Source organism: Eptesicus fuscus, chromosome 1 (assembly GCF_027574615.1).
Source record: "Eptesicus fuscus isolate TK198812 chromosome 1, DD_ASM_mEF_20220401, whole genome shotgun sequence".
In the NCBI taxonomy this organism is placed as follows: Eukaryota; Metazoa; Chordata; class Mammalia; order Chiroptera; family Vespertilionidae; genus Eptesicus; species Eptesicus fuscus.
The window spans coordinates 83317020-83461198 of record NC_072473.1 but is presented as its reverse complement, the minus strand read 5'-3'; the positions used below and the strand labels follow the sequence as shown (position 1 = coordinate 83461198).

Below are 144179 nucleotides of genomic sequence, written 5' to 3'. Positions count from 1 at the left end.
TCTCTCAGGTTCCTCTGGCCTACTATGCTCATGGTGAGGGATCTGTTTTTTCTATCTTCTGATGGAGGCTAGGGGCTTCCATTGAGATCCTGGACTGGTGGAAAAGTGAGGAAAACCAGTACAAAATACTACTGCATTACACAAAAACTCCTCTATGTATTCTTTAAACTGTTCTTGACCTCCAAAGCACTCTCACAGTAACCCAGATCTCAGGCATGCCTCTTCCCAACATCTCAACTGAAAAGTTGTGGAGAGGAAACAAGATGGCGGCATGGGTAGACATCTGAACTTGCTGCCTTGCACAACCACATCAAAACTACAACTAAAAGACAAAACAGACATCATCCAGAACCATGGGAAGGCTGGCTGAGTGGAAGTTATACAACTAGAAGAAAAGAGAAAAGCACACTGAGACCTGGGAGGAGGTGCAGAGATGCGGAGGTACAGAAGTGCGTGCAGAAATGGGCTGGCAACTGGGTACACTGTTGTCTTTTTCAATTGGGAGGGAGATACAAGCTCCCAACTGCTCTGAACTCCAGTTCCAGGCAAGACTCTGGGGACCCAGACTCATATGGGGAGAAACTGGACTGTCTGGCATAGGGCCAGAATATGAGGGTGGCTTTGTCTCAGAGGTGCTTGCAGTGATCATTGTTCCTGCATAGTGCTGCAGGACACAGAGACCTGGGGACCCCTCTGGGGCAGGGCTGACTGGCAGCCATTGCTCTTGCTATGCCCTGGTGATTCCCTGAGACCCCGCCCCACCCAATTTACAACCCCACCCAGCTGTACACAGATGCTTTTGCATATGAATGGCCTGGCCTTTTGCAATCTGAAACCCAACAAACTGCACCAGGGTCAGAGAGCCCCAGATATTCCAAAAGAAGGCTCAAGGCTCAACAGCAGCTTGCATTGTTTCACAGCTGGGTCTCATCTGGGCACCTCCAAACCACAAACAAAGAGGAGGAATCTGCAGATCTCTCTGTAGCTCCTGCTGGGTGGCCACAGGCAGTGGCTGACTTTGAACCTCTTTGGAGATCCAAGAGCCAGTGTACCCAGCGGTCAGAGTGAGACCATCCAGATTACAACTCTTCACATCCATAAGAGACACACTCAGGGGGCAGACTCAGTGAGCATCAAAGCCCCACTGAAGCAAGTCCTGCCCCATAAGGGTGTCTCTAGCACAGAAGTTCTCCCATTGTAGACACAACTGGTCCTCACAGCCAATTGGCCTGGAGGTCAATTCCTCCAAGTGATACCAACAACAATAAAGGCTTAACTACAACAAGACTGTGCACACAGCCCAAAAAGGAATACACCAAGAGTGTCCACCTCAGGTAATTAGGGAGGCTGAGCCACTGAGCCCAATAGGACACCGAGCACACAAAGCCACTCTATCAACACAGGGAAGCAGCCAAAATGCGGAGACAAAGAAATAGGTCACCAATGAAAGAAATGGAGGAATACAAACCACTGGACATAGAGTTTAAAACCATGGTTATAAGGTTACTCAAGAATCTTCTAGAATCCTCTGAGAAATTTAGTGAGACCCTCAAGGATGTGAAAAAGGACCAATCAGAAATTAAGCATACACTGACAGAAGTAAAGAATAATATACAGAGATCCAACAGCAGACTAGAGAATCCCAAGAATCAAGACAAATATTTGAAATACGAAGAAGCAAAAAACACCCAACCAGAAAAGCAAAAAGCAAAAAGAATCCAAAAATATGAAGATAGTGTAAGGAGCCTCTGGGACAACTTCAAGTGTACCAACATTTGAATTATGTGGATGCCAGAAGAGAGAGAGAGAGAGAGTGAGAGAGAGAGAGAGAGAGCAAGATACTGAAAACCTATTTTAAGAAATAATGACAGAAAACTTTCCCCACCTTGTGAAAGAAATAGACTTACAAGTCCAGGAAGTGCAGAGAAGCCCTCAAAAAAAGGAATCCAAAGAGGACCACACCAAGACACATCATAATTAAAATGCCAAGGGCAAAAGACAAGAGAGAATATTAAAAGCAGCAAGAGAAAAAGAGCTAGTTACCTACAAAGGAGTACCCATACGACTGTCACCTGATTTCTCAACAGAAACTATGCAGGCCAGACGGGAGTGGCAAGAAATATTCAAAGTGATGAATAGCAAGAACCTAAAACCAAGATTACTCTACCCAGCAAAGCTATCATTTAGAATTGAAGGTCAGATAAAGAGCTTCACAGATAAGAAAAAGCTAAAGGAGTTCATCACTGCCAAACCAGTATTATATGAAATGCTGAAGGGTATTCTTTAAGAAGAGGAAGAAGAAGAAAAGGTAAAGATAAAAATGATGAACAACAAAGTGACAACAAATACATATTTATCAACAAGTGAATCTAAAAATCAAGTGAATAAAAAAATCTGATGAACAGAATAAACTGGTGAATATAATAGAATCGGGGGTATAGAAAGGGAGTGGACTGACAATCCTGGGGGAGGAAGGGGTGTGGGGGGTGTGGGAAGAGACTGGACAAAAATTGTACACCTATGGACAAGGGCAGTGTGGGAGGGTAAGGACAGGGGCTGAGTGGGAACACGGTGGAGGGGAGCTACGGAGGGAAAAAGAGGAACAAATGTAATAATCTGAAGAATAAAGATTTATTAAAAAAAAAGTTGTGGCCATGGCTCCTTGAGGATCCTTTTACATTATCTAGGATTTGTGTATCCAACCACATGTGTGCCCAGAGGAAGAATTGTCCTGAAACAGTCAGAAAGCTGGGCCCAGGGAGTAACAATGCACTGTTATTATTTATTTATTTATTTGTTAATTGTCACTTAAATATATTGTTTTTTCCATTGATTTTTAGAGAGAGTGGAAGGAAGGCAGGGGGAAAGAGAGAAAGAGAGAGAAACATCAATATGAAAGAGCGACATTGGTTGCCTCCTGCACAAACTCCTACCATAGCTGAGCATTGAATCTGCAGCCCAGATACATGCCCTTGAGCAGGAATTGAGCCCACAGTCCGTATGGTGCATGGGATGATGCTCTATCCACTGAGCAACACTGGCAGGGCACAATTAACTACTATTATTATTTTTTTTATTCTTTATTGATTAAGGTGTTACATATGTCTCCTTTTCCCCCCATTTCCCCCCAGCACATGCCCTCACCCCCATTGTGTCTGTGTCCATTAGTTATGCTTATAACGCACTATTATTGAAAGATAACAGAACAAGTAGATGTTGATGAATGAGAAACTTTAATGACTAACAGGTTTTCACCTTGACCAATCACATGACTGAAGGCCTGCTGTTGAAAGAGAAGTTTTAAAAACTATATAATATGAAAAATATAGTAAATATTAGTATCCTTTAATGGGATAACCGCTGAAGGACACCATTCCTTTGTGTGGTGCCAGGATACTTACAATAAGACTTTATAACTTAAGTGGATAATGAAGTGGGAATACAAATTTTTGTGTTGGGACAAGAGGTCTGCCAAAGGTCTGGCTTCCAGTGAACAAAAATAGCCAAAATTCAGAGAGCCTCTTGGAAAGGCAAACTCCTTGTTTAGAGGGTACCCTGGCCAGGCCTGAAGTGAGGGTTCAAGAAGGAGCAGAATGCTCAGATTAAAATACTTAGGGCTCCAGCCTGGTTGGTGTGGCTCAGTGGTTGAGTGTTGACCTATGAACCAGGAGGTCACGGTTTGATTCCCGGTTAGGGCATGTGCCCGTGTTGCAAGCTCCATCCCCAGTGTGGGGTATGCAGGAGGCAGCCCATTGATGATTCTCTCTTATTGGGGATGCTTCTATCTCTCCCTCTCCCTTCCTCTCTGAAATCAATAAAAATATATATTAAACACACACACACACACACACACACACACACACACACACACCACTTAGGGCTCCAGAATATGCAGTCATCCATGAGAAAATGTTAAGGACTTCACGAGGAAATATGTCTAATGTATGCTGCACACTTTTAGCCAACTACATGTTAGCATTCTTTGTTTTAAATAAAGAATCTGGACAGACAAAATGGCGGCAGAACAGACAGACGTGTCCCGAGACTTTTTCCAGAGCAGATAGAAAGAACAGCTGAAACGAATAACATCCAACCCGAATTGGCGAAGGAGACTCAGTGGGTGAGACAGTTTGCAGTCGGGAAGGGTATAGGATCCCTGGAAAAAGGAGATAGAGAGCGAGCCACATTAACCAGACACCTGGAGAGGAAACTCCATCCACGAATGGGTCAATAACACCCCAGACACAGCTACACAGACAGGCATAACGCGGCAGTGAGGGAGAGAGCCCACCCCTGCCAGGGTCCTGCTACCTCGGCTGTTGTCCCACAATCAACGAGTATCCAGCCACCCTGGGCACAGGCTCCTGTGAGTTCTGAAACAAGCTCCCCTCTGACTGGCCCAATGCTTTACCCCTGGGCACTGTAACCTCACAAGCAGCAGACACGTGAGCAGCCCACTCCTGTCCAAAGAGCAACAGCCCCACGAGAAGCCCACCCCAGGCCTAAGAGCAGCAGCTTCATGTGGCCTGCCCCTGTCCAAGGAGCAGCAGCTGTGTGAGCGGCCCACCCCTGCCCCCCATCCATGGAGCAGCAGCCCCACGAGCAGCCTGCCTCAGGCCTAAGAACAGTAGCCTCACGTTGCCTGCCCCTGTCCAAGGAACAGCAGCTGTATAAGTGGCCCAACCCCCCGTCCGAGGAGCAGCAACGACATCAGCAGCCCGCCCCATCTGAGGAACAGCAGCCACAAGAGCAGCCCGTCCACATTTGAGGAGCAGCAGCCCCACACTGCCTGGCCCCATCTGAGGAGCAGCAGCTGCGCACAGCCTGCTTCCTGCACCTTTCAAAGAGCAGTAGCTGTGTGAGCAACCTGCCCCCATCCGAGGAGCAGCAGCAGTGTGAGCAGCCCACCCCTGTATGAGGAACAGCAGCGCCGCAAACAGCCCACACCCATTTGAGAAACAGCAGCCGCCCAAGCAGCCCACCCATGTCCAAGGAGCAGCAGCCCTGTGAAGCCCACACTGGTCCGAGGAGCAGCAGCCACATGAGCAGACTGCCCACATCCAAGGAGCGGCAGTCCTTCGCAGCCTGAACTGGTCCGAGGAGCAGCAGACACAAGCAACCTGCACCTGTCTGACGAACAGCAGCTGGGTGAGCGTCCCGCACCTGTTCAAGGAGCAGCAGTTGCACTTTCAGCTCACACCCACCTGAGGAGAAACAGCCAAGCAAGAAGCCCGTCCCCTATCCTAGGAGCAGCAGCTGCGTGCGGAGCCTGCACCCGTATGAGGAGCACTAACCCGGCAAGCAACCTGCTCCTGTCCAAGAAGCTGCAGCCTCACAAGCAGGCCAATCCATCTGAGGAACAACATCAGTGTGCAGCCAGCCTTGATCAATGGTGCAACAGCCATGTGAGCAGTCCGCCCCTGTCTGAGGAGCAGCCACCATGTGAGCAGCCCACCCCCTATCCAAAAAACAGCAGGTGTGTGAGCAGCCTCCCCCACCAGCCAGAGGAGACACCACTGCTGTGAACAGCACCCAACAGAGAGGCTGCTGCCAACTGAGGAGCAGCCACTTCAGCAATCGACTGAGATTCAACTGCAGCCTGAGGAGCCACTGCCACCCAAGGAGCAGCCCCTACACGGCTCGACATCTAGATCAGTTGGTGAGACCAAAAATGGGTAGACAAAGAAACCCTTAAAGAAAAGAAAAGGAGGCATCACCAGAAAAGCACCTAAGCGAAAGAGAGGCAAGGAATATGTCAGAAAAAGAATTCAGAATAAGGGTCATACAGTTCATAAACAAGATGGAGAAAAATAAAATCAACAACTTATGTAAGAATCAAGAAGAAATGGATGAAAAAATCAATAACTTATGTAAGAATCAAGAAGAAATGAAGAGTGATATAGCTGCAATAAAAAACACCATGGAAAGTTTCAACAGTAGACTAGGAGAAGCGGAGGACCGAATTAGCGAATTAGAAGACAGGGAAGCAAAACACACACAAACTGAACTGCAATTAGAGAACAAAATTAAAGGACAGGAGGAAAGCCTAAGGGAGCTATGGGACAACATGAAACAAAGCAACATACGAATAATAGGAGTGCCAGAACAACAGAAAGAGGAACAAGGTTTAGAAAACCTATTTGAAGAAATAATGTCAGAAAACTTCCCTGAGGTGGGGAAGAAAAAAGTCACACAAGCACAGAGAGTCCCAAACTAGATGAACCTGAAAAGACCCACACTAAGACACATTATAATTATGATGGCAAATGTTTAGGACAAAGAGAGAATCTTAAAGGCTGCAAGAGAGAGACAAAAAGTTACATACAAGGAAGCTCCCATTAGAATATCAAATGATTTCTCAACAGAAACACATCAGGCCAGAAAAGAATGAAAGGGAATTTACAAAGTGATGCAAATCTTGGCCCCGGAGGATGGCTGGTTAGCCAGAGACGGGTAAGATTCCTCAAGGAAGGAACAACCTAAGACAGGCACAGTCGCAGAGGGGCCATCAGGAGAGAATTTGGGGATCAACAGAGGTGGGGCACAGACCCTCACCCCCCAACATTGCAGGGGCCTGAATCCTAGCCCCTTCTGAGGGAGGTCTCCTGCCCCCATGGCTGCTTCGTGCTTCCCATGCCCAGCTCAGATCAGGACCCAGGTGACCGACAGAGACTTGGCCGACAGCAGCTGCCCTCTCACTCCAACAAGAATTGTTTGAGTTGTCTTGTACCCATGTTGTGGGGAAGTGGGTTTATGATATCTAAATCCAGCCTACCACCAGGAATGCTCAGGACCTACTCAAGAAGGCAAATAATCCCTTCCACCAATATTTACAGGGTAAAACAAGATTATTGTTAGAGTAATAAATTTGATAGTAAAATAGTAGTCAAGTTTTCAGGCAAATTTAAATTGGCCAGTTGAAACAAGTGAATATTCTAGAAAAAATAATTGTACTGGACAAAAAGGTGTTCCTAAAGTGTCAACTAAAATTTTTATTGGTACTTCATCTCACGATAAAATTGTGCACCATGTAATGAACCTAAAACAGTAATATTATAGTACAAAAAATTAAAATTTAAAAGCCATCAAGACTACATTATAAAATTTTCAAAAGCCTCCTAACATTTAAATCAAAAAAGGAGGGGATAGTAGAGGAATATCATGTAAGGAAAAATATCCTGTAAGTAAATTACATCTAGAAAATTAATACTTTAGAAAATTAATTGTAAGGCTAAAAGCAAGACACCCATGAAAAACACACAAGGTGATAAAACAAGCCAGAGGAAAATCATTTGGGCAAAAATTGAAAAAGGATCCCCAGTCAAATTTATAGAAAATATTCCTTTATTAACTTTTGGTCGAGAATATGTTTGTATATTTTCATAAAACAACTCCGAGACCATGTGGATTCTAGCAAGAGAAGAATCGACAGGACTACTCCAGCCATGAAGACAGAAGAGAAGCAGTCCAGAGACAGAAGACGCTGATGTGGCCTTCCCATACTAGCAGTTAGCAGCTGTGCATCACTGCATATTGCCCAGGACCAAACCAGACAGAGTCGGACCTGCATTACCACCAGTTGTCCACCATCCAGAACTGAAATGTCAGTGCTGACATGTACACATAAGGAACTGTTGGACATTGAATTGGGTCTCAAAAGAACTGTTGGCCCAGAAAGAAACTCACTACAGACCGATTCATTTGCCTGTCACCATAACCATTATTGCTTGTCTCATTTTCGGTTCTTATAAGTGTATTTCTAATAGCACATGATCTCACTCATCTAGGGGAAATAATGAACAACATAGACTGATGAACAAGAACAGACCCAGAAACAAGGAGGCATGGATCAGACTGTCGGGCCTCGGGGGGAGGGTAGGGAAGGGTGGGGATAAAGGGAGAGATCAACCAAAGGACTTGTGTGCAGACACATGAGCCCAACCAGCGGTTAAGGACAACAGGGGGGTGGGGGCATGTGTGGGGAGGGGGTTGGGATGGAAATGGGGGGACGAGGACAAATATGTGATACCTTAATCAATAAAGAAATTAAAAATTTTAAAAAAAGTGATGCAAAGCAAGGGACTGAATCCAAGAATACTCTATCCAGCAAGGCTATCATTCAAAATTGAAGGGGAAATAAGGAGCTTCACTGACAAAAAAGTCTAAGGGAGTTTATCACTACCAAGCCAGCAATGCAAGAAATGCTAAAGGGACTGGTGTAAAAAGAAGAAATAAAAAGGTAATAAAGAACACAGGCACAAAAAATAAAAATGGCTACAAACAAGTACCTTTCAATAATAACTTTAAAAGTAAATGGACTAAATGCTCTAATCAAAAGACATCAAGTGAGTGAATGGATAAAGAAAACATGACCCATATATATGCTGTCTACAAGGGACTCACCTTAGAACAAGGGACTCACACAGACTGAAATTAAGGGGATGAAAAAAGATCTTTCATGCAAATGAAAAAAAAAAAAAAGCTGGGGTAGCAATACTTATATCTGACAAAATAGACCTCAAAGTGAAGGCCATAATAAGAGATAAGGAAGGCCATTTCATAATACTAAAGGGATTGACACAACAAGAGGATATAACCCTGATAAACATATATGCACCAAATGCAGGAGCACCCAAATATATATATATAAAAAAAAACAAAAAAACTCCTGTGTGGGGGCCTGATGTGGCGGGGATCTCCCTTTTCCGTGGCCAGCACGGAGAGAGATGAAACTGGTTCTTGATAGAGGTGTCCGGGGATTGAGAAATAAAGAAATAAAGAGACACAGAAGTAGATGCAAGCTGGGTCCCGGGTGGGTCACTGACCTCTTCTGCTGGAGAGACAGACGACTCCCTGAGCCAAGCAGCACCTTTATTTATACTCCCATATACAAGGGGGGTTCACTGGAAAACTTAAGATTAAAGGAGCTTGGGAGGGCCCAGGTCTATTTCATTTCCTCTTTTCCGGTGCTAGACTGGTTCCACATCTCAAAGCCCTCTTCCAGAACCTAGACAAAAGTAAGCCAGGAAATGACAACACCTCTGCACTCCTGGGACGGGGTGCAACTGACATGACTCTGTCAAATATCTTGGGCTTAATCAACAGCAATCTAAAGAATGTCCATGTGTCTTCCCAGGGGGCTCTCTACACTCCTGGAAGATATCAAGGGAGAGATTGACAACAATACAATAAGAGTAGGGGACTTTAATACATGACTGACATCACTGGATAAATACTCTAGAAAAAAATTCAGCACAGAAACAGCAATCCTAAATGACTCACTAGATGAGATGAACATAATTGACATCTTCATAACATTTCACCACAAAGCCACGGAATATACGTTCTTCTCAAGTGCACATGGGACATTTTCAAAAATAGACCACATATTGGGTCACAAGCAGTCTCCCCAAAATTCAAGAAGATTGAAATCATAACAAGCATTTTCCCAGACCACAATGGCATGATAGTAGACATAAACTACAATAAAAACAGCGCAAAAAATTCAAACACTTGGAAGCTGAATAGCATGCTATTAAACAATGATTGGGTTACCAAAGAGATCAAAGAAGAAATTAAAAACATCCTGGAAACTAATAACAATGACAACACAACAATCCAAAATCTATGGGACACAATGAAAACAGTCCTGAGAGGGAAGTTTATAGCTCTACAGGCCTACCTCAAAAAACAAGAAAAAAAGGTAATAAATCATCTAACTCTACAACTCAAAGAATTAGAAAGAGAGCAACAAGAAAAGCCTAGAGTATGTAGAAGGAAGGAGATAATAAAGATCAGAGCAGAAATAAATGACATAGAGACTAAAAAAACAATGCAAAAGATCAATGAAACCAAGAGCTGGTTCTCTGAAAGGATAAACAAGATTAATGAACCTCTAGCCAGGCTCACCAAGAAGCAAAAAGAGAGGACCAGAATAAACAAAATCAGAAATGAAAGAGTGGAAATAACAAGAGACCTCACAGAAATACAAAGGATTGTTAAAAAAAATACTATGAACAACTCTATTCCAACAAACTAGACAATCTGGAGGAAATGGACATATTCCTAGAAAAATACAACCTTCCAATACTCAATCAGGAAGAATCTAAAAATCTTAATAGGGAAATAACTATGGAAGAAATTCACGCAGTCATCAAAAAGCTTCCAGCAAACAAATGCCCGGGGCCAGATGGCTTCCCAGGGTAGTTTTCCCAAACATTCACGAAAGAACTAAAACCTATTCTCCTAAGACTATTCCAAAAAATTCAAGAGGAAGGAACACTTCCAAGCTCCTTCTATGAAGCCAGCATCACCCTAATACCAAAACCAGATAAAGACAACACAATGAAAGAGAATTACAGGCCAATGTCCCTCATGAACATAGATGCCAAAATCCTCAACAAAATTCTAGCAAATCGGCTCCAGCAGTACATCAGAAAGATCATACACTATGACCAAGTAGGATTTATCCCAGGGATGCAAGGATGGTACAATATCTGCAAACCAATAATCATGATACATCACATAAACAAATTGAGAGATAAAAATCAAAGTCATATCAATTGATGCAGAAAACGCATTTGACAAAATCCAACATCCTATATTGATAAGATCTCTCAGCTAGGTGGGAATAGAAGGATCATACCTCAACATAATAAAAGCCATATATGACAAACCCACAGCCAGCATCATACTCAATGGGCAAAAACTAAAAATATTTCCCCTAAGAACAGGAACAAGACAGGGATGCCCACTCTCACCACTCCTGTTCAACATAGTACTGGAAGTACTAGACATTGCGATCAGACAAGAAGAAGAAATAAAAGGCACCCAAATTGGAAAAGAAGAAGTAAAACTGTCCTCATTCGGAGATGACATGATACTGTACATAGAAAACCCTAAAGACTCCATAAAAAAATTACTAGACTTAATAAATGAATTCGGCAATGTAGCAGAATACAAAATTAACACCAAGAAATCTATGGCATTTCTATACACCAATAATGAACTTATAGAAAGAAAGACTAATAAAGCAATCCCATTTACTATCGCACCAAAAGACATCTTCATAACATCTTCAAAAGAATTAAGATACCTAGGAATAAACTTAACTAAGGAGGTAAAAGACCTATACGTGGAAAACTATAGGACAATGAAAAAAAAAAAGGAGGAAGACAGTTTGAAGAACATACTGTGTTCATGGATTGGTAGAATCAATATCATTAAAATGTCCATACTACACAAAGCAATCTATAGATTCAATGCACCCTCCTATTAAAATACCTATGGCATATTTCGCAGACCTAGAATGAACTTTCCAAAAATTCATCTGGAATAAAAAAGACCCAGAATAGCTGCAGCAATCCTAAGAAAGAAGAACAAAGTAGGTGGGAGCTCAATACCAGATATCAAGCTGCATTACAAATCTACTGTTTTCAAAACAGCCTGGTACTGGCACAAGAACAGACATATAAATCAATGGAGTAGAATAGAGAACCCAGAGATTGATCCACGCCACTATGCTCAATATTTGACAAAGGAGGCATGAACATATAATGGAGTCAACACAGTCTCTTCCATAAATGGTGTTGGGAAAATTGGACAGATACATGCAAAAAAATGAAACTAGACCACCAACTTACACCAGACACAAAAATAATCTCAAAATAGATAAAGAACTTAAACATAAGACAGGAAACCATACAAATACTAGAGGAATCCACAGGCAGCAAAATCTCAGACATATGCCGAAGCAATTTCTTCACTGATATAGCTCCTAGGGCAATGGAAACTAAAGAGAAAACTAACAAATGGGACTACATCAAAATAAAAAGCTTTTTTACAGCAAAACAAACCATCAACAAAACATTAAGAAAGTCCACTGCATGGGAGAACATATTTGCCAATGTTATCACCGATAAAGGCTTAATCTCCAACATCTACAAGGAACTCATACAACTTAATAAAAGGAAGATAAACAACCCAATCAAAAAATGGGCAATGGACCTAAATAGATACTTTTCAAAAGAAGGCAGAAGGAAGGCCAAGAGTCATATGAAAACATGCTCAAAGTCACTAATCATGTGAGAGATGCAAATCAAAACGACAATGAGGTACCATCTCACACCTGTCAGAATGGCTATCATCAACAAATCAACAAAGGACAAGTGCTGGCGAGGATGTGGAGAAAAAGGAACCCTTGTGCACTACTGGTGGGAATGCAGACTGGTGCATCCACTGTGGAGAACAGTATAGTTTCCTCAAAAAACTACAAATGGAACTCCCATTTGACCCAGTGATCCCACTTCTAGGAATAGAAAGGACACATGAACCCGTATGGTCATAGCAGCACAATTCACCATAGGTAAGATTTGGAAACAACCTAAGTGCCCATCAGCAGATGAGTGGATTAAAAAACTGTGGTACATGTACACAATGGAATTCTATGCTGCAGTAAAAAAGAAGGAGTTCTTACCATTTGCAACAGCATGGATGGGACTGGAGAGCATTATGCTAGGTGAAATAAGCCAGGCAGATATAGATAAATATCACATTATCTCACTCATTCATGGAATATAATGAACAACATAAACTGATGAACAAAAACAGATCCAGAAACAGAGAAGCATCGATCAGACCAGTAAACCTCAGAGGGAAGGTAGGGGAGGGTGGGTGTAAGGGGGAGAGATCAACCAAAGGACTTGTATGCTTGCATATAAACCTAACAAATGGACACAGACAACAGGGGGTGAGGGCATGAGGGGGGTGATAGGGGGTTATTGTGGGAATAAGGACACATATGTAACACTGTAGTCAGTAAAGAAATTAAAAAACAAAAACAAAGGCTGATACTAGAAGTCAGCAATCACAATAGGAATAAATCCCACAAAAAAATAATCTGTCCTTTTCCCAAAAAGTGGAAAAATGAAAGAAGAGGAGTCTACCACATTGAGACCTCCCATTTGTATATACTTTACATTGCAAACTCAAGAGTGCCAAGTCTGTCCCAAGGAGAATCCCTTTGCCTGTCCCAGGGAGTAGAATGTGCTATTACTTAAAGATCTGGTTAGAAAGTCTTTAAGTTTTTAGGACCCACAGGGGTTTGCCTTGACTGATAAAACAAAGGAGATATTTAAAAAATAAAATAAAAGAAACATTTTCAAAACTATATAAAATGGCAACAAAAAGCATTGATGCCTGGGAACACTCATGAAGTCTACCACTCCTTTCTGTGATGCCAGGACCTGTCTGAGAAAATATTATGGATTAACTATCTAATATGGTGAGGCCCGAGGAATCTCTCAGAATACTGTGAATCAGGGGAGGGGGGCATAAAATGAAGAAGCTATCCAAGAAGTTGGCAAAATTGAAAACATAGGTCTCCTGGGTGAGCACCTGGCCCAGAATAGGCAGTAACTGGTAAGGAAGTCCCTTAACCTATCTGATCATCCTCTGTTAAAAGATAAATAGTAGCTTCCTCACACTACAAAAGAAAAATAAAGCAAGTAATTAGCAAACACTGCTCATCATTAAAAAGTCACTAAAATGGGGGCTACCACACTGAAACCTATCAAAGATGTTTTTATTTCCTGATAATGCCATTTGTTTTTGTGTCTTTTTGTCTCTCGTGAAAAGCTACCAGTTGTTTATTTTCAGTGAAACAATGTGTTGTGTGTTTTTTTTTTTTTTTTTTGAGAGTTTCCTTTTTTTCCCAATGGGAACCATTGGAAAACATTCCCTACCCCTGCGCAAAGGAAAACAAAACCAAAATAAATGGCAATAAGAAAAGCCAGCTGGAAAACCAGGGGCTTATACACACAATAAACCCTACACTTTGTATAAACTCTATACTTTATTTACTTGATATATATATATTGAAAGGCTCATTTTTATAGAAATTGCTTGAAGAAAGAAAAAGAACACCTGGAGACTGGGCATTTGGGAATCCCACAAAGGGAAAAATCAGGTTATATGCATCAAGGATCAGCTGCCCTTTTGGGAAACATGAAGAAAAGCTGATGCAAGGCTCAGTTAAAGATACAGTCCATCTGTGAGTCAAAAATGTGATTGTCATCTCTTATTCTGGGCTAAATTGGAAGCTCTGAAAAGGCAGTGGTTGCTTTGAATAACATCCCACGTTTTACTGATTTTTAGCCAAGCTTAGACCAGATGACCTTCAGGACAATTGGCCCAATAATCAGCAGGATACCTCATGATTATTTGATGTCATTCAGCTCTCTATTTTCACACAAAACTCTATTATTAGCCTTATTTCTATCAAAGAGCCACAGGAACAAAGCCAGCTATGGCCAACCTGAATATTTGCATTTACAGGAAGATGCTGTTCTGAAAAGAAGGAAGTCAGTGAGAACTGAAGCTGGCTGTGGTGGGGAGATGAAAGTGGAAGTGCCTGTCACTGCTAGAATGATAGCTGCAGCAGTTAGCTTTATTGCCACTGCCCTGGCTTGTGAGTGGTCTTCCCTACAGGCAGTGTTCTCAGAGATTACTTTGAAGTATCCCACTCGAAATAATTGCCCAAGAGCAGCTGTGGAACACAAGCACTCAGATATAAGCAACAAGGTTCATTCCAAAAGCAGACTGTTATGTTAGTTCAGAGGACCTGATTTTCAGATAAGCTGATTACAGATCTAGCAAGAGTTCTTATTTTATAACTTCCTTTCCCTAGCCTCACAGAAAATACTTCAAAGACCTACACCAGCCTAGACCTCCACCAGCCTTGAGCACAGCTAACTCTGGATTTTAAGGTCACAGAGCACTCTTGGAAAAAGATGAGATGAAGGATGTTTAAAGGTTTGAGAGTCCATTAAGCTCCATTCCATTTCAATAGTGAGCAATATCAGAGGCTCTTAAAAAGGACTTGCAGTTTTGAAGCACTTTCTCATTGGTCAGAAGTGGTTGCATAGATTCTCTGATATTCTACAAACCTCCTTCTCTGAGGGTGCCAGACACACCCCTGGGTGGCATAGAACCTGTCCATTAGTACACTGAATTTACAGAAAAAATATTAGAATATCTTAATAATACATACCTAACTTCTAGAAGGAACTCAGGCACCCTCTCTTACTCCACAAGAGGGGAGCACCACAGGGCCAGAGGGAGACAATACAATGTGGGGGCTAAAAGTAAGAGCTCTGTTGAACATGGTAAGCAAAATAGAGCAGGGATAGCTATACTAATATCAGACAAAATAGATTTCAAGTAAAAAACTGTCACAAAAGACAAAGAAGAAAATTGTATAACGATAAAAGGATCAATTCAATAAGAAGATATAGTAATTATAAATATTTTGCAGCAAACCTCAGAGCTCCTAAATGTATGAAGTAAATTTTGACAGAATTGGAGTTAGACATAGACAACATAATAGTAGGAGATTTACATATACCACTTCAATAATAGGTAGAACAAACAGACAGAAAATGAATAAGAAAACAGAGGACTTGAACAATACCATAGATTAATTGGACTACTAGACATACACAGAAAACTTTACCAAATAACAGCATAATATACCTTTTTTCTAATGGAACATATGGAACATTCTCTATATGTTAGGCCACAAGGTTAGTCTTAATAATCAAGAAGATTGAAATCATACGAAGTATTTTTTTCCAATCACAATGTAATGAAACTAAAAGACAATAGCTAACAGAAAGCTAGAAGATCTACAAATATGTGGAAATAAAACATTCTTAAATGAAGAATAGGTCAAAGAAGAAGTCACAAGGGAAATTAGAAAATACCTTGAGACAAATGAAACACAATATAACAAAACTTATGTGATGCAGTAAAAGCAGTGCCAAGAGGGAAATTTACAGCTGTGAAAGTATACATATAAAAGGGAGAAAGATTGCAAATCAACAACCTAACTATATCTCAAGAAATTAGAAAAACAAGAATGAACTAAACCCAAATCTAGCAGAAAGAAGGAGAAATAATGAAGATTGTAGCAGGGATGAACAAAATAAAGAATAGACAACTAACAAGAAAATATATGAAACAAGTTTGTTTGTTTTTTAAGATAGATTTTTATTGATTTCAGAGAGGAAGAAATAGGATGACAGCTATAAAAAATAAAAAAAAAATAAAAATAAGCGTGGACAAGGATGTGAAGAAATATTAACCCTTGAACACTGCTGATGGGACTGTAAAATGATACAACCACTATAGAAAATAGTATGTCATTTCCTCCACAAATTAAAAATTAAAATACAATATGATTTAAAACTTACTTCTGGGTATATAACCAGAAGATTTGATGGCAAGGCCTCAAAAAGATATTTCCATATCCATGTTCATAACACTATTCACAATAGCCACAAAGTAGAAATAACCCAAAAGTCCATCTATATATATAAAAGGCTAATTTGCACAGTGTCCCCTCGGGAGCTCGACCAGGAGACCGGGAGTTCGATCACTTGCTATGAAGTGTGCTGACCACCAGGGGGTGGCGCGGAACATGGCAGGTGAACAGTGGTGGCTGAAGGAGCAAAGGAAGTAGGAGGCAGGGAAGTGGGGAGGTGGGGAACTTGATCGGCCTTATCTCCAGCCAGGCCTAGGGACCCTACCCATGCAAGACTTTCATGCACCAGGCCTCTAATTGACAAATGAATGGATAAACAAAATGTGGTATATACATTGCTATGAATGAAATTCATTTGTTAAATTCTATCATATTATATGCCCCCAAATTCATATTTTACTTTCTAACTTCCAATGAGATGGTATTAAAGATGGATCCTTTGGAAAATTAGATGATGAGGTGAAGCACTTATGAATGGGATTAGTGCCATTATAAAAGAGACTCCAGAGAGTTCCCTTACCTCTTCTGCCATGTGAGGACACAGGCAGAACATGGCCATCTATGAACTAGAAAGAAGGCCCTCACCAGACACAGAAACTCTGCTGGTACCTTGATCTAGGACTTCCCAGCCTTTAGAACTGCTAAAAATAAATTTATGTTGTTTAAGCCATCTAATTTATGATATTTTGTTATAGCAGCCTAAACAGATTAAGACATACAATAGAATATTATTCAGCCTTAAAAAAAGAAATCCTGTCACATGCTACAACATGAATGAAATAGACATTATGTTAAGCTAGTTATAAAAAAGACAAATACTATATGAATATATTTACAGGAGGTATCTAAACTAGTCAAATCATATAAACAGAAAGTAGAGTGATGGTTAACAGAGGCTAAGGGAGGAGACAAGGGAATATTTTTGTTTAATTAGTTTAGAGCTTCAGTTATACAAGATGAAAAAGTTCTGGAGATCTTTTGCACAACAATGTGAATATACTCAACACTGTAGAACTGTACACTTAGAAATGGTTAAGATGGTAATTTTCTTATGTGCGTTCTCCACAATAAAAAAAAAAAAGTTTAAAAATTAAGGGCACTGAGATCTGACGACTGAAATCGGACATTGTTTGGTTTCAATATTTTTTTAAAAAGTTGTTAATCTTTTATTTTTACATATAATTTAAAAAGTGATCCCCCAATATTTCAAGTACCCACTTAGCACCAGACATAGTTATTACAATATTATTGACTATATTCCATATGCTGTACTTTACATCAACATAACTATTTACAACTACCAATTTGTACTTCTCAATCCTTTTACATTGAGTCAACTCCTCTCCCATCTGGCTACCATAAATCTGTTCTCTGTATCTATTAGTCACTTTCAATTTTGTTTGTTTGTTTATATTGTTCCTTAGATTCCACATGTAAGTGAAATCATATGGTATTTGTTTTTCTTAGACTAACTTATTTCACTTAGCATATTACTCTCTAGGTCCATCCATGCTGTTGTAAATGGTAAGATTTAACTATTTTTTATGGATGAGTAATATTCCATTGTATTTATGTACTACATCATCTTTACCCAATCATCCTTTGGTAATATTCCATTGTATTTATGTACTACATCCTCTTTACCCAATCATCCTTTGATGGTTTGCTTCCATATTTCATTATTGTAAAGAGCATACCACTAACTTCTAGAAGGATTTCAGAGCTTCCTCTCCTCACTCAATAAAAAAGAGGAGCACTCCTGGGACTCAGAGGAGACAGAGCAGTATGATAATGAGCTTCAGAGCAGGTTTAGATGGACAGAACTTGAGTACTCCTTATTTTCTATAAACTCTTAGGCAAGGGTTTGACCCAGTTTTGCCTCAGATTCCTCAATTTATAAATTGGGGATTTTAATATCCTCACTTGAATATTGTGTGGATCAAATGAGACAACCTATGTGAATTCACTTAACATAATGCCTGGCGCAGAATAAGCATGTAATAAATATAGCTGTTAATGTTAACCAAGGTGATCCCTGGGCCACATTTTTGGAGAGTAGAGCTTTAGATGTCATGAAGGGAGCTATCAAACTTCCATGTCCTTGGAAGCTTACTGTATCCTCTCTATATTACTCCTTTGATTCTGTTGATGTCTCTGGAATATTTAGTGGGGGTTGGGAGGAGGCTTCCACCCTGAATGGGACTAGGGAGAGTAATTAGACTATCCTTGCTCTAGATGCAGGGACATTTTATTTCTCCCCCAATTGTTTTAGGACTTTGTGTTCTTGATTTTAGAGTAGTAATTTATAAAAGGAAAGAAAAGGGCTTGGGCCTAATGCAAAGAGGCCAAGGAAGCTGTTCACTGTATCTTCAAAATTATGAACCTTAGATCTGCATGGAATATTAAGAGGATGGCATCCTTAGGCAATTTCTATGTCTGCCCCTTCTATCAACTTGCTGTTTGTGATAACAGCTTATTATGGATATATAATTCACATATTATTCAAGTCACCCATTTAAATGATTTTTACTATAACCATAGTGTTGTGGAACCTTCACCATTGTCTAGTTTGGGAATATTTTCACCATTCCTAAAAGATAGCTTGTACCTATTGAGCAATAACTCCCTCATCCCGCCCCCCCCCTTAAGTCCTTAGCGACCATTGATCTACTTTATGATTCTACAAATTTGCCTATTCAGGACATTTCATATAAAGGAAATCATATGAAATATGATATTTTGTGTCTGGCTTATTTGACTTAACATAATATTTTCAAGGTTCATCCAGTTGTAGCATGTGGTCAGAATTTCCTTTTTTAATGGATGATTAATATTCTTTTGCATGGATATACCACAAATTGTTTATCTATTCATCAGGTTATGGACTTTGTGGTTATTTCAACCTTTTGACAAATGTTGTTGTACATATTAATGCACATGTTTTTGTTTGAATACCTGTTTTCAGTTTTGTTTTTTGGTATATACCTAGGAGAAGAATTGCTGGATTATATGGTCACTCTATGTTTAACCATTTTGAGAAATTGCCAAGCTATTTTACACATAAGCTGCATGATATTACATTCCCACCAGCAATATACAAGGGGTCTAAATTTTCCACTTCCTGTCAAATACATATTTCCTATTATTATTATTATTATTATTATTATTATTATTGACATTCTAGTAGATGTAAAATGGTATTTCATCATGGTTTTTGTTTTTTTCCTAAATACTAATGATGTTGAGCATCTTTCCATGTGCTTATTGGCAATTTACATATCTTCTTTGAAGAAATATCTACTCAAGTCCTTTCCCATTTTGAAATTAGGTTTTCTTTTTGTTGTTGAGTTGTAAGTGTTCTTTTTGTATTCTGAATACTAAGTGCTTATCAGATATATGATTTTCAGTCATCCCATTGGGTTGTCCTGTCACTTTCTTAATAGTGTCCCTCCCCCCACAGTCGGGCACAAAGATTTTTAATTTTGATGAAGTTCAATTTTTGTTTTTCCTTTTATTTTTTATTTTTTTGTGTCATATGTAAAACACATTGCCTAAGCCAAGGTCCTGAAGATTATGTTCAGATATTCTTCAATAGTTTTATGGTTTTAAGCTCCTATATTTAGGTCTTTTATCCATTTTGGCTTCATTTTTGTATATGGTGTGAGGTGAAGCCTCCCTCTTTTGTATGTGGACATCTAGCTGTCCTTAAACTGCTTTTAGTTCCTTAAGCACTCTAAGTAATCTAACGACGTGAGACCTCTTCATTTTCTGTTTCTTTTGCCTGAAAACTTCTTACCTGGACTTTTCTGAACTTTTAGGTCTCATGTCAAATATCACCTCAGAGCCTCTTCCAACTACCCAATCTAATCTAAAGTTGTTCTTATTCCCACCCAATACCCTATCTTATAACCACTTTTTGTTTTAGAGCATACCACTGTGATTTATTAATTGTTCACTTGTTTTATTAGCTTTCTTCCCCACTAGGATGTGAGCTATGTGAGAACAAAGACCTTGTCTATCCTGTTTTGCCACTGTACCTTCAGTGCCTGACTCATAATAGGCATTCAAATAATCATTGTAGAATGAAAATAATGGCCCTATCATTAGTATAATACTGACAACAATGTCCTCCAAATTATTTTGTAACGTAATGATTTGTGCATGGGGGTGTCTTTTTTATTTTAATTTTTCTCTAGATGAAAAATTACATTCTAGAAAGGGTAAAAGTGATTCCTCAAGGTCAACAGAGAGGCTTCTATTTGTGGAATGATTCCTACAGCATCAATTTAACTGGCAGTATCCCACAAGGGTAAAAGAAAGACACAGGAGACTCTTCAAGGCCAAATCCAAAGTGCTTGAACCTGCATTCAACCTCCTTGTTGTTCATCGAAATATCTCTAAATTCAAGAAGGAAAACCAGGTGGTACCACAGTTGATGGCTCTTTGCCAACCACAGCAAACACTGGTTACTTAAAACTCATTAAAAATGAAGGAAACTTGTTAAACGACCTGGAAATACAGCTGCATTTCTGAGTGAGATTATTTTCTTACAACTCATCCTTGGTTACTTCCAGACAAAGGAAGCTCTTAACAATGAAGAATTTTTAACCATTCTGTCCCCTTCAGCCCTTATATCCTCACAACCTTTCTGAACCAGTTCTTCATGAGCCAGCTCTTGCTCTTGAGAGGCTGTGGTATGTAGGAAATAGGACTGAGCAATCTTTGTCTTCTTCACAGGTCCCTGTCTCTTTACCCATCCGTTAAATGTTGAAGGTTGTTCCTGTCCATGGCCTTTATATATGACTAGAGGCCTGGTGCACAAAATTTGTGCACTGATGGGGGGGGCTCTCAGCCCGGCCTGCATCATCTCGCAGTCCAAGAGCCCTCGGGGGATGTCTGACTGACAGCTTATGCCTGATCCCGTGGGGAGCAGGCCTAAGCTGGCAGTAGGACATCCGTAGCACTGCTGCAGAGGCAGGAGAGACTCCCGCCACCACTGCTGTGCTTGCCAGCCATGAGGCTGGCTTCTGGCTGAGCGGCACTCTCCCTGTGGGAGTGCATTGACCACCAGGGGGTAGCTCCTGCATTGAGCGTCTGCCCCCTGGTGGTCAGTGCCTATCATAGTGACTGGTCGTTCTGCCATTCGGTCAATTTGCATATTAGCCTTTTATTATCTTAATAAAAGCCAGGATTGTAATGACTGATCACAACCAAAGGCTGACCAACCAGAAGTCAGTGCTGGGTTGCCGTGCAGGGCGGGAGTCAATCTCTGGCAGGAATCAGTCAGGGTCATGCCAGTGGGAGACAGTCCCAGGCAGGAGTCAGTCAGGGTGGGAGTCAGTCAGGGTGGGAGTCAGTCCTGGGCAGGAGCCAGTGGGGGCGGGGTGGGCAGGAGTCCTGGGCAGGAATCAGTCAGGGCAGGAATCAGTCAGGGTGAGAGACAGGGTGGGAGACAGTCAGGGCAGGAGTCAGTCAGGGCAGGAGTCAGTTCCAGTCTCGGCTGTGCCATGTAGGAGTCAGTCCCTGGCAGGAGTCAGTCTGGGGCGGGAGTCAGTCAGGGTGGGAGTCAGTCAGGGCAGGAATCAGTCAGGGTGAGAGTCAGTTCCAGTTCCGGCTGCACCACTTGGGAGTCAGTCCTGGGGGGGGGGGGGGGCGGGAGTCAGTCAGGATGGGAATCAGTCAGTGTGGGAGTCAGTCCCAGGCAGGAATCAGTCCTGGTCCCAGCCGCACCATGTGGGAATCAGTCCTGGGCAGGAGCCAGTCCCGGGCAGGAGTCAGTCAGGCCAGGAGTCAGTCCTGGGTCATGTAAGTGGAAACCTTAAGAAATAGAAACAAGGCAGACTTATCCTTCCACATGGGGAGATATTGGCAGAAGAGTAGCAGGGAGCCAGAACTCCCACCATCTCATAACAATAATGAATACCCATCCCTCCCCCCACCCCCACCTCCCCACACACACCTACAAACCTTGGGCCAAGTAGGGAACCTGGACTTCTACTTCTTGAAATAATGAGGTGGCATCTTACCAGAGCAGTATCAAAGCAAAGCCAGATAAAACAGGGTTAAAAAATATCCAGAGTTTCATAATGCTTAAAATTTCTAGGTTTCAATTATCAAATTATTCATACAAAGAAGTAGAAATATCTAAAATTGAATAAAAAAGATAATAGATACTAACACTGAGATAGTAGAGATGACAGTTATTTGATAATAAGTTTAAAGTGGCCATCAAAACAATCTTTACATGAGTGATTTTGAACATCCTTAAATGGGGAAAAAAAGTTATGGCAAGTAAATAGAAAATCTCAGCAAAGAAAATGAAGCTATAAAGAAGAAACAAATGAAAATTATAGTACAGAAGAATATAATAACTGAAATAAATAACTCAGTGAATAGGCTCAAAGCAGAATGGATGGAACAGAGTAAATACTCAGGGAACTAGAAAATATAACAATAAAAATATCCAATGAGAATAAGGAGAACATGTGCTTTAGAACAACAACAGAAAAAGATCAGAACCACAGGAACCAGTAGAGTCATAAAAACAACAACAAAAATAAATAAATAAATAAATAAATAAATAAATAAATAAATAAATAAATAAAACTGTAACATCTGGAGTCCAGGAAGAAATTAAAGGAGATGGAGCTGAAAGAGTACTTGAAGAAATAATGGCTGAAAACTCTTCTAATTGGTAAAAAGACAGAAATCCTCAATTTTAAGAAGGTGAGCAAATACAAAATGAGATAAACCCAAAGGTATCAACACCCACATCATAGTCAAACTTCTGAAAAATAAAAACAAAAAAATTTTGAAAATTCTGAATGACAAATAACACTTTATAAGGAAAAAGTAATTCTCATGACAATAGGTTTTCCATTAGAAACCATAACGTCTAAAAATAAAAGAATTGTCAACAGAGTCCCATTTCCAATGAAAATATCCTTCAGCAATATGGAGAAAATCAAGGCACTTTAGGTAGAGAAAACACAAATGTAAATAAGAATTGATAAAGAATAACATACAAATGTCAAAAATATATGAAATATATTCAATATCATCTATCCAGGTAAACTCAAACTTATTCCTCCATTACTTACCAGGATAGCTAAAAGTAAATATGTTTATAATATTAATTATTGGCAAGTATCTGCAGGATCTGGAACTCTCATTCACTGCAGGTGGTTGTATAACTTGAATAAAAAAAAAAAGGATGCAAAACTGTATCTACTAAATCTAAACATATGCCTACAGTGTGAGTCATTAAATTTACTGCTTTTATATATCCAAAAGACATGAGCATATAGGTCCTCAAAATGATATGTGAAAGGATGTCTAGCATACCTTTATTCATAATATTTTAAAATTAGAAACAACTTACAAATCTGCCTACAGGAAAATGGAAGAATGGTAGCAAATTCAAATAATAGAATACTACACACCTACAAAAAAAGAATAAAATCCTGATATGAAAAATAATATAGGTTAATTTAATAGATATTATGTTGAGCAAAAGAAGTGAGACACAAATGAAAATACATCATATAAATCCACTGATATGAATTTTATGAACTGATGGCACTATCAATGATTATAAAGGTCAGAAAAATAAGAAATTCTGAGGGTAGTTGTCAGAAAGGGGGATGAAAGAAACTTCTAAAATCTTGAAAAAGATTTTACATCTTATATTGGGTGGTACATATGTAAACAAGTTTGATCTCTACGTTTAAGTTTCATGTACAGGTGGAGTTAAATATAGGTGTTTTCTAACACTGAAAGTCAGTTATTATTTGAGCTTGGGTTCCTCAACTTTCAGAGTCCATGCTAATCTTCATTTTGTCATATTATCATCTGAAGATAAGTAGTGCCATGATGATCTAATTCTACAGCTCAGTAACCCTAAAAAATGAAAGAGGATTTATCCTGATTAAGAGCTCTGAAGAAATCATACTACCAATTCAATATAATTCACCAAATATTCTTCATAAAATATCATCTCAAATGGAGTACCATTTATGATTCAATAATTGGAATTTAAGAGGAAGTAAAAGAGTAGGTCTTTTGTTATTCTCATAGTTTGTGGACTCAGTAGTAATACTGATAAACTATTGAAAAAAATAGGTGTTTACTTTGTCTACAAATATTTAAATTGTTTGGGTAATACCAAAAGACTGTAAATTTTTAGCCTAAACATACTTTAATATATTTTTATTGTTAATTTTAGAGAGGAAGGGAGAGGGAGAGAAAGATAGAAACATCAGTGATGAGAGAGAATCATTGGTTGGCTTCCTCTTGCATACCCCACACTGGGAATCCAGCTTGCAACTTGGACATGTGCCCTGACCAGGAATCGAACTGTGACTTCTTGGTTCATAGGTTGATGCTCAACCACTGAGAAACACCAGCCAGGCAGCCTAAACATACTTTAAAAAGTGACTGTCATATATTGGGAAATGAGACATTAAAGTTATATGTAATCTACACTAATAAAAGAGAAAATGCTAATTGACCGTACCTTTGCTATGCCCACAGCCAATCAGAGTGAGTATGCAAATTAAGCCAACAAAGATGGCGGTTAATTTGCATATGCAGCTGCTGATTGTCCTGGGTCCCAGGAACATCCTCTGGACCCAGGCTGCTCCTAGCCTGTAGGCCCATAGGCCCTGAGCGGCAGCGGTCCCAGAACACCCCCTGGCCACTCGGAGCCTATGAGTGCAGGCGCCAAGTGGCTGGGGGTGGGGTGGGAACATCTGCAGCCACTTGGGAATGCTCTAGCACCAAGTGGCGATTTGGGTCCATGCCCCCAGCCTGGGGTCTCAGCCACTGAGTCACACCAGCCAGGCAGATATGGAGGAATCTTAAATGTTTCTTTTTTTATATATATTTTATTGATGTTTTACAGAGAGGAAGGGAAAGGGATAGAGAGCTAGAAACATCTATGAGAGAGAAATATCGATCAGCTGCCTTCTGCACAGTCCCCACTGGGTATATGCTCACAACCAAGGTACATGGCCTTGACTGGAATCGAACCCTTGAGTCTGTAGGTCGTTGCTCCATCCACTGAGCCAAACCAGTTAGGGCTGTCCAATATGTTAAAGAAAAAACCCTATATAATAAAGAGGGAATATGCAGGGGAGGGCATTTGGGGATGACCGGCTGTCAGGGGAGGGCAGTTGGGGATGATCAGGCTGGCAGGAGAATAACTAGGCATCAATCAGGCGGGCAGGGGAGTGGTTAGGGGGTGATCATGCTGGCAAGCAGAAGCGGTTAGGGGCAATCAGGCAGGTAGGCGAGCAGTTGGGAGCTAGCTGTCCAGGATTGTGAGAGGGATGTCCGACTGCCTGTTTAGGCCCGGCAGTCGAACATCCCCCGAGGGGTCCCAGATTGGAGAGGGTACAGGTTGGGCTGAGGGACACACACCCCTGTGCATGAATTTCGTGCACCGGGCCTCTAGTCCTATATAATAAAAGGCTAATATGCAAATAGACCAAGTAGCGGAATGACCGGTCACTATGGCATGCACTGACCACCAGGGGGAAGATGCTCAATGCAGGAGCTGCCCCTGGTGGTCAGTGCACTCCCACAGGGGAACGCCGCTCAGCCAGAAGCCCTGAGCCGGCAAGTGCAGCAGTGGTGGCAGGAGTCTCTCCCATGGGGATTGGGCCTAAGCCATCAGTTGAACATCCACCGAGGGCTCCTAGACTGCGAGAGGGCACAGGCTCACAGGCTGGGCTGAGGACCGCCCCCCCCCCCCCAGTGCATGAATTTCATGTACCAGGCCTCTATTATAGGATAAGCATCTTGGTAATCTACTCTTTGGGCTTGTCTTCCACACTTGAACTCTCAGCCCTGAACTTTTCTCCAAACATCTATAACTGTTTACTATGCACTAAGATGTTCCAGAGATGCTTCTATCCTAATAGCCAAGCTGAACTCAATTATTTACAGCTCTTCACTGCTCATCACCAAAGAGAAGGGGTGTAGGCAGGTGACACTGCAATCTACCGTTAGTCTTATCTTAATTAAGGATATCTTAATGCACCCTGTTTCTCAAAGCAGAAATGTAGGATCCATACCATATTTCCCTTTTCCCTCATACTGCTTTTGGCCCCTCCCATCTGTTCCCATTTGGCCTGTCTTCTGTCTCCAAGTCCCTTTCTTAATCTATCGCTTAGTAGTATTAAAGCTCTGTGGTTTGGGGAAAGTCATTTAACTTTTCTTTATTTGTAATTTTATTTTTCAATTGCAGTTTATATTCAATGTTATTTTGTATTAGTTTCCAATGTACAGTATAGTGGTTAGAAAACCATATACTTTACAAAGTAATACCACTATATTTCAAGTCCCCACCTGGCAGCATACATAGTTGTTACAATATTATTGACTATATTCCCTATGCTGAATTTTAAATCCCTATGACTATTTTGACACTACCAATTTGTACTTCTCAATCACTTCACTTTTTTCACTCAGCCCCCAAACTCCTCTCCCTTCTGGCAACCATTGATCTGTTCTCTGTATCTATGAGTTGTTTCTGATTGTTATTTAATTTATATTGTTCTTTAGATTCCACATGTAAGTGAAATCATATGGTATTTGTCTTTCACGAGCTGATTTATTGCACCTCTAGGTTCATCTACGCTATCCCAAATGGTAAGATATCATTCTTTTCAATGGCCGAGTAACATTCCATTGAACATTGTATATATGTACCACGTCTTTTTTACCCAATCATCCCATTAATGGACACTTGGGTTGCTTCCATATCTTGGCTATTGTAAATAATGCTGCAATAAACATTGAGGTACATATATTTTTTTTCAAATTAGTGTTTTCAGTTTCTTTGGATATATACCCATAAATGGAATTTTTATAAACACAGTCTATTCAATAAATGGTGCTGGGAAAATTGAACAGATATATGTAAAAAAAATGAAACTAGATCATCTTCTTACACAATATACAAGAATACACTTGAAATGAATTAAAGACTTAAATGTTAGACTTGATACCATAAATATACTAGAAGAAAACACAGGCAGTGAAATCTCTGATATTTCTCTTAGCAATATTTTTCTGATATTTCTCCTTGGGCAAGGGAAACAAAAGAAAAAATAAACACATGGGACTACATCAAACTAAAATGTTTTTGCACAACAAAGAAAACCATCAACAAAATGTAAAGACAATCTACTGAATGGGAGAAAACATTTGCCAATGATACATTCAATAAGGGGTTAATATCCAAAAATTTATAAGGAACTCATACATCTCAACACCAAAAAGAAGAAACAATCCATTGAAAAGGTGAGCAGATGACCTGAACAGACACTTCTCTAAAGAGGACATATGAAAATAGACATACAAAAAGATGCTCAATGTAACTAACTAGCAGAGAAATGCACATTGCAACCACAATGAAATATCACCTCACACCTGTCAGAATGGCTGTCATCAATAAATCAACAAAGAACAAGGGTTGCAAGGATGTGGAGAAAAGGGAACCATCATGCACTGTCAGTGGGAATGCAGATTGGTGCAGCCATTGTGGAAAAACAATATGGAGATTCATCATTTAACTTTTCTAAGTCTCAGTTTCTAGCTCTGAAAATGGGGGTAATGTCTACTTCATAAGGATCAAATTTATTATTCAAATTTAAGGGACATTACTCAGAAAAAGGCAACTCCTGCTTGCAAAGATTATGAATGCTTGCCCACAATTTCCAGCAAATATCCATGATAATAATTTCATAGACAAGTCTTCTATTTAGAATCCCTGATATGCCTATGATGTCCCCAAGAACCAGCATTACATCCCAGAGATAGAACAAAGTTTTTGGCTGTCAGTTGAATTTTCTCTAAGAAAACATGGTATATACTGCAGGTCACTAGGCAATTGCCCAAATATGCGCTGGGGAGTTATTACCCCAGTAGCCATATGCTTACCTAGAGAACAATGCTCAATTTCATAGAATAGGGCCTTCCTTATTGTATGGTCCTTGCTTCCTGCAGCTGTTGCTTCATGGGTTTTTGTGGGCAAGTAGTCTGGTTCATAGTTCTGTCTCCACTGGCCAGCCACTAGCCCTATCAGATTACCCGTGTGGAAAATTCTGTTGTATATTTTCAGAGCTCTACATCTCATTTCCTGAGCATTTTTACTTATCCTATTACCCATACTTTTCCTTCAGCCTTTAACCAATACTAAAATGGCAGGAGACACACTCATTGTTTCATCTCTTTTAATGCCCTTCTGTTGTGTGGTTACTCAGGTCTTTTCGAGTAGCCTGGCTGGCTACACCATTCAGCAAAGATCCAAAGTGTAGTAATGCTGTAATAACCAACTAGATATTTATAAGCCAATCTTTGTGAGTGAAATCCCTAAATTGACAAAGTTCCAAGACTTGCTTTAGGAAGCAGAAGCAAGAATAATAAGGATTTGTTGGTTCTGGAATGCCATTTCTCTTGTTTCATTGTAACGCATATACCCCAATTAGATTATTATCTGGAAAATGAATCAGGGTGGTTTAAAAAATCAGTTATGCTACCAGTGACCATGCCTCCACATGGTTTGGCCAATTGTGAAGATGGGTGTGCTAGGGCTAGAAAGGCTTAAAAAAACACTGATGGCTTTCCCAGCCCACAAGGCTCAGTGTTTGAGCTTCAACCTATGAACCAGGAGGTCATGGTTCAATTCCTGATCAGGGCACATGCCCAGGTTGAGGGCTTGATCCCTGGTGTGGGGTGTGCAGGAGGCAGCCAATCAATGATTCTCTCTCATCATTGATGTTTCTATCTCTCTCTCCTTCTCCCTTCCTTTCTGAAAAATATAAACAAACAAACAAAACCACAGATGGCTTTGTGATGAGAGAGCTGGGATGAGGAAGTATAACAGGAAATACTGTTGATAGACTTAGGAGGAGACCATTTGTTCTTTCAGGTATCTGGAACATCATTTAGGACCCTGCTATAGGAGCAAAATTCTAGTCAAACCTTGATCAACAAAAGCATGAGAGAGTGGACCTTCCATTTCTAGGCAAATCAACCTTATAATTAGTTCAGCATCAGGGTACCTTGAATGCAGGGGATAAAAGGGAAATGAAAAATGGAATTGAAGGTTGTTTTAGTAAATGCAAGATGATCACTGAGAGAAGAAAGCTTTGAGAAAGATATGACACCCAAAAATGCCAATATTATAAATTTCTTTACTTCATAAGAAGACAGTTTTCAAATGTGAATCAGAATGTTTTAAACCAGGTAATAGCTTCCCATTGGTCTGTGATAGGCCAGACCAGAAATCATGGTCAAGGGTCAAAGAAGCGTGAAGATAATGACTCATACTAGGTCAAGGCAGCCTAATTAATAAAGTTTAGTAACCTCAGGCCTAAGTAGCAAACCTCAGCTTACTACTAATAAATCTGTGAACAATGGTACCTTAAAAATCCCGAGACAAAAATAGGATTTGATGGCTGTTTTTTCCTGTAGCTATTCCTGTTTTTATAGAAGTGTGTCTGAAATTGTGTGGTCTTTTAAAAAAATTATCTTTATTGTTGAAAGTATTACATATGTTCCCTTTCTCCCCTCCCCATTGACACTATCCACCACACCCCCAACCCCAGGCCTTCACCACACTATTGTGTATCAATGGGTAAAGCATACATGCATATATAAGTTGTTTAGTTAATCTCTCCTCACCCACCCACCCACCCCTGCCTTCCCTCTGAGATTTGTCAATCTGTTCCATGCTTCTATGTCTCCGGATCTATTTTGTTCTAGTGATGTGCTGAAACTGGCTTGTACCAGCTCATAAGAGTAGATTGTATATATATCTTCCCAACTCCACTTTCATTGACTTTAAGTTGGTAGCTTGAAATTGGCCATTGGTGGAGTATTTATAGCATGGGAAGCAGCAAATGCCACAAGCAGCACTTTCTTGCTCCCACTGCCGCCCAAAACCAGTTATTAAATATTTATCAGCACACCACATCGAAGGTTAACACTATCAGTTCATCCTCTGAGGTCAATAAGGAAACTCAACAAAATAATTGTCAGTTCTGATTTTTAATAAAAAATTAAATATAAGCTTAATTTCTAGGTTTTTGCTTTCAAACTGAAACTATAGTATAGGAAAGGTGTCCCTTCCCTATGCAAACTGCATGGGTGATAGGTCAGGAAGTCTATGTGGTTTTAAATTTCTAAGCACCTATATGCAAACTTTCCAAATTTCAAGGGCAATGGGACTCTAGAAATGATTTAAGAAATAAATGGCTTCCTCTTCTAAGACTAGAGCAGAACATACACCCACAGTAATAAGAAATTGCATTTATTTATTTACTTTCTTTTAATCTTTATTGTTGAAAGTATTGCATAGGTCTTCCTCCCCTCCCCCCTATTAACCTCTTCCAGCCTGCTCCCATCCTCCCCAACCCCAGGCCTTCACCACTCAATTGTCTGTGTCCATGGGTTATGCATATATGCATACAAGTTCATTGGTTGATCTCTTCCCACCCACCCTCCCCTGCCTTCCCTCTGAGAAATTGTATTTAAAAAAACAAAACAGCAACAACAAAAACATAAGACCCAAGTAGCACAAATTTGTTAATATATGAAAAGCAGACCACAATGTTCTATATTTTGAAAAGGTGTATCATATGGTATGTGATTTATATCTTAATAAAATTTTCAGTAAAAAAAAACTTAGGGTATACAAGAGAACAACATAAATACAGACTTAAAGGAGAGTTAACAGAAAAATACATTTTCATACGTTTACCAAATATTTGGCTTATACTAATTGATAGTGCATTACCTTTACGGATTCTAAAGAATGGCGAGGGTTGACTGGCACACTAACAAAGCTGAAAGCAAGCAGTGTTTATTCTTATTTCACTCCCCTCTTATTTTTCAAACCATTTCTCCTAACAATTAACATAATGTCTCTACTATACCCTTTTGGTGTGGGTCTAAACCAGTGGTCAGCTTTATTTATTTTTTTTGTAGAAAGCCAGATAATAAATATTTTAGACTTCATGACTCATAAGATCGTTGCCACAACTACTCAATTCTACAGTTGTAGCATGAAAACAGCCATAGATGATACACAAATTAATAAATTGTTGCTTTGTGCCAATAAAACTACAAAAATAAGCAGCCTATTGAAGTTGTTGCATAGCTAATCCCTTGTCTACACTGTGAAATGTAGTGGGAGTGTTGATTTTTTTTACTGTGTTTTTATTGTTGACACTATTACAGATGTCTCCCATTTTCTCCCACCTCTACCCAGCCCCCCGACCCCTGGCCATCACCACACTGTTGTCTGTGTTTTGCTATTATCTTTTTATTTTTTAAATTTAATTTTGTTTTCACTGTGAGAGAGGATACATGATTACTGTTTTAAGCTCTTAAACGAGGGGTAATTTGTTACACAACCAGCATCACACTTTTAAAAATGACATGAACAAGTTGACTGGATCCCAGGTTCCTCTCCTAAACACCTGAAGTGATTCATTTTTATTGTTGACAGTATTACAGTGTTGTATTGTCAATCAGCCAGCTAGATACAAGATGCCTTAACAAGCCAATTAATGAGGAGTCGTTTATTGCGCGAAGGTTCCTAGCAGAATACCTCTGTCAAATTATGAACAAACCCAGGAAGTAGTATTCCCTTTTTATATCCTTCTAGGTCTTTGTGTAAGTTATTTTTGCAGATAGCTTGTAACCTTGAGTATATATCATATCTAGCAAACACCTGTCATATCTATATAGACAACTTGTAACCTTGAGTACATATCATATCTATACAGACACCTGTAACCTTGAGTACATATCTATACAGACACCTGGCATCAGTATCAGTGTATCAGTCCCTTATGTTAGATGGTTAGCTTGCAAGGTCAGACAATTAAGCTTATCTTTTCTACTAGAGGCCCAATAGAAAAGATAAACTTAATTGTCTGGCCTTGCCTTGGGCCAGCCCTAGGTGGCTGGGCGGCTGAGGTGACTGTGGGACTCCAAAGGCAGGAGTTCAGATCGGCCGTGCACCTGCCACCCCAGGGGGACTGAGGGGATTGGGCGCTGCCATATTGTGGCTGTGGGCGCTGCCAACTTTGAGGGCGTGCAGTCAATTAGCATATTCCCTCTTTATTGGCTGCGGTCCCTAAGACCCCTCTCACAGTCCGGGAGCCCTCAGGGGCAGGAGGCAACCCAGCGATAAGGAGAAGGCAACGCTCCATCACACCTCTGCTGCTGCCACTGCCGGCAGCACAAGCCTTGGCCGGCCCTGGTTACCTGAGCCTCAGGAAGCCCGGGGCAGCTGAGCAGCTGCCATCTAAGGCTTGCCTGTGCCTTGGGCCAGTCCTGGGTGGCTGGACAGCTGACATCTGAGGCTTGCCTGTGCCTTGGGCATCAGCTGGGCAGCCGCCATCCAAGGCTTGCCTGTGCTTCGGGCCAGCCCTAGGTGGCTGGGGGGTTGAGGTGACTGTGGGACTCCAAAGGCAGGAGTACAGAGCAGCCATGCACCTTCCGCCCCGGGGGGACTGAGGGGACTGGGTGCCGCCATATTGTGGCTGTGGGTGCTGCCATCTTTGAGGGCATCCAGTCAATTAGCATATTCCCTCCTTATTGGCTGTGGGCACCACCATCTTTGCAACAGCATGAGGGTCAATTAGTATATCCCCTCTTTATTAGATAGGATTAATCAAGCTAAAAAACAAAGTTATTTTTACAGAATAAGAGACCATCTAAATATAAGAGTTGACTTATGGAACAAGGGACTAGCAAGAAATAGCAGAGAACTTCAAAACAGCAGTTTCAAACAGCAGTTTTCCCAAAGGAGGGATCATTACTATGCTTCAACAGATATCCCCCAAAACTCCCCCTTTACACTCTTCCACCCAGCCCCTGTCCCCCCTCCCCTGGCCTTCACCACACTATTGTTTGTGTCCATGGGCTATGCATATATGTTCTTTGGCTAATCCCTGCACTTTCTTTCATCCAGTTTCCTCCATGCCCCTCCCCTCTGAGACCTGTCAGTCTTTTCCATGTATCCATGCCTCTTTTGTTTGGAAGTTTGGAGACCTAAGAAAAGCTAAATTTTACTTGCTAGTTTTTATCCTGTATTCCTTATTCCATATGCCTCCAGTTACCTTAAGTTGAATAATATGGAAACCTAAATGTATACTAAATAATGATAAAATTTATTGGGTAAGAATAAATTTTTTTTTGTTTGGAAGTTTGGCAGTTTATTTTGTTTATTATATTCCACATATGAGTGAGATGATGTGATTACTTGTCTTTCTCTGACTGGCTTATTTTACCTAGTATAATACTCTCCAGGTCCCTCCATGCTGTCTCAGAGGGTAAGAGACACATATTTTTTGCAGCCACATAGTATTCCATGTTGTAAATGTGCCACATATTTTTTAGCCACTCATCTACTGATGGGCATTTGGGCTATTTCCAGATCTTGGCTATTGTAAATGACACTGCTATGAACATAGGGGTGCATACATTCTTTCTGATTGGTGTTTCAGGATTCTGAGATATATTCCCAGAAGTGGGATCACTGGGTCATTTTCTTGAGAAATTTTATTATATAGACCAGTGTTTTGAAAACTAAGGGTGGGTGTGGGCATATGTATCAGCATCATCTGTCACTATTCTTGTCTTTGCAGGATCTCTTACTCAAGGCGGATCAAAGACAGAAATGTGATATTCCCTAGGTCCATGAGCAATACCCATTTAAACATTATTATAAATATTATATATTATCCTCTTAATTCCCTACATAAATTACAAGAAGTGTTCAGTTCTCAATCTTTCCCACATTCTCTTCTGTATGCAGGACTGAAGAGTATTTTTTATGTGAAAAAATACCAAGAGCCACAAGATGCAAGCAATTATTTTTTTGAGAGAATGATCATCCATTATATTAAGAACAGAAAACAAAATGTTACCCAATAAATTTTATCATTATTTAGTATACATTTAGGTTTCCATATTATTCAACTTAAGGTAACTGGAGGCATATGGAATAAGGAATACAGGATAAAAACTAGCAAGTAAAATTTAGCTTTTCTTAGGTCTGCAAATAGTAATCAGTTTCCCAAATGACAGGGGCAGCCATTAAGCAAAGGGCAATATTTACTTTTTTATATTTTATTGATATTTTACAGAGAGGAAGGGAGAGGAATAGAGAGTTAGAAACATCGATGAGAGAGAAACATCGATCAGCTGCCTCCTGAACACCCCCTACTGGGGATGTTCCCACAACCAAGGTACATGCCCTTGACCAGTCTCGAACCTGGGACCCTTCAGTCCACAGGCAGACGCTCTATCCACTGAGCCAAACCGGTTATGATGGCAATATTTACTTTTGCATAAAGTGGAAGTGACTATTTTTCTTATGACCAAAATTTTAGACATATTTCACAAGCTTGTATCCACAGCAGAAAGGAAACACTTTATTAACTCATAAAATAATCAGGGTACAATGAATGTGTTAAACTACTAGTTCACATTTTAAATTATTACCACAAAATTCTAGAAAACAGTACTGATAACCTTTATAGCATTCTGGGAAAAGAAGTAGGCCATTATAGAAGCAAAGTTACTTTGGATCAATCTAGTATGTTGTTTTAAGTTAACCTAGTTGCCCTTCATCCTTCCAACTCATTTTGTTCAGCAAAGTTTTCTGTTCACAAGGTATCCAGGAAATGAGACACACATGCAAAAAAAAAACACCCAAAAAACCCCCCTGATTCGCCCCCTCCCCCCCGACACACACACTAATATAAGGTAGAAAGTGATAAGTTTCCCAAAATAAATATGGAGTGTCAGGAACATCCATAGGTGGGAGAGATGACATTACGTTGGAGCAGAGTGTCAGGAAAAGCTACATTAATCTCTAGACCTCTCAGCTCTTTTCCCAAACACTAAAGCAGTTATTGATGTTTTGGGATAAGTTAGACACTGCCTTTTGGCAGTACTGCTATTTTAAAAAAATGTATTATTAAGCCTTCTCAATGTGTGATTTTAGGTTTCTTAAATGTGAACTTGTTACATTTTGGAGCCATAAATTTCTCCGTTGGAGCGCCTTACCCACTAGACAGTGGAAATTAGTTTGGGAAAAGAGGTTATTCTGTTTTACTCAGTTCAGGCATGTGTTTTCTGAGTCGTTTCCAGGCACATATATCTGCTACCCAATATGTATAGTGGAGATAGTTTAGGGCTTTGGGGGAAAGTTATTCCTCAGCAGGCATTTGGGCAGCAGATGTAGAAGTGAGAAAGTTATGCAGTTTAAATGTGTACACACACACACACACACACACACACACAGCTGACTTGGCAGCTGTGAGGATGGAGGTCAGTGTGGGGGGAGGGGCGGGGGGGGGCTCATTGCCTGTTTAGCCAAATCAAGTGCCTGCATGTCTGAGGCTGGAGTTGAAGCCTCCAGCGTGTTTGGAGTTAATTCCCATTAGGTTGGACTCCGCCCCTCTCTCCCAAAGGTAAAGCAGGGTTTTCAGGCATCCCTGCAAAGAGCAGCTGGGATTCCCATCCCCTTCTGACAAGCTGTAAGGAGAAGTTGTTTCTCAGATCTGAGTTCGAAGAGAGGAAACAGGTCAATCAGCCTCTGTGGCCAAAAGGTAAATTTGCAGCTTGGACCAAATGCAATTGAAACAGCTGGATAAAAAACTGCTTTGCTCTCTCTTTGCTCAGCCTCCTCCTCCCCTTCTTTCCCAGGCTTCCCGTCCTTTCATCTTACAGCTCAGAGAAGCTGTTTCTTTCCAAAGGCAACCTGGTACATTTTTCCTTCCACATAGTTTGTTGTTTGCACAGAGGCTAAACGGAATCAGGGCTGGGTTCCTATTTCATATTGACATGGTTTGAGGACCAAAGGGTTAAATGCTAGTTGGTTTTCCCAGAAGAATTGGTAACTTGAGGAGAGGAAGTGCATGTCTCTGGGAGTGGACAGAGGGATTTTGTTCTGACTTGTCTGTGGAAGTAAAAGCGGATCTGGTTTGCTGATGTGCTGGGGTTGATCTCTTAGACTTGCCTAAATTAGGGCTATGAGACTGAAATGTGGTAATGGCGTTAAACTGAAATGCAGATGTTTAAATCAGTTGAGGCTAGAAATAAAAGAGTGCATTCACTCAGTAAATATTTGTGAGTTCTTAACTATGTGCCAAGCATGATGACTTCCAGAAAACCTGAGATAGTTTAACTATAAATCCATTCTTGAAAGAACACTGGACCAAGTGTTTCCATTTTGTGGTGAAAAACTGAAAGCAGAAAGAAGACTAGGAGTGAGGAGAAATCACTTAGAGAGTGTTTGGGGAAATAGAAGGGGAGAGGAGTGATGTTCTACTTCTTAGGTTACTTCAAGTCTTCTCTGATACTTATGGGAAATGGAGTCTTCTCTGGTAGGGGGGAGAATTGACAGCTATCCTAGTGTTAGGTTGACCACAGATGTTACTTCACTCAAACTTTACATTTTATTATCTCCATTTTGTAGATGAAAGTGAACCTCAGAGGTTTTAAGTGATCCTCTCAAGTTCATAGAACCTATAAGTGACAGACCTCAGAACTCTACCAGATCTGATTCCAAAATCTTGGCTCTTTTTCACTAAAACAGTATTTCTCAATCATTAGTTCCCATCAGAATCAATTGAGGATTAAAAAAATGTGAATCCCATAAATTCTAATTTAGTGAACATGAGAAGGAATGTAATAGTCTGCATTTTGAATAAGCATTGAAAGTGATTCTGGTGCAGAGGGTCTAGAGCCCCATCTTGAGAAACAGTCAACATGCCATCCTGCCCCTCATGTCTGCTGAAGTGGTTGGAGAAGCATTCAGCTAACCTTCTTCCTACATTGGCCAGATTCACTGAATGGAGTTGGTCAACTGTGATGGCATTTTATTCCCTGTTGAGGCCATGGTTAGAGGGACTACTGGGCCAATAATAGCAGAGATGGGGCTAGAGCTTAAACATGTGAATAGATGGTTTACCAGTTAGCTCATTGTTGATAGTGCTTAACAATGTCTTGCCAAAGCAGGCCTGTAGGAGTAGTTTCTAACTTGTATAGGGTATGACACTCCTAGCCAACCAATTGAGCACTGAAGATAGTGGTACTTGTCAATACAGAGTAATAACTGCAAAGAAGATCTCCAATTGACACCCTACTTTCCAAAGCAGAAGCTCAATGAACAGCATTTTTTTTTCAAGGAAGGGAGAAGGTCATATGAAATTTAGAGATATCATTCTAATCCCTACTTTTATAACCTCAGACTCTAGAGCAAGGGAATAGCTCAGGACCTGATATGGAGGATCTTTCTTTTTTTTAAAAAAAAATATTTTTGGTTGATTTCAGAGAGGAAGGGAGAGGAAGAGATAGAAACATCAATGATGAGAGAGGATCATTGATTGGCTGCCTCCTGTACACCCACCACTGGGGAGCGAGCCAGCAATCCAGGCATGTGCCCTGACGGGGAATCAAACCTTAACCTCCTGGCCTCCTGGTTCATAGGTCGACGCTAACCACTGAGCCACGCCGGCTGGGCTGGAGTTTCTTTTTTTTTTTTTTAATTGTTTAAAGTATTACAAATAGTAGTACATATGTCTCCTTTTATTCCCCTGTTCTTTTTATGGACTCTCTCCATCTTTGCATGGCCAACTTGATTGTTTACAATTGACCTTCTAGGTTGTCAATGACTCGATGGTCCTCTCTCTCTACTTACTCTCTTGTTTCTTATCTTCTAATACCTCTTTATAGCCCAGGGAAAAAAAAAGAGGAAAGAAGGGAGGAGAAAGCTTAGAAAGAGGATAGCAAGTATGAAAGCTGAGGAATTTGAAAGATAAGGCTTAAGTTAAAAGTGAGGTCTTTTTAAGTAGAGAGTAGTAGAATGATGGTTGCCAGGGGTTTGGTGGAGGGGGAAATGAGGAATTGTTGCTCAATTGGTGCAAAGTTTTAGTTAGGCTGTTGAATAAATTCTAGAGATCTTCTGTTCAACTTTGTGTCTATAGTTAATACAGCGTTGTGCACTTTAAAATACATTAAGAGGATAGATCTTACATTAAGTGCTCTTAATACACACACAGAAACACACACACACACAAGGGACTTTTTGAAGGTCATGAATATGTTTAGTACCTTAATTGTGTTCATGGTTTTATATATATAGGCATATGTCTAAACTCATTGAGATGTATATTTTAAGTACCGGTATGTACATTTTTTCCCATATAACAATTATACCCAAAAAAAGTTTGAAAAAAGTGAGGTGTTCTTTAAGTTGTGGATATGCAAATGGGAAATAAAACCTTTGGTGTAGCTACATCATGATATGATTTCCAATCAAACTTCCAATCAAACTTCCATATGATTTCAGGCATAGCAGAACCTGAGGCAACTCTCTTTGTGGAGATACACAGAGGAGGAGAAACTTCTGGTGGCAGAAAGTGAAGGGAGAAATTATTGGGAAGTAGAAATAGTTCCTTTTTGATGTTGTGTCTGAAACAGGATGATTTAGAATGGTCAGGTTGCTTATATACCCAACTTGTCACAAGGAGGCACATTGGGCAAAGACATTTTTCTGGAATAGGACTCTAATTGTGCACTGGAAACATATGCCTGTTTATCTCAACACTGAGTATTTGTAGTAGGGTTGGCACGTAGGCAATGCATACTATCTGGGGGCGTGAGTAGAAAGGCCTATTCATATCTCTTTGCCAAAATCAGTGACAACAAAGCAACTCCTAGCAGACCAGTCTGAAGCCAACAGTCTTACAACCATGTTTTCCTCAGCAGCTGCATATCAGAGACTCCCTTTCTGACCACTTCATGTTCTGGTCATTAATTCGCTGGCTCTTTTGCCTGGGCCCTTGGTAAGTTATTGCTTTCTTTAACTCATAAGTTGTATGACAAGCTCAAGTGGGAACAAAAAGATTTTTAGTCTTCTTATGTGGGGACTGGGGAGGAAACTAGGTAGAAGAATGATTTGGTTTGTTTTTCTCCACCAAGAAAACTATAAGAGCGATGCTTCCAGTTTTACTGATACTAAATAAGTGCCCACAGTAAGTACGTACACACAAGAGTGCAGAGGTAAGAACAAATGATTAAAGACTGGGCAGTAAGTCACCACAGGGAAAGTTAGAATACTCTTTTTTGGAAAAAGTGCCAACAATAAGCTACCAGCAATCGTAGTTGATGAAGGACTCTCATCTGGAGGACAGTTGCCAACATGTTCTCCATTCCCTCTGAGGACCTGACCAAAGGAATTGGTAATAAATTTCAGCAGAAAATGTTTAAAATGAGACATAAATAATTCTTGACAGTGAGAGTTGTTAAGCTACTGAGAAAAAATATATAGTTTTTTTCTTTAGAATTCTTTAAAAGCATTATAGACAACTATTTGACATATACAGCTTAGATGGGTTTCCTGACTTAAATAGTTTGAAGTGATCTCTACCATGATCTGTGTTAGAATAACTACCTTATCTCCAAAGTAGTGAACAGTAGTCTTTAGTAAGGATAGTAAATTTAGAGCAGACTTTATGCTTTCACCCTGATTGTTACAACTTTCTGGCCACACTCACTGCTTCTCATATAACCACTGTCAGAAACAGGCATGTAACCCATTTAAGCATTAAACAAACTAAGGGATGAGGGACCATGTAACACTAAAGAGAAAGGTCAATAATGAATCTATCAATGCCTGGTTACTGGGCCAATTAGCATAACCACATTGTGAGTTCCCGATTTCTGAAATCCAGTGTAGCTACACATTCCAGGTCATGGAAACAAAGCTATTGCATACATGAAATATACAAGAAGAATGAAGATAGAAAGAAACATAGAATTATGTGTGATTTTTTAAATTATTTTTTTTTGTTAATCCTTTCCAGAGGATATTTTTCCCCAATGATTTTTAGAGAGAGTGGTAAGGAGGGTGGGAGGGAGATAGAGACAGAGAAACACTGATGTGAGAGAGACACATCAATTGATTGCCTCCTCATGCACCCCAACTGGGGCCGGAGATAGAATCTGCAACTCAGTACATGCCCTCCCTTGACTGGGAATCAAACCTGAGACCCTTCAGTGTGTAGGCCAAGGCTCTAGCTACTGAGCACCACCAGCGAGGGTGATTTTTATTTATGTGAGAGCAAAGACTTGTCTAGTTCCTGTGAGTGAACTTAGATTGCTTTGGAGGGACAAAGGTATGTTACTTCATTGCAGATTATGCAGGAACTAAAAGCATTTACGTGAATGCACTTTCCTATCTGACACATGTGAACATGTAGCAATGAGCATGCACAGACTCCACACAGCCCATTGCTTCTCTATCCAGCCATTTAAGAAGCTGGGCTGGGGCTTATTTTTTGTTCAGAAAACATTGAGTCACTGGATCTCTGAGATCTCTTCCTTGACTGCATAAGGTCAAGTCTATGATTCACAAAGGTTTACATTCAAAATATATAAGATTTATCCCTCCATTGTTTAATTCTGTGACTACTTTTAACTTTTATTACTTGAATCCTGCAGAGAGAACATTAGCAAATTAAGTGTGACAGTGATTTTCAACCTGCTGTCCATGGGCAGTGCTGGTTCACCACCCTTCTAGTCCTAGAGGGACATCCAAGTTTGGGACATTCCTAGTTTTACCACTGAAAGTCCCATATCCTAGGAAACTCCTTAGTCCTAGGCAAACTGGAATAGTTGGTCATCCTAGTCCTAAATGAAATAAAGACAATGAGTTTTTCCTAATGTTGAACATATTTAATTTAAATTTTGAGAGCCAATAAGTTTTTCTAAAGCTAAATATATTTAATTTAAACTGAATTTTGTGATTCTGCCTTCCCAAATCTTGGCCTTAAAATACCATTTAAAAAATAAAATTATGGTGACAGTGGTTGCTAGTGTTCTAATAATTTTATTAAAGTATTTTATATACAATAATATATTAGTTTCAGGTATACAATATAGTGACTCTACACTTATATGCCTTATAATGTAATCACCACAATATGTCTAGTAACCATCTGTCACTGTACAAACTTATTACGATATTATTGACTATATTACCTATGCTGTACATTACATCCCCATGACTTATTTTATAACTGCAATTTGTACTTCTTATTTGCCTGCACCTTTTTCACCCATTTTCCCACCCCCATCCCTTTGGCAACCATCACTTTTTTCTCTTTATCTATTAGTCTGGTTCTGTTTTGGTTTGCTTTTTCATTTTTTAAGTACATATAAGTAAAATCATATGGTATTTGTCTTTCTCTGTCTGATTTATTTCACTTAACATAATACCCTCAAGGTCCATGCATGTTGATGCAAATGGCAATATTTCATTTTTTTACTGCTGAATAATATTTCATTGTATATATGTGTGTGCATCTTCTTTATACCATAAAGTATCAATAGAGTATTGTAGTCTTTTAAACAGCTTGATTTGTCACAGGTGATATAAGCTTATGTCAGAACCCCTCCTTTCATTTCTAGTATAGTCTAAGTACTACTTGCTGATATAGTTCCTTTCTCTTAAGTTCTCTGTTCTTCTACTGGTTGTCATACTGGGACTTTTTGATCTCCAGATGATGACTGTCACAGAGGACATATGCGGTTAGTTCTGACTACAGTTTCTGAGCTTGAAATAACTTATGTTCTTGTTCTGTTGCTTTACACACTGCTTAGAGAAAGTGGCCTTCCTTTTACCATCCCTGTCTTTCCCTCTAATTTTTTCCCACCCTTAAACATTTTTTTCTAGAAATCCTGTATGAAAGATCATAGAAGCTTTTAATTGTAATACTTTTGGGGTCATGAGAGAGAAAGAATATGGAGGAAGGTTTCTAAGCTTTCTGATTCTCAATTTGATCATTTGTAAATTGGGGTTAATACCTTTATTACCAACCTAAGGAGTTTGTTGGACAGAGCAAATGAAACAATGGACTTGGAAGGGACTGTGATGATGCAGCCGCAGATATTTATCAGCTTGTTTCCTCTCATTCTCTGGCCTGGACTTTTTCACCAGGAAGTGAGTCCACAGCAGAGGGCTGCTTGCATTTTTCATAATCTTACCAACTCTACTATAACAAGCAGAGGCATTACCTCATTGTGGCCAAGCATACTTGCTTTCTAGCAGCAATTACTCATAACGAGTTTCACTTCTCCTCCTGTTGACTTTCCATCCCTCATCACATCTTTCTCTCATTCCTCCCCCATTCTCAGGCACAAAGCCTCATTCCCAGGGGCCCAGCTCAGGGCACTTTCTTCCCAAGCCCTAACATTCCAAACTAAGCACCTGCAATTTATGATCTCTGTTCCGTTGCAGCACAAAACACATAGCACACAACACATATGTATCAGGAGAGGAATTACAGTGGAGTGAAAATAGAGCATTATACTAAGACTCAAATAACTGGGCTGTGGTCTGGCCTGTGTATCTCACTAACCCTTTACCCATGGGTAAATCACTTCCTTTCTGTGATCCCATCTGTATGTGATGAGTGTGTGTGTAGAACAGTACTGACCCAGAAATTTGCAGATCAGGTTTCTTATTCTGTTGTTATTGCTTGCCTACTTACTCTGTGACTTGGGAGAAATAATTTCCCCCTTTACTGGGGCATAATCCCTCATATGTAAAACAAGAAGGTTGAATTAGGTGATTCATTAAGGTCCCAGCCAATCTGGAAATTGGATGCTTTTATGAAATGAGTTTCATTAAATAAACATTACTTGGAGTGCCTATTCTGTGTCAGGCACTATATGATGGTGGTTGAAATTATGACTGGGAACAGTCTTGAGATGAGACCATGAGTACAATTGCTGTTGGCTCCTCACTGTCATAGATTGGCCCTGTAGGCCAGTTCCTAGACTTTTCTTGCCTTGGGTCTTCCACCCTTGAACTCCTCTCCCACCACCTGTAACTTTAACCAGTAATGATGAAACATGGAGAAACTTCTGAAACATACTTCGCCATTTACCTGCTGGAGACATTCACAGTGCTGTCATCAAGATCTAGTGTGGTCTCTGGCTGCCCTAATTGAGAAACAGGCCAGTAAGTAATGGCAGATTAATGGAATTGGGAGGGAAGTGGTTGATGTTTGACAGAGGGGTCTGTGAAAGCCATTTGTGAGCTGGACTGAGGAGATTAGATCTAAAAAGACTCTTAGCACTTTGAATCTTAGATAACTTGTTCCAAAGGCACCTTGAAAGGTCCCTGTAATTACAGCTTCCTGCTGCCAGGCAGGGGGCCCCTGATAAAAGATGAGAAGCTTTCTTGATTATATTAAGGAAAGAAAGAGGCAGTTTTTCTTAGTAATCAGTCTAGAGTTAAACAACCCTCACTGGTTAGAAAGTTGCCTCACATTTTGATTTTGGGACAAAGTGACTGAATGGTACTTACTCAGTGATAAGCATAGAGTGTGTGATTAGGCACCCTTTATTTTATTCTACCCATTTCAACCTGGCTGATGCATCCCTGTGAAAAGCCAACATTAATGCACTATTGGACATTCTACCTAGGTCAAGTGGACACATCTTGCAACTCCATGGTGAGCTTTTCTTCCCTCTTCTCCCTGTATTAAGAGCAGGCTCTGTGAGTTGTTTTCTTTCGTCCTTTTCTCACTGAAAACAAGCTTGGTTTCTGACCTTCTTGAGATATCACCGCCTTCCAGGCCTCCAAGCCAGAAAGGCCATTCAACTGGAAGCTGGAGTCTCTCGAGGCAGCCTGGGTTTCATTTAGGCTTCCCTAAGGCCACTTGTTTCATGCTAGATGTCAAGAGTTAAAAGATGTCAGATCAGGCTGCATTTGAATTGGCAGAAAAGTCACTAATTCAGTTCTACGTCTTTTTTCATTGCAGCCTAGAGACCACAGAACTCTAAATCAGGTGGAAGGAAGGAATGATGGAAAAAGTGCTGGAAAGCAGAAGCCCATAAGGACCCAAACGGTCCTTGAGAGAATAATTTTATCCAGAAGCAAGGGCCAAGTGACACATAAATGAGCCACAGGACTGGCCAGCCAGATGAAAAATAGACTGATGGAGCCTACGTGATAACTTTCTGTATTTGGTTCTGTGACCCAACTCATCTCCCCATACCCACAGAGAAACCTGGGACCATGAGAAGCAGCCTGACACTGGTGGGGACCCTCTGGGCCTTCCTGTCTCTTGTTACTGCTATGGCCAGTTCTACCAGTTACTTCCTGCCTTACTGGCTCTTTGGATCCCAGCTGGGGAAGCCAGTGTCATTCAGCACATTCCGGAGGTGCAACTACCCTGTGCGTGGAGAGGGGCACAGTCTGATCATGGTAGAAGAGTGTGGGCGCTATGCCAGCTTCAGTGCCATCCCAAGCCTTGCCTGGCAGATGTGCACAGTGGTGACAGGTGTTGGCTGTGCTCTCCTGCTCCTGGTGGCAATGACTGCAGTCCTGGGCTGCTGCATGGAGGAGCTTATCTCCAGAATGATGGGACGTTGCATGGGAGCAGCGCAGTTCGTGGGAGGTAAGACCGTGTTGCTGGGATTGGGTAGGTTGGGGATCATTGCGGGGGAGGGGGAGCAGGGAGGGAAGGGAATGAGAAATGTTACCTCCTCTATTTCCATATCTAAGGCTACCAAAAAGGAATCATTTGAAATACTCTAGGACTCTCTAAAGTGTAATCTACATCAGGGTTTTATTCACAGCGAAATTGTTTAGTAGGCAGTTGATATGTGTTTTTTAGCCTCCATTTTTATCACCTTCTTGTGCCTGCAGGGTGTCCACTTAAGAATATTATCCAGGTCTACTTTCTAGGGGAAGCAACATATATTCTAGTATTACTGCTTCAAAATACACTTGATTTTTAAAAGCCCTGATCTCAGAGGACAGTGATCTGATAAACACACAAGGGCTAATTACAAACAAGAGTTTAATGTAAAGTCCTCAACAAAGAAATACATCTAATAGTGAAATGTTAGGTACCAAACAGACTGTAGATAAATGGTTAGCCCTGTCTGGTAGCCATTAACAGTCTATCTAGATTTTTTATGGCCCTGTCTTATACTATTTATCTTTTCCCTCATTCAAACTCCCTCTAAATTAGTGCAGGTAAACCACGGATGCTGGAATTGTATGAAAGGGCTAGGAAAGACCAAATACAAAATGGCAACCTGCAGGAAGGCAGTGGGAGAAATTTAATTTGAATTGTATAAGGTAAAAAAGCAAGTTTAGACAGACAGGCAAATATATGTATGAATACATGAGCTATATTTTACACCTGGTTGAGGCACTGGGAACAAGTGCTGCTAGAAGCTATTGTTGAAGTGGGTTGTTGTTCATCAAGTTTTGAAATCACTATTTAACTCATTGTTATCATTCTCATCTCCATTAGCAACACAGTGTGAGTGACTGTAGCCAAGAAATTTGGATCTCACTTCTGGCTCTTCCACTAAATTGACCTGTGACCATGGGCAAATGACAGTGACCTCTCCTGTGTTTACTTCTTTTCTTTTCTTTCCTTGATTTTGTTCACTGGCAAGATAGTCCAGATCCCAATTTTCTTCCTTTTTTACAATGACTTGTTCAGGTGGTCTTGGAATGAGATGGTAGTGATGAGCTAAGACAGTGGTTCTCAACTGGGGCTGATTTTTTTATGTCCTTTCCCTGAGACATCTAATAATATTTTTTAGACATTTTTGGTAATCACAATTTGAGGAGGGTGCTACTCACGTCTAGTAAGTAAAGGCTAAGAATGCTGTTAAATACTCCACAGTGGACAAGAACAAGAAAGCTCCCCATTTCCAGCAACAAAGAAGTAACTGGCTTAAAATGTTAATAATGCCAAGGTTGAGAAACCCTGAGCTAAGGTATCATGGTTTCCTGACCTGCTTTTGAAAAACACCAGATTATTTTTGTTGAATCACAGTTAAGGTGATGTTTTCAGGTTCTCTCTTTACTCAGACTCATGGCAAAAGTTTGAAATTTGAATTAACATTCTACTCTCCCCTATCTCTGAATTTGTTTACTCATAACTATTAATGGTTTTCTGGCCACACTGGAAAGTCATTAGATTGTTTATTTCTTCCCCTTGAAAACCATGGTATAGAACTAATTACTAAGGCTAGTCTAAGCCAATGACTTAATGTCCTTTAGGGGCTCCCTGGATATCACAAATGAACCTTAAACAGGTTCACCTTCACTTACCTGTCAAAAGTAAGGGGTAGTCCTTGAAACTCATATTTATAGCTCCAGGGCCAACCTCAGCGTCAGGCACAGAGAAGGTTTTTAATAACTGTAGAGAGAATGAACACATGCTAATGCAATGTTTAGTGAATGTTGGAATAAAATGGACATATGAGAGCTGGGTTCATTCACATCCTTTCCTTTTTTCCAGACTTCCATCAAGGGTGTTAACTTCATGAGTTCTCTTGTGACTTGAGAGTGACAAGTTAGCCTCACTTGCATTTCTAAGAATTTCTGGCAGAGGGTGAGGAAGTGGTAACTTGTAGGAATCGGAAGTTCAGTAGCAATAGCCTCCATCGGACTCCAAGAATTAACAATGGCTCCTACTCTGAGCTTGCATCCTATCTGGGGCTTGGCTGAGACTTTTACAAAACCCTTACGGTTCTCTATATGACATATTTTAGTTGTTCCCACCTCCTAGGTCTAGAAACTCAAAGGAAATTGTTGAGGGGAGATGTGGATAGGAAATAGAAATTTAGTCACTCATGGACTGAGTGGGGAAGAACTTTGGTTGAGTGCAGGTGTCATATAGGGGGAGTCAAAATAGTGCCATTTTCATCCCATATGATTCTGCCATTCTATATTCTTCATTGACCCTTGCTCATATGAGCATGGTCACAGTATTTACACTGAGATGAGGGTCTTTAAAATTCAAGAATAAAATGCCATTTGACAGTAGTCATGGAAAGAGTCAAGACCCAAGGTGTGTTATAAGGTTTATCCCTGGGCAAGGAAATGATATTGGACAGATAACTAATTTTCCACAGTTTCCATATCTGTAACACTAACCAACTCATAGTCATTACCACCTACCTTTTAGAAGTAATGTGAAGTAATGGTGAAAACTGCTTGGATATATCATATTTTCTAGGAGTCCTTTGGCACATGATTATTACCTAAGGCTCTTTAGAGACCTCAGGTCTGTCCCCTCAAAGATGGGCTCTACCAGGGGCAGACAGCCAAGCCTGACTCAAGAGAAAGAGCTGTGGGGGTTTAGTTTAAACTTGTTGTTCAGCTGAGGGGAATTGATTTTGTTGCTCCAGGCCTGGCTGATTCTCGGCAGCTAGTGCATTAACCGAAATACATTAGGGGGAGGAGCCGATTTGTTTCAGGTCTGGTTTATCTCTGCCAGACCCCAAACCACTGAAGAGACGGAATATCCATTAAGAACTATCTCCTCCCACTGCTTGACTCTTGTTCCCCAGTTTGGCAGCTTCCCACAGAGATGAGCAGTGGGAAGTGGGAGAGACAGGAAGAAATAAAGATCTGCTTGACTGAGTCATGCTCAGCAAGGTGACCTGATGGGGCCCTTGGGTCCCATTCCGCTCCACCTGCAGCTGATACAGCTGGACAAGCCTCAGGTCCAGAGAGCCTTCCACTGGGACCTTCATGCCCTGCTCCAACTGGTGAAGGAAACATCTGGTCAGGAGATTATTTCAGCCCTGGGGATGCTGAGGTTTCCAACCAGCTGGCCCCCAACCTCTGAGAACAGAGTCATTATTCACATTCCCCTGTGTATGTATATACAAGATACTTGTGAATTATCCTCTACCTTCAGTTGAGAGCTAAACAAAGGAGACATAAGTGAGAAGTAAATATAAGGAACTTCTTGGCAGGACAAAGTGTAAGATCTTGGATCGGGTTGCTTGAGGGAGGCCAAGAATCTTTCTAGAGTAGGGAATATATCAGATTCACCTGGAGTGCTTAAATAATGTGGACTCCACACTTTCCCATTCTGATATCCACAGCAAAAGGTGGAAGGTGTGTTTTGAAAAATCTCCCTAGTGACTCTGATGTGTATGCTGTGTTCCCTTTCCCCAACCCAAGTGAGAACCACCACCCTGGAGATTATTTATACAATTTAATATACTCAGACCAGCACCCGTGTTTTATTCTGTGCTACATGCTTATAAACGGATCACTGAGAACTTGATTCAAGGAAAGGGTGCTATTTTTCTAAAAACCATTTCCTGGAAAGTCCTCCAAAGTTTAATCAGGAATCATTTAACTTATCCTTACCAGGCTGAACAAGGATTATAAAAGTGGCTTTATGTTTGGGAAAATGTTTTCAAAGAAATTAACCTGCTAGCAAAGACTCACGTACAAATTGAAGCAGGACAGAGAATATGGTTCGGGGATTCTGATGCTCAGCTCTGGGCTTTATGCACCAGTGCTACTGATTATTTTTTTTTTTCCCTTTGGAGAAAAATAATTCTATCACAGTGTTTTTCAGAGTGGTCCATGAAGTACTTGTATAAGTATTACCTGGGGTGCTTGTTAATGCAGATTCCTTAGGGCCATTCTAAGACCACTGAATCAGAACTGATGCCGGGCACCCTGCGTTTTATACAACCTCTCATGCTGATTTATTTTTGAAACTCTAGTAGGAAATATTCCTGATGTATGTACCACTCAGCGGAAGAAATAGAGTTTTACCAATAGAGTTGAAGTCTCCTTCCTACCCTCATCATAGTCCCTTGTCCCCACAGCAAAGGTAACTACTGCCTTGGATTTATTATTTATGATTCTCCAGCAGATTCCAGTACACATAAAAAGTTGGGAACCTCTGCTCAGTTTTGTTTTAATATTGCTTTTAAAATGGAGTTCCCTTTTCTTCTATGTCTGCTTATACATAAACATCTCTCTATCTCTCAAAGGTAAAGTCAAATGCAACTTCTCCGTGAAGCCTCCACTGATCTACTTTAGAAATCTCTAGCATCACTGAAATGTCTTATAAACTCTGACTGAAAATATTAGATTGAAAGAATGGGAGACTTGAGTGGTGGGGGAGTTCCCTGGAAAGGGAAAGCTGAGATATAGCTGGAGGGTAGATATAAATTTTCCACTGCGTTTGAGTTGAAATTGCTACAAGAGCAATAAATTGAACAAATTAATAACAAACACACTCATACTAGGCTTTTGCTCAGGGTAGTAAATTCAAAGTACTAATAACCATATTTGGACAAGTATTCATGGATTGGGTGGGGTATGTAACAAAATCACTGCCCTCTCAAAAGTTACTCTTGTGAATGGGGAAGGGGACGCCAAGGGGGATGGTTACACCCAGTGAGACGGCTTTCCCTGGCCAGAGACCAAATTTAGGCATTTGTCTAATTGAGAATGTGCAATTGGGAAGGGGTTATATAGCTGCTGCAATATGGGGTAGTAGTGATTCTGGCTGCAGGGAACATTGAGGGCAGCTGGGATGTAGCTGCAGGTAGGGTTCCAAGATCTGTTTGAGATTGTGTGCCTGAGGGTTTGTATTGGTGTTGAGGTTGCCACAAGGCCTGAAGCTGAGTAAAGTATCCAACTCTGGGCTTCTGCTTGGTCAGAGAAGTGAATTCAAACTATAGCAATTATGTTTAGGGAGAGCATTTGGTATAGTTTGTGAAAGGAGATTCTTGTGGAGGAAGAAGTTGAGGAAGGGAAACAAAATGGTCACCTGCACATGTGCAATAGGGAAGTGAAGAAGGTTACATATTCTAAAGGGTTTTCTCTCCCTTCCTATGGAGAAGTACCCGGCTGAGCATAAGCAGTTGAGACAGACTTCTCTAAAGGGCATACATGGTTCAAAGGGCAGTACAACTGGGAATGAGCAATGACACATAGAGAAGTGGGAGCCAGGATTTCATCTTATTTTCTTTGCCACCAGATCCCCATGCTTTTAATATTTGTGTAGTAGTGGTGATTTTCTTTTTTGGTTGCTGTTGTTAATCCTCACCCAAGGATATTTTTCCATTGATTTTTTTTTTTTTTTTTTTAGAGAGAGAGAATGGGAGGGAGGGAGAGAAGGGAGAGAGATAACCTTTGATGTGAGAGTGACACGTTAATTGGTTGCCTCCTACATGCGCCCCAGCTGGGGCAGGGGATTGAACCTGGGACCCTTTGATGAGTGGGCTGATGCTCTAACCACCAAGCAACACCACCATATTACTGGGGTACTTTTGAAATGTATATTCCTGGGCTACAGTTACTAAATCAAATACCTGTGGATGAGGCCCCCAAATTACATTTTATTTATTTATTTTTAAATACAGTTTTTATTGATTTCAGAGAAGAAGAGAGAGGGGAGAGAGATAGAAACATCAATGATGAGAGAGAATCATTGATCAGCTGCCTCCTGCACGCCCCTCACTGAGGATCGAATCTGCAACCTGGGCATGTGCCCTTGACTTGGAATCAAACGGTGACCTCCTTTTACATAGGTCAATGCTCAACTACTGAGCTGCGCCTGCCGGGCCAATCTACATTTCTAATAAGCTCTCACTCTTCCAGAAGGTGGTAGGGCCTTGTACTGGCAAATAATTTCCGTATTGCTATCTGACACACATCTTCACAATTTGCAATTGATGAGAACTGCTGGAGACAAATATAATGGAAAATAAATTCCCCTGTGACTTCATGTTTTAAAATATGTCTCCCAGGACATCTTTCTCCAGCTATGATGAAATGTGATGGAATCAGCTGTCAGTTACAAGTCCAATATCTCCAAGATGTATGTGTACAACCTATTGTGCTCACCTGTCTTAGAGGCCAAATGAAGGATAGGAGATAAGAGGAGTAGAAATGCAGGTTGGGCAGAGCATGGAGCCACATGCACTGGGACATAAGACATGCCTGGCAAAGATTTCTGATATCTGTCCTGGTGCTTATGAATTATTGCAAGATAACAACTCCAACCAGGCAGCTTTTGAATGGAGCCTTATTCAGCTTCTCACTTTCCAATCATTTGTTATGAGAACGAACAGGTGAGGGAAAATATTAGCATGGAGAATATAGGTTGAAAGTGAGAGAGGAGCCATAGAGAAAGGATACTGTTTAATAATAATTAATCTTTAATGAGGACTTTCTATGTGCCAGAAACTTTATGAGTATAACTTCTTGAAACATCCCTATAAAATAGAGTACTAGTATTCCTATTTTAAAGATGAGTTAACTGAAGTACAGAGAGATTTAAGGAACTTGCCTAAAGTTACACAGCTTCTAGGTGGCAGACCTGGAATTTGAACTTAGGTCTGTACCAGTGGTTCCCATTGTGGGGCACATGCCCCATGGGGGGTCAATTTGATTTTTAAGGGGGGGGCAATTAGAGAATGTGTTATTAACAGAAAATTGTTTGCATTTCTTATGGTTCTAGGGACCTCATATACAGTATATAAATATATATTGTGACATATTTATACATTTCAGTTCTCTTTTATATGTTTTGAAACTTTATTTGCTGTTTTTCATATCACTTCATATTATTATTTTTTAAAAATAATTTCTTCCTCAATACTTCAACTGTCCTTTCATTCTTTTATTTTTCTCTTTAAGGGATATCATGTTCTTTGGAAGCTTGTTTAGACCAAGTTAATGGCCTTTTAGGCTTCCTCCACATAAATAGGAGTTCACTTTTTGAATAATAAGAATTATATTCACAGGGGGTAGGGGCATCAGGATTTTAGAGATGCTTAGGTGGAGCTATCTAGAATCATCTTTCACAGAGATCCCTTCAGAAGTCTTCCTCTTTGGGTAGTTCAGGTGAAGGAAGCTGTGTGCAAGGTAGGCAGAGCACACTGTGAAACAGATGCATTTATTGAGCACCTATTATATACCAGGTACCAAAGATACACAGTTGAGGATGAATATGGCTCCTCCCTTCAAGGACCACACACTCCATTGAGGGATACAGACAACAAAGAGTTGTAAAAATGTAGATCACAGTATATTTTAATCATAGGAGTAAGCACAGGTTGCTATGGGAAAAGAGAGAAAGAGAGAGAGAGAGAGAGAGAGAGAGAGAGAGAGAGAGAGAGAGAGAGAGAGAAAGAGAGAGAGAGAGAGAATGTGTAACTTTGCCTGGGGGTTGGGGATGGTGAGGAAAGGCTTCCTTGAGGAGGTATTCCCTGACCTGATCTCCTCTGCATGGTAATGTCTGAAGATCAAGGGCACTGAAGAAGGTGGAATGTCCCCCCCCCCGCCCCCGCCATGTCAAGAAAGGCATTTGGCCAGGATTACTTCCTGCTTGAGAAGTCAGAGTTCATGCCAGTCCCAGGGATCTGAATGTGGAGGTTGGAAAGCTGAACTGCTGTTATTTTATAAAATTGGGTGTTTTTCTTCCTTGTCTGTGTGAGAAAGCTCACTTTTTTTTTTTAATATTTTTATTGAGGTATTATATGTGTACATATCTTACTATTACCCCCCACCCCACACCCACACATGCCCTCCCCCCCAGAGTTTTGCGTCCATTGTTTGTGAGAAAGCTCACTTTTTATTAACTCTTCCCTTAAAGAACATACACTGGAAGGAGGAAAAGGCTTAGTTTTCACACCCAATTTTGTCCTAAACCCATTGTGCAAATCCTAAGCTCATACACTCTGGCTCATACTCCTTCATATTACAGGCAGTCCTCAGGTTACATCAGACTCGATGTACATCATTTTGTGGTTATGTCGCCATCTCCCATTTATTTATATAAAAAATGTTCCGTCATTTCAATGTATGTACATATGTGCTTTATGTTTTTTTTTATTATTTATTTACCACAAGTAAAGGTCAGGAATTGTTATCTTTTATTTTTTTTTTTTTTTTTACTGTTTCACTTCATTACTGCTGTGTATGTGCTCCATGTGAGTGACATAGGTGCTTATGTAGCTGGGTTCTGACTTACAGCGAAAATCGGTGAAAGTCGCCTTATGTCGTGACATAGGAACGGATCTCAGATGTAACCCAAGGACCTACTGTATAGGAATTCAGTTTATCTGTGGTACACACACACACACACACACACACACACACACACACAATTCCATTTCCTTTAAGACTATGAGATAGATAAGAATTCCTTCTAACTTAAGCATTCCACCGAAGGGAATTTCTAACCTTAACATTTTCTAAGTTTTTAAACCATCTCACTATCAGAATGTTCTCTCTTTTTCCTGTTAAAATGCTTCTTGCTATTTCTTCAAGACCTTGTCTTTTTCTCTGAGTACATAAAGCTGATAGCCTTGTTGCAGACAAGCTTAGAGAGTACTTTGTGATTTTCTTTCAAAAGTCTTCATTGGAAGGCAAAAATGGGCTTATTATCTTCTTAGAGTATATATTGACTTTTCCTCACTGAGGACTCCCTGAAGCAGTCTGGCCTTCATTGTCCAGCTGAGCCCCAAAGCTCTGTAATCTACAAATATGCCCTTCATTCATCATTGATCAAACAAACTATGGCCCGCGGGCCACATGTGGGTGTTTTTGCTGTTTTGTTTTTTTACTTCAAAATAAGATATGTGCAGTGTGCATAGGAATTTGTTCATAGTTTTTTTTAAACTATGGTCCGGCCCTTCAACGGTCTGAGGGACAGTGAACTGGCCCCCTGTTTAAAAAGTTTGAAGACCCCTGCTCTAGAGGTTCTATGTTAAATGTTAGTTTCTGCATCCATATTTGTGGCAGGTGACCACTCCATGACCTTTGATGTAGCACTCAAGTATCATGCTCTCTTGGGTGAAAGTAGGATACTCACTTGAGATCTCTCAGTGAAAAGGGAATCCTATCTAATAATAGACAAATATGCAAATTGACCATACCTCCGACACATCCACAAGCCACACCCACAAGCCAAGCCACACCCACCATCCAATCAGAACGAGTATGCAAATTAACCCAAACCAAGATGGCTACAGCCACAGAGAGCAAGGTTTCCTAGGTAACAGAGGAAGCCAAGCTTTCTGCCTGCCCTTGCCAGGCCTAAGCCTCCACTCAAGCTACAAAGTTTCAATTACAGAAGGTAAACAAATTCAAACAAATGGCAGCAGAATAGAGCTTGAGAAAGCAGGCCAGGGTTGCTGGCGGCAACAGGGGAAGCAAAGCTTTCCGCACACCCTGGCTGGTCCCACCTGCTTAAGACAACAAAGTTTCAATTATAACCCCAACAGAAATGGCTGCCAGCCTTGGAGGGAGCCCCAGGCTTGGCTCTGCTCCAGGCTACAAAGTTTCAATTGTAGAAGGAAAATAAATTCCAGATACCAGGGCCTCTGCTGGCGTTGCCAGGGGGCGGGCCCGCTTGCAAACCACCACAGGCCCCTCACTCAGGCCACCCCACACCCCAAGGGAACCCCCACCTGATCCGGGACGCCCTTCAGGGTAAACCAGCTGTCCCCCACCCCTGTACCAGGCCTCTATCCTATCTAATAAAAGAGTAATATGCAGATTGATCATCACTGCAACACACAATATAGCTGCCCCCATGTGGCCAAAGATCTTGCCCCCATGTGGACACAAGATGGCCACCACAAGATGGGCAGCAGGAGAGGGCAGTTGGGAGGCACCCGGCCTGCAAGGGAGGGCAGTTGAGAAGGACCAGGCCTGCGAGGGCAGTTGGAGGTGATCTACCCTGCAGGAGAGGGCAGTTAGGGGTAACCAGGCTGGCAGAGGAGGGAAGTTGGGGGCAAACAGGCTGGCAGCAGAATGGTTAGGGGGTGATCTGGCTGGCAGGCAGAAGCGGTTAGGTGCAATCAGAAAGGCAGGCAGGCAAGCAGTTGGGAGCCAGCAGTCCTCGATTGTGAGAGGGATGTCCGACTGCCTGTTTAACGGGCAGTCAGACATTCCCTCGAGAGGTCCCAGATTGGAGAGAGTACAGGCTGGGCTGAGGGAAAACCCCCCTCCGTGCACAAATTTTGTGCACTGGGCCTCTAGTTTATTATAACGCTAGAGGCATAGTGCATGAAATTCGTGCATGGGTGGGGGGTGTCCCTTAGCCGAGCCTGCACCCTCTCCAATATGGAACCCCTTGAGGGATGTCCGACCGCCTGCTTAGGCCCAATCCCAGTGGGCGGTCGGACATACCTTTCACAATCCAGGACTGCTAGCTCCCAACTGCCCTACCCTGCAAGCCTGGTACCCCCCAACTGCCCTCCCCTGCTGGCCTGGTACCCCCAAACTGCTCTCCCCTGCAGGCCTGGGTCCCCCCCAACTGCTCTCCCCTGTAGTCCTGGTCCCCCCCAACTGCCCTCCCCTGCATGTCTGGTCCCCCCCAACTGCTCTCCCCTGCAGGCTTGCTTTCCCCCCCCCCAACTGTCCTCCCTTGCAGTCCTGGTCTCCCCAAAGTGCCCTCCCTTGCAGTCCTGGTCCCCCCAACTGCTCTTCCCTGCAGGCCTGGGTCCCCCCCAACTGCCCTCCCCTGCAGGCCTGGGTCCTCCTCCAACTGCCCTCCCTTGCTGGCCTGGTCTCCCCCAACTGCCCTTCTCTGCTGGCCTGGTCAACCCCAACTGCCCTCCTCTGCTGGCCTGGTCACCCCTAACTTCCCACAACTGCCCTCCCCTGCAGGCCATCTTGTGGTGGCCATCTTCTGGTGACCATCTTGTGTCCACATGGGGGCAGCCATCTTTGAGCACAATGGGCAGCCATCTTGTGTCTTGGTATGACAGTCAATTTGCATATTACTCTTTTATTAGTTAGGACTAGAGGCCCAGTGCACAAAATTCATGCATGCAGTGGGAGGGGGGCTCAGCCTGGCCTGCATCCTCTCCAATCTGGGACCCCTCAGGGGATGTCCAACTGCTGGATCGGGCCTAAACCAGCAGTGGGACATCCCTCTCGCAACACAGGATTGTTGGCTCTTAACTGCTCACCTGCCTGCCTGCCTGATCGTCCCTAAACACTCTGCCTCCCTGCCTGATCACCCCTAACTGCCTCTGCCTGCCTGATCACCCCTAACTGCCTCTCTGCCTGCCTGCCTGCCTGATCACCTCTAACTGCCTCTCCCTGCCTGCCTGATCACCCATAACTGCCTCTGCCTGCCTGATGCCCCTAAACTGCCTCTGCCTGTCTGCCTGATGCCCCTAACTTCTCCCCTGCCAGCCTGATCATCCCTAACTGCTCTCCCCTGCCAGCCTGATTGCCCCTAACTGCCTCTGCCTGCCTACCTGATCACCCCTAACTGCCTCTGCCTTGGCCCCCACCACTGTGGCTTTGTCCAGAGGATGTCTGGAAGACACCCGGTCTATCTGGTCTAATTAGCATATTACCATTTTATTAGTATAGATAAGGAAATTTGAACTCAAAAGCCATTGGGAAGCACTGGATTCTCTCTAGCTCTTTCATGGGCAGTATGGAGTTTTTCTTCATGGTATGTCTGCTTCATGCTACTGTATCAATCAGTTTTCTCAGCCTGCCAAGATGTTATATCTACTCACAACTTTAGATTGAACTTGGCTTCAGCTTGACACAGACTTGATTCTACCTCCTGTTATCTTTTTCTCAACTTCTTCTGTATATGCTAACTAACTCAGCATTTCTGCTTTTTTTTTTTGATAATATAGCATTTCTATGTTTCTTGATTAAAACTTTCAGAAACAAGAGTATGGTCCAGATCATATCTACATGCCAGGTTATGATGTCACCAATTACTGGCCAGCCAATAAATTTTATTGTTTTGTATCAGATACCAATACTAGGTCCAATTCACTGTCACCAAAGGCATGGTATGGGGAGGTCAGAGGTTATAAAATGTAAACCTAGGCAGCAGCAAGAGCTGTGGATTTTGCACTTACCCTTATTTAGAAGGCAGTGATCACAAGTACCAGATTAGTGTTTCTGGTTGGAAGAGTAAAGTTATTAATAAGATCTCATAAAGTTTCCCTGTAGTAACTAAATGAACTAAACAAAGTGGAGATGCAGATAAGGGGCACAGTGGAAGGTATGGGAAGCTAAAGAAAGGAGGCATAGCCCTACCAGGTTTGGCTCAGAGGATAGAGCATAGGCCCTTGGACTGAAGGATCCCAGGTTCGATTCCAGTCAAGGGCATGTACCTTGGTTGTGGGCTTGATCCCCAATAGGGGGCATGCAGAACGTAGCTGATCCATGTTTCTCTCATTGATGTTTCTAACTCTCTAGCCCTCTCCCTTCCTCTGTGTAAAAATCAATTATATATATATATATATATAGATATATAGATAGATAGATAGATAGATAGATAGATATAGATAGATAGATAGATAGATACATAGATATATAGATATATAGATACATAGATATATAGATATATAGATATATAGATATATAGATATATAGATATATAGATATATATAGATAGATATAGATAGATATAGATAGATAGATAGATAGATAGATATAATATATTACACTTGAGACCTATATAATTTTATTAACCAACTAGAGGCCCGGTGCATGGATTCGTGCACCAGTGGGATCCCCCTGCCTGGCCTGCGGGGATTGGGCCAAAACCAGCTCTCTAACATCACCTGAGCGGTCCAGGATTGTGAGAGGGTGCAGGCCAGGCTGAGGGACCCCACTGGTGCACGAATCTGTGCACTGGGCTTCTAGTATGCATATAAGATCTTTGGTTAATCCTTCTGCCCTCCCCCTTCACTCCTTCCCTCTGAGATTCATCAATTTCTTCCATGTTTCCATGCCTATGATTTCCACTCCTGCGTTGAACATCTGCCCCCTGGTGGTCAGTGCTCGTCATAGCTACTGGTCAGACAGTCAGTTTGTCAGCTGGTTGTTTAGGCTTTTATATAGATGTAACCCCAAAAAAATATACATAAAAAAGAAACAAAAACAATAAAAGGAGTAAGATATGGAAGTGATCTTTTTGGTGCTCAAGTTTTTATAAACAGTTAAGCTCAATATTTAACACTTACACAGCAATATACTGTTCATGAGGAGGTTTTTTTCAGCTTTAGATTTGACTTTATTTTTTATTTATTTTTTATTTATTTTTAATTTCTTTATTGATTAAGGTATCACATATTTGTCCTCATCCCCCCATTCCCATCCCACACCCCTCACCACAGATGCCCCCACCCCCCTGTTGTCCTTAACCACTGGTTAGGCTCATATGCTTGCACACAAGTCCTTTGGTTGATCTCTCCCCTTTACCCCCACTCTTCCCTACCCTCCCTCTGAGGCCTGACAGTCTGATCCATGCCTCCTTGTTTCTGGGTCTGTTCTTGTTCATCAGTCTATGTTGTTATTTATTTCCCCTAGATGAGTGAGATCATGTGCTATTAGAAATATACTTATAAGAACTGAAAATGAGACAAGCAATAATGGTTATGGTGACAGGCAAATGAATCGGTCTATAGTGAGTTTCTTTCTGGGCCAACAGTTCTTTTGAGACCCAATTTCAATGTCCAACAGTTCCTTATGTGTACATGTCAGCACTGACATTACAGTTCTGGATGGTGGACAAATGGTGGTAATGCAGTTCCGACTCTCTCTGGTTTGGTCCTGGGCAACCTGCAGTGATGCACAGCTGCTGACTGCTAGTATGGGAAGGCCACATCAGTGTCTTCCGTCTCTGGACTGCTTCTCTTCTGTCTTCATGGCTGGAGTAGTCCTGTAGATTCCTCTCTGTTGTTGGAATCCACATGGTCTCGTGGCTGCTTCGTGCTTCCCATGCCCAGCTCAGATCAGGACCCAGGTGACTGACAGAGACTTGGCCGACAGCAGCTGCCCTCTCACTCCAACAAGAATTGTTTGAGTTGTCTTATACCTATGGTGTGGGGAAGTGGGTTTATGATATCTAAATCCAGCCTACCACCAGGAATGCTCAGGACCTACTCAAGAAGGCAAATAATCCCTTCCACCAATATTTACAGGGTAAAATAAGATTGTTGTTAGAGTAATAAATTTGACAGTAAAATAGTAGTCAAGTTTTCAGGCAAATCTAAATTGGCTAGTTGAAACAAGCGAATATTCTAGAAAAAATAATTGTACTGGACAAAAAGGTGTTCCTAAAGTGTTAACTAAAATTTTTATTGGTACTTCATCTCATGATAAAATTGTGCACCATGTAATGAACCTAAAACAGTAATATTACAGTGCAAAAAATTAAAATTTAAAAGCCATCAAGACTACATTATAAAATTTTCTAAAGCCTCCTAACATTTAAATAAAAAAAGGAGGGGATAGTAGAGGAATATCATGTAAGGAAAAATATCCTGTAAGTAAATTACATCTAGAAAATTAATACTTTAGAAAATTAATTGTAAGACTAAAAGCAAGACACCCATGAAAAACACACAAGGTGACAAAACAAGCCAGAGGAAAATCATTTGGGCAAAAAATGAAATAGGATCCCAAGTCAAATTTATAGAAAAAATTCCTTTATTAACTTTTGGTCAAGAATATGTTTGTATATTTTTTTATTTTTTAAGTTTTATTTTATTGTTTAAAATATTACATATAGTATTACATATGTCTCCCTTTTCCCCCATTGACCTCCCCCCAGCCACACCCACCCACTGGCACAGGCCCTCACACCCTAGTGAATGTGTCCATTGGTTATGCTTATATGCATGCATACAAGCCAGTCAGAGAAAGATAAATATCACATGATCTCACTCATTTGTGGAATATAATGAACATTATAAACTGATGAACAAAAATAGATACAGATACAAAGAAGCATCAAAAAGACTGTCAAACTTCAGTGGGAAGGCAGGGGAGGGATCAACCAAAGGACTTGTATGCTTGCAAATAAAATATATTTTTTAAAGAAAGCAGGTAGGTTTAGCATGAATTTGGAATGATTTCTCAGAAGAAGTAAGTGTTTCTGGAAGAGGGAGTGTGGTGCCTGCTCACCAGGAGAAGCCAATGCAACATGATTGCTTTGTGTAGATCTCAGTCTGGCAGCTGATTCCAAGTTACAGAAATCATGACCTACCTTCAACTCCTAGGGACCTAATTGATTGTTAGAAAAGGCTGAATTTTTAGGTAACAGTATTAGTCTCTATATTGTGACTTTTTGTAAATCAGACCAAGATAGAAGAGGATTCTGGTTGGAGAGACCAAATTAGCTTTATAAGTAATTGTCAAAAATATTTCAGCTATAAAAATTACACTGCCCTGTCTCAATTCCCAATACTGACTTTTATAAGTTGTCCCCTCTACAACTCACCACTTTTGGCATGGAAAAGATATCCTTTTGTTGGGTGGTGTTATAGACATTTAGGGTAAAAGGGGAGAGGTAAACTCTGAGTGGAAAAGGCAGAATTTAAGCTGAGATAATCTAGAGGGAATATTGGGGTCACACAAGACCTATTTTATTTTTCTACCTATGTGTATGTTTTTCTTTCTAGGGCTGCTGATAAGCTCAGGTTGTGCATTATACCCCTTAGGATGGAATAGCCCGGAAGTAATGCAAACATGTGGGAATATCTCCAATCAATTTCAGTTAGGTAAGGTGGCCTGGGCAGGATGGCAATGGTGGTTCATCTGTTTTTCAAAGTGCTTTACATCTTGAACGGGCCTCTGGTTGCTAGTGGTGCTTGCTGAGTCTCTCTCATTGTGCTAGCTTGTGAGAAGTGGTGGCTTGGCCAGATTATCTGGCCTTGCTAACTCACAAGGAGTGGAAATTAATTCCACTTCCTTGACTGTGTCTCTCCACACCCTTTATGTACTTTTATCCGGAGTCTTATGACCAGTTTGGGGCAACCCTATCTATAGCAGGATTTCAAATGCTTGGAGACTGATGATCTGTCATCCTCTGAATAAATCCTACTTCCTATTAATACATCCTTCTAGGCACTGTTTTTCAAATACAAATCAACAGTATCTCTTCTTATTTTCCACTGAGGATATAACAAAGGGTAATTTGGTTTTCATCATGTATTAGGAACCCAGGTTACATATTGGGAATTGTTACTGGCATGTTACGGGCATTGTTACATTGGCAGTAACTGTTAAATATTAGAAGGAGTGACAGAAATAGCTCTTGACTATCCCATGATTGCCAACTCTCAATGAGAATGACTTACATTTACTAATGTGAATGGAAATAGATTGGGCTCTAATTGGAGCCCAATCTATTTGGGCTCTCAATTGGAAGACTTAAAAGTATTTTTTCAACTTACCATGATGGACGAGAATAAGAAGGAAAATGTCTAAATTTCCTTGACTATTCTCAAAGGTAGGAGAGAACTTTGGAACAATGAGGCCACCCATCTCATATAGCTTATGCCCTATTACTTCCATTTCTCTCTGTTGACTCACACTGTTTTTTGTCTCATGTGACTAATTTTTGGAGGAAGGAGTTGCTCACTATAAAAACATAACATAAGGGAAGGATATGACAAGTGTGGAGAAAAGGGAAGCAAGCTACTGATCCTGCTAGCTGGGGTAGAGAAAGATAAGTATTTCATACATTTATCCTACTTGGTTGTTAGATCTATAATTCTACTTTAAAAAGCTTTATCCTATATCAGTGATGGTGAACCTATGACACGCGTGTCAGCACTGACACGTGTAGCCATTTCTGATGACATGCGGCTGCTGAGGCAGCCGAGGATGAAACATTTGCTGCTCCTGAGGATGAAACATTTGCGAAATAATGTTTTTTCCTCAAAGTTACACACTACCCGAGTTATGCTCAGTTTTTTGGCGAAGTTTGACATACCAAGCTCAAAAGGTTGCCCATCACTTTCCTATATTATAAAAGCCTAATATGCAAATTGTGCCCTCAACTGGAGTTCCCCTGGGAATTCAACCACTGGACCAGTCACTATTACCTGCACTGACGGCCAGGGGGAAGATGCTCCAACTGATAGGTTAGCTTGCTTCGGGCACTGATGGGCTGGACTGGAAAGTGAGGTGTGAGGTGAGAGCCCTCAGGAAGCTCCCAGGGTTTGGCCTGAGCCCCAGGCAGAGGCAGGCAGGGTCAGTAGCCAGGAGGGACTGGGTGGTGTGGGAGGCTGCTACCTGTGATCCTATAGCCTTGGATTGTGCAGCCCTCTGCAGCCTGTGGTGTTCTCAGTGCTCAATTTGTAATCTTCAGAGCTGCTTCTTTTTATTTGTTAAGTTTCACTGACTACTCCAGGAGAGTGGGTAGCACCATTATGGAGGGACAGGCCAGGTGTGCCTGCCCAAGGCCAAGGGGCGGCCTCAGGCTCCCGGGGACCCAGAGGTGCAGCAGAGAGGGGGATGGGGCTGAGTCAGAGAAACCGAGTCCAAAACTTGAAAGGAAGGGGGAGGCAGTGAGGGGCGGAGGGAGACAGTTGCACAGGGGCTTAGAAAAGCTGCTGGGTGGGGAAAGCCAAGGAGCCCGGTGCCTCTCCCACAGGACAGGCTCCAAGTCCCTCTCTCCTCCTCTCCGTGACCTGTCACCCCAGCTCTCCTCTGAGGCCCTGCCTGGGCTCACCCCTGAAAAACTCCACACCACTGCAGCCCCTCCAGTACTGCCTCGCCCGCACTTCCATGCCCACCCTGCACAACCTCGCCCAGTTCCACACAGCCTTTGGGGAACTCCGCCCAGGAGGAGAAAGGGGGAGGCTGCAGACAGGAGGTCGCAGGAGGAGGGAGCAGAGTAAGGCCCACCAAGTTAGATGGAGGGGAGGGAGGGAAAGACCCCACAGCACTGGGAACAGACGCTTCAGCATGGCCAGGGTAGGTGGGCCATGCTGAAGCGTCGCCCTTGATTGAAGTACTAGTAGAAATTCTGACCCCATTTTACAGACCCCGGCAGAGTGTTTGTGTGTGTTTGTGGGGAGGGGGACAAAAGAGGGTATGAGGGGACTGGATGGATGAAGAGCAGCAATGTTTGATTCATGGCCTATTTATTTTTGCGGGGGCCTGATGTGGCGGGGGCCAGACATGGTGGGGATCTCCCTTTCATGTCCTTTTTAAATTGCTACCAAATATTCAAAGAATTAGTTTGTAAGTTTGTTTGGGATAAATGTACAATATGCTGTTGTAAAATATCAAAAATTATAATGAAATTGTAGAATAATATCATGTAAGGATATTCTCTGCCCTAGGCCATGGCAATTCAATTTCAAACTGGCTATCAATTTCTTTTTGTATAGACAAGATTTTAACCAATTAATGTCCCCTAATAATTTCTGAAAGTCATTCAATCTTTTCTTATCTCCACCTTCGGAGGCCTAATGCATTGGTTATCAATTACAATCCTTATGATATTTGAAGGAAACCTCTCTTTATTTCCTTCCAAAATAATTTTTTAGGCTATAGAGAGTTTCATTTAAAAATCTTTGCCACATGAAACAATTTCTCTTAAGGTTATGGTGACCACTAGTATGGATTAGATTTAATATTTTAATAACAATCCTCAGTTTATCCTGTAATACCAGTGAAAGAGATTTAAAAATTTCAAATTTCTCCTTTTTATTAAGCAAAAAATTTATTTTTAAGAGTATTCCCATTAGCTAATTTGCATATACAGAGGGATCATGGGAAGCCTTCAGTAACTTTCTTAGAAGACTTATTTAAATTGCTTACAAAGACATTGGCTTATTTAAAGGAAGGGGGTTGGCCTTTGTTATTTCAAGATGGTGGCCCCCAAGTCACGTGAGTGGTAAGACATGTGGCCATCATGGCGGCTGCTCAATCTGTTCTTTTAAAAGAAAGTAAAAAAATCACATTTCAGACAATCACTAGCTGTTTTTGGTCTTTATTAGAATTGTTTATAAAATTATTGGCTTTTCATTAAGCTGAAAACCTTAATTATAATTTAATAAGCTAATTTATTTAAGTAATTAAAGTAGGTATCTTCATTTTAAAAATAAAGCAAAATTACCTCTGAATTCACAAGCCGCAAATGTTGCCCCGCCTCTAGCTTAATGCAGGAGGCTACATAAAGTCAGGCAGTAAATGGTGGCTTCTAATCTGTTCTTAAATATTATTTGGATTAAATTACTTATAAAAACATTGGCTTCTCATGTAACTTAATTTATATGAGACCTTGATTATATTTTAAAAAGCTAATTTATAAAGTAACTTTAGCAGGTATCTTTAATTAAAAAAAAAGGCAAAGAAACTTATTCGGTAAACTTACAGGTTTGATACTTGATTGGTCTGATCTAAAAGTATAAACAGTGTCTCACCTCCAGCTGATTAAAAAATGCAGGCTGCTTGAGGCTTTTGTCTTTCTTGAAATTCTACTGCTGTTGAAAATTTTGGCTATATTTAAGAAATATATTGTTTTTGCCCTTCTTACAGGCGAAAAATTTCATAACATTTAATATATATGTATATAAGTAAAATATATTAATTAATTTTTATTTGATAAAGCTTTCCATGTGATTCCAGGTATCAATCGGTTTAATTAAAAATATATAATTGTTTTAAGAGAGAACAGACTTTTGAAACATTTCGGGGCCCATGAAATGTCTAAAAGCTACTCTCAAAACCTTGGAATACACTTGGAAAGATCAAATATATATATATATATATATATATATATATATATATATTTATATATATGATTTAAAGATTATACTTAAATTATCTCAAAGAATATCAATTACATTTAAACTGGATCGTAGAATTAATCCTCTTTTTTAAATCAGACCAAGAAGTAACATATTTTGAATTCCTAATTATTTAAGAGAAAACACATTTTATTTTCTCAAAACCACATTTTTATATTTAGGTATTGTTACCACATTTATATAATTTCTCCCAATTCAATTTGAACCTTAAACTTTCAGAGCTTGCAAGCCAAATATTAGCAGTTCTTAGATTAACAACACTTTTATATTCTTAAGAATAAATTTTAAAATCTAATAATTAACTTTAAACCATATTTTTTTCTGCCTGGGGAAACTGAGAAGCAAACTTGTAGGTTAAAGGAGCCACTTTTGCAGGAAAAACTTTTAGGCCTAGCCACTTGACCTTTTCTGGGAAGGTCAGCTAGCAAAAGGTGTAGCCATTTAAGTGCAAATTTTAAAAGGGTGTAGCTTTAAAACCTTTTTATGGCAAGAAAAGAGATCTTAAACTTTCAGATCTTTAAATTTTAGGTAGCGAAATTAAATACTTAGCATTTCTCAAATCAATAATACTTTTACATTTTTAAGGATACATTTCAAATAAAATATAAGGCATATTTAATTAATAGATTAACTTCTATCCTCTAGACTTCATGCAATGCATACTCAGATAAACATTTCATTATTATAACAATTCAATATATTTAGATAATTTAAATTTATCATTTGATTTAGTAAACTTCCAAGTTCTTTTAAATTTCCAGCCGATAGGCCTGGCCCAGCCTCTAAATTTCAAAACGGTCACAATTTTCCTGCTGGGGAAGTCAAGAAGCAAACTCTCAGCCATACATGTGTAAACTTGACTATTTCCTTCCTGCTATTTACTTGCCTCTGGCAGGAAATTTCAAGAGAGCTACTTTAGATGCCTTGGGAAACTAGCCTGTATTTATTTCCTGGTTCATCTCTGCCATTTTTAAGGCCAAAACAGTCTCAGGTTTTTATTCTGTACACAGAAAAGAGTCAAGTTCAGCTCAAAACTATGTGCACTCATTTTTAGACTGGCCTTTTCCCCTTACATGTGCATTTATGAATTTGTAAAAGCTTTAAGTCATTAGCTGGAAAATAAATAAAGATGGCAAAGATAAGGCCTCTCAAAGTGGCTTTCTTGGGGAGTGGTGTCCATATTGGATCACCACGTGTCTCCTTTCCCTCACCTCCTTGTTACTTTGGGGGAAGTTTCAGTAATGGTCTGGCTTCTACTGTTTTTATTTTATTTACTTTTTCAATTTTTATTTATTTTTATTTTTTAAGGAAAGAAAAAAGATTTTTTAAGATAAAGAATTATTGACAGTTGCTGAGAAATTCCTTTAATCCTTAAACTCTCTTGTGCTGAATCAAGGCCATCACTAATTAAAATAGGAATTTTCTCTGGACATTTTGCTGAGTATTGGTCACACAACTGCTTTCTAACCTTTTCCCAGGTTTCATCAACAATACTTAAGAAATCAGCCCTGGCTGGTGTTGCTCAGTGGATAGAGTGTCAGCCTGTGGACTGAAGGGTCCCAAGTTCGATTCCGGTCAAGGGCATGTACCTTGGTTGTGGGCACATCCCCAGTAGGGGGTCTGCAGGAGGCAGCTAATCGATGTTTCTCTCTCATCGATGTTTCTAACTCTATCCCTCTCCCTTCCTCTCTGTAAAAAATAAATAAAATATAAAAAAAACAAAACACAAAACTTAAGAAATCAAGAATCTGACTACGCTTAACAGCATCTTTGATCTATGAGCATAGTTTAAAGCATTTAGAAGGATTACCAATGTTTTACACCGGCTATTTCAATTCAGTTCAATACAAATACACTCCCCATTACCTTACATTTCTTAAATCTGTGGTGCGTGCAATTCTTGGGAGTGATCCCTTGTCTCTTACCTCTTGTTGCCTCTTTCTTGGCCCACGTTGGTCGCCAGAATGCGGGGACCTGGTGTGGCGGGGGCCAGACATGGCGGGGATCTCCCTTTTCCGCGTCCAGCACAGGAAGAGAGATGAATGAACTGGTTCTAAATGGAGGCGGCCAGGGATTGAGAAAATAAAGAAAACAAGACGCAGAAATAGATTCATGAAGCTGGGAGCCTGGGTGGATCTTTCTGTGCCTGGCTGAGGCCAAGAACTGATCCAGACTGCAAAGCTGAGGCTTTATTTATAATCAGGGACAAACAAGGCAATTTACAATGTTCTTGTAAGTTTCACTTGTTTTGGCATCATTTGCTGCCCCTCCCACAGCCCACTAGCTACCCAGGAAAGATCTAGGGATCAGTTACAAGATCAAGCTTAATTATGCTTAGAGGACTGTGCCCTTCGAAGCTTGGGGCTTGTTTGTGACTTTGCCAGCAGGTCAGTCCGAGACTTAACCCTATAACCGCTTCCTACAATTTTTATTTTTATTAATATATTTTTCTTGATTTCAGAGAGGAAGGCAGAGGGAGAGAGAGATAGAAACATCAATGATGAGAGAGAATTGATCTGCTGCCTCCCCCACACTCCCTACTGGGGATTGAGCCTGTAACCCAGGAATGTGCCCTTGACCGGAATCGAACCCAGGACCCTTCATTCCACAGGTCATGGCTTTATGCACTGAGCTAAACCAGCTAAGGTGACCCATAGCCTATTTAAAACTGCTGCAGTAGGCTAAACAGGGGGTCTTACCACAATGGTGTTACCTGATAATGTGGGTATCTCTCCTTATGTTGGGGTAATCGGAACTGCAGTGAAATAAAGACACACCCATGGAGCCTGCAAAGGGTTTCCACACACACGATGCAGTTTACTTTGTGTGGCAGCTGAAGCGGGTGAGCAGAACCTTGGAAGGACATGAGGTCTCCAAGACCAGGGCCTGGAGGGAAAGTGCATGCTGAGCATTCCATGCCATGAGTTACAATCTATACATATAAAAGCCTAATATGTTAAGTGTCTGACCGAGCAGGCAACCGACTGGTCACTATGACATGCACTAACCACCAGGGGGCAGATGCTCCAACAGGTAGGTTAGCTTGCTGCTGCGGTCCGGCCGATCGGGACTGGGCAAGATGGGGCCAGACATGCCCTGGAGCCCTGCCTCGGTCCCTCCTGTGGACCCTCCCCAATGACCGGCCCCGATCAGCCCCGATTGGGACTTGGCTTGAGATGGCCATGATTGGCCCCGATCGCTGGCCAGGCAGAGGGACCCCACCCATGCACAATTTTCATGCACTGGGCCTCTAGTTAATATATAATTCACATACCATAAAATTTTCCCTTTTAGAATGTATAATTAATGATATTCAGTATTTTCACAAGGTTGTGCAATCATCACCACTATTCAATTTCAGAATATTTTCATGATCCCAAAAGAAATCCCTTACCCATTAGCAGTCACTCTCAATTTCCCCCTGTGCCTAACCCCCAACAACCACTATCTATATAGATTTGCTTATTCTGGACATTTCATATAAATGGAATCATATACTATGTGGCTTTTTGTGTTTGGCTTCTTTTTTTTTTAATATATTTTATTGATTTTTTACAGAGAGGAAGGGAGAGGGATAGAGAGCTAGAAACATCGATGAGAGAGAAACATCGACCAGCTGCCTCCTGCACACCCCCCACTGGGGATGTGCCCGCAACCAATGTACATGCCCTTGACCGGAATCGAACCTCGGACCCCTCAGTCCGCAGACCGACGCTCTATCCACCGAGCCAAACCGGTTTCGGCTGTTTGGCTTCTTTTATTTAGCATAATGTTTTCAAAGTTCATCCACATTGTAGCATGTATCAGTACTTTTGCTTTTCATGGCTAACTAATATTTCACTGTATGGCTATAACACATTTTATTTGTCTACTCATCAGTAGATAGATGGGGTTTTCCACATGTACACTATCTATACTAATAAAAGTAATATGCTAATTAGACTGGGCGACCTTATAGACGACCTTCTGGACAAAGCTGTGGCTGGGAAGGCCGAGGCAGGCCGCCAAGGCTAGGAGAGCCCATTGCAGAGCCCCAGTCGGGTGGGCAGGGCCTCCCTCTGTGCAGCATTGATCACAGAGCCCTGGCAGGGTGGGCAGGGCAGGTAGGGCCTCCCTGTGGGCAGCGATTGATCGCAGGGTGGGCAGGGCCTCTGTGTGGGTGGGGAATAATGGCAGAGCCCAGGCCAGGTGGGAAAAACCTGCCTCTGCTCTGCCATTGATCGCAGAGCCCAGGCCTGGTGGGCAGGGCCTCCCTGTGGGTGGGGATTAATGGTGGAGCCCAGATCGAGTGGGAAACGCCTGCCTCTGCTCTGCCATTGATCCCACAGCCCCAGCAGGGTGGGTAGGGCCTCCCTCTGTGCAGCATTGATCACAGAGCCCTGTCTGGGTGCGCAGGGCAGGGAGGGCCTCCCTGTAGGCAGTGATTAATCACAGAGCGCAGGCCTGGTGGAAAGGGCCTCCCTGTGGGTGGGGATTAATGGCAGAACCCAGGCCAGGTTGGAAATGCCTGCCTCTGCTCTGCCATTGATCCCAGAGACCCAGCAGGGTGGGCAGGGCCTCCCTCTGCACAGCATTGATCACAGAGCCCTGGCAGGGTGGGCAGGCGGGGGGGGGGGGGTCAGTTGGGTTGAGCAGGCCAGAAAGGGGGGAAGATGGGAGCAAGAAGTCCGGTGGGGGGTCAGTTGGGGGCAAGCAGGCTGGCAGGCAGGTGAGCGGTTAAGAGCCAGCAGTCCCAGATTGCAAGAGGGATGTCTGACACAGGGATCTGGCCTAAACTGGCACTCAGACATCCCCCGAGGGGTCCAAGATTGGACTGGGTGCAGGCCGGGCTGAGGGACACAACCCCCATGCACAAATTTTGTGTACCGGGCCACTAGTTATTAATAATACTGCTATGAATATTTGTGTACATGTTTTTGTATGCATATATAGTTTTAAAATTGATTTGAGAGAGAGGGGGAAGGAGAGAGACAGACATCAATTTGTTGTTCCACTTGTTTATGCATTCATTGGTTGATTCTTGTATGTGTTCTGACCAGGGATCAAACCAGCAAACTTGGTGTATCAGGATGATGCACTAACCAACCGAGCTACACGGCCAGGGGCATATATACTTTCAATGTTTTTGAGTATGTATCTAGGTGCAGAATTGCTGGGTCTAATGGTAGCTTTATGTTTAAAACTTTGAGGAACTGCTAGGTTATTTTCCAAAGTGACTGCATCATTTTACATACCCAACAATAATGTACCAGTGTTCCAATTTCTCCAAATCTTCAATACTCATTTTCCATTTTTAAAATTATATCTATCCTAATGAGTGTGAAGTAGTAGCTCATTGTGACTTTAATTTGCATTTTCCTTATTATGGATGATGTTGAACATCTTTGTATTTACTTATTGGCCATTTTCTTACTTTCTTTAGAGAAATGTCTATTCAAATTATTTGGCTATTTTTAACGGGATATTTGCTTTGTTTTGTTGAGTTGTAAGAGTTTTTATGTATTCTGGATACTAGACCCTTTTCAGATATATAATATGCAAGTATTTTCCCCCATTCTGTGGTTTGCATTTTCACTTCTTTGATGATATCCTTTGAAGTACAAAATTATTTAATTTTGACAAAATTTAATTTCATTTTTTTTCTTTTGTTGCTTGTGCTTTTGGTATCATACCTCAGCATATATTGCCAAATCCAAGGTCATGAGGACTGTTTTGACTAATATTGCATTTTCATGTGAATTTGAGGTTCAGCTTGTCAATTTCTGCACAAAAGCCAGTTGGGATTTTGATAGAGTTTGTGTTGAACCAATGATTAGTTTGGAGAGTATTGCTACTTTAGCATATTAAGTTTTCCAGTTCATGAACATGAGATAATGTTCCATCGAGTTAGGTCATCTTTAATTTATGTTGATGATATTTTATAGTTATCAGTATACAAGTCTTAGTGGCTTTGTAAAATATATTCCTAATTATTTTTATTGTTTTTTATAATATTATAAATGGAATTGTTTTCATAATTTTATTTTTGGATACCATTGTCAATGTATTGACCTTATATCTTGCAACCTAGCTGAACTCATTTATTAATTTTAATGATTTTTAGTGGATGACTTAGGATTTTCTATATACAAGATCATGTCATCTGAGAATAGATATAGTTTTACCTTTTCCTTTCCAATTTTTGTTTCTTTTGTTTCTTTTCCTTGTCTAATTACCCTGGCTAGAACCTTCAGGACAATATTGAATATAACTGTGAGAGCACACATTCTTGTCTTATCCCTGATCTTAGAGGGGTAAAGCCACCAGTTTTTCACCATCTTTGTTTTTTACATAGACGGTTTTCATTACATTGAGAATGTTCCCTTCTATCCATTCATAATGAAAGTGTCTGGCCTGCATGACTCAGTGGATTGAGCATTGTCCCATGCACCAAGAGGTTGCTGGTTCTATACCCAGTCAAGGCATATACCGGGATTGCAAGCTTGATCCCCAGTAGGGGGCATGCAGGAGGCAGCCAATTGATGTTTCTCTATCATCAATGTTTCTATCTGCCCTAGCTGGTTTGGCTCAGTGAATAGATTCTTGGCCCGCAGACTGAAGAGTCCCAGGTTCAATTCCAGTCAAAGGCACATACTTTGTTCAATCCCCAGCCCTGATCCCCAGCCCAGGTCAGGACTCCTGAGTTAGGCAACCAATTGATATGTCTCTCTCACATTGATGTTTCTCTCTCTCTTCTCTCCCACTCCCTTCCACTCTCTCTAAAAATCAATGGAAAAATATCTTCAGGTGAGGATTTAAAAAAAAAAAGTGTACTGGATTTTGTCAGATGCTTTTTCTTCGCTTACTGAAATAATCATATGAATTTCATTGATTGATTTTCATATGTTAAATCAACCTTGCATTTCTGGGATAAATTACTGTTGGTCATACTGTATAATTCATTTCATACTTTTCTGGATATTGTTTGCTAGTATTTTTTTATTTCTTTATTGATTAAGGTATCATATGTGTCCTTATTCCCCCATTATCCCCCACCTCCCATTCATGCCCCATTTTGAGTTGAGGATTTTTGCATCAATACTCATTAGAAATATTGATCTGTATATTTATTTTCCTATGATGTATTTTTTGGACTTTAGAATGAGGGTAATATTGACCTCATAGAATGAGTTGTTCTGATTCTACTTTGATTAATGTAAAATGCCAAAAGTTAAAAATTAGATACATGATTTTCATGTAGTCATTTGGCAGTTTTCTGCACTAATCAGCATCCCCAGAAACCTAGTTTACAAACAGGAAATTTTGTATGTGGCTGTCTCTGCCCCAAGTTGATGGCCTTCAATTGTGTTTATCACAGGATCATTAATTTTCTCTTTCTTCTTTTACTACATTTTCTGTTATTGCTTCTCTCTCCATTGCATTCTCCTCCTTTACTTACCTTTCTCTTTTGTACCATGTGTCTGCCCAAGGGTGCTAACTCCCCTCTCCTCAGTGCACTGGACAGTGTTATTCTATGAATCCTTATGGATAAAGATATTGCTGAATCCTGCTTGTCAAGCCTCCTAGTTCCTCTTTTGAAACACCTTTTGCATTCTTTCAACTGCCTAAGTGTCTCTCATCCCTCTTAGACTCACATTTCATGCTGCCCATATTCTCCAATTACATGTCCCCACATTTACACCTTAATGGTTAATGTTGAAAAGAAGAAACAACCTGTGCCATCCTTGGTCCCTTTCTGGTCAGCTGTCCAAACATACACGACAGTGTCAGCTGTATTAATTGTTCCCTTAAAAATAGAGGCAATTCAGGCACAGCAGAAAAACATAGAGTAGAATTAAATTTTTTTTATGATGTGCTGGGAATGCCAAGCTTGTAAATATCAAGGTTTGGGAATGCCATGCTAGAAGTACATCCTTTCTCCTTAAAGCTTTCTTTAATACTCTAGAGATCCTGGCAGTGTGGAAGCATCCTCAACACACCTTAGATATTTTCTGGATGGATGAACAAAATAAAAAGAACATACATGAAATGTCCATTTTACAGTCTTTTGTTTCTTTTTCATTGAGAGGCAGCATGATATACTAAAAGAGCATAGGCTTTGGAGTAAAAAATCTCAGTTGGCATCCAGGCTCTTTCATCTATGTAATACATGGGGGTAAAGTTGCTTGATGTTTCTGTCTCAATTTCCTTATCTATAAATGGGGGATAATGACTGTACCCGTGTTTTTACAATGAAAAGAAAAGGTATATTAACGTACCAATCACAGTGTTTGACTTAAAGTATATGTAGCCTTCTTTAAAAGATAGAGTAGAATGTGCTGGGGGTGGGGTGGGGTAGACTGTCATTTGATAGCATTTACTTTAATCCTGCTGTAGGCTCTACACTCTACTATGCATTCTTTATTTTGTGAAGGGAGATTCATAGAATCAAGAAAGACATGGACCTTATTTAAGGAACAAAGCTTCTTACCCTGACTTCCTTGAGAGAGATGAAGTGGGTAAGAAGGACAATAGAAGTGGGCATTGTCAGTCTACAATAAATGGTTTTGAGAGTGAGTTAAAAGAGATTTCTCACTCTGAAACTATGAATGGCCTCCTACAGCCTCTGGTATAAAGGGGTCACACCCATGTCTTCAATTCTTCTTTTCCTAGGTCTCCATTCAAGTCATCCTAAACCATCAACAATTATGATTTTTAGTCTTAATCTGAATTACCAAAGATATAACTTGTATTAAGGCAGCAGTCTTGATGTCTGCATTGGATTAAAGATAGCAACTGATTCTTTGATAGTCTTCCCATGGTGAGGCTGGGTCCATTTCTAACCCCTTTCTCCCAAATCTGGGCTGACACCTATAACTGCTTTAATCAATAGAGTATGGCAGAAGTGACATCAAGCTTGTTCTAAGCCTAATCTCTACAGAACATGTAGTTTCCGTGTGATTTTCTTGAAAATCTGAGCCATCATATACTAAAATCTGACTGTTCTGCAGGAGAGATATGGAAAATTTCAGAGATAGATTTAGAGACAGAAAGAGCTGAGGTAAAACTTTCAACCATTTCTACCAAGGCACCAGATATGTGATTGAAACAGTCTTGGAACCTCCATAGTAGCCATCTGAATGCCACTGAATGACCCTACTTAGTGCCAATTGCAGTAGAAGTATTGCTTTTCTGAGCCCTGACAAAATTGTGACCTACAGATTCATGAAATATAATAAAATGGTTGTTGTTTTAAGTTACTATGTTCTGGGGGTAGTTTATTATACAACAACTAGAAGCCCAGTGCACAAAATTCATGCACTTGGGGGTGGGATTCAGCCCAGCCTGCACCCTCTTGCAGTTGGGTAGCCCTCAGGGGATGTCTGACTGATGGCTTAGGCCCACTCCCCACTTACTAATATCTCTTGGAGAGTTATTAATGTTTATAGATCTCATCCCACAGTTGGACATCCTTAGTGCTGCTGCGGAGGCGGGAGAGGCTCCCGCCACTGCTACTGTGTTTGCCAGCTGTGAGCCCAGCTCAGGGCTTCTGGCTGAGCAGCGCTTTCCCTGTGGGAGCACACTGACCACCAGGAGGCAGCTCCTGCATTGAGCGTCTGCCCCCTGGTGGTCAGTGCATGTCATAGCAACCAGTCGTTCTGCAGTTCAGTCGATTTGCATATTAGCCTTTTATTATATAGGATGGATAACCAGAAAATGCAAAATCATACACATATAAACTTAAAATTATTTATAATAAAACATAATATATGTAACAAAACAGTACATAAAGGTTTAAAATGCAAAGTTAGTCTTTTTACTGACCTCAATCCCATTCCTCAAAGGGACCATTAAATTCCTTTTTATCTCTCCAGAGTTGTTAATAAATATAAATATATGTGTTTCTATGCATATCTTCATATTTAAGCAAGATCATATTATGTATCTATCTAGCCATCTAGCTAGCTATACCATTCTGCACCTTGCATTTTTCACTTACTAATATCTCTTGGAGAGTTATTAATGTTTATAGATCTCTTCCCACAGTTTAGGTATGTCAAATTTTTCCATTGTAGGGATAGCATAAAGTCTATGAGGGCAGAAATTTTTGTCTATAAGATTGAATAACTCAGCTGGTAGAGTGGCAGAGATGGGATTCAAATTCTAGAAGTCTGGTCTAGGTAGGATCATCCAATAGAAGTGTCTGCAATGATGGAAATGTTCTGTGTCTTACTGTTCAATATGTTAGCCACTAGCCACGTGTTGTTGTTGAACAATTGAAATGTGTAGGTTAGTGAGTCTGAATTCATAATTTATTATTATTAATTTAAATTTTATTTAATACATAAATAATTAATTAATTACTTTTATTTTATTAATTTAAATGTAATAGCCACAAAGTGACTAGTGACTACCATATTGGGCAGCAGGGCTTTACAGTCTTTGCTCTTAGTTTCTATGCTCCTCTGTAGAGAAGAAACAGCCTCTTAAAGAGACTCAGAAGGAGTAGCCAGAGAACCATGTAAAGAAAATCAAGAATGTGAGGTCACAAAGCCAAGAGGAGGAGAGTATGTCAAGGAAGAGGGCATAGTCAATTGTGTTTAATGCTTTTGCAGGTTGCCATATGAGAATAGAGAAGTGACCATTGGAGTCAGCCAGACCAAGGTTACCTAGAGGAGCACTTTTGCAGTTATAGATATTGGAGGTATTGTGAGATACAGAAAATGAAAGCAGCATATGGAGACAATTCTTTCAAAAAGTTTTGTTATGAAGAAGAGCTGAAAAATCGAGCAATAGCTGGAGGAGAAAGTGGGAAGAAGAGAGGCTTTTTCTAAGATAGCCAAAAACTTGAATGATGATGGTAATGATTCTACATTGGAGAGCGATTGATGCAGAAAAACTAGGTACTTGAGAAAGTGAAGGTTCAATGAGGATCCTTGAACTGAGATTTCAAATGTTCTAAACTGATTTCCTAATAAACATATTTCAGCTTTGCTGTGATTTTCAAAATCCCCTTAGAGCCACAAAAACTGCTAGAGAATTCCTTCATATCCTATGTCCTATAGACAATGGACACACAGATTAGGCTCATTGAGAATTTAGTAAAACTAAATACTTCCAATGGAACATAGCTCTTTTCAAACAAGCTTATAAAACCATTGTGTTATCAATAGCACTTAATTCTAAGGTAAGGTCTGTATCATCTATCAATAGATTACATTTGCAACATGTTAATCCGAATATAATCTAATCTGATCCTTAAAAGTGCACGCATAGCAGATTGTAATATGCCCATTTTATAATGAGGAAACCATGAGATATGGAAAGGCAAAGTGATTTGTGTAAGGTCACACAACAAGTTAAAGGTAGAACTCTGAATGGAGCCTATCTCCTAATTCACTGTCCTGTGTGTGCTACAATGACATTTACCCTTTCTCTCTTTTAATATTATTATATTTTTAATTTATTGATTAAGGTATTACATATGTGTCCTTATCGCCCCATTACCCCCCAACCCCACCCCACCCCACCCCCACTCATGCCCTCACCCCCTGTTGTCTGTGTTTATTGGTTAGGCTTATGGGCATGCATACAAGTCCTTTGGTTGATCTCTCCCCCTTATCCCCACCCTCCCTACCTTCCCTCTGAGGTTTGACGTTCTGATAGATGTTTCTCTGTCTCTGGATGGAACTGGAGAGCATTATGCTAAGTGAAATAAGCCAGTCAGAGAAAGATAAATATCACGTGATCTCACTCATTTATGAAATATAATGAACAACATAAACTGATAAACAAAAACAGATCCCTTTCTCTTGGTGAGGGTATGTCTTGAGTCATTTGAGAATTCTTTTCCTTAAGACATACTTTAGCTCTATTGTTTTCAAAAACAAATGTCTGGCACATTATGGAAAGTACCCAGTATTTTTTTTGTAGAAAGTTCTTTTTTCTACCCATGAGTCCAACATCCAAGTTTAAACTACTGTTCTTCATCAACAGAAGATTTCTCACAATTAGCTATATGACAAAATTTATCTTGAATTAATGATAACACATATCCTGGATTTTCAAGTGTTAATTCCCTAATTAATGTTGGGCTCTTTTATTTACACATTTGGAGGTTTTGAGATGAATATGACTACATTAAGTAAAAACATTTTTTAATACCCTAGCGTGTTTGGCTTGGTGGATAGAGCAATGGCCTGCAGACTGATGGGTCCCAGGTTCGATTCCGGTCAAGGGCACATGCCCAGGTTGCAGGCTCGCTCCCCAGTGTGGGGCGTGCAGGAGGCAGCCAATCAATGATTCTCTCTCATCATTGATATTTCTGTCTCTCTCTCTCTCCCTCTTCCTTCCTCTCTTAAATAAATAAAAAATATATGAAAAAAAGCATTTTTTCACAATGGGGATATTTATTTTAACAATAAAACAATTAAAAATGGTCAACTGACCTAAATAGACACCAAAAAAGACATACAGATGGCCAAGAGACATATGAAAAAATGTTCAATGTCACTAATCATCAGAGAAATACAAATTAAAACTACAATGAGGTATCATCTCTCACCTGCCAGAATGGCTACCATCAATAAATAACAAATGACAAGTGCTGGAGAGGATGTGGAGAAAAGGGATCCTTAGTACACTACTGGTGGGAATGCAGACTGGTGCAGCCACAATATAAAACAGTATGGAGTTTCCTCAAAAAATTAAAAATAGAACTGCTGTTTGACTCAAGGATTCCACTTCTAGGAATATATCCTAAGAATCCCAAAATACCATTCAGAAAGAATATATGCACCCCTATGTTCATAACATCGTTATCCACAATATCTAAGATCTGAAAACAATTCAAGTGCTCATCAGTAGATGAGTGGATAAAAAGCTGTGCTACATTTACACAATGGAATACTCTGCAGCATAAAAAAAAGAAAGGTATCTTCCCCTTTGAGACAGCATGGAGAGACCTAGAGATTATTATGCTAAGCAAAATAAGCTAGTCAGAGAAAGACAAACATCACATGTTCTCACTTATATGTGAAATCTAATGAACAAAATAAACTGATGAACAAAATAGATCCAGAGACATAGAAGCATGGAACAGACTAACAAATCTCAGAGGAAAGGGGCTAGGATGGGAAGAGATTAATCAAATAAGTTATATGCACATATGCATTGCCAATGGTCACAGACAATAGTGCAGTGAAGGCCTGGGGTGGGACGTGAACTGGGTAGAGGGGGACAATGGAGGAAAAAAAGAGAGGACATCTGTAATAATTTTAATAATAAAGATAAAAAAACAACAACATATACTCCAGTGAGGATTAAAAAGAAAATGTTAAAAAGTAATAAATACTCAAAATTCATTGTAACTATAAAAAAACAGCATCTTTCATATCATTCCCTCTTGGAGTATTTGAGAATTAAATTTTATAATTTTTATTGAAGAGCAGCTTAAACATTTTGTTTATAGGAGAGAGAGAGAAAGATGTGGGGTGTGTGTGAGTGTAAACTCTGTGAGGTGGCTATTTTTATCCTTATTTAACTGATAAAGAAATTGAGACTCAGAGAGAATTCATATGTAATGAATATGTGGGTATGTTTATGTGGGTATGTTTATGTAAATACATATGTATGTGTGTTTGTTTATGTAAACATATGTGGGTATGTTTATGTAAATACATATGTATGTGTGTTTGTATTTATGTATATGTATATAATTTAAATTAAGAAAAGTAGTGATTATAGAGGGTGGGACAAAAGTAGGTTTATAGTTGTTTGCATGGAAAATAATACATAATAATATAAGAATAAAATGTGTTTTACATACTCATACCTGTAAACCTACTTTTGCCCAACACTGTATTTACATTATAATGTTAAAACTTGTCTCCTCTGTATGGTTGATATTTCAGGAGGTATATTCATATGTATTTTTATTTTATTTTTAAATTTTTCAATTACAGTTGACATCAATATTATTTTATATTAGTTTCAGGTGTACATCATAGTGCTTAGACAAACATATAATTTATAAAGTGTTCCACCTGATATTTCCAGTACCCATCTGACACCATACATAGTTATTGCAATATTATTGTCTACATTCCGTATGCTATACTTTACATCCCCATGACTATTTTGCAACTACCAATTTGTAGTTCTCAATCATTTCACCTCAAACCCCTTCCTCTCTGGCAATCATCAGCCTGTTTCTGTATCTATGAGTCACTTTCAATTTTGTTTCTTCATTTATTTTCTTCTTTAGGTTCCACATATAAGTGAAATCATATGGTATTTTTCTTTCTCTGAATGACTTATTTCACTTAGCATAATGCCATCTATGTCCATCCATGTTGTCACACATGGTAACATTTCATTCCTTTAAGGATGAGTAATATTCCATTGTATATATGGGAAAGTACTGGTATTGCATCCTGTCTCCCCCACCCCCATCCTCAGCCTGAGTCCCCTGTCAATCTTTCAGTATAATCAGAGTATAGATAAATAAGGCAGTGGCTGGACCTGGTGGGATTCTCAAAGAGCTCCTCAGTGGACTAGACAAGTGTGGGAAATTTTAAAGTGCCTCTAGATTTGACTTGCACTAATAAAAGCACCTAAATTATCTTGCTAACCTTGATTACAAATGAAATATATATAAAAGTTTTTGTGTTCCACATGTTCTAAAATTAAAAACAGTCTACTTAAGGCCTCTCTCTGGTCTTTTGAGATATCTACTCCTCTATCTTCTTGAGAGAAAGAGATGTGTTTATATGTATGTGGTGGTGGAGTGGGATAAAAGATTGGAAGGGGGTTATAATAGACACAGGTCTCAAGATAAAACTTATAGTTGAAAATGAATCCCAAACCCCTTGTCCACTAAACGCTTGACCTTCTTCCTTTCACCACCTCTCCTGTTTCTAGGATCTCTTCTCATGTCTCCCAGTCCATCTTCCAGGTCACTGCTATCCCAGTCCCCTTCTCTACTCCCCCTGCTGGAATATCACTTACTTGGTTCTCACACACCAGAGTTATCAGTTCAGCAGTGTAGAGAATTGATTCTCTTTCTTCTTTTATTCATTTGAAGAAGAATTTAACTTGTATGAAACCCCAAACGATGCAAAGTAGCCAGAACAATCTGAGAAAAAAACAAAATTGAAGACATCACACTCCCTAATTTAAACTATTACAAAGGTATACTAGTTAAAACAATGTGGTATTTGTATAATGACAGATGTGTAAATCAATGGAACAGAATAGAGAGTTCAGAAATAAACCCATCCAGATATGGCCAATTAAATTATGACCAGAAACCAAGAATATACAATGAAGAAAGGAGAGTCTCTTCAATAAATGGTGTTGGGAAAACAACAGTCACATGCAAAAAAAGAAGTGAAAGAAAGAAAGAAAGAAAGAAAGAAAGAAAGAAAGAAAGAAAGAAGAAAGAAAGGAAGGAAGGAAGGAAGGAAGGAAGGAAGGAAGGAAGGAAGGAAGGAAGGAAGGAAATAGGAAGGAAGGAAGGAAGGAAGGAAGGAAGGAAGAAAGAAAGAAAGAAAGAAAAGAAAGAAAAGAAAGAAAGAAAGAAAGAAAAGGAAGGAAGGAAGGAAGGAAGAAAGAAAGGAAGAAAGAAAGGCACTGACCACTCTCTTACACCATACACAAAAAGTAACAAAATGGATTAAGAACTTGAACATAGGACCTGAAACCATAAAACCCTTAGAAGAAAACATTAATGGTAGGCTTCCAGATATTGATCTTGGCAATGATTTTTTTTGGATTTGAAACCAAAGAAAAAGGCAACAAAAGAAACAAATGGGACTACATCAAACTAAAGTTTTCTACATAGCAAAAGAAACCATCAACAAAATGAAAAGGTAACCCACAGAATGGGAGAAACTATATGCAAATCATATATATGATAAAGGGTTAATATCCAAAATATATAAGAACTTATACAACTCAATAGCAAAAAGTTGATGAAAAATGGACAGAGAATCTGAATAAACATTTTTTAAAAGCATATGGTGCATGAAAAGGGAATCAGCATCACCAATCATCAGGAAAATGCAAGTAAAAATCACAATGAGCTATCACCTCACACTTGTTAGAATGGCCATTATATATATATATATAAAAAAAAAAAACTAGAGGCCCGGTGCATGAATTCTTGAATAGGTGGGGTCCCTTGGCCTGGCCAGCAATCGGGACCAATTGGGGCCGGTTAGGGGGGAGGGACCACGGGAGGTTGGCCGGCCATAAGAGGTTGGCTTTGGGAGTGCACTGACCACCAGGGATCAGATCCTGCATTGAGCATCTTCCCCCCGGTGGTCAGTGCGTGTCATAGCTACTGGCCGGTCATCCGGTCATAACAGTCACTTAGGCTTTTTATATATATATATATATATATATATATATATATATATATATATATATATACTAGTGGCCTGGTGCATGAAATTTGTACATATTAAAAAGGAATTAAATAGAGGAAATATTTTATTTTATTGGTTGAAGTATTACAAATAGTAGTACATATGTCTCCTTTTTCCCCCAGCCTCCCCTACCCCCCAGCATAAGACTTCACCTGCACCCCCCCCCCAGTGTCTTGTATCCATTGGTTATGTTTATATGCATGCATACAAGTCCTTTGGTTGATCTCTTACAGGCCCCCCCACCAACCTCCCCTGCCTTCTCGCTGTAGTTTGACAGTCTGTTCAATGCTTCTTTGCCTCTGTATCTATTTTTCCCCATTTATTTTCTTTAAAAAATCTTGCAACTGCAGACTAGAAATAAACATATAATAACAAAAAATGTTTGAGTCCCAATTTCAATGTCCAACAGTTCTGAGACCCAGTTTCAATGTCAAATAGTTCCTTATGTGTACATGTCAGCAATGATATCTGGATGATGGACAGATGGTGGCAATGCAGGTCCAACCCTCTCTGGTTTGGTCCTGGGCAACCTGCATTGACGCACAGCTGCTGACTGCTAGCGTGGCAAGGCGTCGTCAGTGTCTTCCATCTCTGGACTGTTTCTCCTCTAGTCCTCATGGTTGGAACAGACCTGAAATCTCCTCTCTGTTGCAGGAATCCCCATGGTCTTGGAGTAGTTTTCTGAAAATATACAAACATATTCTAGACCAAAAGTTAATAAAGGAATCTTTTCTATAAAATTGACTTGGAATCCTTTTTATTTTTGCCCAAACGATTTTCCTTTGGCTTATTTTGACACCATGTGTGATTTTCATGGGTGTCTTGCTGTTAGTATTAGAAATGAAAATTAATTTTCTACAGTAAAATTTTTCTAGAGGTAATTTACTTACAGGATATTTTTCCTTACATGATATTACCCTACTATCCCTCCTTTTTTAAAAATTAATGGATGCTTTTGTAAATTTTGTAATGCAGTCTTGACAATTTTAAATTTAGTTTTTTGCACAAAAATAAGACTGCTTTAGGTTCATTTCATGTTAAGCAATTTTACCGTGAGATGCACTACCAATAGAAATTTTAGTTAACCTTTTGCACTCAGATGTCGAGTGTGACTCGACATGGTTAGCATCAGTAGCAGCTCTTTTTATACTCTTTGAATGTATCAATAATTTGAAATATAAAAAAATCCAAATAAATAAGTTTGTATGAAAAGAAAATCCAGTTTTTTATTCTACTGCCACGCTTTGTAAAATCTGGGGTATTTAAAAAATTAAATCCCAAGTAGAATAAAGGAATCGAGAAAAAAGCAAGTGAGTGCAAAGGGTTAATACTTTAGGAACAGCTTTTTATCCAGTACACTTAAATTTTCTTGGATGTTCACTTATTTCTATTAGCCAATATAAATTAACCTGAAAACTTGATTACTATTTTACTGTCAAATTTAATACTCTAACAACAATCTTAGTTTACCCTGTAAATATTAGTGGAAAGGATTATTTGCATTCTGGAGTAGGCCATGAGCATTCCTGGTGCTAGGCTGGATATAGATATAGGGCAGCTGCTGTCGGCCAAGTCTCTGTCTGTTACCTGGGTACCGATCTGAGCTGGGCATGGGAAGCGAAGCAGCCATGGGGGCAGGAGACCTCCCTCAGAAGTGGTGAGGGTTCATGTCCCTTCAAGGTTGAGGGGGTGAGGGTCTGTGCCCCACCTCTGTTGATCTCCACATTTTCTCCTGATGGCCCCTCTGCGACTGTGCCTGTCTTAGGTTGTTTCTTCCCTGAGGAATCTTACCCCTCTCTGGCTAACCAGCCATCCTCTGGGGCCAAGCAGGGTGATTTGGGGTTCAGTTCTGTCTCCTGGGTAGCCTATGCCCCCCCTCCTCGCCAAGCTCCTGTCTTGGGATCCCCTCACCTGCTGGCGGGCCCCAACACTGATCACATATCTCAGAGGACTCAGGTTTCTTCTCCAGGGAGGACCCAGATCACACCATTGGGCAAGAGACAGATCCATGATACCAGCCACCATGAAGTTTCAACCTCAGCATGAACAGAAAGCTCAGGCAACAGCTGAGGGCAATTGGATTGTAAAAGGAGGGTCCCTCTTGGCCAAAAGGTCAAGATGGGCCAATATAGAATGCTCAAGTGCCTTTCCAGTGCCTTAATTCCTTCTGAAAGAGATTAAATCCTTTCACGTCCTTTTTTACATTGCTGCCAAACATTCAGAGAATCAGTTTGTAAGTTTTTTAGGGGGTAATAATATGCTGTTGTAAAATATCAAAAATTATAATGACATTGTAGGATAATATCATGTAAGGATATTCTTTACTCTAGGCCCTGGCAATTTAATTTCAAACTGGCTGTCAATTTATTTTTGTAACTTTATATAAACTTTGTTAGGGAGGCAAACACACAAATTGTTTACTTTAGTTCAAGAGGCCAAATATATTGACTTTCAATTACAATCCTTACGACTTTTGAAAGAAACCTCTCTGTTTCCTACCATGATAATTTTCAGGCTACAGTTAGTTTCATTTGAAAATCTTTGTCAGGTTAAACAATTACTCTTAAGGTTATGGTGACCACTTGTATAGATTAGATTTAATATATATTTTTTTCTTATAATTTTTTTATTTATTAATTTTTTAATTTTTACATATGTATCCCTATTCCCCCATTACGCCCCACCCCCCACTCATGCCCCCCCCCATGTTGTCTGTGTCCATTGATTAGGCTCATATGCATGCACATAGTCCCTCTGTTGGTCTCTCCCCCTTACTCCCACCAACCCCCACCTTCCCTGAGGTTTGACCTTCTGATTGGTGTTTCTCTGTCTCTGGATCTATTTTTGTTCATCAGTTTATATTCATTATATTCCACAAATGAGTGAGATCATGTGATATTTATCTTTCTCTGACTGGCAAATTTCACTTAGCATAATGCTCTCCAATTCCATCCATGTTGTTGCAAATGGTAAGAACTCTTTCTTCTTTACCGCAGCATAGTATTTCATTGTGTAGATGTACCACAGTTTTTTAATCCACTCATCTGCTGATGGGCAGTTAGGCTGTTTCCAGATCTTAGCTATGGTGAATTGTGCTGCTATGAACATAGGGGTGCATATATCCTTTCTGATTCGTGTTTGCAGTTTCTTGGGATATATTTCTAGAAGTGGGATCACTGGGTCAAATGGGAGTTCCATTTGTAGTTTTTTGAGGAAACTCCATACTGTTCTCCACAGTGGCTGCACCAGTCTGCATTCCCACCAGCAATGCACGAGGGTTCCTTTTTCTCCGCATCCTTGCCAGCACTTGTCATTTGTTGATTTGTTGATGATAGCCATTCTGACAGGTGTGAGATGGTACTGCATTGTTGTTTTAATTTGCATCTCTCTGATGATTAGTGACTGAGCAGGTTTTCTTATGTCTCTTGGCCTTCCTTCTGTCTTCTTTCAAAAAGTGTCTATTTAGATCAGTTGCCCATTTTTGATTGGGTTGTTTATGTTCTTTTTGTTAAGCTGCATGAGTTCCCTGTAAATGTTGGAGATTAAACCCTTATCATTGATATCATTGGAGAATATGTTCTCACATGCAGTGGGCTTTCTTGTAGTTTTATTGATGGTGTCCTTTGCTGTGCAAAAGCTTTTTATTTTGATGTAGTCCCCTTTGTTTATTTTCTCTTTAGCTTCCATTGCCCTAGGAGTAGTATCAGTACAGAAGTTCTTTTGGCATACCTCTGATATTTTGCTGCCTGTGGATTCTTCTAATATTTTCATGGTTTTCCATCTTATATTTAAATCCTTTATCCATGTTGAGTTTATTTTTGTGTATGGTATAAGTTGGTGATCAAACTTCATTTTTTTGCATGTATCTGTCAGGTTTTCCCAACACCATTTGTTGAAGAGACTGTCTTGACTCCATTGTATGTTTATGCCTCCCTTGTCCAATATTAATTGAGCATAGTGATTTGGGTCAATTTCTGAGTTCTCTATTCTATTCCATTGATCTATATGTCTGTTCTTCTGCCAGTGCCAGGCTGTTTTAAGAACAGTGGATTTGTAATACAGCTTGATATCTGGTATTGAGATCCCTCTTACTATGTTCTTCTTTCTCAGGATTGCTGCAGCTATTCGGGGTCTTTTTTTATTCCAGATAAATTTTTAGAAAGTTCACTCTAGGTCTGTGAAATATGTCGTTGGTATTTTAATGGGAAGTGAATTGAATTTATATATTGCTTTGGGTAGTATGGACATTTTGATGATGTTGATTCTACCAATCCATGAACATGGTATGTTCTTCCAACTGTTTATGTCTTTCAATGGCTAGTATTTCCAACACTATGTTGAATAGGAGTGGTGAAAGTGGGCATCCGTGTCTTGTTCCTGTTCTTAGGGGAAATGGTTTTAGTTTTTGCCCATTGAGTATGATGTTGGCTGTGGGTTTGTCATATATGGCTTTTATTATGTTGAAGTATGATCCTTCTATTCCTACCTTGGTGAGAGTTATTATCAAGAAAGGGTGTTGGATTTTTTCAAATGCTTTTTCTGCATCAATTGATATGACTATGTGGTTTTTATCCCTCAATTTGTTTATGTGTTGTATCACACTTATTGACTTGCGAGTATTGTACCATCCTTGCATCCCTGGGATAAATCCTACTTGGTCATGGTGTATGATCTTTCTGATGTACTGCTGTATTTGATTTGCTAGAATTCTGTTGAGGGTTTTGGCATCTATATTCATAAGGGATATCGGCCTGTAATTCTCTTTCATTGTGTTATCTTTATCTGGTTTTGGTATTAGGGTGATGCTGGCTGGCTTCATAGAAGGAGCTTGGAAGTGTTCCTTCCTCTTGAATTTTTTGGAATAGTCTGAGGAGGATAGGTTTTAGTTCTTCCTGGAATGTTTGGTAAAACTCCCCTGTGAAGCTGTCTGGCCCTGGGCTTTTGTTTGCTGGAAGCTTTTTGATGTCTGCTTCAATTTCTTCCATAGTTATCTGCCTATTGAGATTTTTAAAATCTTCCTGATTGAGTTTTGGAAGGTTATATTTTTCTAGGAATGTGTCCATTTCCTCCAGGTTGTGTAGTTCGTTAGAATAGAGCTGTTCATACAATTTTTTAAACAATCCTTTTTATTTCTGTGGGGTATGTTGTTATTTCACCTCTTTCATTTCTGATTTTGTTTATTTTGGTCCTCTCTCTTTGCTTCTTTGTGAGCCTGGCTAGAGGTTCATCGATCTTGTTTATCCTTTTGAAGAACCAGCTCTTGGTTTTGTTGATCTTTTGTATTGTTTTTTTTTTTGTTTGTTTGTTTGTTTGTTTTTGGTCTCTATGTCATTCATTTCTGCTCTGATCTTTATTATGTCCTTCTTTCTGCTCACTGTGGGCTTTTCTTGTTGCTCTCTTTCTAATTCTTTGAGTTGTTGAGTGTGATGATTTATTACCATTTTTTCTTGTGTTTTGAGGTAGGCTTCTAGAGGTGTATACTTCCCTCTCAGTACTGCTTTCATTGTGTCCCATAGCATTTACATTGTTGTGTTATTATTGTCATTAGTCTCCAGGATGTTTTTAATTTCTTCTTTGATATCGTTGATCACCCAATCATTGTTTAATAGCATGCTATTCAGCTTCCAATTGTTTGAGTTTTTTGGAATGTTTTTATTATAGTTTATTTCTAATATGCCGTTGTGGTCACAGCTTAGCGCCGTGTAGTTTTTCCCTGACCTTCTGGGCGTAGAGGTCCGTCAGATTCTGTTGCCCTGGTTCTTGATTTTACCTTTTTCCAAAAGATCTATGCCCTTCCTGGCTGCAGTCTGTCTCACCAGCTGCGTCTCCTTCACCAATTTGGGCTGTATTTGAGGAAATATTTTAATATTGCTATTTGCCCTTTCTCTATAATAGTGTCAGAGATGAAAGAAAATTAGTAAAATGTATATGAAAATCTCCCTCCTGTCAGAGTCTGAGACATACCGCGGGACTGAGAGTCAAGTCCCCGTCCACCCACTTGCACCTCGAAATTGTGCCGAGACCCAGACCCGGCTGACCCCACCTCCATCAAGCCCTGCTGAGTGGGGGGCATGGCCTCAGGTCCTCCATCAAGCCCCACCAGGTGGCGGGGCATGGCCTCAGATCCCCTGGCCCAGCTTAAGGTCCCTCATCAACTCCTGCTGAGCTAGGGGTCACAGCCTCAGGTCCCCCGGCCCAGGCATGAGGGCATTGTGGTGTGATGACCATTTGCATATTAGCTCTTTATTATCCTCTCTAATAAAAGGGTAATATCCAAATTAACCATCACTCCACTACATGATCCACGCCCACCAACCAAGCCACGCCCACCAGCCAATCAGGGTGACTATGCAAATTAACCAAGAAGGCTACCATTGGGTTTCCCCGGCAACAGAAGAAGCCAAGCTTTCCACACACTCTGGCCGGCCCAGGCTTCCACTCAAGGATACAAAGTTTCAATTATAGAAGGTAAACAAATCCAAGTGGCAGCCACGGATCCAGCAGGAGGCTTGGCTCCGCTCCAGACTACAGTTTCATTTGTAGAAGGTAAATAAATTCCAGATACCAGGGCCTCTGCTTGGGTCGCCAGGGGCATGGCTGGCCTGCAAACCACCACAGGCCCCTCGCTCAGGCTGACTCCCCAAGGGAACCCCACCCTGATCCAAGACATCCTTCAGGGCATGCCAGCTGACTCCACCCGTGCACCAGGCCTCTATCCTCCTATCTAATAAAAGAGTAATATGCAGATTGACCATCAATCCAACACACAATATGGCTGCCCCCATGTGGTCAAAGATCCTGCCCCCATGTGGACACAAGATGGCCACCACAAGATGGCCAGCAGGGGGGCAGTTGGGAGGCACCAGGCCTGTAAGAGAGGGCAGTTGGAGACAATCAACCCTGTAGGGGATGGCAGTTAGGGGTGAACAGGCTGGCAGAAGAGGGAAGTTGGGGGCAAACAGGCTGGCAAGGGAGCAGTTAGACATCAATCAGGCTGGCATGGGAGTGGTTAGGGGGTGATCAGGCTGGCAGGCAGAAGCGATTTAGGGGCAATCAGGAAGGCAGGCAGGTGAGCCATTGGGAGCCAGCAGTCCTGGATTGTGAGAGGGCAGTCAGACAACCCTCGAGGGGTCCCTGATTGGAGAGGGTGCAGGCTGGGCTGAGGGACACCCCCCGTCTGTGCACGAATTTCGTGTACCGGGCCTCTAGTCCTATATAATAAAAATGTAATATGTAAATCGACCGAAAGGCCAAACAGTGGAATGACCATCTGGATGACAATCTGGGACCACACTATGACAGCCCTGGTGCCAGGCTAGCCATGGTGGGTGTGATGTAATTGGTCAGAGGCCCAGCCATCGCCCCATGATCTCCCACAGAGGGAGGCCCAGGCCACGAACTGGCAGGCTGTGGAAGGTGGGTGGGGCCTCACTCTGTGAGGGAAGCCTGGTCCTAGGTGCCAGAGGGAAGACGGTGCTGGCAACCAGGGAAAGGAAGGCTTACTCTTGCATGAATTTCATGCATCGGGCCTCTAGTATACGATAAGAAATAACAAGTGGTGGTGAGGTTGTGGAGAAAAGAGAACGCTTGTACGCTGTTGTTGGGAACATATTGGTACAGCTACTTTGGAAAACAGTATGGAGCTTCCTCAAAAAATTAAAATGGAGATCCAAGATGGTGGCTGATGGGACGGCAGTCAGCAAGATAGTGTGAGTGAGTGAGAGAGTGAAAGGAGAGAGCATGGACGTGTGGGGAATGTGTTTATTTGTGAGTGAGAGACAGTTATATTCCACAGGACTGTTTGGGCTGGCAGACCAGGCTCCCCTGGTTGGGCAGCCTCTACTACCACTGAAATCTCTCCCAGAGTGGCTGGCTCTGCTGCAGAGACCACACCATCTTGAAGGGGAGGGCAGTTGTGATCGTCTACCTTCACCCAGGGAGACGTTGGATACCTACCTTCACCCAGGGAGACCTTGGATACCTCCCAGAACCTTACAGCCCCAACACCCAGGGACCAGCTGCCTCATCTGTGAACCTATGAACACCAAGACTCAAGCCTACATGGTTTGGGTGCCTAAAAAGTTTGTCCAGGGGGAGACAAGGTGGCGGCCAAATACATGGTTGGGTCCTCCGCCTTCTCACAGAGAAGCTAGAAGAAATAGCTGAATCAAATAACATACACCTGGAATTGGTGAATTAAACACAGTTGGTGAGGCAATCCATGCATGGAAAGGTCAGAGATTGCCTGGAGAGAGGTGAGATCTGGGCTCCGGGCTGGATGGAGAAACGTGCACAGTGTGGACTAGAGTCTCAGAGGGAGACTGCGCTGCACCAAATCCGCAGCCCTTGGGGTCAGTATAGCACTCAAATGTGGAAGAGGGTCCACAGGGATGCTGGCAGGGGATACTTTAGATCTAAGCCCAATCCATGGGAGACTATGCCCAGAATGGCAGCCTGAAGTTCTATATCAGCCGCACAGTGCCAAAGGGAGAAAGACGCAAGGCGGCGCGGTTGGATTGTCTTTATAACTTCCTTGCTTTTACTTACTAAACCCAGTGCATAGGATCTTTCAATTAAAAACACTCACCAATACTGCAGGGGAAGGTGGTTTTTGTGGAAACTGGGGAGCAGAATATAGAGAGATGAGCAGGAAACCAGCTCTGGGACAGTCGGTCCCTCCAACCCATTCTTGAGTGCGGCAGGGAAAGGAAGAGTCTAAACCCCCACAGGGAGCCCTGGGGGATTGGTTTGAGGGGCTATTTGGTCCCAGAAACTTACACAGAAACACCACCAACCAGGGGCTGTGTCAGAAATAGATGCTTGTGTAAATACAACTGAAGGCAGGCAGAGAAACAAAGTGAGCAGAGTGATCCCACCTGCTTGAAACCAAGGTTGTGGCAAATAACACAGAGGAGCAGTGGATTGCTGGGAACTTCAACACTGTGCTGACTACATGACAGGAAATAGACGTGCCAGGCAGAAGAGTAGAGAGGGATATTAAACCAGCTTCCATGGGTCATTGAAGCTCCACTGAAGTGAAAAAAACTTCACTAATTCACTTTTTAATTTTTATCTTTTACTTAAGAATCATTTTTTTCTCACTTTATTTTACTTTTTTATTATTATATTTTTATTATTATTACTATTATTTTACCATTTTTTAAAGTTTTATTTTATTTTTTTCTGGATTAGTGTTCTACATTTTTATTTTTTATCATTATTTTACTCTATCTCAATTTTTCCTTTATGCCAACACTTTCTTCCTCACTTTTACCCCTTTCACCCTCTTTCTTTTTAACTGTTCCTGCTTTAGTTTTTCTCTATTCTTTCTTTTTACTCCCTGTTAAAAATTGGTCTTATTTATATATCTAATTTCATCTCCATGCTCCAAGTCCATGCACACTTCTCTTTTCTCTTTCTTTACTAGCCAGTTTTCCCTTTTCTTTCTTCCTTCCTTTCTTCTTTCTTTCTTTCTTTCTTTCTTTCTTTCTTTCTTTCTTCTTCTTGTTGTTATTTTATTGTTTGTTAGTTTGTTTTTTTCTGTTTTTGTTATTTTAATTTTTTAATGCTTCTGTTTTTTTCTCTCCTCACTTGCTCTCTTCTTCAACTAATAGCTTAATTAGTTTCAATCACCAACTGAGGCCTATCTGCTCTCTATTATCCTTTCCAAAACTAGGTGAATACATAGATAGATTAAAGAAAGGGGAAATTATATATTTTTTTTATTTATATATATATATATATACATATATATATATATATTTATTTATTTATTTATTTATTTATTTATTTATTTTTAGAATTTTGGTTTTTACTTTTCTTCTTATACACTCATTCTTTTTATAACTCCTCTATACTGAATCGTGTCCATTTCCCCATTCATTCAATTCCTTGACATTACCTTCTGGAAATAAGCTCTGCCTCTTCAGATTAAGCTTCCCTCTTTCTTTTCTGGGTGTTTTTTATTTTGCATTTTTTTGGATTACTTGTTCATTTTTTGTAGTATTCTCCCCATATACATATATTTTTCTCCCCTTCTTTTTTCATTTTTTTCTTTTCTCTATAACCTTTTTCCCTTTTCTGAATATCATTTTTGCACTCTTTTATCTCCCCTAATTCTCTTTTCTTTGTTGGTCACCTTTATTTGGGGTTATTGGTAACATGAATATTTTTCGTTTTTGGTGCCCTCTGTGTTCTGTCTTGTTGTGTTGTATTTTGTGCCTTTAAGTCAATGTGGTAGAGAATGAGCTACGTAACCAGATACCCTGAGAGGAGCAAAAATGGGGAGACAAAGAATCAGCCCCCATACAAAAGAAAAGTAGGAATCACTGGAATAGGAAGTAAATGAAAGGGAGGCAAGCAATTTGTCAGAGAAAGAATTCAGAGCAATGGTCATAAGGATGCAATAAAGGATGGAAGACAAATTAACAACAGGTTTAAGAACCAAGAGGCAAGGAAGAAGAACCAAAAAGAAATGAAGAATGACATTGTTGCAATAAAGAACACAATAAAGAGCATCAACAGTAGACTAGAAGATGTGCAGGACCTCATGAGTAAGCTAGAATACAAGGTAGGAAAAACTACCCAAGCAGAGCAGCAACTGGAAAAAAAACCTAAAAAATAGGAGGAGAGCCCAAAGGAGCTTTGGAACAACATGAAACAAAACAACATCTGCATTATAAGGGTGCCAGAAGGAGAGGAAACTGAGCAAGGAATAGAAAACCTGTTTGAAGAAATAAAGTCACACAAGTCCCAGAAGCACACAGAGTCCCAAATAGACCGACACCAAGACACATCATAATTCACTTAGCAAACACCAATGACAAAGTAAGAATACTAAAGGCTGCCAGAGAGAGAGAGAGAAAGTTACCTACAAGGGATCTGGCATCAGACTATCAACTGATTTCTCAACAGAAACACATCAGGCAAGAAGGGAATGGAATGAAATATACAAAGTCATGCAAAGCAAGGGTATGAATCCAACAATATTATACCCAGTAAAGCTATCATTCAAAATTGAAGGTGAAATCAGGAGCTTCACAGACAAAAAAAAGGACTAAGATAGTTTATTACCACCAATCCAGAAATCCAAGAAATGCTAAAGGGACTGCTGTAAAAAGAAGAAATAGGAAGGGAAGAAGTAACACTGGCATAAAGAATAAAAATGGTGACAAACCAGTACTTATCAATAATAACTTTAAATGTAAATGGATTAAATGCCCCAATCAAAAGATATAGGGTAGATGAATGGAAAAGAAAACATGACCCATATATATGCTGTCTACAAGAGACGACCTCAGAGCAAAACACTTACACAGACTGATACTGAAGGGATGGAAAAAATATTTCAGGAGGATAGAAATGAAAAAAAAAAAAAAAAAAAAGCTGGTGTAGCAATACTTACATCTGACAAATTAGACCTCAAAATGAAGGCCATAACAAGAGATAAGGAATGCCACTTCATAATGCTAAAGGGAACAATTCTACAAGAAGATATAAACATATATGCACCCAATACAGGAGCACCCAAATACATAAAACAAAACAAAAAAAACTTCTGGAAGATATCAAGGGAGAGATTGATGGCGATACAGTCATAGTAGGGGACTTTAATACCCCACTAAAACCATTAGATAAATCCTCTAAACAGAAAATCAGCAAAGAAACATCAATCCTAAATGACTCACTAGATCAGATGGAATTAATTGACATCTTCAGAACATTTCATCACAAAGTTACAGAATATACATTCTTCTCAAGTGCACATTGGTCATTTTCAAAGATAGACTACATATTGGGACACAGGCAAAGTCTCTTCAAATTCCAGAAGATAGAAATCATACCAAGTATCTTCTCAGATCACAATGGCATAAAATTAGAAATCAACTACAATAAAAACAATGAAAAAAATCAAACACGTGGAGGCTAAATAGCATGCTATTAAACAATGATTGGGTTACCAAAGATATCAAATAATAAATGAAAAACATCCTGGCAACAAACAATAATGAAAACACAAAAATACAAAATCTATGGGACACAGTGAAAGCAGTCTTGAGAGGGAAGTTCATAGCTCTACAGGCCTACCTCAAAAAACAAGAAAAAATTGTAATAAATTATCTGACCATACAACTCAAAGAATTAGAAAGAAAGGAATAAGAAAATTCCAGCGCAAGCAGAAGGAAGGGAATAATAAAGATCAGAGTGGAAATATATGACATAGAGACTAAAAAACAATACCAAACATCAACAAAACCAAGAGCTGGTTCTTTGAAAGGATAAACAAGATCGATGAACCTCTATCCAGGCTCACCAAGAGGCAAAGAGAGAGGACCCAAATAAACAAAATCAGAAATGGAAGAGGTGAAGGAACAACTGATCCCATAGAAATACTGATGATTACAAAAAAAATACTATGAACAACTCTATTCCAACAAACTAGACAACCTAGACAAAATGGACATATACTCAGAAAAATACAAACTCCCAAAACTCAATCAGGAGGAATAAAAAAACCTGAATAGGCTGATAACTACCAAAGAAATTGAAGCAGTTATCAAAAATCATCCAGCAAACAAAAGCCCTGGTCCGGACGCCTTTACAGGAGAGTTCTACTAAGCATTCAAAGAAGAACTAAAACCTATGCTTCTCAGACTATTCCAAAAAATTCAAGAGGATGGCACATTTCCATGCTCTTTCTATGAAGCCAGAATTACCCTAATTCAAAACCAGATAAAGACACCACAAAAAATAGAGAGAGAGAGAAAGAGAGAGAGAGAGAGAGAGAGAGAGAGAGAGAGAGAGAGAGAGAGAACTACATGCCAATATCCTTGATGAACATAGTTCTAAAATCCTCATCAAAATTCTAGCAAAACCGGTCCAGCATTACATTAGAAAGTTCATACACAAAGTGGGATTTATTCTGGGGATGCAAGGATGGTACAATATCCCCAAATCAATAAATGTGATACATCACATAAACAATTTGAGAGACAAAAATCACATAATCATATCAATCAATGCAGAAAAAGCATTTGAAAATATCCAACACCCTTTCTTGATAAAAACTCAGCAAAGTGAGAATAGAGGTATCATACCTCTAGACAATAAAAGCCTTATATGACAAACCTACAGCCAACATCATACTCAATGGGCAAAAACTAAATCCATTTCCCCTATTAACAGGAACAAGACAGGGATGCCAACTTTCACCACTCTTATTCAATATAGTACTGGAAGTGCTAGCCATAGCGATCAGACAACAAGAAGAAATAAAAGACACCCAAATTGGAAAAGAAGAAGTAAAACTGTCCTTATTTGCAGATGACATGATACTATACCTAGAAAAAACCCAAAGACTCCATCAAAAAATTACTAGACCTAATAAATGAATTCAGCAATGTAGCAGGATACAAAATTAACATCCAGAAATCTATGGCCTTTTTATACACCAGTAATGAACTCACAGAAAGAGAAACTAAAAAAAGATCCCATTTACTATTGCACCAAAAAATTAAGATACCTAGGAATAAACTTAACTAAGGACGCAAAAGACCTGTACTCAGAAAACTACAGGTTTTGATACAGACATTGAAAAAAGAGATAGAGGAAGACATAAACAAATGGAAGAACAAACCATATTCATGGATTGGTAAAATCAACATCATTAAAATATCCATAGTATCCAAAGCAATCTACAGATTCAATGCAATCCCCATTAAAATATCAATGGCATATTTTAAAAATCTAGAACAAGCTCTCCAAAAATTCATCTGGAATAAAAAAGCTCTCCAAAAATTCATCTGGAATAAAAAAAGACCCTGAATAGCCACAGCAATCCTGAGAAAGAAGAACAAATTTGGAGGTATCACAATACCACATATCAAGCTATATTACCAAGCGACTGTTCTCAAACCTGCCTGGTCCTGGCACAAGAACAGACATATAGACGAGTGGAACAAAACAGAGCACCCAGAAATTGATGCAAGCCATAATCCTCAATTAATATTTGACAAAGGAGGCAAGAGCATACAATGGAATCAAGACAGTCTCTTCAATAAATGGTGCTGGGAATTTGGTCAGATACATACAAAAAAAAAAAATGAAACTAGATCACCAACTTATACCATACACAAAAACAAACTCAAAATGGCTGAAGGACTTAAATGGAAGATGGAAAACCATAAAAATCCTGCAAGACTCCATAGGCAGCAAAATAGCAGACATATGTCATAGCAATATTTTTACTGACACAGCTCCTAGGGCAATGGAGACTAAGGAGAAAATAAACAAATGGGACTACATCAAAATAAAAAGCTTCTGCACAGCAAAAGAAACCATTATGAAAACAAGAAAGCCCACTGCATGAGAGAACATATTTGCCAATGCTATTTCATATAAGGGTTTAATCTCCAAAATTTACAGAGAACTCATACAACCTAACAAAATGAAGATAAACAATCCAATCAAAAAATGGGCAAAGGACCTAAATAGACACTTTTTGAAAGAGGACATACTGAAGGCCCAGAGACATATGTAATCATGCTCAAAGTCACTAATTGTCCAAGAAATGCAAATCAAAACAACAATGAGATTCCTTCTCACACCTGTCATAATGTCTATCATCAACAAATCCACAAACTACAAGTCTTGGCGAGGATGTGGAGAAAAAAGAACCCTTGGGTACTGCTGGTGGGAATGCAGACTGGTATAGCCACTATGGAAGACAATATGGAGTTTCCTCAAAAAGTTAAAAATGAAACTCCCATTTGACCCAGTAATCTCACTTCTAGGCCTATATCCCAAGAAACCAGAAACACCATTCAGAAAGGATATATGCACCCCTATGTTCATAGCAGCACAATTTACAATAACTAAGATTTGGAAACAACCTTAGTGCTCATTAGCAGATGAGTGGATTAAAAAATGGTGGTACATCTACACAATGGAATACTACACTGCTATAAAAAAGAAGGAACTTTTACCATTTGCAACAGCATGGATGGAACTGGCAAACATTATGCTAAGCAAAATAAGTCAATCAGAGAAAAATAAATATCACATGATCTCACTCATATGTGGGATATAATGATCAACATAACTGAAGAACAAAAATAGATCCAGAGACAAATTGCAGGGGAAGTGGGGAGGGGGTTAGAGATCATCCCAAGGACTTGTATGTATGCATATTAGCATAACCCATGGAAACAGACACTGGCACAGTGGGGGCTTGCCCTTGGTGGTGGGAATGGCTGGGCGGGGGGGTGGGGTGTCAATTGGGCGAAAAGGAGACATATGTAAAGCTTTAGACAACAACAACAAAAAATAAATAAAAAATAGAATGACCATATTTTCTAGCAATTCCACTTCTGTGCATTTATCTAAAGGAAACAAAAATACTAACTCAAAAAATATATCTATACCCCCTTGTTCACTGCAGTATTATTTACAACTAGAGGCCCAGTGAACAAAATTCATGCGCTTGGGGGTGGGGGTGTCCATCAGCATTGCCTAAGCTCTCTCCCAGTCCAGGAGCCCCACAACGGATCACCCCCACAGAGGGAGGCCCTACCCATCCACCGCAGCCCACCGATTGGTGGCCTGAGCCTCCCTCTTTGGGGCGATCGCAGAGACCCCCAAATGGTTGCCCCATCAGCTGGTGGCATGGACCTCCCTCTGTGGGGCAGTCATGGGGGTATTGTGGGGCCCCCTGACCAATCGCATCACACCTGCCTTGGATAGCCTGGCACCAGTGGGTGTCATATTACACTTTTATAATTATAGATAATCAAGACATGGACACAACCTACATGTCCATCAACCAATGAATGGATAAAGAAAATACATAAAAGAAAAAAATATACACACACACACACACACACACACACACATACATACATATATACAAAGGAATGCTATTCAGCCACAAAAAGAAATTTTGCCATTTGCAACAACATGGACAGTCCTAGAGGACATTATGCTAAGTGTAATAAATCAGACAGAAAGACAAATCCTATCTAACAAAAGAGTGATGTGCAAATTGGCCATACCTCCGCTACACCCACAAGCCATACTCACCAGCCAATCAGGAACGAGTATGCAAATTAACCCAACCAAGATGGCTGCAGCCATGGAGGGAGCAGGAGGCTTGGGTTTCCCTGGCATGGAGGAAGCCAAGCTTTCTGCCTGCCCTGGCCGGCCCAGGCCTCCGCTCAAGGCTACAAAGTTTCAATTATAGAAGATAAATAAATCCCAGATACCAGGGCCTCTGCTTGGGTCACCGGGGGTGTGGCCAGCCTGCAAACCACTACAGGCCCCTCCCCCAGGCCACCCCATGCCCCAAGGGAACCCCCACTCTGATCCAGGACACCCTTCAGGACAAACCAGCTGGCCTCCACCCATGCACCAGGCCTCTATCCTATCTAATCCTCCTATCTAATAAAAGAGTAATATGCAAATTGACCATCACTCCAACACACAAGATGGCTGCCCCCATGTGGTCAAAGATGATTGACTCCATGTGGACACAAGATGGCCATGACAAGATGGCCAGCACGGGAGGGGAGTTGGGAGGGACCAGGTCTGCAAGGGAGGGCAGTTGTGGGCGATCAGGCCAGCAGAGGAGGGAAGTTGGGGGTGACCAGGCCTGCAGGGAAGAGCAGTTGGGGGGGGGACCAGGCCTGCAGGGGAGGGCAGTTAGGGGTGACCAGGCCTGTAGGGGAGGGCAGATAGGGGTGACCAGGCCTGCAGGGGAGGGCAGTTAGTGGAAGTCGGGCTGGCAGGAGAGCAGTTAGGCATCAATTAGGCTGGCAGGGGAGTGGTTAGGGGCAATCAGGAAGGCAGGCAGGCAAGCAGTTGGGAGCCAGCAGTCCTGGATTGTGAGAGGGATGCCCAACTGCTCGTTTAGGCCCGATCCTGGTAGGACATACCTCGAGGGGTCCCAGATTGGAGAGGGTGCCGGCTGGGCTGAGGGACACCCCCTCCCCATGCACGAATTTTGTGCACCAGGCCTCTAGTACCATATAATCTAAAACAACAACAACAAAAAACCCAAACAAGAACACAACCCCCCAAACAAACTCATGGATTATAAAAATGGATACAGAGAACAGATCAATGATTGCCAGAGGTGGGGTTGGGGAATAGGCAAAATGGCTAAAGGAGGTAAAAAAAATACAAACTTTCAATTATAAAATAAATAAGTCCTAGAGATGTAATGAACAGCATGGTGACTTTAGTTAATAATATTATATCGTATATTTGAAATTTTCTACAAGAGTAGGTATTAAAAAATATCATTATAAAAAATTTTAAGTGGATGGATGTTATCTAGACTTATTGTGGTGATAAGTTTGTATGTATATACATATATATGTATGTGTGTGTATATATATATCCTATATAATAAAAGCTTAATATGGAAATTGTTCAACTGGGCATTTAACCGGGAGTTCAACCACTCACTATGATGTTCGCTGACCACTAGGCGGCATGGAACATGGTGGGCATTGGGGATGCAGGGCTCGCAGCTGGAGGCAGTGGAGGCACTGCCGGCCCCTGATGGACCCGATGAGAGTTGGATTGCAGCAGGATGGTGGAGCAGGTGAACAGGTGGTGCCAGGCCAAATAGGTGTGAGCAGAGGCCTGATCGCCCTGCAGATTGTCCCTTAGATGAGGACGAGGAGCAGTGGTGGGGGGTGGGGCTGCTGCCAGGCTCTTAGGTTCTGAGGGAGCCAGGCGGGGGCATGGCCCTATCAATTGCCCCACAGATGGCGACCAGTGGCCATCAGGCCCTGATCGCCTGATCTGGGCAGGGCCCCAGGCTGGAAACTGAGAGTGGGTGGCTGTGACCAACCTCCTGTAGCACCAGGCAGGGAGGGGGCTGCGACCTCTCACTGGCTACCTGGTGTCAAGGGTGATGGGGACAGAGGTGCGGTGAGAATGCGGGGTGTCCGCTGAGTTCTCTCTCACTCCCCCTGCCTCCCTACCCCGGGACACCAGGACTTGTGCACCTGGGAAGCCCCCATGCTCAGGTGCCAGGCGCCCACAAGGAGCCCACCCCGCACCCATGTGGCCTCTTCCAGGTAAGCCAAGCTACAGACGCCAGGACCACAGGAGCCAGTCGGACACCCCAGGGGTTCACGCAGGATCTGGTCTGCAAGGCCAGCTGGGAGAGAACACACTGCCTGCCTGGCTTCCATGCGGTCCACTGGGCAGTCCAGAGGCCCACACTGTGCCCTGGCCATGGCATCCGGCCGCACTCACTGCATCTCCACATGGGAACTTGGGCACCCTAACTCAGGCAAAGGGGGGGCGTGTGAGGGCCTGGGGCCCAGGTGCTGCTCAGGGCCCAGAGGTCAACTGGGACCTGCCCTTTCACGCCAGGTGCTTGCACTTCAATTGCTGGCCAGGCCTAGGGACTGCATCTATGCACAAAATTTGTGCACTGGGCCCCTAGTATATATATAAAATTATGTGGCACACCTGAAACTAATGTAATGTTATATGCCAATTACAGCTAATAAAAATAAGAATTTATAATAAAATATTAAAAAAAAGAAAGAAAAAACAGACATTAATCATGAGCTTGCACTGGAACCTACAATGGAAGGGACCTTGCTGATCAATCGGTGATTTCATTTATAGCTACTGAGACCAAATAAGCGCCATTGACTTTCTCAAGACCTCATGAGAGACTTAGGGACAAGATTCCTGACTCTCACATTAGCTATAGATGTGGCTCAATGGCAATACAATTTCTGTCTGTTGAATGAATCACCCATTCAGTAAGAAGGACAAAGTCAGACAGAGACTCCCAGGAATAGCCCTGTCAATGCACACTTTCCCACACTTTAATTTAATTAAGTAAATGAAAGATTTAAGCTGAGAAAGCTATTTCAATGGTTGTTAATTGGACTCTAACCATCAAATGAAGATTTCAGGGACTTGATGCCAAACAAATGAATCCTTCTCAGTCCAACATTAAATGGATTCTTTAACTCCACCTCCTATTTATTCTTCACCAAGCCTCTAATTGACAGTAAGAACAATGGAAGCCAAGGAAGAACTCATGGGAGGATTAACTAGTGGTAAGAGTGAGCTTTAGCATAGCTATATCTTTGGCTTTGTGACCTTGGGCTTTTGGGAGCTTATTGCTATCTCATGGGGTTGTTGTGAGGATTAAATGAGATTGAACATGCAAAACATTTACTACAGTGTTTGGTATAAAGTAACCCAGTGATTTTTAACCAGTGTGCCACAAGATTTTTAAAATATGCAGTACTAGCCCTGGCTAGTGTGGCTCAGTTGGTTGAGCATTGGCCAATGCACCAAGAGGTCATTAGTTGAATTCCTGGTTAGGACACATGCCTGGGTTGCAGCCTTGATCCCCAATAGGGGGCGTGGAGGAAGCAGCCTATTGATGTTTCTCTCTCTCCCTCTCCCTTCCTCTCTCTCTAAAAAAAAAATCAATAGATTCTTTCTGATTGGTGTTTCAGGCTTCTTGGTATATAGCACAATGGAATACTATGCAGCTGTAAAAATGAAAGATCTATTACCCTTTGAGACAACATAAAGGGACTTGGATATTTTTATGCTAAGTAAAATAAGCCAGTCAGAGAAAGACAAATATCACATGATCTCACTTATATGTGGAATTTAATAAACAAAATAAACTGACAAATAAAATAGATCCAGAGCCATGGAAGCATGCAACAGACTGATGAATCTCAGAAGGAAAGGGGGGTAGGAAGAGATTAACCAAAGAACTTGTATGCATATATGCATAACCCATGGACACAGACAATAGTGCTGTGAAGGCCTAGGGAGGGGACAGGAGTGGAGAGGAGGGATCAATGGTGGTGGGGAAGAGAAAGGGGACAACTGTAATACTTTCAACAATAAAGATAAATTTTTAAAAAAACACACACACAAAACTATCCAGTAACTCACAGTCTCACTTAGAAAAAGCCAAAAAAATCAATAAAAACATATTTTTAAAAACGTGCAATGCCTGACAATTTAGTCAGGGGCAATAACCTCTTTTCCTTTAGATTGTCAAATAAAAAAAAAATGACAACAGCCAACACAACAATAGCTGTCCAGTGTGAATGAATCAAAATTATACCCTTTTTTTTTCAGATCGGCAAAAACTGTATTTTTTGGTGTGCCACAGAATTTTAGTAATTAGTTTATGTGTGTCATGAGATGAAAAAGGTTGAAAATCACTGTAGTAACCACACAATAGTGCTTTAGTTTTCAGAAAAGAAAGACCTATTACAGCAAGCAGCTATTTTATAGCTTGTTAGTTATAAACACAAGTTAATGGTAGAAAGTTCCGAGTTCAAATTTGAGCCCTGTCACTCACTAGTTGTGCATCTTTAGCCACTCTACTTAACCTCTCTGTATTTCCATCAAAGGGGATTGATAAAACTATTTTTCTCCATAAGGTATTAAGAAAATTAACACATACATACAAAGCATTCAGTACAATAGTATGCACTAAATGTAATTTGCTGTTAGTAGGTAGTCAGCCCCTTTCTCAAGAGCCTCTTTAGAGAGGTTGCCCCAGGCTTGGCTGCTGGGTACTGGGGAGGGACCCACTCAACTTGACAAAGGCCTGCAACAGAAGCTACCCAAAGCCCTTGTGTGTGCTCCCTGTTTCCTCTCTCAGGTGGTCATTTCCTTTGTATTCCCATCATTTCCTCTTATTCTTACCAGTTCACAACCCTTTGTGATGATTTGGTGTTTGGCCCTTGTGGGATCAGTTTCCAGACATTTCCTGATACCTTTAGGTTCTGTCAGTTTCCTTCTTTAAGGACAGTCTGTTTTCTTGTGCTCATCAGAGTCCAGTGAGGCAGCTTAATTCATCCTCATGTCCACAGAGGGGCAGCAGAGTGTGGTAGAAACAGCTCTGGCCTGGTATAAGGACAGCTGGGTTTTAATTTCCAAAGCTTGCTTGGGCACATCACTTTCCTACCCTGAGCCTTGGTTTCCTTGTTTTTTAGATAGAGTGCACTGGACTAGACTGAAGAGCAACCTGAGGTTCCAGATATCTAACTAGTTCCCTGTTGTGATCTGTTTACTTTTAGGGTGAGGCCTTTGATATAATTTTATATTTTTCTATTTTGTTCTTAAAGACCAGAAAGATAATGAAAAAATTAGCAATCTATTTAAGCAGTCCTTGTAGAGGATAGGAGACTTTTAGTATTACTCATCCATGTGGGTGAGTGTCAGGGATCAGCCAAGGGGATTGCCAAAAGCAACTCATTCATTGGGCAGCATCAGCTAGAATGCTCTGGGCAGCCAGTCTTTCTGGGAAATTCATAACTCAGGTGTTGCTTAAGGTTTTTTAGTTGCCTTCTAGCCCACACAGAGAGGAGACTCCCTCCAGAGGAGAAGTTGGGCTAAACCAGAGGAGGCAGGATAGAATCTGGGGGTCAGGGAACAAATTAATTCAACTGCATGTCCCTGGTGTCTGGCACACTGTTGGCACTCTCTAAATGTTTCATTGACTGGAATGAAAACATTCTAGGGCATCTCTGTTGCCATCTTACTTTGTCATTACAGCCAAGTCAGTTCAGTTCTTTTTTCAAAAATTGAAATACATTTGACATACAGCATTGCATAAATCTAAAGAATACAACATGTTAGTTTGATACATTTATATGTAATATGATTGCATTGTAGCAATAATTAGCACATCATGTTCCATAATAATCATTATTTTAGTGGTTGGAATAATTAAGTTCTAGTCTCTTAGCAAGTTTGATGATTGTAATACAACTAGAGGCCCAGTGCATGATTAAATCATGCACGTGTAGGGTCCCCTAGGCCTAACCTGCCATCCAGGCCATATCCACTGCCCCGCAAAGCCTAGCACGCTCCGCGGACACTGCTAGAAGCCTGCTCCCCACTTTTGATGGCAGGGGGTCCACTGGTGCTGGAGCAGACACACAGCTCCCCGCTTTCGATTGTGGGGGAGCTGTTTGTCTGTCCACTGGTGCACCAGGCCTTTCGAAAGCCTCCGGCATGGCAGAGGCTTTCAAAAGGCCTGGTGCAGGAGTGGACAGACAGCCAGCTCCCCCAGCTCCCCACTTTTGATGGTCCTCAGCAGGATGTGGGCTTGCTACCCCAGAGGCCCCTTCTGTGCCGCAGCACAGCCATGGTGCAGACGCTGAGCTCGCGCCACCGCTGGCGATGCAAGCTCAGTGTCCCACCGGACCAATCAGCCACCTCGGCCACCCCGAGTCCCGCCCCCTGCGCCTCCCGCTGGCCCAATCATGGGCATAGCGGAGTGATGGTAATTTACATATTACCCTTTTATTATGTAGGATATTTTTGTACATTAGATCTCTAGAGCTTATTTACTATGCATTGCAATGTTGGACCCTTAAATAACATCTGTCTTACCTCCAACACCCCCCAAGCCTCTGGTAACCACCATTTTGCTCTCTGTTTTTTACAAGTTTGGCTTTTTTAGATCCTACACATAGATTTTAGTTCTTTAAAACTATTTCCACATGACTAATGTGAGGATGATTTTCTCTACCCTCAAGGGGCTGTTTTGACCAAGAAATGACTTAAGTACATATAAATGTGCTTTATGTAAACAATGTCCTACATGAATAAGGGGTAAAAGATTAGAAAGCTGATATACCATTAAATTTTCTCCTTCCTATCATTTTATTACCTAAAATTCAGAGCCAGTTTTTTTCACTGACCATCTTCTCTTCAAAATAGTTAAGTTAAAACAATGAGACTCTATACATCCATGGGATGCTAAGCTCTTTTCATTTTGAATAAAAATTACATGATGCTTATAAACATTTCTCTGTCCTAAAATAGCCTGCATGAGAAAATGGTGCTTACCCCTGTAGTAGTTGTAGTTTATTCCTAAGGTGACTTCCAGTCTGGTGACTCCAGAGGAAGACAAGGCTCAAAAAAAAAAAAAAAAAAAAAAAAGGCTTCAAGCAGGTGTTCTGCTTTATGTGGCATCATTTCCCCACTCAGTGCCTTGCAAAGGGTCTAGGAGGCTCACTGTCTGAGATAATGAATGCAGAATTGCACAATGGTTGTCTGTATACATCGGACCACCACGTGATGGCAGTAAAGTCAGTTGAATTCATTCTGTTCTCAGCTTCTTTCACAGCCCTGCCTCTGGGTCTTCAGATCAAAGAATGTGATTCACTCTTAATTTCCTTATTTCCATTTTCCACACTCGGTTTCCTTCTATAAACCTTAGCATCGGTTTTTGTTATCCTCCTCACCTTCAGTGAACATTTATCTAGCCCTATCTACTCTGGAATGATGCTGTATTCTAAGCCTTAGTTTAGAAACAGAACATTTTAAAATGGGGCTATTATTACTGTAGCATTTCACAGGGCTCTCATGAGGATTAATGAGGTAGCTAAAATATTTAATATAGGGCTTGCACCCAATAAATGTCAACGATAACTGTTATTATTATTGTTATTATTATAGGTTAGACTGAACCAGAAGATTTTTTAACACGATAAAATAGGTTGCAAAGGTAGGAACCAGAAGGAAAACCAGGGACAACTCCTGCACATCCTAGGAGCAATTCTCTGATAAAGTTATTCTTATAGGTGTGAAAATATATGTCTGTAGTCTGTGTTATATAACTTTTTCAAATGATTTTTACCAAATCCCAACCAGGTGAATTAGGAGAATTTACATACAAATATATATTTCCAGAAAAGCCCCTAGCATTGCATTAACCACCATACTGTAAATGTTGATTTCCTTTCACCTTTCATCTGAAAGCTAGACCAGTTTGGGCTAAGGATATGGTTTGGTTCAGGAGGTTGCCCAGTAAACTGTGCATCAGAATCATTTGGGCCCTCTCCTCAGAGACAATAATTCTGTAGATCTAGAGCAGGGCCTAGGAATTTGTATTATAAAGCTCTCCCCAGATATTTTTTTGTGAAATAGTGGACTAGTTGAAAAGTGTTTAGCTGAGAGAAAAGGACCTGAGAAGTGTTGATTATTCTTGGTGCTGCTCTAAGTGCTTCATTATTTGTCATGTCATTTAACCTTCACAGCTGCTCTGTGAGGTAGGTGTGTCACTTCCATTGTACCCACGGGGAAGATGAAACTCAGAAAGGTTAAATGACTTGCCCAGAGGTTCAGTTTGTAAATGACAGGTCATGTTTTCAAAAACAGTTCCCTGTAACCCTCATCCCAGGCTCTTCTCCCTGTACCACATGACTTATCAAGCACACAAGGGCCTGTCGTAGTTCCTACCTCCTGACTAAGTGGGAATCTTGGTCCAACATTTTCTCTGGCTGCTTTCTCTATAACAATATTCCTGCCTCTAGCTAGGACTTGATGAATGAATAAACAAATGAAAGAAGATTAAATGAAATAATGGATGGCAAAGGTGCCTTGTAAATTATACAGCACCAAACACACATTGGGTGATATTATTTGTGGGATTGGTTGCTATCTAGGGACCTTGAGTCCCAGTAAAGTCCCTGTGGTATATATCTCTTGGCCAATGGAGCATGCATAGAAACAGCTGATGCTGAAAGCTGGAATTGCTGGTATAGGGCTAAGTCAGTGGCTAGAATGATGGTGCACTTGCTCCTGAATAAGTCAGTTTGCCAGGACTGGTCTCCTTGCATTCATAAGTATTTTAAAATTATGTCAAAAACAGATAACAGTCACTCAATAAACACATCCTGGACTCTTACTGTATATAAGATGCTGAATGATGCTGTACATAATTCAGTGAATTCAGCAATAGAGTCTTTAATGAGCTTGTAGTTTATTTAAGGAAACTATATTTATGGACATATAACAAATACAACCATAATAATGCCAATCCCAAACTCTAATTATGTCAATCATCAGAAGGAATAAATACTGCTAGCTAAGACACACAATGAGTAGGCTCTATCTTCTTTTCCTTAGTATCACTTTTCATTTGGATTACCAAAAACAGCCCCTGACACTCTCACTATTCCCGAAGATACTGCATACCATTCCCTTAATTGGTCTGCCATTCTATGGCCAAAGTGATGCTTCATAAATGCAAATCTGATATCATTCCCATTCTTTAGCAGTAATTCCCCATTGCCTTCAGGATAAAGTCCAAACTCTTTAACATGTCCTATAGGAAACCTGGCCTTCACCTTCATCACTCATTTTTTTTTCTCTTGTCCAACCACCCTGCAAATACCATGTATCTTCAAATCTTTGCAACCTTTCATACTTCCCTTTGTTAGAAATACTCTTCTCCCCTTCCTTGCCTAGCTAACTTCTTACTTTTCTTTGAAAACTCCTCGCCCCCTTTAATCAGATTTGATACCCCTCACTTATATCCTCCAATTGCCCTATGTCATAGTACTTGTCAAACCAGCAGTGTATTTGCTTGTCCCACTTCTATCTCTGGCTACCTTTCATTCATCTGGTTGGTTGATCTTACCTATATGAGAATATGTTTAAAGAATTTACCACAGTGTCTGGCACATGGATGCATTTGACCAATATTAGCTATTACTATTTCAGTTCCAGACTTAATTAGCTGAGGAAGTTCAAGTGGATGCAAGCAGAGACCTATTAAGCAGATGTTAGAGGAGAGAGGTCAATTTCTTAGAGAATAAGTATCCTAGAGAACTCATGCTGTCTAAATGAGGTCCAACACTTAAGTGGGTTTTGACCTGTCTCTTTCGGGAAAGTATCTGTCTTAGTCCTTTTGGGCTAATATGACAGATACCAAAGACTGGGTGGCTTATAAACAACAGACTTTTTCTTTAAGTTTTCTTAAAATATATTTTTATTGATTTTAGAGAGGAAAGGAGAGGGAGAGAGAGAGATAGAAACATCAATGATGAGAGAGAATCATTGATCGTCTGCCTCCTGCACACCCCCTATTAGGGATCGAGCCCGCAACCTAGGCATGTGCCCTTGACCAAAATCAAACCTGGGACCCTTCAGTCTGCAGGCCAACACTCTATCCACTGAGCCAAACCAGCTAGGGCTACAACAGACATTTATTTATCACAATTCTGGAGGCTGGGAAATCCAAGATCAAGGTGCCAGCAGATTCAGTGTCTGGTGAGATCCTACTTCCTAATTCATAGATGGTCGTCTTCTTGCCATGCACTCACATGGTAGAAGGGGGCAAGGGAGCTTTCTGGGGTCTCTTTTTATAAGGGCACTAATCTCATTTATGAAGGCTCTGCCCTCATGACCTAATTACCTCTTAAAGGCTGCACCTCCAAGTACAATCACATTGGGGATTAGATTTAATTTACAAATTTTGCAGGACCCAAAGCTCTTTGAGGAAGCTGCTCCAGTGTAATTGGTGGGCTGTACAAAGGATAACAGAGTAGCATGGAAGTTTTTTTCAGGTACAGGTGGGGATCAATCTTGAGAAAGACCCAGGAGCACAATTAATTTTTTTAAACATTTAAATCTTTATTGTTGAGAGTATTACATATGTTCCCAATTTTCACCCCTATTGCCCCCCTCCACCTGGTTCCTGCCCCGCCCCAGGCAATCACCACCCTACTGCCTGTGTCCATAGGTAAGATCTTTGGTTATTCTTTTCCTGTTCCACCTCCCTACTTCTCTCTGAGATTCATCAGTCTGTTCCATGCTTCCATGCCACTGATTGTTTTATTCACCAATTTATTTTGTTCATTAGATTTCTTGTTCATTTATTTTGATTTTTAGATTCAATTGTTGATAGATATGTTTTTGTTGCCATTTTATTGTTCATGTTTTTTTATCTCTTCCTCCTTCTCCTCCTCCTCCTCCCCCCCCCTTTTCCTCCCCCTTCTCCACTTCAGCTTCCTCCTCCTTCTTCTTTTTCAATAATGCTGGTCAAAATTTCATATAATACTGGTTTGGTGGTGATGAACGTCTTTAGCTTTTTCTTTGTGAAGCTTTTTGATCCTCAATTCTAAATGAGAGCTTTGCTTGGTAGAGTAATGGTTGTAGGTCCTTACTATTCAGCACTTTGAATATTTCTTGCCAACCCCTTCTGGCCTGCAAAGTTTCTGTTGAGAAATCAGCTGAAAGTCATATGGGTGCTCCCTTGTAGGTCACTAACTGATTTTCTCTTGCTGCCTTTAAGATTCTCTCTTTGTCTTTAACCCTTGGCATTTTAATTATGATATGTCTTGGTGTGGGCCTCTTTGGATTCTCTTGTTTGGGACTCTCTGTGCTTCCTGGACTTGTAAGTCTATTTCTTTCACCAGGTATGGGAAGTTTTCTGTCATTATTTCTTCAAATAAGTTTTCAATATCCTACTCTCTTCTCCCTCTGGCACTCCATAATGTGAATGTTGGTATGTTTGAAGTTGCCCCAGAGGGTCCTTATACTTTCTTCATATTTTTGGATTATTTTTTATTTTTGCTCTTCTGATTAGGTGTTTTTTGCTTCCTCATATTGATTTGATTCACATAATCCTCTACTCTACTGTTGAATCCCTGTAAATTGTTCTATATTTTAGTTAGTGTATGCTTAATTTCTGACTGGTCCCTTTTCATGTCTTTGACCTTTTCACTAAGATCCTTGAAAGTCTCATGAAGATCCTTGAGTAACTTTATAACCATAGTTTTGAACTCTGTATCAAGTAGATTGATTGCTTCCATTTCTTTCATTTGTGACATGTTTCTTTGTCTCTGCATTTTGGCTGCTTCCCTGTATTTGTTTCTATGTATTAGGTAGAGCTGCTATGTCTCCTGGAATTGGAAGAGTGGCCTTGTGTAGTAAGTGTCCTGTGGGGCCCAGTGACTCAACCTCCCTAATCACCTGAGCTGGGCACTCTAGGTATGCCATATGCCCCTGTGTGGGCTGTGTGCACAGTTTTGTAGTTGGGCCTTGGTTGCTGTTGGCATCTCTGGGAGGAATTTATCTCCAGGCCATTTGGCTGTGAGGATAAGCTGTGACTACAGTCGGAGAACTGCTGTGTAGGAGGTGAAGCCCAGCTGTGAAGTAAGGCAGTCTGGTGCTAGTACTGGGTCTTGGGACTTTTATTGGTAGGTTGGGGCTCATTGTCACCAGTGCAGCTTGTTTGAGAGATTTTAGTAAAGTCTGAAGTCTGAGCCAGGACAGGCTATACATATGGAAAAGTTGTTGCAAACAGCTTGGGTGGGGCTGCAAATTGGATTGGGCAAATTCTCAGTGAGTCCTCTAGGTGGGGCAAACAGTGTGCTCTAGGCTGACTGAGGCTCAGATATGGATGCCAGTCAACCCTACAACAGGGGAGCTCCTAGCACAAAAACAATGACCCTTGCAAGCCCTCCCGGTTGGGAGAAAGCTGCCCCTGAGTTCCTGCTCTGATGCCAGGCAGTCCAGTTCCTACTTGTAAGTGTCTGAGTCCCCCAACTGGTGCTTGAGCTCAGAAATCTTGAGTCTGAGTTTGTGCACCAGCTTTTTAAAAGGAACAGCTGGGGCTCCAGCAGCCTCCATGTCTCTCAGCCCCAATTCCTGCTGGTTTTTACAGCCCATAGTTACCAGGACTTCTCTTCCCAGCTCTGGAATCCTGGGATGAGGGTCTGGTGTGGGGCTGGGACTCCTTGTTCCACATGGGCAGCCTCTATAGAGACGATCTCCCTCCCAATTAAAAAAGTGGCACATGTGGGAGTCAGACCAGCCCATTCTTTACCTCCACCCCTCCTACCAGTTACAATGTGCTTTCTTTATTTTTCTAGTTGTAGGATTTCCATTAAGCCAGCTTTAAGGCAGTTCTGAATGATGGTTGTTCTGTATTTTAGCTGTACTTTTGATGTGGTTATAGGAGTTGGTGAGTGCAGGTAAAGTTTACCTACAACACCATCTTGGTTCTTCAAAAGCACACTTTAATTTGGCCTGAGATATGGTTTCTCCCCTAACTCCCCAATTAATAGAAATATGAGTAGATGAGCTAAAACTCAGGCTAGCTATGCAAAATATTATATAAATGAGAAAGATTGGTTGATGTATGAGGATCAGTTAGAAGCAAATGCTCAATAGTGGTGGGGATGATTTCAATAGAAGGACACAATTTGTTTGGCAGAAGTGTGTGTAGGAGAAAAAAAAATCAACCATATCAGAGTACCTCTGTCACCATGAGGATAACTAAATGCTACCCTGACTTTTTAGAAAGTACTCTGGTTTCTGCTCTTAACCTTTAGAATATTGGGTTGGACCAAGATGGTGTTTACCACTGATAATGTACTTCCTCCCTAGAAGACTTGACTGAACCAAATAATCACTTTAGCAATAAATAACATGTTTACCTGAACTAATGAAGTTTTCAGAAGATGCCTTTTCCTTCTTTGGCAAGGCAACCTGACAGATTCCTGGAATCTCTGGCAAGGAAATCTGATAGGTTCCTGGGCCTCCAATCTGGGCTCCTGTTGACACCCAGCCTGGAGAATGAGAAGAATGTTGTTCACATGGGTTTGGCTATCTTTTACTGTAGGTTGTGTGTGTGTGTGTGTGTGTGTGTGTGTGTGTGTGTGTGTGTGGTGTAGGGGTAGGACATTTGGCAATTGACCTTGAATTATTTGGCTTTGCTTCATCTCTGATGATTATTCATCTATGTAGAACCTAAAAGAGAAAATTCTCTGATCATTTACCTTGGCTGCATTGAAAATATTTTTATGTTGCTACCTATGGAGACCCTAAAGTCAGCAGTATCTCTCTCAACAGATGGGACTGTCAGCGTTTTCCAAACCCCTGCTGCTTATTTAACACAAAATTCATGTCCCAGTGACAAAAATATGTTAAGTAAGCAAATAGCAACCCACCCTTCCCCTCCCCTCAACCATACATACCAAACAGCATTTTGGAGGCAGGTTGTTGTCCTGGTTTCATAAGCAGATGATGACACAGTGATGGGAAGAGAAGCTGGCTTTTCTGATCTGGGTCCTCCTTGGAAAAAATAATACCCTCTTTAATAAGAGGTCTGTGGAAGAGCTCAATTTCTGCACTTTTCAGCCCATATGGACCATGTTTTTTAGTGTTATAATCTTCTAATGTTCTCTAAGCAAACCATTTTCCTTTCTTCCCTTCCTCTTCCACCAAACCAATCGACCCTCCTTTAGTCTCTTTCTCCTCTTTGATCTTTTTCTGGTCCTTTCCCTATCTATTCCATAGAATTCCAAAGGAAGCTTAGGTGTCTCTCTGTAGCTGATGATATTGCCCTCAGGGTCAGTGCAGGCAGCCTGGTTTGATATGATGAAGGCTGTTAAGGCCACCTCTCTAGGTGGCTCCAAGACAGACATGTCTGCATATCTGCCCTGCCCCCCTGCTCTGGGTGGTGAGATTGAGCATAATATACTGGTTCCCATTGCAGGTCCTATTCCATCCTTGGGGTAAATCCTTATTTTATTTGGCCTACCTATGTTTAGAGCAGTGTCTCTCAATTTCCCTGGTTATTGGACTATAGTAGATGAAATAACAGATGTCAATATTATTTTATTTGAATTCTACCTGAAACACCACCCAACATCCTGATTCCTTGAGTTCCTAGATTTTGAATATAAATTTTATAGGAATACAATATCCTCTCACATCCTTAAACTGTTTGTTTATATTCTCAAGAAACATTTATCTATATCCATTCTTTAAGTATCTCAAAGCTCCCAGCTATTCTACAATTCTTATCCCCTCCATCACCCTCTCCTCCACCAAACTAATATTTGTGGCTTCTTACCACTGATCTTGAGTCACAAGCATACCTTCTTTTGGAGTATCAGCTCTCAGCCCTTGATATTGGCAACACTTGCATCAAATCAAAACTTCAAATATCTGAAAATTCCATTACATTTACTCTGTCCTGGTCAGTTTTAGAGTGTTAGTGGACATTATGTGCTTGTCATTTCTCTGCTTCCCTGTCTTTTCCTCAAACCTTTCAGGGGCCTATAATTCCATCAGATGATTCTCTAAAAGGGCAGATGTGAGAAACAAAAAAGACAGACTTCTCTCTCTCTCTCTCTCTCTCTCTCTCTCTCTCTCTCTCTCTCGACTTTAATAAAGGAATTTAAAGTTCATAGCAAAATTGAGGGGAAGGTACATATTTTCTATATGCCCATTGCTCCCACACATGTCTCCCTATTATCAGCATCCTGCACCAGACTGGTACATTTGTTATAACTGATGAACCTACATTAACACCATTATAATCACCTAAAATCCATAATTTACCTTTAAGGTTCACTGTTGGTGTTGTACAATCTATGTATTTAGGCAAATGTATAATGACATGTATCCATCATTATAATATCATGCAGAGTATTTTTACTGCTCTATCAATCTTCTGTGCTCTTCCTATTCATGCCTCCCCACACCTCCTAACTCATGGCAATCACTGATCCTTTTATTGTCTTCATCGTTTTACATTTTTCAGAAAGTCATAATGTTGGCGTACTATAAGTATGCAGCTATTCCAGATTGGCTTCTTTCACTTACTAATATGCATTTATGGTCCCTCCATGTCTTTTCATGACTTGATAGTACATTTTATTTTTGGGGCTCTGAATAATATTTCATTGTCTGGATATGCCACAGTTTACTTATCCATTCACCTACTGAAGGACATCTTGGTTGCTTCCAAGTTTTGGCAATTATGAATAAAGTTTCTATAAACACCTGTGTGCATGTTTTTGTGTGGACATAAGTTTTCAACTCCTCTGGATAAATAAAAAGAAGTGCTATTGCTGGATCATATGTATGAGTATGTTTAGTTTTATAAGACAGTGTCAAATTGTCCTCCAAAGTTGTCTCACTCTCTTTTTATGCATTCACCCCTTCCTCAAAGCAGGACACATTTCTTTAGATTAGTTCTTTCTTATTGTTGGATTCAAACTGGTATTCTGAACATGCCCCAAAACAGAGAGCCTTTCTTTTAGACTCTTCAGACTCTTTCCTTCTCTGATTCGCAACCCTGAACCCAAACCAATGCTAGGCCCCACCAAAAAACATTTGTTTGTGGCTAATTTCTCCCAATAGCTCAGCATGATCCACTAACACCTGGCCAGATACCAAGTGCCTGAAGGGCATAGGACTGGGGCTCTAGGAAACGGGGTCAATTTAAGTAGCAGCCAGTGACAATTTGTTCTCTAAATAACAGAGATGTAATAACAGAAGTTAATGCTGAATCAAAATAGAGTTAAACTTTAAACCAATTTGATTTGCAACTTGGAATAAAAGCAACATGTCTTGATTTAAATGCCAGATCCACTGTTGAGTGATGATTTAATAACTTTTATGAGGAATCTTGTCACAGCAAATTCAACACTGGGGTAGAATGACTCATGATAGGGTGTTAGAAATGATATAGAGGAGTACAAAAAGGAAAATGCTCATCTCAGGACTCATCCAGAATCTTTGCATAAAGCTAATTTGCAATTAGGACCTCTTCTCTCCCCAATCTTTCTCTTCACTGATACTTATGAATGTATGTAGAGATAATCTCCACATGCAATGTCAGCTCACATTCAACCTGAAAGGTAAGGCAGCAGTGAGCCTGGCTATTTATGAAAGGGACCTCAAGTACTCATCTGGTCCTATTGCTCTGTCTCTAGGCAGGCACCTAACTATTTTGTCCTATTTTAAGGGTGATGGAGTGTGTTCAAGTGAGGTTAAGAGGTTTCTCCAAAGATTTCAGTCTCCTGACTTCAGTGCTTCCTCCTCAATAAACGAGGAGACCCTGTGAGGTCTCTTTTCTTGGCCTTCCCCAGCTTCCCTGGGCTAACATACTAGAATGCTTGATGCTGACCATGCTCCAGTTCCAGTGAGCTTCTCAGGTCAGTAAGGAACCACACACAGCTGTTTTTAAGGGAGAAGATTCCATTCTGCTGGGCTAATCATTCAGTCATCAAGATTCAGTTTGGAGATAATTCGAAGTATACATATCTGGTGTTTGCCTAGAAGAGGGTAGCTCAACCTTGAAAATGTTGACATTTTTTGGCTAGATAATTTTTTGTTCTGAAAGGCTGTTGTATGTGTTGTTGAATGTGTTAACAGCATCCCTGGCCTCTGGTTATCTGGTCTCTTCATATAGTACAACTTCCTACAGTCTTTTTTAGGTTAATCTTCGCAAACCATACCTCTAATTCAGTGGTTCTTAATGAAAAGCAATCCACCCTCTCCACCCCTAGGAACATTTGACAATTGCTGTCGATGACATTTTTGGTTTCCACAACTCAGGGGGAGGAACAAGTTGTGAAAATCTAGTGGGTGGAGGCCAGGGTGCTACAATGTGCAGGACAAACCTCCCCACCTTACTCTCATACAACAAAGAATGTTTTGGCCCAAAATGTCAATAGTTACAAGGTTGAGAAACCTCGCTCTATCATATCATCCTCTGATCAGAAATGTTTCATTGTTCCCCACTGCTAGAGGTAAAGATGACAGATTTCATGTCCCCTCACCCCTGGTCTAGATTTAGCTTACTATTTGTCAACAACACCTTTTCTGAAACAATACTGAATTCAGTGCTTTTTCTGAAACATATGTTCTACTTTCTCACTTATATAACTTTGCTCACACACCAACCACTCCTGCTGCCTAGAATGCTCACTTACCACTACTAAAGTAAATTTGAAATGCTATCTCATCTACAAAACCTTGCCTGAGCCTGAATTCTCCCAGCTACAAATACTTTCTCTTTCTCTGGATATCCTTGTGGTATTTTACTCATATGCCTTTTAAAACATTTATCACATTCATAGTAGAAAAAAATTTGAATTACAGGGAGCTTTTAGAAATCTCGCCAGTAAAATTACCTTCACTTAGAAAAAAATGAAAATTGAAAGAAAAATGTGGATTAGTTAAAGGCATCATATTTTCCCATAAAATTTGGACCAATCTTGTGCCCTTGGCTCTACTCTCTTGGCATGGTTGAAATAAATAACCATGGACTTCAAGTCCTGGTATTCAGGTCTCAACTCTGATACTTGTAAGTTGGCAAAATAATTTGCCTTCCTGAGACTCAGTTTCCTCAACTGCAAATGGAAATAATCATGGCTGTTATGAGAATAAAATAAGATGGTATATTCAAAGTGTCTGACACATAGTAGGTACTTAATAAGTATTTGTCAGATGAATAGAAGTATTAGCAGTACTTCAAGGAATAGGATATAGGGATGGATGATAGTTATGGGACTTTATTATAAGGTTACTAGAGGCCCGATGCATGAAAATTTGTGAAAGGAGGGTGTCTCTCAGCCCAGCCTGAACCCTCTCCAATCTGGGACCCCTTGGGGGATGTCCAACTGCTGCTTTAGGCCCAATCCCACAGTCAGACATCCTTCTCATGATCCGGAACTGCTGGCTCCTAACTGCTTGCCTGCTTGCCTGCCTGATTGCCCCTAAAAGCTCCCCTGCTGGCCTGATTGACGCCTAACTGCTCCCATGCTGGCCCAAACCCCCCCACTGCCGTCCCCTGCTGGCCTAGTCTCACCCCCAGCTGCCCTCCCCTTCAGGCCTTATCTTGCCCCCAACTGCCCTCCCCTGCAGGCCTGATTGCCCACAATTGCCTTCTCCTGCTGACCATCTTGTGGTGGCCATCTTGTGATGATGTGGGGTGGCCATCTTGTGGTGACGTGGGGGTGGCCATCTTGTGATGATGTAGGTGTGGCCATATTGGGGCGGCCATCTTGTGGTGACATGAGGTGGCCATCTTGTGATGACATCGCATGATGCCACCGAGGCTTTTATTATATAGGATTGGAGGTAATGTGTGGTAGTTCATTGCTCCTGTTGCCTAATTTTGCAGCCTTCCATAGAAAACACAAGTTCTTCTGTAGGCCACCAGAACAGTATCCAAGCATTCTGTGGAGTAGGTGAGTATGAACAGAAGCTCTCAATCTAGAAATGTAGTTTTCAGAAGGTACATTTTTGTTTCCATTTGCAATGGTAGTGATACAACCTCTTTGTTTCCTCAAGGAGATAACAGGTAGGGTTGTAGGGAGAGGGTTGGATAGAATATATATTCCATTTATTTCTTGGATTTCTCTGTGGAGCAGTCTGGGGATTAGATGCTGTTCAGTGTCCTAATAAAAGTTTCTGTGGGGAAAACTCAGAATGCACTTGGGGTGGCAATGAGAGCAATTGGTATTGACTCCGAGTCGAGTGATACTTGGTTATGAGTTGATTTCAGTAAGGTTTATTGACACCTTTTTAGCTAGCTTTCTACTCTGGAGCTTCCCATTTTGTTGGCTTTCTTCCTGCTTAAGGCTGTGGGGTAATGGCATGCTATGCATTTATTCCTTTTAGTTACAGAAACAAGTCTTTCCCTGGTTCCAGGGTTCACATACCTAATAGAAATATCACTGCTACTTTAATGTGAGTGATGACCTGACAAGCAAGTGAAGAAACAGAAGGAGACCTCTGCTTCATAGTCTAGACTAGATTGGGATCATGGCAGAGTGGAGGAAGTTACCCAACATTGGGCCTACCCCAGCACTGGCTCCTGTCTACTCTGCCATATGAGCACAGGAGATTTTGGTTGTAAGGGAGAAGCTCAGATGAGTCTATTACAAATTGATTTAGGAGCCTCCACTTTAGGTCTTGCAGGTTAAAGATCCTGTAAGAGGAAAATGGCTTTTGGAAGGATTAGGAAACCAGTAGAGGGCAGGGCAACAGATTGAGAGCAGTGAATTGGTCTGGATTCCTGCCTCTACCCCTCTGATTCTGAGGGCATTCCTAGGGTTGTCAACTGAGGCTCACATTCCTGTCTGTATAGTGGATGAAATAAAGCCTTCAGCCTTCCTCCCAAGGAGGGCAGAAATTGAAGGTTTGTCTGTCTCTAGAGCAGTGGTTCTCAACCTTTCTAATGCCGCAACCCTTTAATACAGTTCCTCACATTGTGGTGACCCCCAACCATAAAATTATTTTTGTTGCTACTTCATAACTGTAATTTTGCTACTGTTATGAATCGTAATGTAAATATCTGTGTTTTCCTAAACGAGCAGTTGGACATCCCTCTCAAAATTCAGGACTGCTGGCTCCCAACTGCTCGCCTGCCTGCCTTCCTTATTGCCCCTAACCGCTTCTACCTGCCAGCCTGATAATCCCCTAATCACTCCCCTGCCAGCCTGATTGATGCCTAACTGCCCTCCCCTGCAGGCCTGGTCACCCCTAACTGCCCTCCCCTGCAGACCTGGACCCCCTAACTGCTCTCCCCTGCAGGCCTGGGTCCCCCCCAACTGCCATTCCCTGCAGGCCCAGTCGCCCCCAACTTTCCTCCTCTGCTGGCCTGGTCACCCCTAACTGCCCTCTCCTGCAGGCTTCATCATCCCCAACTGCCCTCCCTTGCAGGCCTGGTCCCTCCCAACTGCCCTTCCCTGCTGGCCTGATCACTCACAACTGCCCTCCCTTTCAGACCTGGTCCCTCTCAACTGCCCTCTCCTGCTGGCTATCTTGTGGTGGCCATCTTGTGTCCACATGGAGTCAGTCATCTTTGACTACATGGGGGCAGCCATCTTGTGTTGGAGTGACAGTCAATTTGCATATTACTCTTTTATTAGATAGGATAGAGGCCTGGTGCATGAGTGGGGGCCAGCTGGTTTGCCCTGAAGGGTGTCCCGGATCAGGGTGGGGGTTCCATTGGGTGAGGGGCCTGTGGTGGTTTGCAGGCTGGCCACACCCCCAGTGACCCAAGCAGAGGCCCTGGTATCTGGGATTTATTTATCTTCTATAATTGAAACTTTTTAGCCTTGAGTGGAGGCCAAGGCAGGCCAGGGAAGGCCGAAAGCTTGGCTTCCTCCATCGCCGGGGCAACTCAAGCCTCCTGCTCTCTCCAGCTCCATGGCTGCCTCCATTTTTGTTGGGATTTATTTATCTTCTATAATTGAAAGTTTGTAACCTTGAGTGGAAGCCTGGGCTGTCCAGGGCAGGTGGAAAGCTTGGCTTCCTCCATTGCCAGGGAAACCCAAGCCTCCTGTTCTCTCAGTGGCTGCAGCCATCTTGGTTGGGTTAATTTTCATACTCGCTCCTGATTGGCTGGTGGGCGTGACTTGCGGGTATAGCGAAGGTATGGTCAATTTGCATATTACTCTTTTATTAGATAGGATATGCTGATGGTCACTTGGGCTGTATTTTTTAGTTTACTCTTCCCAGAGTTACATCATTATTATTCATGTTGAAGTCACTTTGTAGATAGTTAGATTTCTTTCTTTAAGAAGGCTCCTCTTTCAAATTCAACCCCTCTCTCTTAAAATTGCATTGTTTCCATAGCTATTGCAGTCTGGCTTTTACCATGATTTTGGGTGGGGCCATGGAACATCAAGAAGTTACATGACTATCTGAGTCCATAGGTAAAATGCTATTTCCTCTGAAGAACTAGGATTTGATACTTGCCATAGGTGGGGATAAGTGGTGCACTTATTCATTTTAAGTACAGAAGAAAAGATACACAGTGACAATGAGGTCCTGTGATAAAGGAATTTGACTTAGGGAGGTCAGGGAAAGCTTCACTAAGGAATGAATGATTGACCTGAGCTCCAAAATCTGGTTAAACATTGACTAAGCAAATATAATGGAGGGAAGTGTGTGTGAACACTTGCACATAAAGTAAGCAGAATGTGCATAGGCCTTATGATGAGAAGGGCCATAGCACATTCCAGAAACACATATTATACAACTATAGCTGGTTTTTAACTTTAATTCAAAATTTAAGCCATAGTTTGGGGTGTTGATGGTTAAAAATGCAAGCATACTACCCAGCTGTAGTGGCTCAGTGGTTGAGCATCGACCTATGAACCAGGAGGTCATGGTTTGATTCTAGGTCAGGGCACATGCCTGGGTTGCTGGCTCTATCCCTAGTGGGAGGTGTGCAGGAGATAGCCTATCCATGATTCTCTCTCATCATATATGTTTATATTTCTCTCTTCCTCTCTGAAATCAATAAAAATGTAAGTATACCCCTTTGAAGTATTGTTAGGCTAAATCACACATACTGAGTGCCCACTGTTGAGAGAGCATGGGAGGCATTATCAAGAAAGAAACAAATACATATGCACTGTTGAGCTAACAATCTGGTAGAAGGTAAAGGGCAGATGAAAAATATGATATATAAATCTTCCTCCTAATGTTTTACCCAACATATACATAAAGGGTATATAGACAAATTCCTGGAGGACTACTTGCTTGATGGGATTGGAGCCCACTGGAATTAATCAGGGAAGGCTTCCTGGAGGTGCTAAGTCCTACATAGTGGTCAGAGGATGATATGAACTGGTGGATAAAAAAAGAAGATATTTCTGGCGGGAGAGACAGCATGAATGATGACTTTGTGTAGAAAGTCTATTTTGAGGTGGGAAATTTGAGATAAATTAGCGTGGCCTGACTGGAAAAGCAAAACAACCTAACTTGGGGCCATCTTAGACTCTGTATATGACATGGCAACCAGTCAATTAAAAGAAAAATTAAGGTTCACTGGGCACCAAGTAAGCATAAATAATTGCTTATTAAACAGTAAATTGTTACAAAGATCAGTTTTGACATCCCCAACTGACTGTAGTCAGTACTAGGTTTTTCCAAGACTGTGAGGCAGGTGAAGGTTACTGTCTACCTCTTTTCTCAGGACTTCTATGCAATATTCTAACACTGGGCATACATCCAAATTTCTGGAGTTCTGTTTGCTTAAGCACTTGATTTTTTACATTTAATTGTTACTCTGATCCCTGGTAAAATAATAGCTCTCTTTTCTTTGGGCATCATCATTTTCTGAGGGAAAATTCTCTGAGGAAAATTATCTGACACACACACACACACACACACACACACACACACACACACACACACTTAAAATGAAAGAATATACCTCTGATAGAGTTTCAGGTGGTAGGGTAGAGTTTTTGAGCAGATGACCTTTTGTATTTCCCTTAAAACTGAAACTATCCACTTAGTAGCTTGGCGTTGATTCCAGTGTATATTTCGTTTCTGGATGTTGAAAGGCTAGGTTGGGATAGACAAAGAGTAAGTGTCAAGATAATACGATTTTACCTGTCAAATCTCCTAATGATGCAGGATATTTTTCTTTGAAAACAGTCCATGAACTACAGTATATCAGTGTGGTAAAAAGTGTGGTGTTAGAATCAAGATGAACCAGGGTTTATATTTTTGACTCTATGACTTTCAAGCTTTGTTGTTTTTCACTATTAACCTATGCCTTGATTGCTTCGCATTGTATAAAAAAACAAAGATAATAAGAGTATCTATCTCATACAGTTATTGTAATGATCAAGGAGATGTATGTCTAAGGACCTTAGACTTGTTCTTGATATTTTATCATTGTTTTATTATCATTGTCATCAGTGTCACCACCACTTTCACCATCCACATCACTCCTAGATTCCTACTGTAACAGAATAACATTATAACCTCTTGCTAAAGCAAATACCAGCCACTAGCAAAGGAGGAAAAGAGGACACAGGAATCCCAGTTGCAGTCACTGCTTCCTACTCTTACACTAATCCTCATGTCTCTGTCCCTGTTTCTACAGGTACCTGTAGGCTTGGTTGGGCCTATTACTGTGCTGGAGGTGGAGCAGCTGCAGCCATGTTGATCTGTACCTGGCTCTCTTGCTTTGCTGGAAGAAACCCCAAACCTGTTATGTTGGTGGAAAGCATCATGAGGAACACAAATTCTTATGCCATGGAGCTTGACTACTGCCTCAAGCCTTGAGCTTTGGAAGAAGATTGGAGAGGGTGGAAAAGAGGAGGGAAGGGAGCTTTGAAAACAGGTAGTAAGGCTAGACCAGTTGCCACCCACCTATCAGCAGTGTAGCCTAGAGTTGCATGCTTTTAATTCATTTTCACTTTCCCTTAAGGCAGTGGGTCAGTGACTACTTACAAAATTCATCAAGAAATATGATTTTCTCAAATGTTTACCTAGCTGGTGAGTACCCACTAGCCCCCAAATCCCAAAATACCCCTTTATAAACAATAAGGAGAAGATCCTCACTTGAAATGTAACTGCACAAGGCTAGGTAAGAACACTTAAGAAGGGAGGGACAAGGAGATGGACAGGGCTGGTACCTGCCATTCCATTCTTATGGCCCTCCCCTTAGTATTTATTGTTATCTATAAAATGCCACTGATTAAATATTTGAGACTTTCTCAGGACTGTACCTTGACTCTTCCTCTTTTATCCGGCCTCTTTTCCTTTTCTTTTGTAGGAAAGCTTGTGGTGAGGGTGATTCTCAATAAGGAAAATATTAACCAAGGATACTTACTTATAGTATAAGATCCCTTCCTCATTATGCTTTAGAATATTCATAAGAGTTCATTTTGTGTTTTGGCTTGGTGACTGGCATTAAAATATAGTGGCAAGTATTCTCTAGTTCTTTATAGATTCAGAAATGGTGTTCATTAAATGTTCTGAGCATATAATAGCATTTGTTGTGCACTCAATAAACATGATTTTACAATGATGATGTCAAGACTGTTTCTGCTGACTCCTTATTGAAATTTCTATCAGAGTTCATTTTTATTGACTAGGAAATCCACAGTATTCATTCCTACCATGATATAAGTTTCTCTGCCTATTTCAAAGACTGCTCATCAAATGATTTCCCCTCCATCTGGGGTGAGTTAGACATAAAAGAACACAGCCTTGATATCACCAAGGTCTGATGTATTTTTAGGCCTGGCCGCCATCCCAAATGTGCTCAAGGCTGATGAATGGTATAGAAGAACTTGTCACTCAGGGACAGAATTTCTCTCTCCTCCACACCCAACTACTTCAGGCTAGCTCTACTGTTCTATAACTACAGCTTTATGGATTAGGCAGGGCCTATGACTCAAAAGGCCAGCTCATCTGTTTTTATTTTTAATTACTCCAGAGTGTTGGGGTACAAGAAACCCTGTTGTTACAGTCTATTGAAGTCAGGTTCCTTTGGCACAAAGCATGACAGAGAAGGGCAGAGAAAGGACCTTGGGGGCATGAGGGACAAAATGGAAAATAACAGCTCAGTGAGTGTTCTTAGCTTCTGATGCTACCAATCCCTTACCCATTGCTTCCCAGGAAGTCAATGCTTTGCTGCTCTCTATGGCCCAGATACCTAAACACACTTTGAAGTAGTTGCACCCTAGAGAAGAAACTGTTCAAGAAAGGATTAATTTAAAGAGCCATTTTAAATGACAGTCAGTTTGTATAAGGTCCTAGACAGTTAGAATGTTTCATCTCCTTTTCCACAGAAAGGGGTAGAATTTAAAAATGTTTTTTTCTGTCAAGAAACTGGGACTCTAGGGGCTTACATTCAAAGAGGGACCCAGTCCCTTGTTCAGTTTGAATTTAAATTCCTTCCTGCCTGTGTCTGATTTTTTTCTTGCTAGGCCTTGTATTTTGCATAGATGTTTGATTAGCCTGCTTTTTGTTTGTTTGTTTTTTCATATGGTCTAGAGCAGGTTCTTCAAATCTAAGCTTACCTGGTCTGGCTTCTGTTGATCAGAGGAAGGAGAGACCATAGGTCATTTAGAGGGCTGAACAAATGAAGTGAGGACCTAAGAGACTGGTTTGTCCTATGCCTGGCTGGTTGTCATGCTCCCTGCGTGTACACAAATAGAATGCCTAACCTGATTTTTGGAACCATTTAGATCTTATGTGTGTGTGTGTGTGGGGGGGCACTTAGAGAGGTGGGAGGTTTTTCACCTGGGCTAGCTCACAATCAACTGAATATTCATTTAGAGTCCATTTAGCAGAGATGGCAGATAGGCAGCCACTGCCTTATTGGCATGTGTTTGTGTCTGCAGGGTTACTATTTCTATACCTGGTGTGGCCCTTGGTATATTGCAAGTGTTAAGTCACTCAGGTCTGTCTTGAGTGGTGCCCTCTCCTTAAGGTCACTCATCATCCCTGCTCCCATGGGGAGTAAACACCTCCATTCATTTATAGCTTCTGGTGTCTTCCCAGCAGTGGGTTCTCACCTTACCAGAGTATGAGATGTGAACCAAGACAGACAGGACAGGCTCTGGCCTCTGGGAAAGGGAGTTTTGGCTTCTGCAAGATTAGGTGGGAATAGGAGGTTTCTGGAGAAGGGGAATCCTAGAAGGGTAAGGGGATGAGGAAGCTGCTGGCAAGCAGAGGCTTTATACACTGTCCAACAACTTGCCCTAAGACAGAAAGGCCTGCCCCTTCAGAATGTGATAAGGACACTTTCTTCAGTATGGCATTCACTCTTTGTAGAAATTCTAATGTGGAGAAGCTTTAGGACTGTATTGAGTCCCAAGGCAGACTGTCAGTGTGTGTGTGTGTGTGGGGGGGGAATGAAAGTTTTAAAAAAAACACACAACACAATAGTGAATGCGTTTTATAAAAGATGGAAGGCATCGCACTTGGTGGCTTGAGGGGGAAAGGTGTGCTATTTCTAGAACTCACAATCAATCTCCAACTAGACCTAGTAAAGCTTTCTTAACAGACAGGAGGCAGGACACTTCCAAAAAGTCATCTCTGCCCTGTGTCCTTGGTTTAAAAGCATTTTTAAAAGCTGGATTGGTGCTGATGTTGAAGAATATTTAATACTGGCCTCTTTTTCAGATGTAGAGAGATGCATTTTCAGATTTAATTTTTATTTTGTCTACTTATGAGATTAGGCCCTCCCAGAGTTGATCTCTTTTCTAAACATATTGAACTCCCACTGAGTCCTCAAAGCTAACAGCAAATAAACAGTTGCTATGTATGCACACAAATGATTTAGATTTTCATTTTACAGAACTGCTGATGTGTCAGGAGGAAGAAGTAGGGGGAGACAAAATGCTTGGTTTTGACTGCAGCACTGTGTCCTGCTCCTTCCTCCCTCTACAGAAAGGAGGCCCCAGAGAATAGTACTTGGGGGAGAGGGACATTGAGGTCAGCTGGCATCCATGGTGCTGGCATCCATGTAGTGCCTCTCTTTCCTGAAAAGGTGGTGGCAACTACAGAAAGGAAACAAAGTAAGGTAGAAAGATCAAGGGGAATAAAAAGGGGTAGATAGAGAGGTTAATATTGGAATCATTCCAGAGACATGTTGCCTTCCACTGAGGCCTACTAGAATCTCATTTGGGAAAATTTATTTCCAAGATATCTCTCTGTATCTTCTAAGCTAAAATAGTTCCCCTAGATAACATAGTAAAGTGAAGACAGTAAAGGCTTTGGAGTCACACAGACCAAGGTTTGAATCCCAGTCCAAACACTTTTGAATTCTGTCTTTGGGCAAGTTACATAAATTCTCTGTATTTACTAAATTTTATAAGACAGAAAATCCTGTCTGCTATTGGCCCCCACTCTCCCCAGGAACTACAGAAAACATTTACTAACCAATGGCCCCACACCTTCCAGTTTTCACAGTGATTTTTAATCCTGGTTCACAACATAATCCTCTGAGAGGCTTTTAAAATGGTTGATGGCTATGTCTCACCCTAGTTCAACTGCATCTGAATTTATGGGGGCTGATAGACCATACTACGATATCTTCATTGTTGATATCATTTACTGACCTACTAGTCATCTTTCATTTATTGAAAACTTCAGCACCTGTTTGACTCTCTTTTTTGTTCATATTTCTGTCAGTCTTTTGTAAACTTCAACATCCACACGAACCACTCTACCAACTTCTTGGCTTCTAAGTTCATTGACTTCCTTACCTCCAATGATATTTTTCTTCCACCCAACCACTGCTACTCCCACTCTTGATATCACCAACAAATGCAACATCACCAAAATCCAGCTTTCAAGCCTCCCATTCCTGATCAACACTTCTTATCCTTTCAGCTCATGTTCTTTAATATTTTCACTCTAGCAACTCTGATTCCATGCTACTTACCCAGTCTAGAATCCATAGTTCATCAATATATTCACCTCTTAAATAAATATCCCACTTTTTGCCCCTCATTCACCTTGTCATATATTTGTCCAATAAAGCCCTAATTCTGGCTAAATGTAATAATCTGCCTGATCTGAGCTTGCATCAAATTTTCAACCATTGACAGAAAAACACAAGAACTGTTCTTGCACTTTCTCTCTGTGTACACTTACTCTTTTTAAAATATACATTTTTATTGACTTCAGAGAGGAAGGGAGAGGGAGGGAGAGAGAAATATCAATGATGAAAGAGAATCACTGACTGCCCACCTCCTACACACCCCACACTGGGTAGTGAGCCCTCAACCTGGGCATGTGCCCTGACCAGGAATTGAACTGTGACTCCCCTGGTTCATAGGCTGATGCTCAACCACTCAGCCATGCCAGCTGGGCTACTCTTTTGATGAGTTCATCCAAACTTATTGCTTTAAATATCCCATACTAGAGGCCTGGTGCACGAAATTTGTGCACTGGGAGGTGTCCCTTGGCCCAGCCTGCACCCTCTCCAATCTGTGACCCCTTGGGGGATATATCCGACTACTGCCGGTTTAGGGATATCCCACAGGGATTGGGCCTAAACTGGCAGTCGAACATCTCTCTCACAATCCTGGACTGCTGACTCCTAACTGCTCAACTGCCTGCCTGCCTGATTGCTACTAACTGCTTCTGCCTGCCAGCCTGACCACCCCCTAACTGCTCCCCTGCCAGCCTGATTAACACCTAACTGCTCCCCTGCTGGCCCAATTGCCCCCCAATTGCCCTCCCCTGCTGGCCTGATCTCGCCCCCAACTGCCCTCCTCTGCTGGCCTGATCTCGCCCCCAACTGCCCTTCCCTGCCAGCCTAATCTCACCCCAACTGCCTTCCTCTGCTGGTCAATTTGGTTCTCATTGGTCAGTTTCTATGCCAGTCAGCGTCAAAAGCTCTGCCTCCTAGGCGGCCATTGGCTCCTCACAGTTGACCCAGATTTGGTTCTGATTGGTCAGTTTCTAAGCCAGTCAGCATCTCTGGGCCTATCAACGGGGCCTGATCAGAAAGGCGGGGCTGATCAGCAGCCCTGGTGGAGGCCTAGAGAGAAATGGAGGTGCAGCTACTGATCAGGCCCAGAAAGAAAGAGGGAGGCAAGTGCTGATTAACAGCTGCCACAGAGGCTGCAGATCAGACCCTGCTTCTCTCTTCAGGCCTCTCTCCAGGCCTGATTCGCAGTCCCCTCAGCAGTCATTGCTGGGTCACTGTGCCTACAGCCATAGCATTGAGTGCAGGACTGACTTCTGGTTGGTCGAGCCTCCCGGTTGTTGTGGATGTGATGGACCCAGGGTTTTTATATATTAGGATAATAAAAGCCTAATAAGCTAAGTGTCTGGTCCTCTGGTTGTCCGTTCAACCAATCAAAGTGTAATATGTTAATGATGTGCTAAGGCAGCTCAAGTGCTTGCTGTGATGTGTACTGACCACCAGGGGGCAGACAGTCGACTGGTAGGTTAGCTTACTTCTGGGATCCGGCTGATTGGGACTGAGTGAGACTGGCCAGACATGCCCTTGAGCCCTCCCGTGATCCCTCCCCAGCTGGCCAACCTCCGGTGTCCCTCCACGGCCCCGATTGTGCACCAGTGGGGTCCCTCAACCTGGCCTGTGAGCTCTCGCAATCTGGGACCCTTTGGGGGATGTCAGAGAGACAGTTTTGGCCCAATCCCAGAAGCCAGGCCGAGGGACCCCACTGGAGTATGAAAACCATGCACCGGGCCTCTAGTTATATGTAATCTTGCTACTCAAAGTGTAAGGTATACTCCAAAAGCATGGGAGTGCATTAGAAAATTAAAGTCTTAGATCCCACCCCAGACTTACTCAATCAGAATCTTCATTTTAATAAGATTCCCAGGATCTATATTAGTGGTTCTCAGCTCTAATTGTGAATTGGAATCAGTTGTAGAGTTAAAACTCTGCTAATGCCTAAGCCCAATTTTAAAAGTTCTAATTTAATTGGCCTAGGGTAGGGTCTAGATATACATAAATTTTGTAAGTCACTAAGTGATTTTAATGTGCAGCCATGTTTGAGAGCTACTAACTAAATATTGATGACTCCCAAATTAATATTTCTTTTTTTATCATTTTTTATTGATTAAGGTATTACATGTGTATGTATCTTCCCATTGCCCCCCCCACCTCACTCCCATACATGCTCTCACCCCCCAGTGTCTTGCATCCATTGGTTATGCTTATATGCATGCGCACAAGTCCTTCGGTTGATCTCTTATCTCCCCCACCCCTCTCCAACCGTCCCACTGTAATTTGACAGCCTATTTGATGCTTTACTGTCTCTGTATTTATCTTTTTGTTCATCAGTTTATAATGTTGTTTATTATCCATAAATGAGTGAGATCATGTGGTATTTTTCTTGCATTGAGTGGCTTATTTCATTTAGCATAATGCTCTCCAGTTCCATCCAGGCTGCTGCTATTGGTAAGAATTCCTTCTTTTTTATAGCAGCATAGTATTCCATTGTGTAGATGTACCGTTTTCTGATCCAGTCATCTGCTGACGGGCACCTAGGCTGTTTCCAAATCTTAACTATGGTGAATTGTGCTGCTATGAACATAGGGGTGCATATATCCTTTCTGATTGGTGTTTCTAGTTTCTTAGGATATATTCCTAGAAGTGGGATTATTGGGTCAAATGGGAGTTCCATTTTTAGTTGTTTGAGGAAACTCCATAATATTTTCCACAGTGGCTACACCAGTCTGCATTCCCACCAGCAGTGTACAAGGGTTCCTTTTTCTCTGCATCTTAGCCAGCACTTGTCCTTTGTTGATTTGTTGATGATTGCCATTCTGACAGGTGTGAAATGATACCTCATTGTCGTTTTGATTTGCATCTCTTGGATAATTAGTGACTTTGAGCATGTTTTCATATGACTCTTGGCCTTCCTTCTTTCTTCTTTTGAAAAGAATCTATTTAGGTCTGTTGCCCTTTTTTTTTTTATTGGATCATTTATCTTCCTTTTATTAAGTTGTATGAGTTCCCTGTAAATGTTGGAGATTAAAACTTTATCAGTGATAACAATTGCAAATATGCTCTCCCATACAGTGGGCTTTCTTGTTGTTTTGTTGATAGTTTCTTTTGCTGTGCAAAAGCTTTTTATTTTGATGTAGTCCCTTTTGTTTATTTTCTCTTTATTTTCCATTGCCCTAGTAGCAGTATCGGTGAAGAAATTGTTTTGGCATATGTCTGAGATTTCTCTGCCTGTGGATTCTTCTAGTATTTTTATGGTTTCCCATCTTATGTTTAAGTCCTTTATCCATTTTGAGTTTATTTTTGTGTATGGTGTAAGTTGGTGGTCTAGTTTCATTTTTTTCATGTATCTGTCCAATTTTCCCAACACCATTTATTGAAGAGACTGTGTTGACTCCATTGTATGTTCTTGCCTCCTTTGTCAAATATTAATTGAGCATAGTGGTTTGGGTCGATATCTGGGTTCTCTATTCTATTCTATTGGTCTACATGCCTGTTCTTGTGCCAGTACAAGGCTGTTTTGAGAACAGTGGCTTTGTAATACAGTTTGAAATCTGGTATTGAGATCCCTCCTACTTTGTCCTTCTTTCTTAGCATTGCTGTGGTTATTCAGGGTCTTTTTTATTCCAGATGAATTTTTAGAGAGTTCTTTCTAGGTCTGTGCAATATGCCATTGGTATTTTAATGGGGAGTGAATTGAATCTATAAATTGCTTTGGGTAGTATGGACTTTTTAATGATGTTGATTCTACCAATCCATGAAAACAGTATGCTCTTCCATCTATTTATGTCTTCCTCTATCTCTTTTTTCAATGTCCTGTTGTTTTCTGAGTAGAGTTCTTTTACCTACTTAGTTAACTTTATTCCTAGGTATCTTCATTTTTTTGGTGTGATGGTAAATGGGATTGTTTTCTTAGACTCTCTTTCTGTAAGTTCACTGTTGATGTATAGAAATGCCATAGATTTCTCAGCGTTAATTTTGTATCCTGCTACATTGCCAAATTCATTTATTAAGTCTAATAATTTTTTATGGAGTCTTTAGGGTTTTCTATGTACAGTATCATGTCATCTGAGAATAAGGACAGTTTTACTTCTTCTTTTCCAATTTGGATGCCTTTTATTTCTTCTTGTCTAATCACAATGGCCAGTAATTTCCAGAACTATGTGAAAGCGGGCATTCCTGTGTTGATCCTGTTCTTAGGGGAAATGGTTTTAGTTTTTTCCCATTGAGAATGATGTTGGCTGTGGGTTTGTCGTATATGGCTTTTATTATGTTGAGGTATGATCCTTCTATTCCAATCTTGCTGAGAGTTTTTATCAAGAAACGGTGTTGGATTTTGTCAAATGCTTTTTCTGCATCAATTGATATGACTATGTGGTTTTTATCTCTCAATTTGTTTATGTTATGTATAATCTTTATTGATTTGCGAATATTGTACCATCCTTGCATTCCTGGGATAAATCCTACTTGTTCATGGTGTATGGTCTTTCTGATGTACTGCTGGGGCCGATTTGCTAGAATTTTGTTGAGGATTTTGGCATCTATGTTCATGAGGGATATTGGCCTGTAATTCTCTTTCATTGTGTTGTCTTTATCTGGTTTTGGTATTAGGGTGATGCTGGTTTCATAGAATGAGCTAGGAAGTGTTTGTTACTCTTGAATTTTTTGAAATAGTCTGAGGAGGATTGGTTTTATTTCTTTCTTGAATGTTTGGTAAAACTCCCCTGTGAAGCCTTCTGGCCCTGGGCTTTTGTTTGCTGAAATCTTTTTTTTTAAAATATATTTTATTGACTTTTTACAGAGAGGAAAGGAGAGGGACAGAGAGCTAGAAACATCGATGAGAGAGAAACATCGACCAGCTGCCTCTTGCACACCCCTTACCAAGGATGTGCCCGCAACCAATGTACATGCCCTTGACCAGAATCGAACCTGGGACCTTTCAGTCCGCAGACCGATGCTCTATCCACTGAGCCAAACCGGTTTTGGCTGTTTGCTGAAATCTTTTTAATGACTGCTTCAATTTCTTCCATAGTTATTGGCCTATTGAGATGTTTAGATTCTTCCTGATTGAGTTTTGGAAGTTGTATTTTTCTAGGAATATGTCCATTTCCTCCGGGTTGTCCAGTTTGTTGGGATAGAGTTGTTCATACTATTTTTTAACAATCCTTTGTATTTCTGTGGGGTCTGTTGTTATTTCTCGTCTTTCATTTCTGATTTTGTTTATTTGGGTCCTCTCTCTTTCCTTCTTGGTGAGCCTGGCGAGAGGTTCATCAATCTTGTTTATACTTTCAAAGAACCAGTTCGTGGTTTTGTTGATCTTTTGTATTGTTTCTTTGGTCTCTATGTCGTTTATCTCTGCTCTGATCTTTATTATTTCCTTCCTTCTGCTTACTCTGGGCTTTTCTTGTTGCTCTCATTCTACCTGTTTGAGATGTAGACTTAGATAATTTATTACCATTGTTTCTTGTTTTTTGTTTTTTTTTTGTTTTTTTGCAGTAGCCTTGTAGAGCTATGAATTTCCCTCTCAAGACTGCTTTTGCTGTGTCCCATAAATTTTGGATTTCTGTGTTTTCATTGTCATTTGTTGTCATGAGGTTTTTTTTTTTTTATTTCTTCTTTGATCTCTCTGGTAACCCAGTCATTGTTTAATAGAATGCTATATAGTCTCCAAGTGTTTTTATTGTGGTTGATTTCCAGTTTTATGTGATTGTGATCTGAACAGATGCTTGATGTGATTTCTATCATCTTCAATTTGAAGAGACTTTGCCTGTGTCCTAATATGTGGTCTATCCTTGAAAATGTTCCATGTGCACTGGAGAAGAATGTATATCTGTAGCTCGGGGTGAAATGTTCTAAAGATGTCAATTAAGTCCATCTGATCTAGTGTGTGATTTAGGATTGCTGTTTGTTTGCTGATGTTTTGTTAGTTGATTTATCCAGTGGTGTCAGTGGGGTATTAAAGTCCCCTACTATGACTGTATTGCTATCAATCTCTCCCTTGTTATCTTCCAGGAGTTGTTTTATGTATTTGAGTGCTCCAGTATTGGGTGTATATATGTTTACCAGACTTATATATTCTTGTTGAATTGCTCCTTTAGTATTATGTAGTGGCCTTACTTATCTCTTGTTATGGCCTTTACTTTGAGGTCTATTTTATCAGATATAAGTATTGCAGCAGCAGCTTTTTTCACATTTCCATTTGCCTGAAAAATGTTTTTCCATCCCTTCATTCTCAGTCTGTGTGAATCCTTTGTTCTGAGGTGGGTCTCTTGCAGACAGCAAATATATGGGTAATGTTTTCTTATCCATTTAGCTACCCTATGTGTTTTCATTGGTGCATTCAATCCATTTATGTTTAATGTTATTATTGACAAATACATGTTTGTTGTCATATTTTTCCTTAATGTTTGTGTTTCTTCTTGCCTTTCTCTTTCTTCTTTTTACAGAAGTCCCTTTAGCATTTCTTGCATTGCTGGCTTGGTCGTGATAAACTCTCTTAGCCCTTTTTGGTCTGTGAAGCTCCTGATTCCACCTTCAATTTTGAATGATAGCTTTGCTGGGTATAGTATTCTTGGGTTCAGTCCCTTGCTTTGCATCACTTTGTAAATTTCATTCCATTTCCTTCTGGCCTGGAGTGTTTCTGTTGAGAAATCTGTTGATATTCTAATAGGAGAACCCTTGTAGGTAACTTTCTGTCTGTCTCTGGCAGCCTTTAAGATTCTTACTTTGTTGTTGGTGTTTGCCAATTTAATTATTATGTGTCTTGGTGTCGGTCTTTTAGGGTTCATCTTGTTTGGGACTCTATGTGCTTCTTGGACTTGCATGTTTTTTTCTTGCCCCTATCAGGGAAGTTTTCTTTCATTATTTCTTCAAACAGGTTTTCTATTCCTTGGTTCTCTTCCTCTTTTTCTGGGACCCCTATTATGTGAATATTGTTTTGCTTTTAAATTTTCTTTCCAGTTGCTGCTGATTGTGTGTTTTTCCCTACCTTGTTTTCTAATTCGCTGATGCGGTCCTCAGCCTCTTCTAGTCTACTGTTTAAGCCTTCCATTGTGTTCTTTATTGCAGCTATGTCGTTCTTCATCTCCTCTTGGTTCCTTTTCATCTTGGTGACAATCTCATTCAGCTCCTTATAGTTCTCATTGAGTTGTGTGTATTTGTCATCCAGCCGTTTAAACATTCTTATAACCATTATTCTGAATTATTTCTCTGATATGATGCTAGCCTCAATTTCATTTAACTCCCTTTCTGGTGATTCCTCTTTTTCTTTCCTTTGGGGATTGTTTTTTGTCTCCCCATGTTTTCCTGTGATGTTTTAATTGTATATCCAATTGCTTTGCTACCCAGGTTCTTTTGGGGATGGTGCTACTGGTGTAATCTCTCAGTTCTCCTGGGCTTGGTAATATGGTATAGCTCCCTACTTGAGCTATTTGGGTTCTCTTGATGTAGGCCTGCGAGCTTGAGAGGCACAACTGCAGTGTCTAGATGTCAGCAGCTATGGAGGGGAGTGTCCCAATTTTTACTGTCTTGCACCCTTAATTGAAATCATGTGTGCCCAGTGGGGACTCACAGTGGCACCCAGGAACCGTCTGTTGGGGTGGTGGGGCTCAGGGGACCTGCACTCTGGAAAGGCATGACTGTGGTGTCCAGAGCTCTGTAGTTGTGGGTTGGGCAGACTCAGCTTTTGCTGCTCCACCTGTGGTGGATAGGCACTCAATTCCAGTGGTGGCTCACAGGGACACCCACGGTAGTTTTGCCTGAGAGGCTCACTGAAGCACTCTGAAGGGCCCTGGCAGTGTAGCCATGTAATTGAGGCACCTGTGGGCAGGTATCTAGGATGAGTGAATTCCAAATTTCTATTGCCGGGGAGGAGTGCGCCCCTGTTTGTCCAAGATCACATCCAGGGAGAGCTCACAGTGGCTCCCAGGAGTGCTCTGTGGATAGATGGGCTCAGGGGTCCTGCTTCTTGGAAATGAATGAGTGTGCAGGTGCCTTTGCCTGTGCAGAGCTCTGACGCACTCTGAGGGGCCCTGGCACTGAAGTTGCACAGCTGGGTTGTCCGTGGGCAGTTATTCAGGAAGAGGGAATTCAGAATTTCTACTGCGGAGCAGCGTGCTCTTGTCTGTGCAGAATCACACCCAGCAGAGTCTCACAGCTGCTCCCTGAGTGCGCTGTCGATAGATGGGCTCAGGGGGTCTGCCTGTTGGAAATGCACATGTGTGGAGGTGCCTTTGCCTTTGCAGAGCTCTGAACCACTCTGAGGGGCCCTGGTGCTGAAGTTAAACAGCTGGGGTGTCTGCGGGTAGTTCTTCAGGCAGAGAAAATTCAGAATTTCTACTACAGGGCCGCACGCCCTTGTCTGTACAAAATCACACCCAGCGGGGGCTCCCAGTGGCTCCCAGGTGCTGCCTAAGGAGTAGTGTGCCCTGGATGCCTGCATGGCTGGAAGGTGTGCGAAGGTGATGTTTGGAGTTCTGCTGCTGGGGAGGGGGAAGATGCACTTACTGGTGCTGAATGGTGCGCCTTTGCAGGTGGAGGGCCCAGGGTCCATGGGTCTGTGGGAGGGGCAGCAGGATTTTGGCTGGAGTGGCTGCTGGGTCATGGAGAAGTTCCAAGGCCTGTTGGGTTGGTGGTGCTGATGAGTTCCTAAAAAAGGCCATTCTCCCCTTCAGTATGGCATGGTATCTGTGCTGTGCTGGAGTCCTGCAGTCTGGGGAGTGCCCCCAGTGGTGGTAGTCTCTCCTTGTCCAAGAGAGCCTGGTCTGCCAGCCCCTGATGCTCCTACGGGGATTTAACTGTCCCTTACTCACTTACACGCACACCACACACATCCACACACTCTCCTTTCAAACCCTCGCTCACTCACTTCCTCTCCCTCACCTTCATCCTGCCAGCCGCCATCTTCAAGAAGTCCCAAATTAATATTTCTAGGCCAAGTTTCTATTAACTCCAGGTTCATAAGTCCAATATTCTATATTTCTACTTGGATATCTAATGGGCTTGACAAATTGTACATATCCACAACCAAGATCCAAATCCTTCTCCCTAAACCTGCTCCTTTTCATTATCCCCATCTTAGTAAGTAAATGGCACCATATTTACCTGGTTTTCATCCTTTGGTGGCCCTTCCCATCATTTTCTGACTCTTTTCCTTTGTTCTACCTGTTAATGTTTAAATGCTACAGGACACACATTGTTCCTTTAAATTTGAAGAATCTCCCCAGGTGATCTTATAAAATACTAGTGGCCTGGTGCATGAAATTCATGCATGGAAGGGGGTGTCCCTCAGCTCGGCCTGCACCCTTTCCAATCTGGGACCCTGTGGGATCGAGCCTAAACCGGCAGTCGGACATCCCTCTTGCAATCTGGGATTGCTGGCTCCTAACTGCTCACCTGCCTGCCTGCCTGCCTGATCACCCATAACCACTCTGCCTGCTTGCCTGGTCACCCCCAACTGCCCTCCCCCCGCCGGCCTTCTTGCTCCCAACTCCCCCCCCCACCAGCCTGCTTGCCCCCAACTGCCCTCCCCTCCTGGCCTGATCTCCCCTAACTGCTTCTGCCTCGGCCCTGCCACTATGGCTTTGTCTAGAAGGATGTCCAGAAGGTCTCCCAATCTAATTAGCATGTTACCCTTTTATTAGTATAGATGCTAATGATGCTCTAATTTAAACATGGTCAGGTTACTCAAATAAAAGAAAATCACTAGTTTATTTCCCCTCTTCTCCAATCAGTTTATCCTGCCAAAAAACTAAGTAATATTGGATTTATTTCTTTATCTTGACCCCTACCTCCAATCCATGTGCAAGTCCTCTAAATTCTACCTAGAAATATATTCCTTATCTCTCTATTTCTCTTATCTCTACTGCCATCATCCTAAAACATTAATGATAAAAAAGTCTTAGAAAACTGGGATTAAATGGGATATTCTAACCTGATAACAGATATCTATCAAGTCTTCAGCAAACATTGTACTAATAACATTCTAATTTAATTCAGAAAAAGATAATGAAAAATATTTAGGCCAATAATAGAAACCAATAACATCAGGCACCTGCGACTAAATCTAAGCAAAGATGCAGATAATGATACAAAATATCATTCAGGAACATGGGAACAGACTAAAAGAAGAGATAAATAGGTTACATGGATGAAGACCAGATATTTTAGTGTATCTTAGTTCTCTAAACCAATCTGTAAATTCCAAGCAGTTCCAATAAATATCATATGTTTTTTAGTGAAGTTTACTTGATGATTTTCAGATATGTACCCAGATATCAAAACTTATTGCAGATATAGTGAGTAACAAGTATAATGTTGACATAGGGATCAACAAATAGACCAATGGAACAGAATAGAGGATTGCTATGGATTGAATTTTGTCTTCCCCAAATTCATATGCTAAAAGTCCTAACCCACAATTTGATAGTATTTGGATATGGAGGCCTTTGGGAGGCAATTAGGTTTTGATAAGGTCATGATGGTGGGGACCTCATGATGGGATTAGTAGCCTTATAAGAAGAGATACCAGAGAATTTGCTCTCGTATATCTCCTCCTCCTCCTCCTCCTCCTCCTCCTCCTCCTCCTCCTCCTCCTCCTCCTCCTCCTCCTCCTCCTCCCTTCTTCTTCTTCTTCTTCTTCTTCTTCTTCTTCTTCTTCTTCTTCTTCTTCTTCTTCTTCTCTTTCCCTCTCCCTCTCTCTCTCTCTCTCTCTCTCTCTCTCTCAACATAGCATGTCCCCTGAGACTCTTCCTTCAATTTCACCCTCAGAAGGAAAGGAAAAGAAAATCTGTGGAGAAAATCTTCCCCAGCTGACATGTAGACCTGGGAGCAGAAGAATAAATGCTTATTTTTTAAATATGTTATGTTTTTATTTTATTTTTTTTAGAGAGGAGGAGGGATAGAGAGATAGAAACGTCTATTAGAGGGAAATATCATAGATCTGCTTCCTCCTGCATGCCCCCCCCCCACAGGGGATTGAGCCTGCAATCCAAGCATGTGCCCTGACCAGGAATTGAACTGGTGGCCTCTTAGTTCCTGGGTCGATGGTCAACCACTGAGCGACACCTGCCGGAAAAAATGCTTATTGTTCTATGACACTAGGTTTGATATACAGCCAAACTTGAAAAGTACAATGTTGTTTATGATTACACATGCACACCCCCCCACACACACACACACATATATATATATATATATATATATATATATATATACATACATATGTATGCATGTGTGTTGCTGATGGAAGTGGGATTCTTGCAGTGTTGTGAGAAAAAAAATGTCTGGAGCCCACAGGAAAAGATGAGGTCTGGAGGTAATATTTGTTTGTAATGCAAAATCAGAAAGAAGCCCCTCCAATGGCCCAACTCCATCTGTCTGATCTCTGCCTGTCCCACCATCAAAATCAGGTCTAGAAATAGAGTCAATGTCCAGAGATCCTATGCCATATTATACCTTAGTCCTAGTCCAGCATCTGGCAAGCTTAGTTTTTGTTCCCAGCTGCAATCCATTGTTTTGCTGCTATACCCAGGCTCCCTCCTGGACCCTGCATTTGGAGTCTGAAGTGGCCAGCTGATGCTAAGGCCACCTTGGTATGGAGAGAGAACAGGCAAGTGTATGGGACGAGGGTGGGTCAGAAGCAAGAGAGGGAGAAATTGGAAGTGGGAGAGAGCTTTGTCTCCTGGCATTATAACCAGGAGTTTTTTCAAAATATCCAATTAACTTCCCAAGATTTCCTAGGCTTGCATTGGCTCTACCCCCAGCCAATGATCTTTCTCCCAGGTTACACTGACAGATCTGCACCTGCACCATTTTGACTTTATTGTGCATGTGTTTACCTCCCCCTTTGTTCTATATGATCTGTGGGAATGTACTGGTGGTTTCCTGGGGAGAGTGTAAAGCTATAGCTTCCTGGTGAGACAAAAAAGTCTCTGCTTCCCAGCTGACCATACTTAACAATGCCTGACTCTCCCTTTGCTTCCTTTCCTTTCAATAACTAGCTAGAGATGGTAACGTGTACATAATAAGAACAAGAATAATAAACAGTAAATTTAGGAGAGTGGTTATTTTTGAGAAGGAACAATGAATCCTTTCCCCCCCTTTATCCTGATTCATTTTACCACATTTCATGTGTTTATTTATTGTTTCCCTCTCCCTCACAAAAAAATGTAAATTCCACAAAAGCAGGAAACTTTCCTTATTTGTTGACCGCTATGGACCAAGCATCCAGAACATTGCCTGGCACACAGTAGGCACTCAATAAACACTTGTTGAAAGAATACAAATTTTACACATCTATAGATAGGGACAATACTACTAGCCTTGTAAGGTGATACTGAGGGTTAACCCTAAGGTGAGCACATATACTTGTCATCTAGATACTCAATTATGTCAGCCTCCTTTCTTTTATTTTTCTATTTTGGATCTGCAGTTTCCCTGTTGAACTATCTCAATAATGTATACAACACTCAAAAGTCTAGGTTCTATTGCTTCTTAGCTGTGCAATCTTCAACAAGGTATTTAGCCTCCCTATGTCTTCGTTTCCAGATCTCACATTAATACCTACCTCAAAGGTTGGTTGAGAGTATTTAATGATATAATTATATTATGCACTTAGCAGAGGGCATGACACATCGTAAATGCCAAATAAATGTTAGCTGCTTTATTATTATTATTTTTGTTGTTGTTATTAATATTATAATTATTATGACTACTATTAATACTACTACAAAATAGGCAGTTGCTCTGTAGTATAAGTTCAAGAGTATTTGGAAGGCTTCTTTAAGAAAATAGTATCTTCCAGGCTAATCTGTCATTTGCATCATGAATTTCACCATTATTGTTATTCTTTTGATTCATGTTATATCCATTCCAGCTGCTTCTTATAAACTTTATTGGGTATATGCTCCCAACAGTTTAGCCTCATTCACGTTATGTGATATGTTGAGCAGATGGGCAACATGAGGGACTTGGGTGCAGGTTTGGGAATAGAAATGAAGGGATAAATTTTAAACGCAACCTTTATTTACCCCTTTATCTTAAGGATGACCCTGTTCAGAATTGCTTCTAGTTTCTCTGTCTTAGGAGTCAACTCTGTAGTGTCTGTCACTTATAATGTGGGTGAGAGATTGGGAACCCTATAAGAAGTTCTGTTAGGGTTCCCAAGTGTTCCATGTTCTGAGACTATTTCTAGCTGTTTTATGTTCCATTATCTCTCCCCCCCCCTATTAGGGACCTATCAAAAGAAACCAACTTCAAACTCACTACACAGATGTTATTAGCCAGACTTCTTCCTGAGCCTGGGAATAATTTCCTTAGCTCTCCTGTTTAGAAGGCTGCATTATTTAGCTCAAATTTCATTTTATGAACATGCTTAAGATTCTTTGTAGTGAATTTGGAAGTGACTATAATCAGTGCACAAACATGTGCAAAGGTTTGTGAAAATACCTGTTCCTAGTTGATTTATTTTTTAAAACATTCTTATTAAAGTATAACTTAAACCTCATAAAATTCACCTGTTTTAACTTATGCTTCATATAAATCTTAGTAAATTTATAAATCTGTGTAACCATCAACACAATCTAATTTTAACATGTTTATGGTTAATGCATTCCTTGTTCCATTACTCAGTATTCTTGATGGGAATTCTAGAAAATGTCCAAACTTTAGCTACATCGTTTTATGGAATAAGTACCTTCCAATGAAGTGGTACAAAATGAATTTATGTAGAATTCATACAAATTTAAATGACCAGGAGCTTTTATAATTTGCAAACAATTAGAAATGCATTTAATGACATGTATGGGAGGAATATGGTTATCACACAAAGGAGTGACTGCATTGGATATTCTCATGAAAATATTGCATTAGAGCTTGTTACTGCTAACTGCCACAGAAGATAAATATACATCTCAATGTCTTGACACAACAAATGTTTATTTACCCAAGTCTAATTCAAGTTGGTGAGATTCTTCTCCTAGCAGTGACTCAGGGATTCAGGTTTTGTCCGTTTTGTGACACCATTATCTCTACATGTAGTTTCCAAGATCATAGGAAGAAAAGAGAAAGATGGAGGAGGAATACTAGCTCTTAACCCCATGAACCTAGAATTGGTACACATGACTTCCACTTAGAGTCCATTAGTCAGAACTAGCTACACGACTCCAACCTAAATGCAAGAGAGTTTGGGAAAGTAGGTTAACACATAGATCATTATGTAACCTGCTATAGTGGTCAAGCCTTTGGTGCTTTATTTTCCTCCTTCTTCCCTTTCCTCAAGACCCTGGAATGTCTCTAATATATCACAATCTTCTGATTTTACATTTTTGTTTCCAGAAATTAGATTCACTCTTGGTCATTTAAAATGTGTAATTCCAGCTAGACTGAAATACCATCGTTCAACAAGTGACACAAGTGAACAAACTTGCTCTTCAGGCTGGAAAATCCCCCTTTAAGATGATCAGTTCTGTAAAATAGTTTTACTTTACCAGTTCAGTGAGAAATTCTTTGTAAAATTCATATATTAATGCTTTTATGAATCTTTATGTTTTTCAGCTTTATTGAAATACTAGAGGCCTGTTGCATGAAATTCATGCATGGATAGGGTCCCTAGGCCTGGCCAGCGATCAGGGCCGATCGGGGCCTTCCTTCCCCTGGCTCAGGCTGTCGGCCAGGGCTTTCCTTCATCCGTTCTGCCTCCTGGTGGTTAGTGCACATCATAGTGGGCAGTCGAACTCCCAGTCAGTCGAACTCCAGAGGGGACAATTTACATATTAGCTTTTTATTTTATAGGATAATTGACAAATACAAATTTTATATATTTTAATTATACAATGTAGTTTTAAGGTATACAACATGATTTAATATATGTATACATTGTGAAGTGATAAACATAATCAAGTTAATTAAGACATACATAACCTCACATAGTTACCATTTTGTGTGCGTGGGGGTGGATGCATGTGTGTGTGTGTGTGTGTGTGTGTGTGTGTGTATGTGTATGTGTGTGTGTATAGTTAAGAATCTTTAGACTGTCATGTATTACATAACCAGCTCAACAAATCACCAATGATTTTGGTCACTATTTGATTATTCTTATTTAGTGTTCATGATAAATGTAACAAAGGGGTCTCTTTCTCTATCCTCTGATCTCCTTTTCCTCAAACCCTGCTATACTCAATACCATTTTGCAATAACGTACTCAAGGTGAAAAGCCTAGGTGAAAGCTGCTAAAAAGTCCAGGAGAGCCGAAACCGGTTTGGCTCAGTGGACAGAGCGTCGGTCTGCGGACTGGAAGGTCCCAGGTTCGATTCCGGTCGAGGGCATGTACATTGGTTGCGGGCACATCCCCGGTAGGGGGCATGCAGGAGGCAGCTGGTCGATGTTTCTCTCTCATCGATGTTTCTAGCTCTCTATCCCTCTCCCTTCCTCTCTGTGAAAAATCAATAAAATATATTTTATAAAAAAAAAAAAAAAACAGTCCAGGAGACATGAGTTCCCGCCTTGGATCTTCTGCTCATTAACTGTGTGACTTTGGATGAGTATCTTAACCTCTCTGAGTCTCTGCTTTCTTATCTAAAAAGAAAAATCACAATCATAGCCAATGATAGATATTCATTTGAGACTATTTCTAGCTGTTTTATGTCCCATTATCTGTCCATAGAACAACCTTGTCATCTGTTGCTAGCTAATTCTCCCTTCCTGCATTCCAGAGATTTCTTCTCTGAGAGTCTTACTTTGGAGTCCCAGTCCTTAAATTTCTGGGCTACTTCTCTTCAACTATTGTACATTGAAATGTAAATTGTGTTTTATAGTTTTAATTGGTTTATTAAGTTTCCTTATACTTTGTATGCCCCATCTAATGCCACATCTCTGTCTCAGCTCTCTTGCTTCCCTAAAATTAAAACTCCTTTTTTGGCTGAACTTTATATAGTTTATCTCTCCTTTCTAGGAAGACATGTTCTCATTATTCATACAAAATTCTGACACATTAGCATTCCACGATCCTGGAAAAAAAATCCAAAATCTTTGTCATACAACCTAGGAAAAAGGGCCATTCTCATTGTTATGCAAGAATTCCTCCTCTCTGACACAGAACTTCCCCACAGATCCCTTAAGCTCTTTAACAGTTTTTCTCTCTCAGCCAAGATCACCATATCCCCACACCATGCTTCTAGGTCTGAGTCAGCAGTAGTTTAGAACATTCTCACTAAACAAATTGTCTTTCCTTATTTTAAATTCTTGCCTGACTAGGGTTGTTTTTAATTAGCAAACTTGGAGAGAGAGATCCCTCCCCCCTTTCATGTGTAGCCATCCTTTTTACTGGACAGTTGGGAAGTTCAAATGAATCCATGTAAATATACATGGCATATATACATATCCTACCTAATAATAAACAAATATGCAAATTGACCATACCTACGACACACCCACAAGCCACGCCCACCATCTAATCAGAGCAAGTATGCAAATTAACCCAACCAAGATGGCTACAGCCACAGAGAGCAATGTTTCCTAAGTAACAGAGGAAGCCAAGCTTTCTGCCTGCCCTTGCCAGGCCTAAGCCTCCACTCAAGCTACAAAGTTTCAATTATACAAGGTAAACAAATTCAAACAGAAATGGCAGCAGATGGAGCTTGAGAGAGCAGGCCAGGGTTGCTGGCAGCAACAGGGGAAGCAAAGCTTTCCGCACACCCTGGCCAGGCTCACCCGCTTAAGGCTACAAAGTTTCAATTATAACCCCAACAGAAATGGCTGCCGGCCACGGAGGGAGCCCCAGGCTTGGCTCCACTCCAGGCTACAAAGTTTCAATTGTAGAAGGAAAATAAATTCCAGATACCAGGGCCTCTGCTTGGGTTGCCAGGGGGCGTGGCCGGCATGCAAACCACCACAGGCCCCTCACTCAGGCCACCCCATGCCCCAAGAGAACCCCACCCTGATCAGGGACACACTTCAGGGCAAACCAGCTGGCCCCCACCCCTGTACCAGGCCTCTATCCTATCTAATAAAAGAGTAATATGCAGATTGATCATCACTGCAACACACAATATAGCTGCTCCCATGTGGTCAAAGATCCTGCCCCCAAGAGGACACAAGATGGCCACCACAAGATGGCCAGCAGGAGAGGGCAGTTGGGAGGCACCCGGCCTGCAAGGGAGGGCAGTTGAGAAGGACCAGGCCTGCAAGGGAAGGCAGTTGAGAGGGACCAGGCCTGCAAGGGAGGGCAGTTGGAGGTGATCAACCCTGCAGGAGAGGGCAGTTAGGGGTGACCAGGCCAGCAGAGGAAGGAAGTTGGGGGAAAACAGGCTGGCAGCAGAGTGGTTAGGGGGTGATCAGGCTGGCAGGCAGAAGCGGTTAGGGGCAATCAGGAAGGCAGGCAGGCAAGCAGTTGGGAGCCAGCAGTCCTGGATTGTGAGAGGGATGTCCGACTGCCCGTTTAGGCCTGATCCTGGTGCCTAAACGGGCAGTCGGACATCCCTCAAGGGGTCCCAGATTGGAGAGGGTACAGGCTGGGCTGAGGGACAACTCCCCTCCATGCACGAATTTCATGCACCGGGCCTCTAGATATAGATATTAAACATAGCTCAGATATAGGGTGGTAATATATAGAGAGCTATCCTCTATAATTTATTTTTCCATGGTTGTTTTTAGAAATAAAAAGGGTAGAATCATAATACACCTTAAGTTTTAAAGACTTTTATCATTTGTATGGATGGCACATTACCATTCAAAAATAATCATATTTATTTTCATTTCTATAGGGTTTTGAAGAATAATGTGCATCTTTTTTTTTCTTCTGTAAATCATAGCAATTCATGGACATTAGCCCTTTACCTAACCTGATTCATAGCTGCACCACTAACTCTAACTTATCCTGCTTTCATGTCTTCACTCATGCACTGTCTTCTCTTTGAATTTATATCAGGTGTACAACATAGTGATTCAACATTTATATAAGATGTGATAACCACAATAAGTATAGTAATCATCTATTTCCATACCAAGTTATTACAATAGTGTTGGTTATTTACCTATACTATACATTACATTCTCATGACTTATTTATTTTATTACTGGAAGTTTGTACCTCTTATTCCTCTTAACCTTTTCATCAATCCTCCCACTTCTGCCCTAGGGCAACTAACAGTTTGTTTACTGTATCTATGAATCTGTTTCTCTTTTGATCATTTTTTTAAGTCCATATATAAGTGAGATAATATATTTGTCTTTCTCTGTCTGACTTATTTCACTTAGCGTAATACTCTCGAGGCCCATCTAAGTTGTCAAAAATGGCACAGTTTGAGCCTACCAGGTGTGGCTCAGTGGTTGAGCATCGACCTATGTACCAAAAGGTTGTTGGTTTGATTCCTGGTCAAGGCACATACCTGGATTGAGGACTTGAGCCCCAGTAGGGGGCATTCAGGAGGCAGCCGATTGATGTCTCTCTCTCTTTGATCTTTCTATCTCTCTCTCCCCCTCTTTCTCTATAAAAATCAATAAAACCATATTTTTAAAAAGTGGCACAATTTGATTCTTTCTTATGGCTGAGTAATATCTATCTATCTATCTATCTATCTATCTATCTATCTATCTATCTATCTATCTACACACACACACACACACACACACACACACACACACACTCACACTGACATTTTTCATAGAACTAGAACAAATAATCCTAAAATTCATACGGAACCACAAAACACATGTAACAGTTAAAGCAATATTGAGAAAGAAGAACAAAGCTGGAAGTATCATGCTTTCTGATTTCAAATTATACTACAAGGCTATAATAATCAAAACAGTATGGTACAGCCCTGGCCAGTTTGGCTCAGTAGATAGGATGTCTGGCCTGCACACTGAAGGATCTTGGGTTTGATTCCAGTCAAGGGCACATGCCTGGGCTGTGGCCTTGATCCCCAGTAGGGGGCATGCAGGAGGCAACCAATAAATGATTCTCTGTCATCATTGATGTTTCTATGTCCCTCTCCCTCTCCCTTCCTCTCTGACATCAATAAAAATATATTAAACACACACACACACACACACACACACACACACACACACACACACACAAAACCAGTATGGTACTGACACAAAAACAGACACATAAATCAATGTAACAGAATAGAGAGCCCAGAAATTAAGAAAATAAGCTCTTAAAAAATGGTGTCTGTGTCCATTGGTT

General features: G+C 41.0%; 1 protein-coding gene across 1 annotated transcript; it reads left to right on the top strand.

Annotated features, from left to right (window-relative positions):
- Positions 1-44444: 44444 nt before the first annotated feature.
- Positions 44445-120828, top strand: LHFPL1 (LHFPL tetraspan subfamily member 1). Its single transcript, XM_054717079.1, has 3 exons — positions 44445-44826; positions 60623-60721; positions 120647-120828. Exons 1-3 carry the CDS (start codon positions 44445-44447, stop codon positions 120826-120828), a joined length of 663 nt encoding a protein of 220 aa, XP_054573054.1.
- Positions 120829-144179: the final 23351 nt, after the last annotated feature.

Excerpts from the sequence above, each read along its gene's own strand:
- LHFPL1 (XM_054717079.1), top strand. The coding sequence starts at position 44,445 with ATGAGAAGCAGCCTGACACTGGTGGGGACCCTCTGGGCCTTCCTGTCT. Across the intron at positions 44,827-60,622 it reads AGCAGCGCAGTTCGTGGGAG|GGCTGCTGATAAGCTCAGGT; the intron begins GTAAGACCGTGT and ends TTTTCTTTCTAG. Across the intron at positions 60,722-120,646 it reads CTCCAATCAATTTCAGTTAG|GTACCTGTAGGCTTGGTTGG; the intron begins GTAAGGTGGCCT and ends CTGTTTCTACAG.